This window comes from Ascaphus truei, chromosome 5 (assembly GCF_040206685.1).
Source record: "Ascaphus truei isolate aAscTru1 chromosome 5, aAscTru1.hap1, whole genome shotgun sequence".
Taxonomy (NCBI): Eukaryota; Metazoa; Chordata; class Amphibia; order Anura; family Ascaphidae; genus Ascaphus; species Ascaphus truei.
The window spans coordinates 237650917-237780684 of record NC_134487.1 but is presented as its reverse complement, the minus strand read 5'-3'; the positions used below and the strand labels follow the sequence as shown (position 1 = coordinate 237780684).

Genomic DNA, 129768 nt, shown 5'->3' with positions numbered 1-129768 from the left:
AGTTACTGCTTGTTTTGGGAGCTCGCAATCCTTGAGTTTCCCGCTATGTTATAAGACCCCGAAGAGTTTATAACATGGGCTCAATTGATCCCACCGCTGCCACCAATTAATATAAGCCTGTCACAGGAGACCAGGTTTAAAAACACCTTTTTATACCGGGATGATTGATGAGCAAAGCAAGGAGGTAAAATAAATTGTAATTTATTTCAGGAAAAGACATACACACAATGTAACACAATTTACAGGGTTAACACACTTACTGGGAACGGGGCTAAAGAATAAATCTTTCCTTTAAACGAAATTCACAAAAATTACCTCTGCAGGTGCCCTTTCCAATGACTGGTAGAGCATAGGGGAATAGGAAACAATCCCCTAACTGGCTACTAACGTCACTATGTGGTATGGGAATATGTTAAACAAATCCGGAATCCATGAAACATGAAATGACAAATCAATCCAGGTGCACAATGAGGAGTGTAAATGAAGGCAATCTCACTCCTATTAAAGCCCCATAAGGTAAGACCAGTAGGGGTGTCTGACTGTGCTGACAAGGGCAAGTGAAGAAAAAATCAACACTCATCCTGTGTGAAAGCACATGCCTTTACCTGGCGCTCTGGACGGCTGGAGGGATGTGAGAAGCACACTGGCAACCGAAGGAAGTTCCGTGTAAATAAATAAATAAACTCACGAAGTCAGCTGGATCCCGGTGAGGCGTGCTTCAGTCCAGGTAAGTGCAGCAAAAGTTCAAAGAAGGGACTGATCACAGCAAGTGATAGGGCTGGAGGCAGGTAACCAATAAAAAAGTATTTATTTAATTAAACAGCATAACAGCAGACAGATACAGGGTTCCTCTGACGCTAAAAGCGCCTGACGGGCGAGAAACGCGTCAGAGGACCCTGTATCTGTCTGCTGTTATGCTGTTTAATTAAATAAATACTTTATTATTGGTTTCCTGCCTCCAGCCCTATCACTTGCTGTGATCAGTCCCTTCTTTGAACCAATGACTGGTAGGTACTCACGAAAGTCCTGGAACTGATTTCGGCATGCAATGCCAGACGCGACCGCTACGTTCAGAAGTGAGACTTAGAAGAATTCTTCAGTTAAAATCTTTGAAGCCGGCTTGCGTCTATTCAATACAGAGCATCTTTGAATTTGCCACTGATTGTTTGGCGCTTGGACTCTCCCCTTCTCATTGGCTGCAAGGTTTCTTATGGGGTTCAGGGTCCCATTCACAAACCTCTACAGCCTATCAGAGCGTGGGAATTCTCCTGCCAGCCAATCACCGATTTACCGGTATTGTAAAGCCGGGTAGGTACCTTTTCTCAGTCTGCCAAGGGGCATGCGCTAACCTGGCACCTCTGCCTCTTTGCATACTGAGCCCACCCGCTATCCAGGCTCTGCAGAGTCTGGCTCAGGCAAATGGTGGCCGGATAGCCCTGTGTTAGTCCAGGAGGCGGGTACTCAAGCAGAACTGCAGTACCCCACCTTGGCATCCCTGAGGCTTTCAAATCCAGACTCCAAACAGACCCATAGGCACCAAGCTTGGTAGCCATCTGGTCTCTTGGAATCCATGACGTGGAAATCCCACCGTTCATTTACAGTTTATCAGTACATAATCCCTAATAAAATATACTGTTTCCTGTCTTCTGTGTGATACAAATATATAAGTCCTGTTCTGGTGTCAGGATGGAGTGAGAGTATATGTTGCCTACACTCACTAGCCTCATTCTTGACACACTTTAGAAATAACTTATAAAAACTTTTCCACACAAGATAACACTCTCAGCTTTAATCCCTTAGCTGGAGCACCCCCTGAACTCATATACCAGGTTCAGGGTACATGGGCATGTATCTGGGCATCTCTCCTTATACTAGGGACCCCTCTTTACACTTGAACCCTGTGTATGAGTGCAGGTATACATTAACCCCTTCCTGCCCGTTTACCTGGTCTGGAAGATGCTGCAGCAGGAATCCTGGCGGTGAGTCGTAATAGCTTTTTTAGAGTCAGAGTTTGCCCGAAGCAATGTGCTTGGCCGCATCCGAGAATCTCACTCGATTCCCGGATCCAACTGCTAGGGTATCCCATAACTCTAGAACCCCGATACATAGACACATTCTGTTAAGACTTTCTCCGACAAGCCCATCCTGAAACTTACAGCCTAGAAATCTCCCGGTCCCAGCATCCCAGGAAAAGCAAAACACCCATACATCTTTAATATCACTTAATTTGCACACAGTCACAGTAAGGCATTTAGGACATCTAGGTCCAAGAGCTGACACTCTAGGACCCCAACACACAGATATGGGGTAACCAAGATGGGCTGAACCTTTATTTGTGAGCCTGGTTAACCCCTTCACCATCACACTGGGACCTTTACCTAGGGACCACTTTAGTTACAGGGACACTTTTAATCCCTTTGCCCCATTTGAGTCGCGCAAGCATTTTCAAGGGGAGATATTGCCTGGACAATGTGCCTACATGTATACGAGAATCAGGCATGATTCATCGGGTACATTTTTAGGGGAACCGACAACTCTGGACCGCAACTACCTAGGCACATTCTGACAAAAATTCCTCTGCAAACCCCTTCTTGAAACTTATGCCCTAGCAATCCCAGCTCGCTGGCATGCCTGGAAAGGTAAAAACACAAACATTCTTTATTAACGCAAAGTACAGTTTATACATACAGCATTACAGGGCTCAAGAGCTAACTCTCTTGAACCCTTATACTCTGACCAGAGCAACCAATAATGGGCTTAACCTTTATTTAGAGCCTGATTACCCCCTCACCGTCACAGTTACATTGCGGACAGACTATAAACATTGATAGATCTCCAATTACAGGAAATTCTTGGGCACATAAATATTAATAGATCCCCAAAAGGAGAACATTTAGGACATATAATTGGAACTGCAGTTATAGCACAGTGGCAGCATCTAATCCCTTATAAATGAGTTCAGGTCCTCATTGAGGTTGTTTTCTGCTATCCCACCCTATTACTGTTGCTGATGACAGAGTTAGGGGACTCACAATACGATGGCAAACACAACACCCACAATTGTGTATGTATGGCTGAAAATATATACATATGGCTGTATTTGTGGTTATCTGCCCAATCTTATTTAAGTATGCATAGCCTTCCCCTCCCCTCCTTACCCCTCCCTATTTTGATGTTTTGTATTATGTATCCAATGTTGTTTCATATTTAATGTACCCTTTTCTTTTTTGTACACCATAAAACTTTGTTTTTAAAATAAAAAATGTTATGGGGAATAAAAAGGGTGAATTATAAAAAGGACAGTTAGAAACATAAGGAATATTTTTGAGACTTGCAAAGCTCATAAATTCGGCAACTATATTGTATGCCTAGATTAAACTAAAGTATTTTACAGTGTAAACCATAGTTATTTTTTTATGACAAATTCATAGGATGGTTATCCTTATTAAATAAACAACCAGTAGGATGTATGCAAATAAATATAACAGGAATAAAAGAGGTCAAAGGACCTAGCAAGGGGCCACCACCTCCTTAAGGGCTGCGTGCCAGCCTGAATAGGTAAGAGTCAGGAGGGTGGCTATCCGGTAGAGCGGTGCGGATGGCGATGGTCTGGCTATGTTCCTGCATGGAGCCTGGTGTAAAAAGTAGTCATAAAGTGGTGGAGGAAAGGTGGATAAAGACCAGGGAGCAGGGACATCAAGGCGGAAAGATTTTTGGAAAGAGCAGAAGGTATTATAGCCCTCTCTTTGGGGACTACAAGTTCTATAAGGGCTTAGCTGGGTAGACTCACATCGTTATTTTCCCTACCCTCTGTCTTTTGATCCGTGATGTTACCATAGAGTGTAGACGGTATGTAGCTCTACTCTGTGTTCTAAAAGCAGGTTCTTCAGAGTTCTGACTGGGGTCCTCACTGTTAGTCATGTAAATATGTTTGAGTGTATAGTCATATGTATTAACAGGGTACAGGGCACATATTATTATTTTGAAGTTAGGAAACGTGCCAATAGTAAGGGACCACGATTGTTCTTGTTATTGTTAAGGAGGTAGCATGCTTTTGATAGGAGTTCTTGGCATAGTAACTCCGTAGTATGTTTGGACCGACCCAACCAGAAGGTTCCCAGTGCATTCCTGACAGACTGGGTATGGAGGAAGTATGTAATACATAATAGCTAGCTGCTAATCCAGGGTCTCAAAGTGTATGCCTGAAATGCCAATTTGACAGGTGGTCGGGCATTACTAAATCTATGCAAGAGACCACCAATCTGGTTTTTACTAAGGGGGACAAGTATCTCCCAATCGTAGGAGTGTCGATATATATTGTTTGCCACAAGTTTTTTTGTCAAGTACCAATGTCACGGGAGACCCGGCAATTACACCTTTAAACCGGGATCATTCATTGAGCAAAACCAAGGAGTAAAACAAAATGTCATTTATTCCATTGAAACCGATGTACACACTGGATTACAATTATACAGAGGATAACACACTTACTGGGGGATCTGGGCTAAAAAAAACTAACCTTTCCTAACTCAGTCCTTAAAACAAAGTCTTTGGTTGACCGGGATGTACCCGCAAAAGTCCTGGAACTCAACTTGGCATGAGTTACCAGACACCACCGCTGTATCTGCTCTGGAGATGCCAAAATCCCTTGACCGGGAGATAGTACCAAACATCCTGGTACTCTTTTCGGCTTGTAGTTCCAGCTGCGACTGCTACGTTCTATTCTTGGAACTTGGGGGTAGGATGGTCCGTGGTTCACAGCAACTTCAGCAGCCAACGCATGGATGTCTAAAAAAACTTTATTGATCGCTAGCAGCAAACATCAGGCAACCACTCTAACATGTTTCGTCCAGGCTATGGACTTTTTCAAAGAGTCTTCTTGGAACTTGGCCCCGAAAAGCGGGAACATTTCTCGCCTTGAAATTTCTGAAGCCGGCTCGCGTCTATTTCTCTCTGAGCATCTTTTGGTCAATTCAAATCTGCCACTGCTGTCTTGGCGCTTAGAATCCAACGACTTGATTGGCTGCTATGTTTCTTATAGGATTTTGAGTCCCATTCACAAAACGCTATAGCCAATCAGCACGTGGAAATTTCTCTACCAGCCTATCACAAATTTGCCGGTACTCTGAAGCCGGGCGGGCACTGATTTCAATTCTGCTAAGGGGCATGCACCAACCTGGCACCTCATCCACTTAGCATATTCAACCCCCTGTTGTGCCATGCTCCTCCGAGTCTGGGGCTGGGAAAATGGTTGCCGGATAGCCCTTATTCATGTCAGGACGTGAGTACTTGTGTAACTCTGGTTACATAGTTACATAGTTACATAGTAGATGAGTGAAGGGGTTAAAATTATATGTCAGCTCTACAAGTCTCAGGGATTGAAAGGGTGAATATAATCTGCTAGCTTTATCTTTCTTATACGGGCTGTTCCAGTACTGAGAGAATTAACTCACTATGCTAGTTGTAATCTTTATTTACTTCTGTTGTTCTCAGTTTATCTTTTATACAATAGCACAAGAGCAGTAAAATGTCCCAAACAATACAGCTGCATGCTCTTGAGAAACATTCCCTGTATTTCTCTTTGTAATCTAGAAGTAGAAACTGCCGGCCAAACACAAGCAAGATGTAGTGATTTACTAATGCTTTGTCCAAAGACACAGATACATAACCTCTACAGAAACTTGTTATTTCTCATTGTTAAACATGATATGTTATGTATTAACATGCCCTTGGTTTTCTGTATAAATGTCGGGGCACAACTGAATAAACTTTGAAGTGTGGAAGCAGCAGCCCTGTTGTCTGTCTCCTATTTTCCCGAGCTTGTATTTGTCTGTGTTTCGGAGAGTGCTAAACCAGTGCTGTCCAAATCACTAGGTTGAGTGAAGTGATTCCTACCAAAGTAAAAAAGTAACGCTTTCAGTTGGTGGCAAGCGGTGGGATCTCCACTGGGTCGGTGAGTATACTCTAATTTATTGTTTCTTGCCTTCCCTCTGGGGATCCCTATTGGTAGGATATCAGGGTATAAAGTCCCTGATACCAATTACGGGTATAAAGTCCCTGATTGTTGTTGTTTATCAGACTGGTTTGCGCTCTCCCGGACACAGCAGATTTATTATATAGTATAAGTGTTGTTTTATAGAGTATAAGTGTTGTATTATAGAGTATAAGTGTTGTATTATAGAGTATAAGTGTTGTATTATAGAGTATAAGTGTTGTATTATAGAGTATAAGTGTTGTATTATAGAGTATAAGTATTGTATTGTAGAGCACAAGTGTTAAAATTACAGTGATAAGTTTTTTCTTTTAGATCTTCTGTATAAGTTTCATTTGTATTGCAATCATTTCATTTTTATATAAACTAATTATGGGTACTAAGACTAGTAAAAATCTGGGAGGTAAACCAGAGTTTATTAAGTATAGAACTAACAAAAAGACTAATAAAATAAAAATGTAGGACAGGTCACCCTTTGTAGACGGAAACCAGGTCAAAGCCCCAAAGAATTTGTTGTACAGATTGTCGGAGATTATTATGTTGATCTGTTTGTGGACAATTTGTCTGGTTGGACTGAAGCAATGGGTGCCACTAGTCCGTTTCCAAGAGACGGTGCCTTTGATGATTTTCATATGTTGATGCTCAGAGGCACTTGTCTAGGGGATCCTGACTGGTTGTGGTTTGGTCCCAACCCAAAGTGGAATATGAAATATATGCGGGAATCTGCCAATGCATGGGTTAAAATTGCCCCCTACGGGTGTGAAATGTCACCTGATAAAATTGTGTCCTCCGCACCTCCACCGCCTTATATATCTTCCCTGTACACTAGTTTATCTCAGGAACCCTTTTCGGATGAGGATGTTTAATTAGCAATAACACTCCGTGTTGACCCCAGTCCGACTGTGAGTCGCAGTGAGACCCCTCCACCCCATTCGGGTTCGGGTACGCAACAAATATTCTCCACTTCTGTTAGTGAGGGTACCCGAGCTAAAACACAAGCTGCTCAGCAACTGTCTGCTTCTAAAACTGGTCTCACTGAGTTAGTCAGCCCTCAAAAGAGCAGTGATAAGTCGTGGACCATGAGTAGTCCTGGAGGTCTCTTACAAACCATAGCCGATTATGTGGCACCTTCAGCCCAGGTTGACAGTATTGTTACAATGCCATTTATGACTGTGGGCGACCAGTTGATTACTAAACACCCTGATATTATGACTCAATGCATGGACAAAGACTCATGGTGTACCAAACACAAAGGGCGACCTGAATTGTATAATACAGGAATATGTAATACACCTTGTTGACAAGTTGAATGGCATCTATGGTGATGTATCTATGTCTCTTCCTTGTCCCACAGGTACGCCAACACACCCTTTCAAACCAGGTGACACTGTCCTGGTCAAGCAACTGTTCAAAAACAAGATGCTGGATCCTCCCTTCGGCAAACCAACCACCATCATCGCCGTCACCCGTACTGCAATCTTGACAGAAGACAGCCCAACATGGATACACGCAAGCCGTGTGAAGAACGCACCAATTGGTTCCCGTGGTCCACCCATCCTGGACCCGTCGGCAAGCTCCTAATATTTACCATGTGGTTATCTATTATAATAGCTATAATCTGGGGACTAATTGCGTGACTAACTGCCTGTTATATGCAATACACGGAAACATACACATATATAAATGTTACACCCACCAGTTGTATGTTCAATTGTACAGAATATTCTGGGTGACACAAAAGGGAGAGATGCCAACCTTTGCGGTTCTCTCAGACCACCCATATATTCATCTCTAATCGTCACACGAGGTAAGAGATAGGTTTCTGCACGCCCATGGTCTTTTGGAGGTTTCTTCCCCCGGGAGTTTTTCCTCTCCTGAGTGGTGAGCAGAAGAAAAAATGGGTTTGGTCAAATGGTTGTTCTTTTAGAACAAAAGGAGGGAATTGAAGGGGTTTAAATTATATGTCAGCTCTACAAGTCTCAAGGATTGAAAAGGTGAATATAATCTGCTAGCTTTATCTTTCTTATACGGGCTGTTCCAGTACTGAGAGAATTAACTCACTATGCTAGTTGTAATCTTTATTTACTTCTGTTGTTCTCAGTTTGTCTTGTATACAATAGCACAAGAGCAGTAAAATGTCCCAAACAATACAGCTGCATGCTCTTGAGAAACATTCCTCGTATTTCTCTTTGTAATGTAGAAGTAGAAACTGCCGGCCAAACACAAGCAAGATGTAGTGATTTACTAATGCTTTGTCCAAAGACACAGATACATAACCTCTACAGAAACTTGTTATTTCTCATTGTTAAACATGATATGTTATGTATTAACATGCCCTTGGTTTTCTGTATAAATGTCGGAGCACAACTGAATAAACTTTGAAGTGTGGAAGCAGCAGCCCTGTTGTCTGACTCCTATCTTCCCGAGCTCGTATTTGTCTGTGTTTCGGAGAGTGCTAAACCAGTGCTGTCCAAATCACTAGGTTGAGTGAAGTGATTCCTACCAAAGTAAAAAAGTAACGCTTTCAATGAGGTTGAAAAAAGACGTAGGTCCATCAAGTTCAACCTATGCTAAATTTAGACCACAGATACTTTATCCTATATCTATACTTACTTATTGATCCAGAGGAAGGCAAACAAAAACCACCAGTCATATCATCCAATGATATCTCATAAGGGGAAAAATAAATTCCTTCCTAACTCCAAGAATTGGCAATTGGATTAATCCCTGGATCTACTGTCGCGGCCGAGCTGAGTCTAACACTCACCCGGTCTCGGCCGCGGCAGATACCCGGCGCGCGCCAAATTGTCGCGCGCGCGCCAGAGCCTCGGTCCTCCGATCGGGGCATCCCCCTCCCCTCTCCAGGTCCACCGGAGCCCCCCACCGCCATCCCCCACAAAGGAGCAACCCCGGGCTCCCTTCGGGGAGCCCTGGGCACACGCGCATAGCGCGCACGCACCCGATGAAGTGTCACCACGCATCGGTGACGCGCGGCACGCCGAGGGGAAAAAAAACGGGACTCCACGCGGCTTGCGGCTCCAGCCGCTTTAGACTCAGCGGCGCCGCCACTGTACATCCTTCCCATGTATACTTATTTGGTATATCCCTGTATACCTTTCCTTTCTAAAAAGATGTCAAACCTTTTTTTGAACAAATCTATTGTATCTGCCATCACAGTCTCCATGGGTAATGAATTCCACATTTTAACTGCCCTTACTGTAAAGAACCCTTTCCTTTGTTGCTGGTGAAATTTCCTTTCCTCCAACCTTAAGGGATGGCCCCGAGTCCTTTGTACTGCCCGTGGGATGAATAGTTCTTTTGAAAGCTCCTTGTATTGTCCCTGAATATATTTGTATATAGTTATCATATCCCCTCTTAGATGCCTCTTTTTTTAATGTAAATAAATCTAATTTATCTAGCCTCTCCTCATAAGTTAGAATGTCCATCCCCTTTATTAATTTGGTGTCTCTTCTCTGGACTCTCTCTAGTTCCATAATGTCTTTTCTTAGGATTGGTGCCAAAATTGTACTCCATATTCAAGGTGTGGTCTTATTAATGCTTTGTAAAGGGGCATAATTATGTTTACTTCCCTTCCATCCATTGCCCGTTTAATGCAAGATAAGATCTTGTTTGCCTTTGCAGCTACTGCATGACATTTTGCACTATTGCTAAGTCTGCTGTCTACAAGCACTCCTAAATCCTTCTCCATCAAGGATTCCCCCAATATATCTCCATTTAATTTGTAAGTCGCCTTTTTATTCTTGCATCCCAAATGCATAACCTTACATTTATCTGTATTAAACCTCATCTGCCATTTACCTGCCCACGTTTCCAGTCTCTCCAAGTCCTTCTGAAGAGAAATTACATCCTGCTCTGATTCTATTAAGTTACACAACTTAGTATCATCAGCAAAGATGGAGACTTTGCTCTCGATTCCAACCTCAAGGTCATTAATAAACAAGTTAAAAAGCAGGGGTCCCAGTACCGATCCCTGAGGTACTCCACTCACGACTTTAGCCCAACCTGAAAAAGTTCCATTTATGACAACCCTCTGTGGTCTGTCCTTTAACCAATTTTCAATCCAAGTGCATATATTATTACTGAGTCCAATTTTCTTTATTTTGTACACCAACCTCGTGTGAAACCGTATCAAAAGCCTTTGCAAAATCTAAGTAGACCACATCAACTGCATTACCCTGGTCTAAATTCCTACTTACCTCCTCAAAAAAACAAATAAGGTTAGTTTGGCAAGATCTATCCTTCATAAATCCATGCTGACTATTACTAATAATTTTGTTTTCCATTGGGTATTCCTGAATATTATCCCGTATTAAACCTTCAAGTAGTTTCCCTACTATTGAAGTCAGGCTTACAGGTCTGTAATTTCCCGGTTGTGATCTAGCTCCCTTTTTAAATATAGGCACCACATCTGCTTTACGCCAATCTTGTGGTACTGAGCCTGTGGAAATGTTGTCTTTGAATATTAAATAAAATGGTTTTGCTATTACTGAGCTTAACTCCTTGAGAACTCTTGGATGTATGCCATCGGGGCCAGGTGCCTTATTTACTTTAATTTTTTCAAGTCGCTTATGAACTTCTTCCTCAGTTAACCAATTGTTCATTAATATGGAGGTTGTGGCTTCCTCCTATGGCACTACTATTGAACTTGATTCTTCCCTGGTAAACACAGAGGCAAAGAATTTGTTTAATACCTCAGCTTTTTCCTTATCTCCAATAATCTGCCTACCCATCTCACACTGAAAGGGTCCTATATTTTCTTTTCTCATTTTTTTGTTATTAAGGTACTTAAAGAACTTTTTAGGGTTGACCTTACTTTCTATTGCAATCGTTTTTTCATTATCCATTTTTGCTAATTTGATTGCCCTTTTGCAATTTTTGTTACATTCCTTATAATTCTGATATCTCTGTCCCTTCTGACTTAAAGAATCTAAACGCCTTCCTCTTCCTGTCCATTTCCTCCCCTACCTGTTTATTTAGCCACATTGGTTTTGACTTATTTCTTTTATACTTATTACCCAAGGGTATACACTGATAAGTGTGCTTTTCTAACAATGTTTTAAAGACTGCCCATTTATCTTCTACATTTTTCCCTGCAAAAACATCATCCCATTGTATTACTACTAGATTAGACCTCAGTTTATTAAAATCTGCCTTTCTAAAGTTTAAGGTCTTTGTTGAACCCAAGTTATCTGTTTTTTGATAATTTCAAATGAGACCATGTTATGATCACTGTTACCCAAATGTTCCAGGACTTGAATATTTGTTATTACTTCTACATGGTTTGATATGACCAAATCCAGAACTGCCCCTCTCCTACAGTAGTTGGTTTCTCAATAATTTGGGTCATATAATTGTCTTTAAGCACCCCCAAAAACCTGTTTCCTTTTGTTGTAACGCTCATCTCAATTGCACCATGCTATGTCTGGATAATTAAAATCCCCCATTATGCAAACATGACCCAGTTTTGATGCCTTCTCCATTTGTAAAAGTATTTTAGCTTCCTCAATCTCACAGATATTTGGTGGTTTATAGCATATTCCCACAAATATTTTCTTTATACTTTTATCTCCACTGCTAATTTCTATCCACAATGTCTCTACATTTTCATCATTCCCTTCATAGACATCATCCCTTACAATAGGTTTTAGATCCGGTTTAACATATAAACATACTCCACCTCCCCTTCTATTTGTTTGATCCTTCCGAAAAAGAGAATAACCCTCTAAATTAACTGTCCAGTCATGAGTTTCATCCCACCATGTTTCAGTAATGCCTATGATATCATACTGCTCCCTTGCAGCTATTAATTCAAGCTTCCCCATTTTATCTGTCAGGCTTCTTGCATTAGCAAGCATACATTTAATTTTTTTCAGCCTGTACTATTATCTTATCTGCTCCTTCCTTTCTGCTCTCACTTGGTTTGGTCTTTAGAAGTTTCCTAGTATTATCTGTATTTTCTATGGGTGTCTCACTGCTTGTCAAACTTGCACTTGCCCCATTCTATCTCAATACCACCTTGTATCCTCATCTATTCCATTTAGTTCATTATCTGTTTCATTCCCCTCCCCCCTCCATCCTAGTTTAAAATCTCCTCCAACCTTTTTAGCATTCTCCCCCCTAGCACAGAAGATCCCTCTTCATTGAGGTGCAATCCGTCCCTAGAATATAGATGGCACCTTTCAGAAAAGGAGTCCCAGTGCTCTAAAAACCCAAACCCCTCCTTCCTGCACCACTTTCTTAGCCATGCATTAACCTCCCTGATCTCTGACTGTCTCCCTGGGGTAGCGCATGGCACTGGTAGTATTTCAGAAAATACTACCTTGGAGGTCCTTGCCTTAAGCTTTTGGCCTAGATCCTGTAATCCTTTTTTAGGACCCTCCATCTTTCTCTAACTTTGTCATTGGTGCCAACGTGTACCAAGACCGCCGGGTCAATCCCAGCCCCCCCCACCCCCCCAACAATCTGTCTACCCGATCCGCAATGTGCCGAACCCGAGCACCCGGGAGACAACAAACTGTTTGGTTCATGCGGTCCCGGCAACAGATTGCCATATCTACCTTCGTAATAATGGAGTCTCCTACCACCACAATCTTTCTTTGTATCTGAGCATCCTGAGTCCCCACTGTGCTGGAGGAACTATTCCCCTGGCTGCTAGAGGAATTAGTCTCCCCCAGCCTTGCCATTTCTGCCCCAACATTCCCAATATCTTCACTCAACAGGGCAAATCTATTGGGATGTGTCAGCTCAGAAACGACCTGCCTCTCCCTACCTGCCTCTGCCTGCCCCTGCTTCCCCTTCTAACTGTCACCCAGCTACCTACCTGCTCCTCACTAACAGAGACATCATCTGCACCACTAGTCGAACAAGGGCCTGCTCAGTAAGCTCTAATTCCCTTTCAAGATTGCCAATGTCCCTCAATATTGCAAGTTGCCTCTTCAGATCAGCAATCTCTGATTCTAAAGAGACCACCCACTCAAACCTCTCACCGCGGTATGCTCCTTGGAACAGCTGCTCCAAGTGCACATACATGTGGCAATATGTGCATTGAGTGGCATTTTCAAACCTGCTCATTCTAGAAACTATGAAGTTTATAAGTACTAATAGTAAACGGTACTTCAATAAACTATACCTTGTTTAACCGCTTCCTTGTTCAAACTGCTTCTGGTTCTAACTGCACACACTTTAAACAACCAGCACTTCAAATTAACCACACAGATTAGTCAGTACACGCAAGCTGGTACTCCGCTCCCGCCCTAACAACTTGGCATCTCTGAGACTTTCAAGTCCGGGACTTGTTCAGACATAGTGGCACCAAGCCTGGTGGCCATCTGGTCTCTCGGACGACAGACTTGGAAATTCCCCAGTTCATATACAGGGCATACACATACAGTACACTGTTATACACCATGTTCATAAAAATCATACAAAATTCTTCTACGTCCCTCATCCCCTAGGATCCACTGAAAAGATGTGCGCATTCATTTCCAGAGCTCCTAGACCTTCCTATAAGAAGTTTTAATAAAAGTTGCTTCAAATAATGCTTAGGTTCATTTTCAGGGTTGCTTCATTTGTACCAAAGCTGGACTTAGAAATAATTTTACTCCCGCAACCGTATACATGGTTGGAGATATCCCAAACCCCTATACCGGGTCCGGGGGTTTGGTCATATACCGTGGGGGACTCCCCATAAACCATGGAACCCTGACTATACCCAGAATACACAAATCCCTATACCCCTTTTTACCTTTCTGGTCTGTGCTGAAGCAGGGACTCCTGGCGATGAGCTGCAAGAACGTTTTCAGGATAAGATTTTGACCGGAGCATTGTGCTTCAAGGTATGCGGGAATCTGATCTGATTCCCGGCTACCTTTTTGGGGTACCCAGTAACTCTGGAACCCCGCTACATAGTCACAATCTGAAAAGACTTTCTCCGCAAAACCCACCCTGAAACTCATAACCTGGCAATCTCTTCTTGCTGGCACTCTTGGAAAGGCAAAAACACAAAAATTCTTTGTCGCATATTTTCATACAATGCTTAGCAGTACATAACAGAAGAAAAAACAGCGCAAAAAAACAAACCTCATAGTGTAGTATATTAAAAAATTATTTTATATAACAAAGGTGAGTATTGCACGTACATCAAGATAAAAATTACACAGCATGACATGTTAGGGACATGTTACCACTCGGCGGGACAGCAGCGCACGAACACGGTGTAAGGACTTGGATATCCTTCCTCTGGTAGCAGGGGCCCAGGATCGAAGAGACCAGCTCGAAGTCGAAATGCCTTCCTTAGCACTGGGGATACCGCTGCCGTCGATTCAGAGGAGGTATTCTCCTGATCAGTTCCGGGTTAGTCCGCGTGTGCGTATGACGTCATCAAGTGGTGTCTCTCTACCGTCCACGTCGCGCCGCGCTGGATAGTTAAACAGACAGACGAAAGTCCCAAACACAGCTGTGCAATCAGGAAATGCCTCAGTGGGTAAAAGAAATACAGGAACGCGCCCTCTCCTATGCGTTTCGTACCGAAATACTTCTTCTTTAGCAGTACATACATGACGGACAGGTCCAAGAGCTTCACTGTTGGACCCCACCCCGTAACTCAGGGGCAACCAAGCGGGCTTGACCTTTATTAGTGAGCCTGGTTACCCCCTCACCGTCACAACCAAGTATACCAAAATCTGAGGAGCATTATTCACTGCTGTCAAATAAAGCACATTTTTGTTTTATAAAAGTTCATGGTGCCGATCTGCTTATTCATGCCTTAGTAGTTGCACCTACGCAGCACTCTGTAAAGGTCTGAGAGACTGACCATTGCCAATGTGTATAGTTAATCTTGTGTGACTTCCTTTAGAGATGGGTAAGGAGGGTTACAGAATTTGTTTGGGAAAGTGCTGCAAAGGTACACACTGCATCTTACCCCGCTGCTCTATAAGTAAGTATGCTCTTTTATTTTCTGTATTATCATCCCCATCGCTTCTAATTTAATATAAAATGCAAGCCCATCGTTGCCAAAAGGGCTATCTGCCTCCTTAGCAGGCTGCATATGGATTTATGTGGATTTAATTTTATACTGGTTCTGGAATTTTCATTAGCAAGATTGTAAACCCACTTTAAAGAACAGTGGTTTTGCAGCTAAGCCATGGCTTATTAGATCAGTAATACGGCTGCTGTTAAAATGCAAGCAGACTGTGCTATGTAGATATTTTGGAATCACTTACATAGTTACATACTGTAGTAGGTGAGGTTGAAAACAGACATATGTCCATCGAATTCAACCAATGTTAAATTTAGACGACACATATTTGTATTTGCAGTTTATTGATCCAAAGGAAAGCAAACAAAACACTCCAGTGAAAGATAATCCAATTTTGTCTCACAAGGGAAAAAATAAATTCCTTCCTGACTCCAATAATGGCAATAAGGTTTCATCCTGCATCAACATCCTTCCCATGTTTACTTATTTACTATATCCCCGTATATCTTTCCTTTCTAAAAAGATGTCCAATTGATTTGTTTTTTTTTTGTATCTGCAACCACAGCCTGCATGGGTAAAAAATTCCCCATTTTAACTGTCCTTTAAAGCAGGGGTGAACAAACTTTTTATGCCGAGCCCCCCTTTTTATCCATGAAATTTCTCGCCCCCCCCCAACCTGCCTGATGTAATCAAAATCACATGAAAAAAAAACCTTTATTAAACGGAATACAATGTAAATACAAATATGTCTAAGGCCGCGCGTACAGTGCCCGCAGAGATGCGTGATGTCACCCGTCGCCGCTAGCGAAAGTTGTATTTCGCTTTGTGGCGGCGCGGGCGACCAGGCCATTGATTGGTTCAGAGGCTGTCACATGAGGCGACAGCCCCTGAAAAATGAAATATTGCCGGTTTAAAAAAATCGCGTCACCCCATCGCGCTTACTATAAGCGCACGCGGCGGCGGCGACAATGCATTTGTTTTCGGGCGACGTCGTGTCTATAAGCGCAGTCTAAATACTTACATACTTCAACAGCTCGCTCTTGCAAAATTAGGCAGCGTTCACGCTGCCGCTGAGAGCGGTGACATCACCAACTCTCCAAGCATGAGCGCAGGGTGTCCTGCATAATTTTGCAAGCACGAGCGGGGAAGTGTTTACACTTTTTATTCCCATTATTTCTGTACATTCATAGTATGATTGATATAGTGGCAGCCTACCCTTTCACTTGCAGAGGATCGCAGCGAAGCAGGTTACCAGCGGAGGAGAGCAGGAACACAGCGCTATTGCAGGGCAGACACCGGGGGGGGGGCGTTTGACATCACAGCGCTCCTTCCCCTGTACCTCCGAATCACATGGCCGCCACCTGCACTATCCTGTTTGGCTGCCCGCGCACATCTTCGGCTGCCCGCCCGCGCACATCTTCTTGGCCGCCCGCGCACATCTTTTTCGCCTACGCACCCAGGTTTTGCCGCACGCGCCCCACCTAAATAATCTTGCGCCCGGGGCGCCCCCCAGTTTGTGCACCACTGCATTCAATCACAACACCTACATAATCACAGACAACACACACAGCACACATACTCAATCACCACACACACACAACCCCCCCCCACACACTCAACCCTCTCCCCCCACACAAATATACACTCAACCCCCCCCCACACATACACACAAACTCAACCCTCCCCACACACACAAACTCAACCCCCCCCCCTCACACACACACACACAGACACACACACACACACACACACACACACACACACACACACACACACACACACACACACACGGTGGGTGGGGGGAGGGAGTAACTAAGGCTGCCTGAGGTAAGTATAAAATTATATTGACAATGTTGAAAAGCATTTGAACACTTACAATGAGGTATTGTGTGGTGAGCAAGTCACTGCTCACTACAATACCTCATTGTAAGTGTTCAAATGCTTTTTATCATTGTCAATATAATTGTATACTTACCACAGGAGCGCTTTGTGTTCTAATTTCATATCTCTGGAGATTGCCTTCTGGCAACACCTTGAGGAGCTTGAAGTGCTCCTACGTCGCAGCAGCAAGGCGTTCACGTCGTACGCATTTATTCATCTACAACATCTTTGAAGCACAAGCACGGTTTCATTTTTTCTTCTATAACTTAAATTATTTATTTATTTATAAAATATTTTACCAGGAAGTAATACATTGAGAGTTACCTCTCATTTTCAAGTATGTCCTGGGCACAGAGTTAAGACAAATAATACATGGTTACAAATACAGTTACATAAATGAACAGGGTATACATTATATACAAGACATTGCATGCACAGTTAAAGAAAATATATATTATGGGCGTATGAAACAGTTACAGACCAGATTAAAATTTGAGACAGCCTTAGATTTGAAAGAACTTAAACTGGTGGTGGATGTGAGAGTCTCTGGTAGATTGTTCCAGTTTTGGGGTGCACAGTAAGAGAAGGAGGAACAGCCGGATACTTTGTTGAGCCGTGGGACCATGAACAGTCTTTTGGAGTCTGATCTCAGGTGATAAGTGCTGCATGTGGTAGGGGTGAGGAGCTTGTTCAGATAGCTGGGTAGCTTGACCATAAAGAATTTAAAGGCAAGACAGGAAAGGTGAACTTTGCGCCTTGACTCTAGTGATGACCAGTCTAGTTCTTTGAGCATTTCGCAGTGATGTGTGTTTTAGTTGCATTGGAGAACAAAATGACAAATTGAATTGTAGAGGGTGTCAAGTTTGCTAAGGTGGGTTTGAGGTGCCGAGCCATATACTATGTCTCCATAGTCAATAATTGGCATTAGCATCTGCTGTTCGATACGCTTTCTGACCAGGAGGATCAGGATTAGGGAGGATTTGTTCCTGTGAAGTACCCCTAGTATTGTATTGTATGTCTTTATTTATATAGCGCCATTAATGTACATAGTGCTTCACAGCAGTAATACACGTGGTAATCAAATAAATAACAGATAATATAAATAACAGATCATGGGAATAAGTGCTTTAGACATTAAGGAAGAGGAGTCCCTGCCCAGAGGAGCTTACAGTCTAATTGTTATGTAGGGAGAACGTACAGAGACAGTAGGAGGAAGTTCTGGTAAGGGCGTCTGCAGGGTGCCAAGCTTTATGTATCATGTGTCCAGAATATCCACAGTGCTATTCATATGCTTCTTTAAGCAAGTGTGTCTTAAGTTGGGTCTTAAAGGTGGATAGAGAGGGTGCTAGTCGGGTACTGAGGGGAAGGGCATTCCAGAGGTGTGGGGCAGTCAGTGAAAAAGGTTTAAGGCGGGAGAGAGCTTTAGATACAAAGGGGGTAGAAAGAAGACATCCTTGAGAAGAACGCAAAAGTCTGGATGGTGCATAACGAGAAATTAGGGCTGAGATGTAAGTAGGGGCAGAAGAGTGTAAAGCTTTAAAAGTGAGGAGAAGAATGGAGTGTGAGATGCGGGATTTGATCGGAAGCCAGGAGAGGGATTTCATGAGGGGAGATGCTGAGACAGATCTCGGAAAGAGTAGAGTGATTCTGGCAGCAGCGTTTAGGATAGATTGTAGGGGAGACAGGTGAGAGGCAGGAAGGCCGGACAGCAGGAGGTTACAGTAATCAAGACGGGAGAGAATGAGGGCCTGAGTCAGAGTTTTAGCAGTCGAGCAACAGAGGAAAGGGCGTATCTTTGTTATATTGCGGAGGAAAAAGCGACAGGTTTTAGAAATGTTTTGAATGTGAGGGGCGAATGTGAGAGAGGAGTCGAGTGTGACCCCTAGGCAGCGTGCTTGGGCTACTGGGTGAATTATCGTAGTTCCAACAGTAATGTGGAAGGAGGTAGTAGGGCCAGGTTTGGGAGGAAGTATGAGGAGCTCTGTTTTAGCCATGTTGAGTTTAAGGCGGCGGAGGGCCATCCAGGATGATATAGCAGAGAGACATTCAGAAACTTTGGTTTGTACAGCAGGTGTAAGGTCGGGTGTTGAAAAGTATATTTGTGTGTCGTCAGGATAGAGGTGATAATTAAACCCAAAAGATGTTATTAGGTCACCTAGAGAGAGTGTATACAGAGAAAAGAGAAGAGGTCCCAGGACAGAGCCCTGGGGTACCCCCACAGAGAGATCAATAGAGGAGGAGGAGGTGTTAGCAGAAGAGACACTGAAAGTACGATGGGAGAGGTAGGATGAGATCCAGGATAGAGCTTTGTTCCGAATACCAAGAGTATGGAGAATGTGAAGGAGAAGAGGGTGGTCCGCTGTGTCAAATGCTGCAGAGAGGTCGAGTAATATGAGCAGAGTGTAATGACCTCTGTCTTTGGCAGCGTGGAGGTCGTCAGTTATTTTAGTGAGGGCTGTTTCCGTGGAGTGAGCAGTGCGGAAGCCAGATTGTAGAGGGTCTAGGAGAGAATAGGTGTTGAGAAAATGGAGCAAGCGAGAGAATACAAGACGTTCAAGGAGTTTAGAGGCAAAAGGCAGGAGGGAGACAGGTTGATAGTTAGGAAGACAGGTAGGGTCAAGCTTGCTGGTTTTGAGTAATGGTATGACTGTTGCATGTTTGAAGGAGGATGGAAAGGTTCCAGAGCAGAGGGAGGAGTTAAAAATGTGAGCGCGTATGGATTGTAGTAGGAGCAAGAGGTTTTAGGAGATGGGAGGGAATGGGGTCAAGAGGGCAAGTGGTAGAGGGAGAAGAGGCGATCAACAGCGACACATCCTCCTCTGAGACAGGGGAAAAAGAGACAAGGAAGGCAGGAGGAGAGTTAGGAAGAGGTGTAGGATGGGAGGAAGAAACAGAGGGGATGTTCTGACGTATGGATTCCACCTTTTCCTTAAAATAGTCAGCAAAGTCCTGAGCGGAGATGGAGGAAGGAGAGGCAGCTGGGGGTGGTTTGAGTAGAGTATCAAAGACAGACAACAGTCGGCGTGGGTTAGACTTGTGCATGTTGATTAGTGAAGAAAAGTAGGCTAGTTTAGCTTGCGAGAGGGCAGAGTTGAAACAGGATAGCATAAATTTGTAGTGAAGGAAGTCTGGAGAGTGTGAGACTTCCTCCAGAGGCGTTCAGAGGAACGAGTAGAGGAACGCAGCATGCGCGTGTGGGAATTTAACCAGGGTCTAGGGTTAGAAGGGCGAGTGCGGCAGAGAGAAAGCGAGGCATGTAGATCAAGAGAGGAGGACAAGGCAGAGTTGTAGTTCCTGACCAGGTTGTCAGGGTCTGTAGCAGAGCTGAGAGAGGAGAGGGAGGAGTGTAAAGTGGACTCAAAGTCAGGTAAGTGAATAGAGCGCAGGTTTCTGCCAAACCGGGGGATAGACGGAGGTGGAGAAGGGGAGAAGCGAGATAGAGAGGATGAGGTGATGGTCAGATAGAGGAAAAGGGGAAATGGAGAAATCGGAGAGAGAGAAGTTTTGAGTGAAAACCAGGTCTAAGTAGTGGCCATCCTTGTGGGTGCTGGCTGCAGTCCACTGTTGAAGGCCAAAAGAAGAAATTAGAGAAAGAAAGCGGGAAGCCCAAGGGAGAGAGGGGTCATCAATGTGGCAATTGAAGTCCCCAAAGAGAAGAACAGGGGACTCTGAGGAGAGAAAGAAAGAGAGCCAGGATTCAAAGTGAGAGAGAAAGGCAGAAGGGGGATGAGTAGAGGTAGGTGGGCGATAGATGACCGCAACGTGGACAGGGAGAGGAGAGAAGATCTGGACTGTGTGAACCTCAAAGGAGGGAAAAGCAAGAGAGGGGGGAATAGGAAGAGTTCGGTAACAGCAGAGAGAGGAGAGCAGGAGCCCCATGCCTCCACCCCTGCCATCAGGGCGCGGAGTGTGGGAGAAGGAAAGGCCACCATATGAGAGGGCAGCTTCCAGAGCAGAGTCAGGCTGAGTGAGCCAGGTCTCAGTTATAGCAAATAGAAGCAGGGAGTGAGAGAGAAAGAAGTCATGCACAGAGAGGAACTTGTTAGAGAGGGAGCGAGCATTCCAAAGGGCACAGGAGAAAGGGAGAGAGGAGGGAGGGTGGCAGGGGATGGGTATGAGGTTGGAGGGGTTAACACCAGAAGGAGTAGAAGTTGCATGTGGGAGGCGAGGACGAGAGCAAGTAGAAATAAAGCAGGGACCAGGATTGGGAGAGTTTGGCATAGGTCTTGGTTGTCAGGGTATCAATGTGCATTCCGAATGTAAAGTGGGAGTCAAACCATAAGCCCAGGTATTTAAAACTAGTGACAGGGGTTAGGGTGGTGTTAGCATTTATTCTAATCAGGAGCTCAGTCGCTGGAAGCTTTAAAAATTTAGTCTTGGTCCCAAATACCATTGTTACAGTCTTGTCAGTGTTAAAAAACAGTTCTTTTGGGAAATCCAGTTTTCGAGTCTCAAAAAGTCAGACTGAAGTATGTGTTGAAGGTCAGAGAGGCTATAGCTGTGTGCATATAGGATTGTGTCATCTGCATACATGTGTATTGAGGCTTCCTTACAAGCTGTGGGAAGATCAGGCCTGCACAACATGCGGCCCACGGGCCGCATTCATTGTGCGGCCCGCGGCAGCTTTCCCCGTCCTCTCCGACCCTCCTCCTCCCCCACGAGCCGCTCTCCCCCCTCCTCTCTCGGCCACGAGCCGCTCTCCCCCCCTCCTCTCTCGGCCGCGAGCCACTCTCCCCCCTCCTCTCCCGGCCGCGAGCCACTCTCCCCCCTCCTCTCCCGGCCGGGAGCCGCTCTCCCCCCTCCTCTCTCGGCCACGAGCCGCTCTCCCCCCTTCCTCTCCCGACCGGGAGCCGCTCTCCCCCCCTCCTCTCCCGACCGGGAGCCGCTCTCCCCCCTCCTCTCTCGGCCGGGAGCCGCTCACCCCTCCTCTCCCGCCCAGGAGCCGCTGTCCCGCCCGCGAGCCCGCTCCCCCCGCCTCCTCCTCGAGCCTGCTCTCAGGACTGCACGAGTGTGCTAGTCCTGCCTGCTCTGCCGCCGTGAGGTGCCGTTGGGGGGGAGGTGAGGTGCAGCAGGGGGGAGGTGAGGTTCAGGGGGGGGAGGTGAGGTGCAGGGGGGGGAGGTGAGGTGCAGGGGGGGGGAGGTGAGGTGCAGGGGGGAGGTGGGGGGAGGTGAGGTGCAGGGGGGGGAGGTGCATGGGGGGGAGGTGAAGTACAGGGGGGGAAGTGAGGTGCAGGGGGGGAGGTGAGGTGCAGGGGTGATGTGAAGGGGGGGTGATGTGCAGGGGAGGGGATGTGCAGGAGGGGTGATGTGAGGTGCAGGGGGGTGATGTGAGGTGTAGGGGGTGATTGGAGGTGCAGGGGGTCATTGGAGGTTCAGGAGAGGGTCATTGGAGGTGTAGGGGGGGTGATTGGAGGTGCAGGGGGGGTGATTGGAGGTGCAGGGGGGGTGATTGGAGGTGCAGGGGGGGGTCATTGGAGGTGCAGGGGGGTCATTGGAGGTGCAGGGGGGGTGATTGGAGGTGCAGGGGGGGTGATTGGAGGTACAAGGGGGGAGAATGATGTGAGGTGCAGGGGGGAGAGTGATGTGAGTTGAAGGGGGAGAATGATCTGAGGTGCAGGGGAGAGAATGATGTGAGGTGCAGGGGGGAGAAGGATGTGAGGTGCAGGGGGGGTGGGATGTGTGTGATGTGCAGGGAGGTATTGTGTGTTTGATGTGGAGGGGAGTATTATGTGTGTGGGTGAGGGGGAGAGATGGGGGTAAGAGAGATAGATGGGGAATATCGCAAAGGTTGAAAGTGAGGGGTTCTGGGGGAGATATGAGGATGATGAGGGGTTCTGGGGGAGATATGAGGATGATGATGAGGGGTGCTGGGGGAGATATGAGGATGATGATGAGGGGTGCTGGGGGAGATATATGAGGATGATGATGAGAGGTGCTAGAGGAGAGATGATGATGATGATGATGATCATGATGATGATTTTACCCGTGCGGCCCAAATTATTTTTCCTTGGAGCAGTTCGGCCCTTCTCGCTTTACGAGTTGTGCAGGCCTGGCGAAGATCATTAATGAACACTGAGAAGAGTAGGGGCCCCAGAACAGAGCCTTGCTGGACACCACAGGTGATATCCAGGGGGTTGGAGTTAGAGCCTGAGATGGACACATATTGGGATCTTCCTGATAGGTAGGACTGAAACCAGTTTAAACCATGCTTCCCTATTCCAGAGCTCTGGAGTTTGTTAAGCAGGATAGCATGATCAACAGTATCAAAAGCCTTTGCAAAATCTAGGAATATTGCACTGGTGAGTTGTTCCTGTTCCATTCCTCACTGGGTCTCATTGCAAACTTTTAGCAGGGTAGTTACGGTGGAGTGTTTGGGACGAAAGCCAGATTGGAATTGGCTAGGGAAATTTGTCTTGGTATAGTAATCGCTTAATTGGGAGTGGACACATTTTTCCATGACTTTGGATAGAATTAGGAGAAGTGAGATTGGCCTGTAGTTTGAGACAGTGTTTTTGTCCCCACTTTTGAAGATTGGGACAACTCTGGCAGTTTTCCAGGTCTTAGGGATATGGCCTGTAGACAGGATAGAGTTGACTATGGAAGCAATTGGTTTGGCAATGGCTGGGGCACCAAGTTGTAGGAACCTAGATTGTACTAAGTCAGGTCCACATTGGCTGCTTAGTTTTAGTTTGAGGAGCGCTTGTGTAATCTCCTCTTCAGATACTGGGCCAAATTGAAAATTGTGGGCAGTGTTGGGATGTCAATATGAATACTGAAACTAAGCTGTGTGTAGCTGTACATTGGATATATCTTTGACTAATACAAAAAAGAAACATAAATACAAACAGCTCAACCCCCTTATAACGCTGTGCTTGGGGTCCAAAGAATCACATTGCGCTGTAAGCGGATCGTGTTAGAAATAATGTACAATTGTATGCATTGTACAATAAAGTATTTAAGACACCAATAATCGTGTTGTAAAGTATTCATAAATCGAAAATTGGGAGCCACGCTTGCATCGCGCTATAAGCAGATTCGCGCTGTAACGGATCGCGTTATAGCGGGGTTGAGCTGTACATATAAACAATGACAAGAACTATATACATGATAAAGTCTAAATCACAGGTAGGAAATGACACAATATAATAAAGTGGATATGACATTGAATGGAAATAATGTAACCCATAATATAGAACAGGTGATACAAACATCCTTGTTGAATGACAGGGACCATATGCATGTGTATAAATATTAAAGTAGCAGCAATATTGTTTGTTTAGTATATTAATAATGTGTCAGATACCAAAAAGCTTAAAGATGAATATTAGCCATATTTGGCTACTAGTGCTTTTGCACATTTGTAGTGTGGTGAGGGGGATTGAGGGGGATGGGGTAGTTGCCCCGGAGAGCATGACTAGGCCTCTTGGTAAAGGTTTAATCACTTAATTACTGTGACGGTGGGGGTAGCTGGCCTTCCAAATAAAGGTCCAAACCCAGCTGGCTGCCCTAGGAACTGTGGGTAATGGGCCAAGAGGGTTAGCTCTTGGCACAGTATGATAATACAGTGTTTCCATGTGACCATGTTCACATATATGGTCCCCTGCAGGGTTATGGGCTAGGGATACCATGTGTGGTTAGGATTCCCCATAGAAGATAGCTACAGGAAAGGGATTTTGGGAGCTTGAGGTGATAGGTGGATGTTGGGGAACACATATAGTTAGCCCCAAGTGTATTTGGGCAACCCTCCTCTGCCCCAGAATGTATTATCAGTATTTGTTGTGATTTTCCCTTTCCGGGCATGCATGTAACCAGGGGTTTTAAGTGCATGAGTTTTACGGGGGATTTTGCAGGGAAACTGTTGTCAGAATGTGCATACAGGGTCGGGGACCAAAGTTACAGATTCCCCGGTAAACGTATCCGACAATCATGCATGATTTGTGGATAAATGTGTGCTCATTGGCCCCATCAATATCTCACCTTAAAAATTTAACCATGACTCACCACTAGGGTACTCTGCATCAGCACAGCCCGGGAAGGAAATTGAGCCATGGTGAAATGTGTTCTAGTATACTTAGAAAAGGGGCTCCTTGATTTTAGGAGGGACCCCAGTTACCAGTATGGCGCCCCGAGAAACAGTGTAGGCATTGTGGGTACCCGTCCATACATAAGGACAGGGCGGATGGGACCATGGAAGTCCAATGTAAATGTAACACACTTCCCCCCCCACCCATCGCAGATAGGGACCACGTGGGGAAATCTACATATGTTACCAGGTGTATGGTGCGTTACCTGTCAGGCTCACAGGAGGCCTGAACCTCCGCCACTGGGAGCCTGGGGTGTATCCTGGAACGTACTGCTTACAGCGCCTCCACCGGTGCAGGGATTCTAGTGTGTAGAATAACCCCTGACAGAGGAACCACATAAAGTAAATACTTACACCAGGGTATGGATAAAACAGTTTACTATATGCAATAAATTATAACACATCACAATACATTAACAGCAACACAGCAGTGTCACCCTTTAACCTGGCCTCACTGTGCCTCAACTCCACAGCATATACCCAAGTGTCCCAAGAGTCCCACAACCCCACCCAAGTGTGAGACAGCACTGCCCACTAGATGGTGTAAAGTTGGTGCACTTGGTGTATACCTGCCCGGGGCTCCTGCACCCGGGTACAGCAGAATAACGGTAAGAGGATCCATCTGCGTCCAGCGCTGAATCCGCAGCAATGGCATCCTCTTCCAATTCGGAGGGTCTCCCTCTGAGTGATCTCACCGTCAGATAGTCTCTATCTTGAGTGAGGAAGGTCTGGTCCCAGACCACACTTGTCAGGGGCTCGCAGCACTGCAGCTGTGTCCCTGAACTTACACACTAATAAAGGGTAAAGGTCCCTAACTGAAAGAGCCTTCCCTGCAGCAGCCACAATCTACAATATGACTCAGGGCCTATCTGGGGCTTTGGGGGGGTAACCTGGCCTAGTGTCGGGCTACTGCTCCCTGCACACACCCTTCCCTAACCTGATCCCAGCTCTGACTAACTTGTCATTCCCCAGCGCACCAAAATGTATCTCTCTGCAGGTGGTTGGCATGACTCTATGCATTCTGGGGCTTGTAGTCCTTGGCAGACCTCTTTTCTATTGGGGCCGCTGCGCGATCGCAACTGCACATGCGCGACATTGTAATGGCCGCCGCGAGCTCTATCTGCGCATGCGAGAACTTGTAATGGCCACCGCTACGCGTGAACCTCTGCGCATGCGCAAACACCAGCGCCAACCCCAACATGGCCGCCTTACCTCCTGGGGCTACACCGCGCACGCGCAAGCTCCCGCGTATGCGCGGATACATACAATATGGCGGCGCCTGACTGCAGATGCCACCGGGAGCCCCCGGTGACGCGCTCGCCCCCGCAGCTCCCCTGCACAGAGCCGGGAATCCCCCTGCTAAGCGAAGGTAAGGGGAGCCCAGGGGGAACTCCGCTACACTCTCCCCCTGGTAAAAACCCCAACGACCTCGCTTGGGACAGTGTCACCCAGCATGAAGTTACACAATAAAAATGCAATGCAGAATATGTACAACTTATCACAGGCACTTTATCATCGATGTTACATGACTTGGTAACCATACTGATAGACGAGACCAGTTGAGACTCATAATGGTGTGCCCCTAGCTGATCAAGTGAGGGCGTCTCACTTTGACTTCTGTGAGTCTCTTTTACTGAACCTGGAGTCTCTGTAGACTCTTTGCGCTCATGGTCAGGTACTACAGTCTCTTGTTCTAGTCCACTGTCTCCCCTGGTGGAAGGAACAGCAAGGAACGTATGCGGTAGACAGGGAGGCCCTGACCTTTTCCTCTGTCCACCACATGGTGGGTAAAGCGCTCCATGTTGCGCATGAAGGAGGCAATAGTTACCAAAGCGGTCACAGCACAGTCTGTCCGCTCCAGCAGTCTCTTTAGCGGTGACGTCTTCTGGGGACATCACAAGATCTACGTGCAGGTCCATATCTTGAGACGAAAATGCTTGAAAGTCCTTCTTGTAGGAGAAAGCGCCGTACAGGGCCTCATTACTGGATACCTCCATTGCCGTCTGCAGGGAGTAGTGGTTTGGTGCCTCACCGCTCCGCTGGCTGCTGACGGTTATCAGGTCATCTGGACCACTGTCAGGTACCATCTCCGCTGCACTGGTCACCTTGATGGGGTAAACTCTGTTCTCTGGTCGGCAGAGATCTTCTAGGGGGGACACCTCCACCAGGATGCGATGACGGGGCGAGACAATCGCCCTGGTGACCATACTTTTGGAGCCACCGTGCTCCGCGGTCACCTGGGAGCTTACACCCGACACCCCTGGGGCAGTCAACTCACCCCTGTCGTCGTTGGCAGGTACTGATCCCAAGTCTGGGACCGATGGTACCATCGTTGTAGTAGGCCGGACTGGCTGTGGTAGGGCCCACGGGCCTACAGCACGGTCCACAGTAGATGAGGTAGTTGACTCTTGGTCCTCCGCTGCACCTGGGTGGTCCACCGGCTGGCACATCACCACGGCTGATTGGCTACAGTCGTCAGTAGAAGAGGATGGGGGTAGAGACACCTTACCACCCTTTGGTTCCAATATCTGGGGTTTCCGGCATATGTGGTTCCGGCATTGGAACAGAGTCTGGAACTGCTGTTTATAGCGCACGGGCCCTCCAAAACCTCCGCTGTTGAGGTAGGTTGGTTACCAGCATCGACCGTCCGAGTAGAGGGGTCAGTCGCATCTTTCTCTGCGGGTTCCGTAGGCCGCAGCAACATGGGCTGCAGGAACTGTGCTCCGCAGCAGGCACTCTTGGGTCCCAAAGTCAATTCTCCATCTGGAAAGTCACATTTGCTACAGAAACATTGTACGCACCCCTGCCTGTCCACCTTTGCCGCCAGAAATTCTATTGGTAGATGATAGGGGTCAAAGTCCATACCGCCATACTTATTCAATTCTTTTTGTAAGCACGGGCACAAAAGATAGGGCACTTTCACTCCTCTTACTCGCCAAACTCTATATAACTGAGGGTGCGGTTTGCTGCATCCTGTACCTCCCTGATGGGGAACAGAAGTTGTGGACTGAGGCTCACTGTGCTCCCTCCCCCTGGTAGAATCTAGAGAAGGGGCACGCTCTATCAAGGAGTGGTTCTGGCTCTGCGCTGCGCCACTCACATTGCTGGGGCGGGGCTCTGGCTTTCGCACCAGACCTGGACAGGTTTTTGCAAAACAATTTTGTGCAGACTGCCGGTAAACAGCACATGAGCTCTCCTGACTTGGCGGGAGACGCCATTTTAAGTGTGACTCACTATTAGCATTCCCAGGTGATGGAGCCTCCATTTTGATCACAGTCCCGTTAACTACACTATGGCTCTTTGTGCATGTTGACACTGCTAAATCAAGGTAGATAAATGGACACCCATTGGTCGGACCCTCGGGCAGATTTAGGAATTGGGGGCCATCTTCCTCACATGACATGGCCCACATTTATTATCATGGCACTCCATTGACAGAGGGAATCATACCTTCGCCCTATGACCCAAGCTTGCGCCAGTCCAGGGAGTTTGCGAACATGCTCCTGGATGTCTAGCACGGATGCGCAAGCAGGAACTCTGCCTACAGCGACCAGGCGGTTGGGAGTCGCGCTAATCTTCACGGCCCATGTGTGGACCGCCTGCCTTGAGGGCACCCACATAGTGGAAAATTAAATTGAACAATTTGACTGAAAAACATAATAGGGCAGGTCTGAATCTCAGCAGCGCCTCCAAATGTAACACACTTCACCCCTCCACCCCCCAAAACCCATCGCAGATAGGGACCATGTGGGGAAATCTACATATGTTACCAGGTGTATGGTGTGTTACCTGTCTGGCTCACAGGAGGCCTGAACCTCCGCCACTGGGAGCCTGGGGTGTATCCTGGAACGTACTGCTTACAGCGCCTCCACTTGTGCAGGGATTCTAGTGTGTAGAATAACCCCTGACACAGGAACCACATACAGTAAATACTTACACCAGGGTATGGATAAAACAGTTTACTATATGCACTAAATTATAACACATCACAATACATCAACAACAGCAATACAGCAGTGTCACCCTTTAACCTGCCCTCACTGCGCCTCAACCCCACAGCATATACCCAAGAGTCCCAAAAGTCCCACAACCCCACCCAAGTGTGAGACAGCACTGCCCACTAGATGGTGTATAGTTGGTGCACTTGGTGTATACCTGCCCGGGGCTCCTGCACCCGGGTACAGCAGAATAACGGTAAAAGGATCCGTCTGCGTCCAGCGCTGAATCGCAGCAATGGCGTCCTCTTCCAATTTGGAGGGTCTTACTTGGGGCGGGGTCCATCCTGGATAGGCCACTCAAGGTGTCAATTGTTTTAATCAAGTTCTATAGACATGGTCTGGGGAGAGGAGCTTTAAAGCCTCTCCACAAGGGGTGGGCTTATGCCGGTGCCATTAGGAAAGTATGTTTTTAAGTCAGGGAAATTTTTTTTTTTTAATCAGATCTCACCAGAGGCATGCTTGGAACAAAGCACATGAGACCTCCTGTTTTGTAATTGTATGTTTTATACAAATAGCACTGAGTAATAGCTTTGGAGTACCGAGCTGTGATCTCTCGCAAGACTCACACAGGTCAGTCACTTTTTTATGTTTCGTTTATCCTGCAGGCATAAACGCAAACCACTAAAAAGCTCTGATATTAACAAAAATACAAAATGTCCACTATGCCACCATTTGTCACGTACGACACCCAGCTAGCACGCGACCTGCCTATGGGACAAGAGTAAATACTGACGCTCGCAAGCGCTCCCACTTTTCACCCCCGCAAAGGTCCATCAAATGGACAATATCTCCTCTACAGGATCAAGGATTAATATACAGCTCACAAACTGCCCCACTCTTCACCTTCACAAAGGTCCCTCAAATGAGTTATATCTCTCCTCAATCCGTCCCAATATACCACTGCCACGAACAGCACACAAGTGAGCATGTGACTTATATATGAAACCAGGGTTAATACACACGGCTACTCTAGCCACCCCACCTTTCTGCTCCGCAAGGAACCAGCGAGTTAATATTAACCACTACTCAATTGCAAATCAGATCTATCCACTGCCACCACCTGAGGGTATGGAAATATGATAAAAGATATCAGACTAAAATATTTGCCAGGGCCCCAGGTCCCTGTTTATTATAGGAAAATACTATGCACTTTCACACATCAAAATCAGTTGTAGCATAAATGTGTCCAAATCGTAATTATTCTCCCCAGAGCGTGCAATCAGTTCATTCACAGCCCAAAGCATTACTTATTAAATGTTTTAATAGATATAAAAATACAGTGCTTAGATTGCAGAAAAGGTATTACAAAAAAAACATACAATTACAATATAAGGCAGAACAGCTTCTTAAAATAAAAGTAGAAAGCATAAACAGAAAAACCTATACTTTACCAAATGCTGTGGATTTTCCCCAGAGAGGCCACAGGCTCAGAACAGGAGGTTTCACATGCTTTGTTCCAAGCATGCCTCTGGTGAGATCTGATTTTTCAAATCTTTTTTCCCTGACTTAAAAACATTCTTTCCTCATGGCACCGGCATAAGCCCACCCCTTGTAGAGAGGCTTTGAAGCTCCTCTCCCCAGACCATGTCTATAGAACTTGATTAAAACAATTGACACCTTGAGTGGCCTATCCAGGATGGACCCCCGCCCCAAGTAAGTCCTTTTTGAAGTTCAGAGTAGACCCAAATAAACAGTCCTGACCTTTTTCAAGCCCAGCATTTTGTATTTTGCAAAAGCAAGGATAGCTCATTAACAAGCACCAAATGGATTACCTACATAATATCTCATGATATTATCATGACATTCCCCCTTCCTCAACCTTGGTCAGCATGGAATCAGGCACATTGGAGAGTAAAGTCTTACAGGACGCCATACTCGCACTGGGAGAAAGAGGTATCGGTCTTACCGAGGGCTCCGCAGGCGGATCTGCAATCCGCGGTACAGTGGATTTCACCTGCAGAGACCGCTCCACACAGCGGAAGACTTCCTGGAAGTAGTCCTGTTCCTGCACCCTCAAGGAAGGCGAAAAGGGTCCACTCTCCCCTGTCACCTCTGCCAGAAAGTCACACTAATAGTTGCAGCGCGGCCCAGCCTCACCCCTCAGAGACTTTACTCTAGGTGAGGGGCTTAGACCATAGTGCTCCTGGCCATAAGTGATTGCAGTCACACGGGGTAGGGGCCGGAATAGCTCGTACAGCAAGTCCATAAAGCCTGCTGCTACATCCCTTGACAACTCCCCAAGTAACCTCTTGTGAGGATTCGCCATCCTGGCGGTCGCAGACCGTCTCCTCACCGCAACAAGCCTACCGTGATGGACACTCAGGATGCGTGGTCTCGTGGTCCCACTACGTGCGCGCTGACCTTGCGCGGCCTGATCGCCCGCGGATTCGGACCCCACCTCCCGTTCTGACGCACGACGAGTGCGGTCCAAGCCCCGCTCGGGTGATAGACAGGACCGGCGTAGGAGTGACGCGCCCCCTGACCTCCGTGACAAGCGCGGGTCGGCGCGCGATTGATCTCGCCCCCTCTTGTCCCAAAGTCTCGCAGAACCGGCGTGGGAGTGACGCGCACTGCAAGCTCCGCCCCCCTGACCTCCGTGACACACGCGGGGCAGCGCGCGAGCAGTTCGCCCCCATCCCCGAATAGGCTGCATCATAGGGCACACCTGTGTGCACCAGCAGCCCATCGGTGCGTACTTCCTGGTTCCGCACAGGGTGGCTATTGGAGGCCATGTCTTTATATACCTTCAGTCTGCTTTCAGTCTTTGCTGAGCATAGTCTAGTGTGACGCCGTGCCTTGCTATATCCTAGCTCCAGAGCTTGCCTTGCCAATTAACCTCTTGTTGCCTGTCCCTGCTTGTCTCCTGGATTCCGCAGGATAACCAATTCCCTACCTCAGCACTGCGGTCGCACTTCGTTTGTGGTGAGCTACACGTTACAGTATGCTCAGCCACACAAACTTCAACCCCGCTGAGGTAGGAAGAGTCCTGCGCACACACGCAAGCCACCTGACTACCTTAGATGAAAAAATTGTGGGTAGCGAGCAAACCATGCTCTCCCTTCAGGAGGATTTTCGCACCCTTTCTCGTGCTTTACAGGAACTGCATTCTCCTCTTGTGTCTGCTGTTCCTGATATTCCCACTACTCCAGCTTTGCCTTTCTCTCAGGAACCTCGCTTACCTACCCCCAACCGTTATGGGGGCGACCCTCATGAATGTCAGGGTTTTTTGAATCAATGCTTTATACAATTTGAAATTAATCCTTCACGCTCTACTGCACCCCGTGCCAAGGTGGCGTACAGTTTTTCTCTCCTTGAAGATGATGCTCTTGCCTGGGCATCCCCCATCTGGGAGCGAAGATCCGACCTCACACAGGATATCGGAGCCTTTGCCCGGGAATTCCAGAAAGTGTTTCATACATCCAGTCGTAAGGCATGTGCTTCCTCTGCACTGTTTCATGTTTCCCAATGCAGTCGTTCAGTCACCAAATATGCTCTTGAGTTTAGAACTATAGCTGCCGAGACCGACTGGAATGGCGTAGCCCTGGCCGCAGCCTTTTGGCAAGGTTTATCGGAAACCTTGAAGGACGAGTTGGCAGTCTACAATCGTCCCACCGATTTGAGGGAGCTCATTGCTCTCTGTATCAAGGTTGATCGTCGCCTCCTGGATAGACATTCAGAGAAGGTTCACCATCGTACCATCCCAGCTCAGATCAGTCCTGGTCAGGTGAGCTCCACTGAGGTTTCAACCTCGGATACGTCCGAGCCTATGCAATTAGGGGGTACTAGCCTTTCCAAATTGGAGAAATTACGACGCAAAAACGCTGGCCTATGTCTTTACTGCGGTGTTTCTGGACATTTTGCCTATCTTTGTCCCCAAAAGTCAGGAAACGCAAAGTTCCCATGAGTCCTGGGGGAGTCTCATTGGGAAAGCTTTTTCTCTCCCCTATTTCTACTGACAACCCGTCTCGCATCCTTGTCCCCATTTCACTCTATGGGGAGGGATTTCAAGTGTCTACGCTTGCTTTCATCGATTCAGGTGCCGGAGGAAACTTCATAGATCAAGCTTTCGCAGAACGCCATCTGACTCCGACCAGGCACAGAAAGAAGCCCATCGCTCTTGAAGCCATTGACGGAAGACCTCTGCAGCCGGCGTTCATCTCCTTGGAGACAGAGGTGCTTCAACTCAAGGTGTTAGACACACACCTGGAAAAGATCCAATTCAATGTTAGCCATTCTCCTTCCATCAGCGTGATCCACGGACTACCCTGGCTACAGGTTCACAACCCTCGGGGGGATTGGCTCAACAAGGAACCCATTCACTGGAGCGCCTTTTGCCATAAAAACTGCATTCTGGAAGCAAGCAGCATCGGGTGTACCATCATTTCCGAGGAGAAGGAGAGGGTACAATTGCTAGACGAGTACACTGAGTTTCGGGACGTCTTCAATAAGGTCAGATCGGAGATCCTCCCACCTCACCGGCCGTTCGATTGTCCCATCAACCTGCTTCCAGGCACTACACCTCCCAGAGGGACTTCCTACCCATTGTCTATGCCTGAGACCAAGGCAATGAAGGAGTATATTGCGGAGAACTTACAGAAGGGGTTTATTCGCAAATCTACCTCTCCTGCGGCCACAGGGTTTTTCTTTGTGAAGAAGAAGGACGGGACCTTACGCCATTGCATAGACTACCGGTCCCTTAACAAAATTACCGTCAAAAAACGCTACCCTTTGCCCCTCATTTCTGAACTGTTTGATCGATTACTAGAATCTTTTCTAAGTTGGATTTGCAAGGTGCTTATAATCTTGTCAGGATCCGTCAGGGTGATGAATGGAAGACGGCTTTCAACACCTGAGATGGACATTATGAGTACTTGGTCATGCCCTTTGGTCTGTGCAATGCCCCTACTGTGTTTCAGGATTTCGTAAATGAAGTTTTCAGAGATCTCCTCAACTCCTTTGTAATCGTTTATCTTGATGACATTCTAATTTTCTCTAAATCCAGACAGGAACACATCTCTCATGTGAAACAGGTGCTCCTTCGCTTACGCAAGAACAAACTTTTTGCAAAAATGGAGAAATTTCATTTTCATCAAACATCCACCATTTTTCTAGGCTACATCATTTACGATACCGGCCTCACCATGAATCCCGCCAAGGTCAAAGCTGTTCTAGATTGGCCACAACCTACCACCCTGAAAGCAGTACAACCCTTCCTTGGATTCTCAGACTATTACCGTAGGTTTATCAAAAAAAATTCTCCTCTTGTGGCTCCACTTACGGAATTAACCAAGAAGGGAATGGACCCTGATTCTTGGTCCACTGCTGCCCTCCAGTCTTTTGCCCATCTCAAAAAAGCCTTTGTGTCAGCCCCTAGCTTCATTCATCCTGATCCCAAACTTCCTTTTACCCTTGAGGTCGATGCCTCAGATGTGGGCGTAGGCGCCGTTCTGTCCCAAAGGAAGAATTCCCTGCCCAGGTTGCATCCTTGTGCATTTAAAAAAAAAATATTTCTCCGGCCCAATGCAACTACGATGTCGGGAACCGGGAACTTTTGGCCATGAAACTGGTCTCGTAGAATTGACACAGAAGAAAAGTGACCCAAAATAAGCACTCAGGCTCACGCTCTGATGAAATGTTGTAATAATTAAAACTTATATTTATTAGAACCACAAACTAAAAAAATGGGTTTTAAAATGACAAATTAAACGTGTGTTGGATCCTAATGTTGAGTGCAGTGTGTACTCAAGATCCTGATAATACTAGTGGGGAACCATAAAAATATAAGGTATCCACTTAAAGCATTCCCTTATAGGGGTGTGCTTAACATGTAGATCAAGGGGGGGGGGGGAATTGTTTGCTATTGAGCAGTGTACATAAATCCTTTTGGTCACTGGGCATATGGGTACAAGTGGTTACAATTCCTTAACACAACTGGAAATAAAGCTTTATTAAGAATGTCTTGTTTCATTCAAGTTGGCATGTTTCTATAGTTAGATCATCAAGTACATCATTCAGATACCCGGTTGGTTCAACGTAAGTCAATGGTGTTTATATGTTCACAGCATGTGAGTGTGTAAGCAATAGGCAGACCGTGCTGCAGTGAGGCGAAAAGGCTACCTAGTTAACCCTTAGTACTGAGGGCTGAATAGGTAATGCAGATAGCCAAGACACATGGGCTGTAGGTCATGAGAGTTTGACCTATAGTAGCCCTAGGTGTCTAGGGACTATAGTGAAGGTAACATTACTTGACATAGACAAGCTTTAAGGGTATACTACCTGTGTTTGTCTCTACCAGAGTAGTGGATATCTATAAAGGACCTTCAGTGACCCTAGGTTGGTCTGCTAGTCTAAGCCGGTAAGTGCACGGTGCAGGTGACCTATAGTGACCCCACTGAACCAGATGTTTACTCTGCACTATGGGCTGTGTAGTCCGATAGCGCTGTGCTTAGGCAATCACAGTAATGCGATAGGACAGTGGGCCCGGTAACACACTGCTGTTTCATGTTTCTCTTCTCAAACCGGTGGTCCAGAATGCCTTTTCAGTTCCAGTGGCCCCCACCTCTCCCCTTATGGTTTAAGGACACTCAGGATGCGCGGTCTCGTGGTCCCAGTACACGCGCGCGCGGACCTTGCGTGGCCTGATCCCCCGCCCGCGGATTCGGACCCCGCCTCCCGCTTGGACGCACGACTAGTGCGTTCGGCCAGCCTACCTGCTGACGCGCGGTCCAAGCCCCGCCCCCGCTCTGGTGATAGGACCGGTGTGGGAGTGACGTGCACTCTCGATTCTTCCCCCTGACCTCCGTGACACGCGCGGGTCGGCGCGCGATTGATCCTGCCCCATCTTGTCCCAAGGTCTCGCAGAACCGGCATGGGAGTGACGCACGCTCTAAGCTCCGCCCCGAACCACCATGACGCGTGTGGGATGGCGTGCAAGCAGTTCCGCCCCCATCCCTGATTAGGCTGCATCATAGGGCACATCTGTGTGCACCAGCAGCCTATCAGTGCGTACTTCCTGGTTCTGCCCTGGCTGGCTATTGGAGGCCCTGCCTTTATATACCTTCAGTCTGCTTTCAGTCTTTGCTGAGCATAGTCTAGTGTGACGCCGTGCCTTGCTGCATCCTAGCTCCAGACCTTGCCTTGCTGATTAACCTCTTGTTGCCTGACCTTCTTGTCTCCTGGATTCCGCACTCCTCCCCTCCTGATCCGGCTTTGAACAACCATTCTCCTGTCTTCAGTCCTGACCTTGACTAAGTACTCCAATGATCCGATATTCTCCAATCCTGAACCTGGCTACGTACCCCGACAAGCCGCTACTCTCCAACCCCGAACTTGGCTACGCACTCTGACGATCCGCAACTCTCCGCTCCTGAACCTGGCAAGTACTTTGACTATTCTCCTATCTGTAATCCTGACCTGGCTTGAGCAATTACTCTACATCCTAGGCACGCCTGCGTGACTGTGGGTCGGCGTTAACCAATTCCCTACCTCAGCACCGCGGTCGCGCTTCGTTATTGGTGAGCTACGCGTTACACCTCTTGAGTTGCTAGATCGTCCGGATAATGTATGTTCCATTCCCGGTTGATGCCATGCAAAGTCAGGGCCCCTCAGCTGAAAGTAGGGAATGTCGCAGTACTGGCAGTGGGACTTCACATCCAGTTCCCCTCCAGAGCAATCGCGGATTGGGAATAAAAGTTGCAAAACATCCTTGCCCTTTATAGTGATGAGAAGGGCTCCGCCAGGCAGCTCCAGCCTCTGGGCAATTGGTTCCATTTTAGCTTTTTATAGTTGGGTGGAGAGCATGATAGACACAGCTCTTGCCTTGGTGATTACCACGTGCATCTGCTGAGTGTGTAGCTGCATACGGCCACACCCAACGTGGCAATATCGAGGCAGTTAGGTCTTCGTCTCCTCCCCCTGGTGGATCAAGGAGTCCCAGTCATTGAAAAGGGACGTGCTATGGCTTTCAAGCCAAGCCACACAGACGTTGCAATTGCAGGGCTTGCATTCTGCAAACCATGCACGCGGTTCAATAGACCATAGGACTATAGTCCTGAAAGGGTGCTACAAATATCCCCTGGAAACCACTGTAGCATAATCCATATATATATCCCTATAAGAGGGTATAGTAAACTGGAACAGTTGATAATATATAAACAGGCTGCTTGAACTAATCATATAGCCAAATTGCACAAAGTGCATTCGTCATGATTGTTAAATGGAGCCATACATAGATCAGCGTGACGGGGTATAGAACCAGTATGTCTGATAAGTGATGAATGGCTAATAATAGCCTCTTACCACATGACAGTCCTTTAGATGTTCCCCTTCCCGTCGTGTCGTGTGCTGCGCTGGCTTAAGATGCAGCACTGACCGCTGGTGTCCGTCAGGGCTCTCCGGTGACGTGGGTCAAGAGTCACGAGGGCTGCTCAGCTGTGACTCTATTCCTCTACGTCTCCGATCTGCCGCACCTCCCCTATCTCCTCTCTCCTCCACTCTGTGTCCCAGCTGGTGTAACCGCAACACTGGCTGCCGTATAATGAGAAAAAAGCAACTGGCCGTGAAGTGAGATATACTCACTGAGAGTTCCTTTGTATCTGTTCCAGATAGAGCGTGCGTCTGTCCATGTAGCTAGTTGTAGATTAAAAAAAGAAAAAAGCCGGAGTACTGCAACAAAAAAGACTGGACTGGCAGCAGGTAAAATAACAATTATTTAATAGTCATAATGCCAGAAAAACATGAACAGGTAAATCCTCTGACGCGTTTCGTACTTAGCAGTACTTTATCAAAGAGTGACCATCCTCATCAGACCAAGGGCTCAATGCAGTAAGCACCGAAAAAGCACTTTCGGCAGGGGTTCAATATCGGTATGTTTTTGGCGTGTTGCCCTCGCAGTATGCAGGAAGGGGCGAATCACTGCGAAAGCAACACACCAAGTAGCCGGTGGCAAGACAGTATGTCTGGTGATATGCCGTCCCCTGCCGAGATCAGCCTGCAGCAGAGAGAGATCCGCCACTCTCTCTGCGCAAACATCGGCAAAATAAAAAATATTTGCAATCAATTTTTATTCATAGTGTACATGTGCAGGGGGTCTCCGGAGCTGAACCGCATTGGTTTCAGGTCCGGGGACCCCCTGCTTCCCGAGATACAGGCCCTGTTATGAGGTGCCGGTATCCCTTTGCATTTAAATGTCCCGATCACGTGACCGCGGAATGTAAACAAAGCAGAGGGATACCGGCACCCCATAACGGGCCTGTATCTCGTGAAGCAGGGGGACCTAAAACCAAAGCGGTTCAGCTCCGGAGACCCTCTGCACATCTACACTATGGGCCTCATGCAGTAAGCGGCGCAAAGTCACTTTTCGCCCATTTTGCGCCAAAAATACATACCATGATTCAGTAAGCCCCAAAAACTTGGCAAAAAGCAAAAAAAACCACCAACGGTTTTTTTTTCCCCGCCATCGGTGCGGCGAAAAGGCACTTTGCGCCGCAACTAGCCATGTTTTGAAACCCGCTCAATTCTAGTAGTGGCGAGTGGAGAGATTTTCACGGCAATCTGTCTCGGCCCAAAAAGTTGGCAAGTTGCTGGGGAGAGGATGAGGATGAGCGGTGGAACGGCACTTAGAAAAAATCAGTCCTTTTTCCTGCCTGGGATTGATGCCGGGGGTCTCCCATTTATACCAGCACTGGAGCCCCCCGGCATGCATCCGAGGCAGGAAAAATGCATTTAAAGCCCACTTCATTACCTTAGCGGCTACCCGCTAAGGCAATGAAGGGGTTAACCAGCCGTTCCAGGTTTATTGTGGGTAGCGGGGGTGGTGAATGGGGTATTTTGCCCTTGGTGGCTGTTTAGGGCTTGCGGGGGGGTTGCGTGTGGACTTAACCCCTTTATTACCTTAGCGGTTAATACCGCTACGGTCATGAAGGGGTTACGCCCTCCCGCAACCCCCCCGCAATAATCAAAAAATAAATAGACGATATAAATATATATATTACACCAACAACCCCTATACCCCCCTAACATACAGTACATACAGTATATGCACAGCAATGATACTGTAGGCCGGCGGTGGCCCTCGGGTGCTACCCGCAGGTGTCCCCGCAGTCCTGCAGTACCAATTCAGTGCCCCCCAAAAATAATTAAAGAACACAAATACACCCCCCCCCCCTAACACATACAGTCTAGTATATTACACCAACAACCCCTATACCCCCCTAACATACAGTATATGCACAGCAATGATACTATAGGCCGGCGGTGGCCCTCGGGTGTTACCCGCAGGTGTCCCCGCAGTCCTGCAGTACCAATTCAGTGCCCCCCAAAAATAATTAAAGAACACAAATACACCCCCCCCCTAACACATACAGTCTAGTATATTACACCAACAACCCCTATACCCCCCTAACATACAGTATATGCACAGCAATGATACCATAGGCTGACGGTGGCCCTCGGGTGTTACCCGCAGGTGTCCCCGCAGGCCTGCAGTACCAATTCAGTGCCCACAAAAAATAATTAAAAAACACATTGTGGGGCTGTGTATTATTTTTATTGTGGGTACTGGATGTGGAGGAAGGGGGTATTGACCCCAAGGGTATGTGGGTAGGCCTCCCGCCTGGGTAGTGGCTAAGGGTGGTTAGGCGTCACTGGGTGGGTAGTGGGGGAGGGTATTTAGGCCTCCCGAGTGGTGGGTGAGGGTGGGTTAACCCCTTAATGACTGTAGCGGTTAATAACCGCTACGGTGATTAAGGGGTTAGGGGACATTACATTGGCTCTTTTTATTCTTGTTTATGTTTTGCAGCATCGAAGGGGGCATGGACGATGATGAAGATGAGGATGGCCTTCATCGTGGCAGCCGGACATGGGTGAGTGCAAAATGTATTTAATGTATTTATTGTTCTTTATGTATTTTAAATGGGCAAATGCACTATTATCCATTTGTGGATAATAGTAATTTTGCCCATTACTATACTGTATGTGTTAGGGGGGAGTGTATTTATTTATAAGTATTTGTGTGTTTTTTAATTATTTTTTGGGGGCACTGAATTGGTACTGCAGGCCCGCGGGGACACCTGCGGGTAACACCCGAGGGCCACCGCCGGCCTATAGTATCATTGCTGTGCATATACTGTATATTAGGGGAGTATAGGGGTTGTTGGTGTAATATATATATATATATATATATATATATATATATATATATATATATATATATATATGCAAATGTAAATACAACTGTATGCTCATCTGCATGTCTTAGGCAGGTCTGCAACCCCGCCTTTCCCCATTATCACACAGCACACAGCACTTCCACTGCAGCAAGGGATTCTGGGAAATGACATGCAAACAAGCACACAGTGCCACTTTTTGCGTCAAAAACCATTTTTAACATGGTTCCCTATAGGCATAAGCTTGCTGCATGGTCACAGCTTTGAGCACAGCCAGGGTTAAGGGGCATACCCAGAAAACCACCCACAGACAGCTGTGGGATCGAAACGTTGGAGTTATGTGCTGTATTTAATACATTTATTTTTATTCACCTGAGTGCTGTCTCCTTTTTGCTGCTATGCGGTAAGGTATACTTTTATTATTTATATGGGACATGCACCTATTCATTATTGAATTTTTATTGGAGTGCCAGTGATTCTTTATCATATATATATATATATATATATATATATATATATATATATATATATATATATATATATATATATACATACATACATATACATATACATATACATATACATATACATATATATATATATATATATATATATATATATATATATATATATATATGAAAAAAAGAGGAGAGAGCGCACGCCCCATAGCGTAAAATAGTAAATTTAATGAGGGGAAGGGGGAAAGGGGGGTAAAAATGCACTTACAAAAGTACAAATAAAATAGGCATTGCGTGATAATAATCACCACCATCCGGTTACTGCTTTCTATCCTTGGGGAAATACCCGATCTCAAGGCAGGATGGGCCAACGTCCCAGCAGATGTCCCAGCAGATTTCCAGGGCCAATAGATGTAGCATGTGGTTCAAGAGTCCAAGAAGGTAACTCCGTGTTACCAGGCCTCTGTAGCACCAGCGCGAGGATCGGTCCGCTCCAGCGCTCTGTAATGACGTAATGCCAATGCGTCCAACGTGATGACGCTCCCTGACGCGTTTCGTCACTCACGGGTAACTTTTTCAAAGGGAAGTGTAGAGAAGGGGTACGTCTGACATTTAAATACAAAGTCTAATGCTGTTGATTAAATCAAACGCCCCTCCTCAGCTGTAAGGTGCTTAGCGCTGATTATAATAATAACAATTGAATATACATATAATATGCCTAATTAAGAAATTAACTACTCGAATTGGAGGAGATTGAATAAAGTGTTAAACCATGAATACTAAAGGTGCTAAACCTAGGGGAGAAATGTATATCTTATGACATATACCATACAATAATTACAACTATGCATCTAAAAACTAATAATCAATACATAAATAGTAATATATCCCAAAATAAATAAATATAAATGAATATTCATTATGAATGGAGAGCCCACATAATTCACACTGATACACATACACACTCTTTCATCACTTGCTTTCAGGAACCTTTTGACACCTCCAGCCATAAAACACATCCACACCGGGGGAAGGACCAGCACAGATAACATTCCAATAGACACTGTTTATAGTATAGCTGTTGCTTGCTTCATTCATTGTAACATCGCTGGAAGAAGAGATCAGTGTATCTCGAAAGCTCACACAAATAAAAGCATTTCGTTAGCCACAGAACGGTATCATCTATTTATTTTTTGATTATTGAAGCTCGGCTAACACGGTACTGATACCTCTACACATATATATATATATATATATATATATATATATATATATATATATATATATATTTATATATACTGTATATATTTATTTATTTATGGTGGGGCTGTTGTGTTTGTATTTTTTTTATTATGGGTAGCGGGGGTGGGTGAAGAGGGTTTTGGCCCCAACGGTGGGTGGTTAGGGCTTGCGGGTGGGTAGCGGGAGGGCTTAACCCCTTCATGACCGTAGCGGTATTAACCGCTAAGGTAAAGAAGGGGTTAAGTCCACCGGCAACTCCCCCACAAGCCCTAAACAGCCACCAAGGGCCAAATACCCCATTCACCCACCCCCACTACCCACAATAAACCTGGCACGGCTGGTTAACCCCTTCATTGCCTTGGCGGTTAGCCGCTAAGATAATGAAGTGGGCTTTAAATGCATGTTTCCTGCCTCGGATGCATGCTGGGGGGCTCCGGTGCTGGTATTAATGGGTATCAGCTACGGAGATCCCCGGCATCAATCCCAGGCAGGAAAAAGGCCTAATCTTTTCTAAGTGTCGACCTTGCCGATGCTTCTCCCACACCAACTTGCCTACTTTAGTTAGCGGGACGGATTGGCCTAAAAATCTCAATTCTAGAGTGCCGATCAGCAGCGAAAAGCTGATCGGGGCTACTAGAATTGAGCGGGTTTCAAAAAGTGCCGAAAAGTGGCTTATTGGCACCCGGCTGCCAAAAAGTTTATTTCGGCAATAAAAAATGCCGATTTTTGGAGCTAATCGGCGGTTATTGAATCAGAGAGGCAATATTGGCGAGAAAATGGCGAAAAATGGCTTTTCGGTGCTTACTGCATGAGGCCCCAAGTTTCTTAAATAGGTGCCTCCCTCAAATGTAATCCACTCCCACTGTGTGTAATCTAGTTGATGTATAACACCAGATTATAGATGTCAATCTACCAATGGGGGATATCGTATTGAAATGGGAGTATACCAATCCAAGGAAACATGACAGAAAATCTATGTCTAAACATACAACCAATAAACAGAAAATGTATGTATATACATACAGTGTTGCTATTCATTCTGAATAAAATATTAAACATCCTTTAACAGTAACCCCTCAAAAGGGGTGTAACATGAATAAAAAACAACATCATATATGTAAATATATAACAACATGAACAAGACATAATATGATCTGAACACATGAACCAACACACATTTAAAAGAAATACAAATCCTGCATGTATAAAGACAAATTATGTATCTAATTCAAAAAATTCTTATTATAAATAGATTTAATTATTTCCTTCTAGATCCATTTATGTATGAATAAATATTGCCCGTATGTTGGATAATCGCATAATTCATGCAAATATATAATATAATTCTATTTTAATTTTTGTTTTTAATCCTATATGAATACAGGTGTAAACTATCTAAATAAATACAAAACTAAATTAATGTATATAGTGATGATATCGGGGAATTCCGAAGTGAGGTATAAACCACACGAAGTACTGGAAAAAAGATGTTTTATCCTATTGCAACTTCTAGTGACAATACTATCATTGTATGAATCATAAAATATGAATACAATGATAATAAATGAACCATTACCACAGTGCATTAGATGGATGAGCAATATATATATCAGAAACTATACAGTAAAGACCACTGGTCTAGTATTTAGTATATCTCAAAATACACAGCTCGAGTCCACCTGCCAGGAAAGAGTATAGCATTATCATTATATCATCCAAGATCCTCTGAAAAACCTACTTAGAGGAAATGTTCCAACTCCCAGTCCACATTTAGGCCAGTCGGACATAGAGTATCCATACTATATATCCAGAACATTTCCCGTTGGTTGAGCCTGTCCCCTAATTAATTAACATAATTAATCATTTTGATGGGTTTTGCATGTAGCCCTGTTTCCCCCTGAACACAGGAACTACTGGTGCTGCTTCTTACACCTGTTGGCTCACAGGGCCTGAGCCTCCGCCACGGGGAGCCTGGGGTAATATATATATCTAAATGCAGCGCCTCCACCTGGGAGGGATCCCAACAGTGTGGGAGCAGCCCCTCGCCGGACTCAACCAATGATCACACACATACAATAGGAAAACAGTACCTGCCTAAGCAGGTGAAAGGACCCCTATATAACTAGCACTCAAACTGAAGTAATGAAATCAGGGTAAAAAGTAACCTTTATTAACATATGCAATGGTGAGTGAATATCACTCAAAGTGAACACATAACACTAATGGTTAAAAATATATTAAATAGATATTCCACCTCCAAAATGTATCCTTACTAATTAATGGGGATGGAAGGTAGAGGAACTATAAGGCACTGACACCTTGTGTGAATTAGCTCTGATTCACAGGGTGCCTCAGGGTGGTATGTACATATAAAATACAATACAGAGAAGGTGTGGTATATTAATGTATAATGTCTATATGTACACGTCACACTTCCTTGCCACCTCTGAATAAAATGGTCACTCAAAGATATATCAGTGAGGCTAGGACACCTACAACAGCATATATGTTGTAAAAGCCCTATGGTGATAGGTGATGATGATAAAACCTTCTATAAGGAGGCGCATGCGCGATGGTGAGGGGAATAGCTGCCTAATCTAGTAGCTCCTACCCCCGCCAAAGCAAGATTCAAAAAAAGGCAATTCAAACGCACAGTGCATATTTCAAATTTTCTGCTACCGACGTCGGAACCCACAAAGATGGCCCCGCCATCCACAAAAAAGAAGAATACGGGAGATCTCCGGCGATATTTAAGCCGATCCACATCCAGAGACGGGAGAGCAGAAATGGCGCCCGGCTCAGCACCAGGATCGGGGTCGGACCGCGAAGAGGACCAGGAGGAGACGCCAGAACAGCGGCCCGTACGGCGCTGTGATTTTGACCGGCTATATAACGACATGAAGTCGTTATTTAGAGCCGAAATACAGGAACTCCGGCAGGAGGTACAGGGCCTGGGAGCAAGAACTGGGGCCCTGGAGGACAAAATGGTGGCGGTCTCCTCAGCGGTCAAAAAATCCGAAAAACGTTCCTCCCACCTGCAAAGCCAAATTTCAGAACTGGCCGAGCGCCAGGAGGACGCAGAGAACCGGGACCGACGGAGTAACTTCCGTGTCCGCGGCATACCCGAGGACATAGGGGAAATAGAAGAGTTCCTCACAAGATGGATGGCGACGCTGCTCCCTGACACCCCAGTGGCAGAATTAATGCTGGATAGATGCCATAGAGCCTTAAGGAATAAGCCGCTGGCGAATGCACAACCAAGGGATGTGATTGCTCGGTTGCATTACTTCCGCACCAGGCAGGCAATCTTCACAAAAGCCTGTGGGGAAGAAGCCTGTAAGTTTGAGGGGGTCTCTATACAACTCTTTCAAGATCTGTCCCCTCTGACCCTGGCCAGACGCCTGAAGCTACAACCTATCACCCGCCTCCTCAGAGACAGAGCGATCCGATATCGGTGGACCTTTCCGTTTGGACTGCTAGTCATCAGGAACGGAAAGGCCACCTCAATGAAAAACCCAGAGGAGGGGGATGAATTCCTGCGCAGGCTGGGGGTAACAACTGGAGAAGTCAGGAGCCCACGGAAAGAGGCAGAATCGGACAATGAGTGGCAACAGGCCGGCACATCCCGGAAGACCCGAGCTACCACTGAGCAGGAGAAGGAGTGAATAAAGTTCTTCCAAAATAAAATAAAATGTACACTATTATTCTGTTTGTTTGCCTACAAGTTATGGCACGAAGTTTGGTTTAACAAGGCCGCTAGCACCTAGGAGTACCGAGCAGCAGAAGAGGACTTCATACTGCCACAGCACCACCTACTCAATGAGGGACATTCACACGCTGCCCCAAGGTTTCAAGCCAAGCCTGGAAAAAAAAGAAACCTACCTGCAATCCTAGTGATACTGGCTGCCCCGCAACCCGGAAGAGGCGCGTGGCACGCACCCAAGGAAGATGGCGGCATCGTAACTCGTGGCGGGATGAAAGCTGCACGGCCGGAAGAAGAAGAGCCCAGCGCGGGAAGACGTCCGCTCCCATCGACATCCGGCTGCTAAAGACCAAAGACCGGAAGGACGTCACCGGATATGGCCGCGCGGCCATCTTGGTAGAGGCGACCGGTTGGGGGAAAAAGAGAGCCACGTCATTCGGAAGCGCCAGAACAGCGACAAGAACCGGAAAGACAGCTACCCCGGACAAATCGCAGGGTCATAAGACCCACACATAGCCCGGGCAGGCAGCGACAGCACACCAGGGGAAGTAGGGAGAAGGAGAGTACCCAGCGAAGGTAGGCTAGGTCCCAATAGTACCACACAGAGGGCACCAGATGCGGAAGCAGCCAAAGGGGCGCGTGAACACATAGACACACGCACCAGAAGGAAGAGTCCCAGCAACAGAACGCGTAGAGGGAGGGGAGTACAATACCCACAGGCCCATGTAGGTAACAAGAAATAGAGAGATCCTACAGAGGGCAGGAACATAGAAATAGGAAGAGTGCCCCACACAGATAAGTTACACTCACAACAAAGCTGCCTGCGGTCCTTGGGATGCTGAACGGTCGCATTGGCTACGAAGGTTTGCCATACACTATGTTTAAAAACGGTGGGGGGAGGGGGGGGTTGCCCCGTGCCGTTGGCATGAGTCTCCTCATGGATACTTGGGGGTTAGACCCAAAGGGACCCATGAAAGACCCCGGTGGGCCGGTGAAAACGGGTCAAGCTCAGCCTGACATGGTCAGAGGTGGGCCCACCCGAACCGGAACCCCACAAGGGGCAGTTCAGGCGTCCAGGGGGACTCGGTCCCCTGATGTCGCCGAAAGTTACCAAGGTTTATTTGTTGTCCCCCCCATGTCCCCAATGTGTGCACCCCAATGTTTCTCCCCTATACAGACGAGCAATATACGAAGCAGTTCACTGAACCATACGCTGAAGCACAACATGACCCGGATAGAAAGAGGTAACGCAGCATTCCATACTGAAAACATCAATGGGTAAGGATTTCACTATCTTATCGCACAACATAAAAGGTTTTAATAGCCCCCTAAAAAGGAAAATAGCATTTACTGACTACCGACGACAGGACCCCGACATAATACTACTCCAAGAGACCCACTTCTCAAAGACCAGTTCCCCTAAGTTTCTGGATACCAGGTATAGAACATGGTTCTCTGCATCAGCCAATATAAAAAAGAGAGGGGTAGCAACCTTGTTACACAACCGCCTGGCGTTTAACACAACTCTAACAAAAAAAGACAAGAACGGGCGCTTCTTAATAATAGTAGGCGAGGTGGGTGGACAACCCCTCACAATAGCCAATGTCTACGCTCCCAACGAAGGGGCCGATACTTTCTTTACAAAATTCTTTACAATTCTACATAGAGTGGCGCAGGGCGGGGTAATACTAGGTGGGGATTTCAACCTCACTTTAGATCCGAAAGCCGACAGGTGTACGCCCAGAATACCGAAACACACACAAAGCAGAGCAACCTGGACCCAAGGTCTCAGGACAAACAGACTGGTAGATATCTGGCGGGAACAACACCCGGGAGAGAAGGAGTACACATTCTATTCACATCCACATGACAGATACAGCAGGATAGACTACCTCTTTGTGTCCAATAGAATGGTTTCGCAGATCTCCCATACGGGCATCCATGATATTTCATGGTCAGATCATGCACCCATCGAGCTGCGGTGCACAGATTTCAGACTAGACAGACCAGGAGCGACATGGAAGCTTAACGAATCTCTGCTAAAAATCCCCGAAATTGAAACGGCAATAAGGGATAAAATCAGGGTCTATTTTGAGGAGAATGTCGGTAGCGTGACATCTCAATCCACCCTATGGGAGGCCCATAAGGCGACTCTCCGCGGAGAGCTCATAGGGATAGCAAGTAGGCGGAAAAAAGCAAGGGAAAATAAAATTAAGATTCTCCAATCAGAGTTAACAGCCCTCTCTGCCCTACACAAAAATAACAAACAAGCGCAGACCTTACAGGCCTGGCGCGACACTAAAACAAAACTAAATTTATTGATGTCCTCCTGAGCGGAGAAGGAGCTGACCTGGTCTAGGCGACGATACTATGAGAAAGCGAACAAGCCAGATACCCCACTTGCCAATAAACTCAAAAATTGTAACCGTAATTTCCATATTCAAGCCATTCGAACCAAGAAAGGTGACCTTACTTCTGATCCCAAACAAATTGTAGAGGCATTTAAAAATTACTATGAGACCCTGTATGATGGGGCGAAGGTCTCCCATTGTGAGATCACTCATAGGCAGTTGAAGACATTTCTAACTGAGGCAAAACTACCCAGCCTGAGCAGATTGGAAAGGGAGGCATTACAGGAAGACTTCTCAGGTGAGGAAATATCAGAGGTGATAAAAGCACTAAAGCCGTCCAAAGCCCCAGGCTTGGATGGCTTCTCTAACCTGTACTATAAAAAATTCAGAAAAACACTAGTGCCTCACCTGGTCCGATTATTTAACTCATTCTTAGGTGGTGCCCCTATCCCTGGCCGAATGCTCCAAGCGTCTATAACAGTGATCCCCAAACCAGGAAAGGACCCAGCGGATTGCAAAAGCTACCGGCCAATATCTCTCATCAATTCAGACACCAAAATCTTCTCCAAATTGCTAGCTAACCGTCTGAATTTAGTCATGCCGAAGCTGGTCCACCCCGATCAAGTAGGGTTCCTATGCGGGAGGCAAGCTACAGACAATACCAGACGGATAATAGATTTAATTGATTTGGCACATAGAAAACACATCCCGTCTATGGCATTGAGTTTGGACGCTGAAAACGCCTTCGACCGCATCGATTGGCCCTATCTCACAGAGACGCTGGGAGTGTTCGGCATAGGGGGGAGAATGTTGGGAGCTATTCTGGCTCTTTACAGGGAACCAATGGTGAAGGTCAGACACCAGGGCTTCCCGTCGGATGATTTTCCCATAAAGAGCGGCAGCAGACAGGGATGCCCCCTGTCCCCACTCATTTTTGCATTACTGTATGTATAGAACCCCTAGCGGCACACATCCGCAACTCCCCCAATATAACAGGTATACAGATTAATGATCAGTCACACAAAGTGGCCCTGTATGCAGATGACATTATACTAATGTTATCCAAACCCCTTACCTCTCTGCCAAATGTCTTCAGTTTGCTAGACAATTTTAATAAGATTTCGGGATTCAAAATCAATCAGACAAAATCAGAAGCACTAAATATCAACCTGCCAAAGGTCACAGAAAAATTGATTGAACTGAATTTTAATTTCAAATGGCAAGCCTCCATTAAATATTTAGGTATCTATATAACCAAAAACTACGACGCCCTCTACAAAGCCAACTACCCCAGGCTAATTAGGACTCTGAAGGAGGATCTACGGATCTGGTCAGGCCACACAATTTCGTGGATCGGCAGGATCCAGTGCCTTAAGATGAATCTCCTCCCCCGAATCTTGTATCTGTTTCAGACCCTTCCGATACAAGTGATCAGAGACGACATCCTCCGTTTACAGTCCTCTATGGTGAAATTCGTCTGGGGTAATAAAAAACCACGTATAAAAAATAGCATCCTCACAAGGCCAACAGTTAGAGGAGGTTTGGGGGTACCTTGCTTGATATCGTACTTCAAAGCGGCACAATTAACCCAAATTATTCAGTGGCACATGCAGCCTAGCCTGCGAAGGTGGGTTGAGTTGGAAAAGGCTTGCTGTGACCCCGTAGAGATACAGGATCTAATTTGGCTACCCAAAAAAATACATCAGACCTTAAGTGAACCGCTGGCCGCAGTGAAGTGCTCGTTGGCTACTTGGGAGAACACCAAACACAAGTGTGCCCTGACAACCCAGCACACACTTATGACCCCGATTACGGGGAACCCTGATTTCGCTCCGGGTATGTTACGCAAGAACCTAGCGGTCTGGAAAGCAAAAGGTATTACTAGGCTACTACACCTGGAGAGACACCAAGCCATCAAAACATTTGAACAAATTCGATCAGAAACAGAGATGCCCAATTCCGAATTTTTTAGATACCTCCAGGTGTGAGCATTTTATATGAAAATTCCCAAACGCCCCAAGCGCACAAATTTTGAGCAGCTGTGTTCCAGAGGCACGGACACATCGGGACTCACTTCTCGGATATACAGAGAGGTGGTCTGCCCTGGACAGGACGTTGACACTAAACTTAACTATAGAATTAAATGGGAAACAGACTTAGGGGAGACGCTAGAAGACAAAGACTGCTCCACAATAGTACTGGCAGCAGCGAAAAGCTCTATATGCACCACCTTGAAGGAGAATGCATATAAAGTCCTAATGAGGTGGTATCTCACCCCAACACGATTAGCAAAGTTCGTCAAAGGTTACCCACCATTGTGCCCAAAACAATGTGGGGAACAGGCAGACTTGCTTCACATGCTGTGGAGTTGCCCAAAAGTGGCTCCTCTATGGGAGGAAATCCAGGATTGGCTAACGAGTATTCTCGGACGACCGGTCCCCCTGGACCCCTGGCTGTTCCTGCTGGGCAGGCGCACTCGGGGAATAGGCAGACCGGCGCAAAAACTGATTGCACACTTTGCAACAGCCATGAGGTGCGAACTCGCAGCTTTGTGGAAGCTCCCAGACTTACCCACAATTACAAAAATTCGGAACAGAATCTGGTATATCTGCCGGATGGAACAGTTGACGAGTCTGGTCAAAGACACCGGCACAAATTTCTTTAAAATTTGGACCAAGTGGCTAGACCACTCGGACATCCCGGGGGTGAATACCACCACCATCATGCCATAATATAACTAGATGCATTCTCCTATGAGGAACCAGTACAGACAGCGCGTAAAACCACCATCATGCCATAATATAACTAGATGCATTCTCCTATGAGGAACCAGTACAGACAGCGCGTAAAAGGGGAACAGGTAGGGCAGACGGTAAGTAGAACATCCACGGGTACAAGCTGATCCTTTGAGAATAGACAAGAGTAGATTCGGTGAACACAGAGAAGACAATGAGCTCGCCCCCCCCCCCCCCCCCCTCCTCCCCCCCCTTTTTTTCTGTGTCCGTCTGGTTTGTTAGGTCCGTGAGTGAGTCTACCCGGTATGTCTGTGTCAAAACGGAGGACGGTGGAAAAGACAAAAATTGGGTTATGGTACAATAAAGAAAGATAGCGAGTTGGTAGACACTGTATGCAATGTACTGTAATCCAATAATAAAAACCTTTTTGTGGAAAAAAAAAAAAAAAAAACCTTCTATAAACCAGATATGTTTATACTAGCCTAATGAAGTGGATTCTAGGGGCTGATGTCAGCCGGGCTCGTAGTGTACCGAGCTTTATAGTGGTGAGTGACAAAGGCCAAATAGTCCTAATAGGCAACGCAGTTAAAATACAGGCATACCCCGCTTTAAGTACACTCACTTTAAGTACACTCGCGAGTAAGTACATATCGCCCAATAGGCAAACGGCTGCTCACGCATGCGCCTGTCAGCACGTTCTGAACAGCAATACCGGCTCCCTACCTGCACCGAAGCTGTCCGCAAGCGGGGACACTATAGAGCCTGTTACAAATGCGTTATTTATATCAGTTATGATGATTGCAGTACAGTACATCTATATATATAAAATCGAATAGTTAGTGCTATCTGCGGTGAATCTGATTGGTCGTCAGCCTCTGGCCAATCAGATTGGTGGGTCTGACGTCACCCAACTGCCACTCTCTTCCCCCTCGGCGCCACACACACACACACACACACACACACCTCCCTCTCCGGCGCTCATCTCTCCCTCCCTCCCGGCGCTCATCTCTCCCCTCCCGGCGCTCATCTCTCCCCTCCCGGCGCTCATCTCTTCCCTCCCGGCGCTCATCTCTCCCCTCCCGGCGCTCATCTCTCCCTCCCGGCGCTTATCTCTCCCTCCCGGCGCTCATCTCTCCCTCCCGGCGCTCATCTCTCCCTCCCGGCGCTCATCTCTCTCTCCCGGCGCTCCGCTCACCTCTCCCTCCCTCCGCTCACCTCTCCCTCCCTCCCTCCGCTCACCTCTCCCTCCGCTCACCTCTCCCTCCGCTCACCTCTCCCTCCGCTCACCTCTCTCTCCCGGCGCTCCACTCATCTCCATCCCCGGCGGGGGAACAGGCAGTGGCCAGGCAGGCTGCAGCTGCCTAAGATGGCGGCGCCCGGAAGGACCCCCTTCCTCCCTCGCGGCGCCGAGTGAGAAGATGGCGACGCCCGGAAGTAGAGGTAGGTGTCGCGTGTGTCGCTCTAGGTGACGTGTGTGTGAGTGTGTCACTGTGTGTGTGTGTGTGTGTGTGTGTGTGACACTGTGTGTGTGACACTGTGTGTGTGACACTGTGTGTGTGTGTGTGTGTGTGTGTGTGTGTGTGTGTGTGTGTGTGTGTGTGTGTGTGTGTGTGTGTGTGTGTGTGTGTGTGTGTGTGTGTGTGTGTGTGTCACTGTGTGTGTGTGACACTGTGTGTGTGTGTCGCCCCCCCCCCCCTGCCTTTCATGCCCACCATGCCTTTCACACCCCCCTGCCTTTCACGCCCCCCCTACCTTTCACGCCCCCCCTGCCTTTCACGCCCCCCCTGCCTTTCACGCACCACCCCCTGCCTTTCATGCCCCCCCTGCCTTTCACGCCCCCGCCCCCCTGCCTTTCACGCCCCCGCCCCCCCTGCCTTTCACGCCCCCGCCCCCCCTGCCTTTCACGCCCCCGCCCCCCCTGCCTTTCACGCCCCCGCCCCCCCTGCCTTTCACGCCCCTGCCCCCCCTGCCTTTCACACCCCCACCCCCCCTGCCTTTCACGCCCCCGCCCCCTACCTTTCACGCCCCCGCCCCCCCTGCATTTCACGCCCCCGGCCCCCCGCCTTTCACGCCCCGCCCCCCCCCTGCCTTTCACACCCCCGCCCCCCCCTGCTTTTCACGTCCCCGCCCCCCCTGCCTTTCACGCCCCCGCACCCCCCCTGCCTTTCAGGTCCCCCCCCTGCCTTTCACGCCCCCCCTGCCTTTCACGCCACCCCCTCCCTGCCTCCGGGCAACGCCGGGTATATCAGCTAGTACATCGATAAGTGGAAACAGGTAGTGCTTCACTTTAAGTACATTTTCGCTTTACATACATGCTCTGGTCCCATTGCGTACGTTAATGCGGGGTATGCCTGTACATATAATTTAACAAAAACTAGACTCCTGTATAGCTAGGATAGTGACTGTTGATTGGAAAACTCTGGACATATATAAAAAGTCTCTTAGAGCACAGAGTATACAATCAAACAGACTGGCAATGGTATATAGTAGGAATACCAGAGTCAAATGAGTGCAGTGTACTGTATAATCAAAAACACTGTTACTTAGTTACTCAGTTTAGAGCAGCGGTGATTAAATACTAATGTCTATTTCGTTGTAATCATTTAAAAATAATATACTTAGAATGTACATAGAAAACGAAAAAGTGTGTAGGTCAGATCCAAGTGTCTATGTCAGCATCATGTAGTTAGCTTGAGAGACAAAATTCCAGTGCAGCAAGTGTATCGTAGTAGTGGCAGTATGCTATGAAATTTACACAGGCTACTGCTGCATATAGATAGCAAACGATAGCTCCAAAATACACTAGCTACATATTCCATTAGGTGGAAATACTGACACACATATGCAACAAACGTATATTAGCAGTGGTAGTCTATTATAAGATATGTATCAACTGCTGTCTGTATATGGTTAGCAGAAAAGTGTATCGTAGCGGTGACAGTCTGCAATGAAATTTACACAGACTGCTGCTGCATATAGGTAACAGATGATAGCTCCCAAGTACACTAGCTACCTATTCCCTTGGACGGGAACACTGACATACATGTGCAACAGATGTATCTTAGCAGTGGTATAGTGAAGTATGTATCAACTGCTGTTAACATATAATTAGTAGAAAGTAGCTCCGGTGTGTATTTACAGACCACCATACGGCGTGGTGTATTCATGAACACCACAGAACATAAAATGCCGGATGGGGTAAGTTATACTAATGCTGGACATACACACTAAGACAAACGGCTATGCTCCCCACTGAAGGTACAGAGGGAGACCGCCACGATCGTGCCTGTACGCCGCCACGCTGACAGATGACGTCACTGAGTAGCGCCCACCACCGACGATCGTTTCGCATCACGCTGACGCTTTCTCAAGGTGGCCCTTTCTCCTTCCCCCCCCCCCTCTTTTCCATAATCACACATACAATAACAATAACCTTTACTGATATGCGAACACTCTTATACTGTAATATGGTTAACGATATGGACTACCCCTTCCCACTAGAAGTACAACTAGCCAATGCACCTTGCAGGGCGCAACCCTCCACCGTGTCCAATGTCCCACACCCAAACCCCAAGTGTGTGAGGTGACCGCGCGGCCCACTGGAATGAGAATGTTATAGTTGGTGCACTTGTAGTAAAGGTACCTGCCGGGCGCTCCTGCACCCGGTCACCCCAACAGTGATCAGAATGGATCCATGATCCAGTGACCTTTGCTCCAGCATCGTGATCTCCACGTGAAAGGCTGTCCTCTGAAGTGATCCCGCCTTGGGGCAGTCTCTTTGGATTGAGGAGGGCTGGTCCCAGGCCTTTCGTTAGGGTATACAGCATCCGCTGTGTCCCTCACTTTCTATGCAGCTCTAATGGGGCAGGTTCCCTATCCTAGGGCCTGTCCCTACAGCACCCACAAATGGAAGTGTGTCTCAGGGCCTATCTGGGGTCCAGGGGGATTTCTAGCCTAGTGCAGAGGCTACTTGCTCTCTGCACCTGCACCTCCTTCCCCTATCCTCTCCTGGCACTGACTGACCCAACGTGCTCCCCTGTCAGCCTCCTACCTCCCTTCTTGGAGAATCCTACCACCCTATTGGCTCCCTGGCGTCAGGTGGTTCGCTCCTAAGGCTCATGGGATTTATAGTCCCTGCCAAGAGTCTTTTCTCATTGGGCCTGCTTTGCGCCATTGCTACTGCGCATGCGCGACATCAATCTCAGCCCTGGAACATGTAACAATAAGAGTACCCCAAAGATAAATCCAAGTTGGGGGTGCTGTCTTTTAAGTGATCCAAACCGTAGGCATATTATCCAAGTACACTCGGCTGATACCATGGGTTTCAAGCACATATCAGCCTTTGCAAGTGAAGGGACCCGGCTCTGATATAGTGAGTTCAAGCACCTCTCAGATATGGATACAAAAAAGAAAGCGCAAGACCCTCATAGTGTAGTAATTAAAGTAAAAAATATTTATAAAAAGGTAATGTATGCACATACAGAAATAATAATAATGGGCATGAAGGTATATTAACCAGTATGAACCAGGTACTCCCACAGCTGCTGCATAGATTCTGCAAAGGCTGATCACTCTCCTTTAAATGCTCAAATTTTTCAAGGTTGTTAACCTCCACCAAACCGCTCAGATAAGTTGTAGTTCTTCACCATAGATCATCCCACATCCTCGTTTGCATATCCGTGGAAAGGAGGGGAGGGGGAGGGAAAACGGGCTCTTTGGTAATGCTGAATTAATACATTTTGCCTGTTCATTTTTCTACTTTTATTAAGGGCAATATCTAAAATAGCCAACGTATAACCCCTATCTACAAATTTTCTATACAGTACTGATGCTTGTTCTTCAAATTTAATGTTGTTGCTACAATTTCATTTTAAACGAATAAACTGGCCAAGTGGTATATTATTTATCCAGCCCTTGTAGTGATTACTAGAGGCCTGAAGGAGACTATTTGCGTCAACTTCTTTAAAGAAAGTACAGGTACTTACGGATGCATCCGGTAAGGACTCCAAACGGAGATCCAGAAACTCTATCATATTTGGATGTTGTTTAAGGGTAAAGACTAAATTGTCCTCATTTAAGTTGATGTAGGTCAAGAACCCATCGACAGATGCCTCATCGCCCTTCCAGACGATGAGCACATCATCGATGAATCTTTTCCACATCACTATATTCTCTGAAAAGGGATTGGAGCCCTGGACACGACGGCGCTCCCAGCTACCCATATATAAATTGGCGTAGCTGGGAGCAAACCGCGTGCCCATGGCCGTACCACATAATTGTAAATAGAAATGGTCTAGGAATAGAAAATAGTTATGTGTCAGAATGTAAGATATACTTTCAATAATAAACTCCATATTGGACACATGTAGCTCCAAATCCTCTTCCAAAAAAATCCTAATCGCTTCCAACCCCCTATCATGTGGAATGCTTGTGTACAGTGCCTGTACATCATAGGCAAGGTAATCCACCTGTATTCTTCCTCCCGAGCTAGATTTTCCATTAAATTGAGTGCGGCTGTAGTGTTTTTTATGTGTGATGGCAACAAAGGTACATACTTCTGCAAAAATGAATCCACATATTGTCGATTTGAAGTAAGGGAGCCGATACCGGATATGATCGGCCTCCCCAGCGGTTGTATTAAACTTTTATGTATTTTTGGAAGGTAATATAGGATTGGAATCCTTGGACATCTTTCAAATAAAAAATCTAATTCTTTTTTTGATGAGGACTACTCTCTAGTGCTGCTTCCAAGATATTTTGTAACTGACCCAAATAGTCCATGGTGGGGTTGCCAGCTAATCTAGAATAGGTCTGACCATCAGAGAGAAGCTGTAGGGCCTCGTCCTGATAATCAGTCCTATCCTGTATGACAACACCACCACCCTTATAGGCCTGACGAATTACTATATCTTTGTTTTCCCTGAGTTCACGTAGGGCCAGACTTCTTTATTTAAATTTCTCTTAGTGGTAACTCCTGTTTCACTTAAAGCGACAAGATCTTTATTTACCATATGAAATAATGTTTCAATTAAGTTTCCCTTTGAATGTGCAGGGTAAAACTTCAACTTTGGTTTAAATTTAGTGTGGATCATATCTGTATGTCCCATGGAGCTTGGAGGACTTAATGGGCGGTGGTCAAGACGCATAATGTCTCATCCACTGTCCATCCTGGAAAAGTGTCTTTTTAATGTTAGGTTTCTAGTAAATCTGTGTAGGTCGGTAAATAATTGGAAACTATTTGGTCCGCATCTAGGTGCATACAAAAGGTCTTTGCTCAAAACACAGCATTGTTTATTGGTTAGTGTCATAGAAGATAAATTGAATATGCCCTTTAGTGTTTCTATCTATCATCTGCTTACGTTCTATTTTCTTTTTAACGATGGCCCCTGCTCTCTGTCTTCTCCTTGTGAATACCTTCTTTTTCTTGCTTGTAATTTCTCCCCATCTCCTTTTAACTTCTCCCATTCTGATTTTGTCTTTGGGATCCTTCCTGGTATGTCATAGTTACATAGTAGATGAGGTTGAAAAAAGACGTACGTCCATCAAGTTCAACCTATGCTAAATTTAGACCACAGATACTTTATCCTATATCTATACTTACTTATTGATCCAGAGGAAGGCAAACAAAAAACACCAGAGTCATATCATTCAATGATATCTCATAAGTGGAAAAATAAATTCCTTCCTAACTCCAAGAATTGGCAATTGGATTAATCCCTGGATCTATATCCTTCCCATGTATACTTATTTGGTATATCCCTGTATACCTTTCCTTTCTAAAAATATGTCCAACTTTTTTTGAATAAATCTATTGTATCTGCCATCACAGTCTCCATGGATAAAGAATTCCACCTTTTAACTGCCCTTAGTGTAAAGAACCCTTTCCTTTGTTGCTGGTGAAATCTCCTTTCCTCAAACTTTGAGGGATGCCCGAGTCCTTTGTACTGCCCGTGGGATGAATAGTTCCTTTGAAAGCTCCTTGTATTGTCCTCGAATATATTTGTATATAGTTATCATATCCTCTCTTAGATGCCTCTTTTCTAATGTAAATAAATCTAATTTAGCTAGCCTCTCCTCATAAGTTAGATTGTCCATCCCCTTTATTAATTTGGTGGCTCTTATCTGCACTCTCTCAAGTTCCATAATGTATTTTCTTAGAATTGGTGCCCAAAATTGTACTCCATATTCAAGGTGTGGTCTTACTAATGGTTTTTAAAGGGGCATAATTATGTTTATTTCCCTTCCATCCATTGCCCGTTTAATGCAAGATAAGATCTTTTTTGCCTTTGCAGCTTCTGCATGACTTTGGGCACTATTGCTAAGCCTGCTATCTACAAGCACTCCTAAATCCTTCTCTATCAGGGATTCCCCAAATTTATCCCCATTTAATTTGTAAGTCGCCTTTTTATTCTTGCATCCCAAATGAATAGCCTTACATTTATCTGCATTAAACCTCATCTGCCATTTACCTGCCCACGTTTCCAGTCTCTCCAAGTCCTTCTGAAGAGAAATTACATCCTGCTCTGATTCTACTACCTTACACAATTTAGTATCATCAGCAAAGATGGAGACTTTGCTCTCAATGCCAACCTCAAGGTCATTAATAAACAAGTTTAGAATTTATTCTAAAAAAGGAGATGGTGAGTACTCAGGGGAGGAGGGAGTCATATCACATAAGGGAAAAAATGAACAGGCAAAACGTATTAATTCAGCATAAACAGAAGTTTGAACAAACACAAGAGGCAATGGAAGGAAATCCAATAGTTAAAGAATTAGAGATTAGTGTAGACAAAATTATGAATATGAACAACCAGACAGGAAACAAATAAATTTTCTATTCATTACCAACTATAACTCTCAGGGTAATCAGATAAAATCTACACTGCATAAACATTGGGGAATACTTAATAGTGATCCTGCATTAGGCCCAATCATCACTGGGAAACCTAAGGTAATTTTCCGTAAATCACGAAATGATACTGGCTCCTAGCGACATCTTTATATCTAAAGATAAAACCAGTAATCCAACATGGGTTACAAAACATACAGGACCCCTATAAGCTCATATTGAACCCCAAAATAACCACAACATATATATATATATATATATATATATATATATATATATATATATATAAGCTCATAAGTGTCAAAGAGGAGTGCTACTGAGCATGGCAATATATATTTAAAACCAGAGACAGAACATGAAACACAGACAGAGCCCAGTGCTACATCCAAAGACACAAATATACCGTACAGTGCCTAAATATATATATATATATATATATATATATATATATATATATATATATATATATATATATATTCTATATATCCATAATAATAATTGTTTGTTCTTGTATAGTGCTGCTAATTTTTTATCTAGTGCTTTACAGAGACATTTTTCAGACACAGTCAATACCCCATGGAGCTTACAATCTATGTTTTTGGTGCCTGAGGCACAGGGAGATAAAGTGATTTGCCCAAGGTCACAAGGAGCCAACAACTTGAATTGAACCAGGTCCACCTGCTTCAAACTCAGTGCTAGTCAAAATTGGTAGTAGGCTATGATACATTTTTAAGAGCAATAGTTTTCCAGCATCCTGTGGGAAAAAACCTGTGACGTTGGGATATTTCCATACTGTAGACTATTTGTAAGTCCAATAAAGAAATCGTATTATCTGTTGTTTACTTAAATATACAGTAATATATATTTTCTCATAGGAGGGAATGAAAGATAAGAAAAACTGAGTCAGAATAATAGAAAATGATAAAAAAGAAAACTAGTATGAGAATGGAAAAGAGATTTACAAAGCTCCATTACGGAGCATCGAAGGTCGATTCTGTGTGCCATTCAACGGAACCCTTTGATTGCCATACTCTCTCTGGCACATCACTCTAGATGCACACAGAAGATTCCTCCTCTTCCGTTTCTCTGCCGGCTGGATCACGTTCAGCACTCCATGTGATGATGAGTAGAAAGCCTATGAAGTAGCCACTTTGTCATGGTGCCCCTGGGGTGCCGGACCCCATGCCGTGTTGGTTACCTCGCGAGGCATCCGAAGGGTTGAGGGCGACTAACACTGTATCAATCCCAGACAAGAAAGAAAAGCAGGATGAGAGAGAGCTGCAGGGAGAAAGGAGGAGTGATGGAAGGAGGTATGGAGACCAGAGGAGACAGGAGGTTTGAGGAGCAGCAAAAAGATAAGAGCCAGGGAGACAGGAGGAGACATGGAAGCAAGAGGCAGGGAGATCTGAGGGGTGTTTGGATCCATGGCTCATTCATCTGCAGGTATAGTAGTGGGAGGTTAGGACTGGTAGCAGCCAGAGAGATGGATTTACTCATCAGTGATAAAAGATTTAATGTCAAAGGTGCCTATCAGACCAGAAAGAAAGAGATGCAGGAACAGAGGAGGATTGTGGAGCAGCAGACATTACCCTTTGCTCCCATGCTGTGTGTTTCCTGTCGTGAGTTGGCACCGGGGTTACTGCTCACCATTCCGCAGGAAAGCGATTAGTCACACTCTGTGAGACTTGCCTTTTAGTGTTTAATAGGACATTAGGGATATCTCCTTTTCACATGTTTATCCTGCGTGGGTAAAAAGATAACAGGTTAGAAAGATAATCGGAAATTACAATTGCCCTTGACGTTGGTAGGTCAGAATTTCCCGTTATTTACGTGGCCAACGAAAACACAGCACTGATTAACCACTTCCTTGCTGCAGATGCCTACAACACACAGTGACTGTGAGAGGGTAACAAGGCCATCAATAAAGGTATTATGCCCGGCTGGTTACCTCTGATCCATATTTGGGGTTTTAGAATGTCAGCTCTTGAACCTGTTTGTTGTACATACAATGTATGTAAGTGTGTGACAATAAAGAATTTTCTGTGTTTTACCTTTCCAGGTGTGCCAAGCAGAGATTGCTAGGCTAGGAGTTTCAAGGGGGGGTTTACAGAGAAAGTTTGGTCAGAATGTGTCTAGGTAGCGAGATTCCAGAGTTGCTGGATACCCCAAAATGTAGCTGGGAATCAGGTCGGATTCTCGGATACACCGAGCCACATTGCTCTGGCCAAATATCCCCTTGAAAACGCTTGAGCAACTCACCGCTAAGACTCCCTGCTTCAGCACAGACCAGATAGGTAAATGGGGCATAGGGATGTGTGGTATCCCTGAAATGGTAAAGGGGTCCTAGTATAAGGGGGATGCCCAATTAATGCCCTGCTCACCCAGAACCTTGTATAGGGGTTCTGGCTGCACTCCAACCATATATAAAGTTGCGAAGTCCTGTTTTCAAGAAGGAAATTAAATACAGCCCTGAGAATGAACCTAAGAGTTTTTTATTCTACCTCAGGACTTAGAAAAAAATATGGGGAAAAAAATTGTGTTTCATAATGTTTTAATAACACAGAAGGCTGTGCGGATTTTAAAAGTCTAAGTAAGGTTTGCAGTGTGTGAGGGATATGGCTAGTGGGAATAAAAGTAAAGAGTCTCATTCTATCTCGCATAACCAGAAGACTTAGACAGAAAAAAAAAGCGTAAAGTTTATTTTATTAAACAGGTATGTTTAAAATGTATTATGCATGTGCACTGTAAAATAAGCTGGGACTTTCAAAGTCGGTAATCTAAGTGAGCCAGGGGGCTACCAAACTGTGGTGCCACTGTGTCTACTCGAGGTCCGGACTTGAAAGCCATAGATGCTGCCAGAGGTGTGAAGAACATTTGGGCAGGATGGCTAGGTGAAGTACCCACGTCCTGGGATCAGTGCAGGCCGTTCTGGCTAGCATTCGCCTTCCCAGACCTGGAGGCACCTAGCCCCGTGGGTGGCTTCTGCATAGCAAGTGGCTAAGGTGGCAAACTCGCGCATGCCCTTGTTTCATTCAGAAGATGCGCTTGCCCGGCTTCAGAAGACTGGAAGCCATCTGATTGGCTGGTTGGAAAGTTTCCACGCTGGGACTGGCTGTAGTATTTTGTGAATGAACTCCAAAATACTATAAAAAACCCTGCAGCCAATCAGGACGAGAGATTCTAAGCGCCAAGACAGCAACGGCAGATTCGAAATCACCAAAAGATGCTCCGAGAGAAATACCAGTGAGCCGGCTTCAGAAATTTCAAGGCGAGAAATTTTAAAAGTCCCACTTTTCAGGGCCAAGTTCTGAAAAGAGAACGTAGTGGTCGCGGCTGAAATTGCAATTCAAAAAGAGTACCAGGATGTTTGGTACTATCTCCCGGTCAAGGGATTTCGGCGTCTCCAGAGCAGATACAGCGGTGGCATCAGGACCTTCATGCCGATTTGAGTTCCAGGACATTTCGGGCCAAGTCCTGGTCAACCTAAAAACTTTGTTTTATGGACTGTTTCACCTAGGAAAAGCTAGTTTTGCAGGCCAGACCCCCAGTAAGTGTGTTTTCGCTTGTATTTTGTAATCCACTGTGTGTACGTCTGTTTCTATGGAATAAATTACAATTTGTTTTACTATTTGGTTTTGCTCAGTGATATGATCCCGGTATAAAGGTGTAAACACCTGGTCTCCCGTGACACTCACACATACAGATGTAGCCAGACTTGCTTTCCTCGTCGAAGGGACAGTGTCTGCCGCAATGGAGCAGCGGAGGGATACATGCTTCTGAATGGGACCCCCCACGGCATTAATCCTTTGGTGCTGTGACTGCTGCGGTTGGGTGACCGTTCGTGGTTGCAACACAGAGGACATTAAGCTACGCTGTATGGATATTTTTGTAGGGGAACTTCCGTTCATACAGCATTTTTTAGGAGTCAGTAAAACCACTCCATACACAATTATGAGGAGTGAGGCTGGCTCCTGACTAGGAGAGATGCTTCTTATAGCACTTTTATTTACACAATGATTATTTATTGGAGTTTGGATATAAATTAAGTAAAGGCTATTTACCCGGCAAGCTGGGTAAATAAGGCAAAGAGAATTTCAAAACTTACACATTTTATGAACTGTAAAAGGGAACATGTAGTATATTTGCAGATTACGGTATGTGGACCGCACCATTCGCCCAATACGTGAGAATTTTGGAACATTTCCACATTATTATGGGTTTTGAAGCACACAATGTACCACTACACTTCTTTAAACTATGACATAACTCCAACCCTAAGAGGTTAATCTATCTAGGCATAGATCTGATTCAACCTTTTGGAGAGGTGGTAATAGATTACAGTACCTCTCACAGCAAGTCATTTTGGATCTTTAAATTGCAAACGTTGGCACCTAAATTCTTGAATGTAGATTTTGACTTCAATGCCTTAACTTAAACTTGCAATCGTAGGATATGTTTATCCTCTGATTGCACTCCTTCTCTTTCTAAGTTTTTTTCTCCATATTGTTTTAACAACAAATAAAATTGTTTCAAAGACTTGTGTTTTAATCTTTTTAAATATTTTCTTATGTATTTTTATGTAGTGGAGCAATTATATATTTAGCCCGACATTCTTTACACTTTTTCTTATTGTCTGCTTGAATCTGTGATTATTAACACCTGTTATTTTTCATCCTTTAGTATATTTAGTTTAATTATGTACTAGCAGCAATTCCCAGCTGCTGCAGTTGCCATTAGTGATTAGATCACTGGTGTTTGTTTTCCATGTATATTTTGATTGGACATGTTTGCATTGTGACATCATTGGTCTGACTATAAGAGTGACCCTAGGCATTTAGCTGTGTTGGCCGCCTCCTTGCTGCCACCCTCTACCTCCTTTAGAACCAAAGCGTCAAATGATGCTGCAGACGTCATGTTGGCACGTCCGAGGCATCATTTGACGCTGGAGTTCTAAAGGATGGAGAGGGTGGCAGCAAGGAGGCAGCCGACACATGTAAGTGCATTCCCACTAGGTCCTTATAGGCCCAAGAACGCAGCAACTGCCCTAGGCCCAGGCCTAATGGGAAATCCGCCACTGACCATATCCCGCAGAGAACACTACACCTGATGAAGCTCTTCCAAGAGTGAAACCCATAGGGTGTTTCCTTCACTAAAAAGCCTGGTTTGAGTGCAATACCTGAGCAGCTGATTTCCCGTTATCCACGCCTTTCGGCCAACAGACTTTCTCCACGCCTATCGCCGACCACGTCCGTGATGTCACCGGACAGCGTGGGCCCGCGACAAACAGCTGAGCTGACAGAGAGGACAGTAAGAGGATTCAGCGCCCTAGGGTTCCCCTGCCAGTCGAAACAGTTCTATCTTCCTTTGACCTACTGTCTTGTTGTACGTGCAATACTCTCCCCTCTGTTTTTGTAATAAATTGTATTGCCTTATATTTGCTCTTTTTCCCCCATATTTTCCTTGTGTGTACCAAGCTATTGGATCAAGGAGTGCCATCACCTGGAGTTTACGCTCTATTGATCTACTTTGCTCCCTTAACATGTGAGTGGGTGGTTCCCTTTATATATTTTTTCACTTTTTTAAGACTGGTTGTGTCTTTCTGTATTTGTATGTGTGCTCATTACACATGCTCTAGTGGTCTTGCGATTTGTTTTCTTGCTGCATTATTACCGACAGCAGGTTAAATAAAAGATTTGTTCAGCCTGACCCTAACCCGACAGGCTAACCCTAATATACCAGCTTAATCTTTACCCTATGCCAGCCTTACCCTTACATGCCAGCCTAACCCTTAGCCTAAAATGGCAGCCTAACCCTAATATGCCAGACCGAACCTTACCCTAACCCTTACAAGCAACCTCTCAATCCTAATATTCAGGGAGAAAATCAATGCCGTGCTACAGTAAATAAGGGAGATGGAGGTTAAAGAGCCGGTTGCTAGGTAAATAGACACGTCCATAAATTTATCTTTCTTTGCTTAAGGCTCTAGCACATTTTTCGTTCAAAAACACCACTCCTTGTATATAAATATATATGTTTATAAAACATACAGTATGTATCCTAAATTATTAGCAATATATTTTGGAGCTGCAATATATTAAAGCTGCAGTTGTCTTATTTTTTTTTTTTAATTAATTTTTTTACTTCAATAGCTTCATGTGGGCAATCTCTAATTACCTAAAGAACTGCATAGCTGCCGGTCAATCCGTTCTCCATGTATTGATCGGCGAAATTTGACGACATTTTTAGAGATGGCATATGTTTTTATCTGCTTCTGTCAGTCAGTGGAAGCTCATGAATATTCTCCCAGTGACGTGTGCTCGCTCCCGATCTGCCGCTGTGTGGTGCCCCCTTCTGCCCCGATCCCTGTGGCTGTCAGCCTGCAGGAGATGGAGGGGGCTTGCGCCGCCAGGGGGGGGAAGAGCGGGTGATGTGCCCCATTCTGCCCCGATCCCTGTGGCTGTCAGCCCATGCGGGAGATGAAGGGGAGTTGCGCTGCCAGGGGGGGGGGGAGAGGGAGGGAGTGATGTGCCCCCTTCTGCCCGATCCCTGAGGCTGTCAGCCTGCGGGAGATGGAGGGGGCTTGCACTACCGGGGGGGGAGCGGGTGATGTGTCCCCCTTCTGCCCCGATCCTTGTGCCTGCCTCCCTGACCGTGCGGGAGATGCAGGGAGGTTGCGCTGCCCCTGGAGGGGGGGGCGTGGGGAACGGGTGTGTATGTGTCCCGATCACTGTGGCTGCCTCCCTGCCCGTGTGGGAGATGGAGGGGGGTTGCGCGGCCACCAGGGGGGGGGAAGGGGTTGTGTCCCGGAGCAGTGGTGGCAGCAAGGTGGTGTGTTTGTGTGATTATATATATATGTGTGTGTGGGTATATGTATATATATATATATATGTTTGTTTGTGTATATATGTGTGTGTGTATGTATATATGTTCAAATAACGGGGGGAAAAAGGGGAAGGTGGGGAAAAACCTCGCATCTACTTTTGCAATATTAATGCCACCATAAGCCAATAAATAACTTTACATCAGTAAGAATTGGCGGTGCTCACGGGTTGTAAATAGTATGAGTAAAAAGAGAAAAAAGTAACCCGTATGGGAGCACTCAGGTATGCAGATTAACATATAGTATTTTATTTATGTGACACAGTGCAAAAAAAGATTAGTAAACAGTACATGATTAAAAACACTTAAAAAAGGCTAGGACCCCTGTCACGGGTACTACCCATAGACACATGTGGGCAAAACTAGGGAATGACTCAAATTGTCAACCCTTAACATGAAAATGGATAGTGACTCAAGAGACACTTGGATAGATCAGAATAAATCACAACAGGTTAATGGGTTCACAGGCACCTATACAAAGCTAAAGATAATGCGTACTAAACACCAATGAAGTGACTAGTCAAAATATAAATGACAATCTCAAACCATCATAAATCTGTTTGAGCATACAATTATGTAACCAATACCAACAGCACAAATTAATCACTTGAAGGAAAAAGGGGGCATGATGGGATAAAGTCACTAGATGTGTAGAACAATGAAGTGTGTGAATAGCATGTATGGAAAATTGCCTAATGAACACCTATTAGATAACCTTGTGTGTGTTGTCAGTATCCATGATGAAAAAATAGAGTGTCACAGTCCAGAGATTAGTTGCACCAGTCCTGGGTAGCATAGTTACGTGAACATCTGTCAGGGGTCCTGCCTAGCACCCCCACTCCGACGCGTTTCGTCCAGAGACTTAGACTTGGAGTGGTGAGGGAACTAGGGCAGACGACTGTTTATATAGGATTAAATTTCGCGCCAAAAACGGGTAGGAGCGGCAACAGCTGCAGCTGCTTATTTCGATTACTAGCTATATGCCACTTCCGCGTGTCAGTCTGGCACGCATTGTAATACGTAGTCATGACAGGGTCCGCATGTGTAGTGTGCGCATGCGCGACTCGTAAGTCCTGACTTCTGTCTCTAAATCTATACCCTACAGTGCTGTCTGCTGCGCGTGCGCAGTATGTTGCCTCTCACTCTCATTGCTTGTCAGTATAAGACGCAGCATGTCATGTCATTCTGTCAATGCGTGTCGGCTTGGACCGCATATCGCGCATGCATAATGGATATGTAAATCGGTCCACATGACCCTGTATGGAAGTGCAAACAAAAATGTTTGTAAATACAAGTGCCCTTTACAGCATTTATACGCAGAACTAGAGAGATCACTATAATTATGGTCCTAAAACGACCAATAGGCAACAGGCATAGTCTATAGAGTATGTAAAGAGTGCCATAAATGGAGCATTATGTGGGGGCACTATAACAGCATTCTTTAGGGGAAAGGAGACTGTAGTGTACTTCATGTTATCTATAAGTAAAGAATAGTAACAAGATGGTGGGTAATATATCCAGATACATTTCATCACTATATAAGTACTGTATAAGTACCTCCACCCTGCACCATCCAAAACTAAACACATTGTGGTATTATGATGAGCTATATGCCCTTAATCTCAGGGCCAACCAACAATATATGACCAAAACAGTGTGATATAAGAAAAATGAATAACACAGAAATCATATATCAATCTGGTCAAAATGTGATAGTGTCCAAAAAATAGCACACTAGTCCATTGTGTCCAAATTTCATCCCATAAGTCCAGGAATGTATAGAAAATGTGTAATCCAAATGTAGCAAAAATTGACTTGTCTTGGCGTCCATGGTAGATGTCTGCACAGGGAGGTGAATTCCTTCCACATGATTGTTATTGACTTCTAGCGTCTCTGAGTTGTATTTGCCCGTAGGTTTTGTCCAGGGTTCTACAGCATCTGAACCATGTAGAGCCTTGATCACAGATACGTAGAGTATTGGGAAGATATTTTCCAAATTCCGTGGTCGATGTGGCTCATGGTCAGGAAGATCTCAACCCTGAGCCTCTCAGATAGCATGCAGTATCTAAAAGAGTACACAAAATACATGCAATAAGTGCACTCATCAGATTAAATATAGAATGTTTTCCTATATACAAATAAAGTTGGGGCAAGGTATTTGTTACAAAAACATTGCGTAACCAATGTAGTCATTCAGACCTTTCGGGATCATTGAATTGATTTGTGTGATCCATCTGGTCTCCTTTTTGAGGAGAGCTTTTTCCAGATCACCTCCACGTATGCCGAGGGAGACTTTGTCAAGCGCAAAGGCCCTTATTAACGTGGTGTCTGCCGCATGTTTATTCAAAAAATGCCTGGCGACACTTGTTATTTTTTTTAAATTATCAAGGTCCCTTTGCGCATTCTTGACGTTCCTTACGTGTTCTAAGACCCAAAATCTAACCTCTCTTGTAGTCATACCGACATAGGGTAGATCACATGGGCATAAGATACACTAGATCACCCCTTTGGATTTACAATTAAGTGTGGAATGGATTGTATAAACATGGGTCTTTTGACTATTGGTAAAAGTGAGTCTGTTTTCCATGTATTTGCAGGCTGAGCAGTTAGAACATTTAGCAAAACCTATGCGTGGGGTAACGGACAAGAAAGTTTTGTCAACATGTGGGATGTAATGACTGATGACCAAAGTATCTTTAAGGTTTGGTGCCCGGCGGCTCGTCATAGTGACTTGTTTCCCCAGAGCCTGTACCAGGTCAGGATCAGTCATTAACACCCCCCAATGTTGCTGTAAAACCCCACGTAGTAATGGCCATTGCTGATTGTAAGACCCTACAAAGCGGATAACTTTTTTATCTTTTTTCTTACGCTTGGGTTGTAAAAGGGAGGTACGGGTTTTACTCAGGCTGTTGCGGTACCCTCTCTCTACCATGGTCTTACTGTAACCTCTTTGTTGGAATCTTGATTTCATTTCCCCTGATCTTAACTCAAAGTCATGGGCTGACGAGACATTTCTCTTAAGTCTGAGAAACTCGCTAGTGGGGATACCTTTCACTTGGTGAGGGGGATGAAAGCTTTTGGCGTGCAGAATCAAATTCGTGGCGGTTTGTTTCCGAAAAATGTCGGTACTCAGTACTCCACCCTCGCCAATACTGATTGTCAAGTCCAAAAATTCAATTTTCGTTGGACTTGACTGAAACGTCAGTCTGATGTTTAAATCGTTGTGGTTGAGGGCATCGATAAACGCAGAGAACCCACCAGCATTACCTCGCCAGAGGACAAGCACGTCATCGATGTACCTCCACCACAACAGGACATTATGTGTGTGTACACTATTGTCATCAGTAAAGACGACTTCTCTCTCCCACCAGCCCAAGAAGAGATTAGCATAGGAGGGTGCACAAGTCGCGCCCATTGCAGTACCTCTCTTCTGCAAATAGGGGAAATCTGATTGGTCCCTTGGCCCGCCCCCGCACACCTCTCATTGGCCTGTGGCGGAGTGACGGGCCAAAGGACACACAGGGACACAAACACACACACACAGGGACACACACAGGGACACACACAGGGACACACACACAGGGACACACACACAGGGACACACACACAGGGACACACACACAGGGACACACACACAGTGACACACACACAGGGACACACACACAGGGACACACACACACAGGAACACACACACACAGGGACACACACACACACAGGGACACACACACAGGAACACACACACACAGTAGGGGGGGGTGTACATTAGCAGCATGTATAACCCGGGGGGTGGGGCTCACATACCCGCCGGTCCCGGAGCCTCCGCCTCTTCTTCCCCGAACATCAGCCTCCACACCCGCGCGCACCTCCTCCTCTCCCCGTGTTTCCCGCGCTTTCAGCCCCCCCCCCCCCCCGGCGCCGCTACAGTCAGCGGGGGAGCGAGTGCCCGGGACACAGCGGGGGAGCGGCCACAACAAGCTGCCTCCCGCCTCAGATCCACGTGGGACCTTCCGGACGGGTGAGTGAGCGGCCTTCACCTCCCCTCACCCCCCTTCACCCAACCCTCACCCCCTTCACCTCCCCTCACCCCCCTTCACCTCCCCTCCCCCCGGCGCCGCTACAGTCAGCGGAGGAGCGAGCGCCCAAAACACAGCGGGGGGGTCTTTACTGATGACAATAGTGTACACACACATAATGTCCTGTTGTGGTGGAGGGCATTCCGCATTTTCCCTGGATTTAGCGGTCCGCTTGGTGGAAAACTTCCTTGGTGAGGACAGCTGGGATCGGTCCGTGCAAACACGAGCTGCTTCTTGTGATGCCAGAGGCAGGAGAGCAGACAATTGAGGGGTCTACAACCCACCAGCTCGGGAGGTCCAGTCATCCCGGTCGGAAGGCCCTTTCCCATTTCGGAGGGGTCCGGGTACAAACCCCTGCAGAGACACCCATCCCGGATCCAAGGCCATTGGATCACCGAGGGGAGGACACCACTCACAGTATTCCAAGAGAGCCTGGTCTCCCGGCACCCATCCGGCGGACAGGATTCCGCCACCAAACAGAAGGGAGGATCCTGTCCCACAGCAGAGAGGTCCAAACACAGAAACTCGTTGAGAACCCCAGCTGATGACCGAGTTTGCTGACTCAGGAGAGGATGAGATGGGTTGTTCCTGTGGCAGAACCATTGCCACTGCTTCTCTTCGAGGGGACCACGACCCATGATTGGTTCCCACATCTCTGGAGGGGAAAACAGTAAAAGCCCTGGTGGACTCGAGATCTAGAAAAACCCTGATCCTAGAGGGTCTAATTCCAAACAACCGACTATCCAATGAAGCTCCATGGAATATCGAATGTATCCATGGGGATACAAAGAAATACCCTACGGCGGCCATCCTCCTCCTCATCAATGATCGAGAGGCTAGACTGCTAGTAGGAGTTGCTCCCTGGCTACCTGCTCCTGTTCTAATTGACCGAGACTGGCCCTACTTCGGAACATTGTTGGCCCCTACTCTTACAGATCCTACTTCCCCGGTTCTGGAGAAGCCCGGGGATTTGTTCCCTTTTTCCCCAGAGATTTTTCCCCACAGACACCGCGTCCCAAAGACACATAAACAGAGATGTGCGGAAAAAGAAAGGCTGGGACTCTTGGTAATGTTAGTCAGCCCACAAGACTCCAAGTCATGGCAGGAGATGACCAGGGTGGGGAACAGATAGAAACAGGAGTTTTGCCAGACCTGGAACTTCCTGACTTCCGTCAGAGGCAGAGGGAAGACCCAGCTCTGGCTAGACAATATGAGAATGTGGTACAACAATATAATGGATGAACAAGGTGTAAGAGTCTTTCCACATTTCGAACTATGGAAAGGCATTCTATATCATGTGAATAAGGTTACACAAACAGGGGAGGTCATTCGACAAATATTAGTCCCTAAAGGTTTGATTAAAACAGTGTTTGCCCTTGCCTATACTCTCCCATGGGGTGGTCATTTGGGCAGAGATAAGACCACGGACCGCATCTCGTCCCGGTTCTACTGGCCAGGCAAACATGGTGACATCATGAAACTATGTGAGACATGTCTGGAATGCCAGTTAACTAGCCAAAAGGGACAGAAGTCGGCTCCTTTGGTTCCTCTGCTCTTGGTATCAGTCCCATTCGAGAGGATTGGTGTAGATCTGGTAGGACCTTTAGAACCCTCTGCGAAGGGACATAAATTCATACTAGTTGTCGAAGATTATGCCACCAGATATCCTGAGGCCTTCCCTCTGAGATCAGCCACTGCTAAACAGGTTGCTCACAGGCTGTTAGAGCTGTTATCTCGGGTAGGACTTCCCCAAGTAATGTTAACTGACCAGGGAACAAATTTCATGGCGAAGTTAATGCAGGATGTCCTGAAGTTATTGGAGTTTAAATCCATCTGGACCTCGGTTTACCATCCTCAGACTGATGGATTGGTAGAAAGGTTTAATTGTACTTTAAAAACCATGCTTAGGAAGTTTGTGGACACTGAAAAGCGAGCTTGGGATGAAGTTCTCCCTTTCCTATTGTTTGCGGTACAAGAAGTTCCCAATCATCCACATGCTTCTCCCCATTTGAGCTCCTATATGAACGCCAACCTCAGGCTATTCTCGACTTACTGAAGGAATCCTGGGAGGAGGAGCCCTCCCCATCCAAGAATACCCTCCAGTATGTCATAGACCTTAGAAACCGCCTAGACATGATAGGTTGGTTTGCTAAGGAAAATCTTAAATCTGCTCAAGAATGTCAAGAGAGGCAGTGTAACCAAAATGCCCGCATATGGGTCTTCCAACCTGGGGACCAAGTGATGCTGCTACTACCGACTTCAGAGAGTAAACTCCTTGCATAATGGCAGGGTCCTTTCCAAGTTATCCGCCGCACTAGGGAGGTGAACTATGAGATCTCTCACCAGGGTCCAGGAAGGGTAAACAAATCTACCACGTAAACCTCCTGAAACCCTGGAAAACGATGAGATCGCCATTCATCCGCCCTCGGAGAGATAGATTTGGGTCCACAGCCTCCAAAGGGGAGTACGTACAATGTCAATCAGGTTCCCATGGGAGAGCAGTTAACAACGGAACAAAGGTCAGACCTACTGGAATTATGTGACCAGTTTCCAGATGTTTTTTCTGAGCTGCCCGGACAGACTGATTTAGTGTCCCATAGGATTGAGACGGAATCTGGCGTAAAAATACGGTCCCGTCCCTATAGGGGCGAAAAGACCTTGTAGAGAGGGAGATAATAGACATGTTTGAATTGGGCGTGATTGAGGAGTCCCACAGCGAATGGTGTAGCCCTATAGTGTTGGTCCCTAAACCAGATGGGAAGGTGAGGTTTTGCATGGACCTCCGAAAGGTAAATGCCTTATCCAGATTCGATGCATACCCAATGCCAAGGGTGGATGAATTGCTGGACTCCCTTGGTAAAGCGGAGTATATCTCCACCCTAGACCTCATGAAAGGACATTGGCAGATACCTTTAGCAGAAGAATCCAAGTACAAAACTGCCTTCACCACCCCTCTTGGTTTATACCAATTCGTCACTATGCCATTTGGGTTACATGGGGCTCCAGCCACGTTCCAAAGATTAATGGACAAAGTGCTATGATCACATAGGGCATATGCCGCTGCCTACTTGGATGACATCGTCAGCTATAGTAGGCACTGGCAGTCCCATATGAAAAGGTTAAGAGCAGTCCTAACGTCCTTAAGAGAAGCAGGGCTCACTGCCAATCCAAAAAAATGTGCACTGAGAAAAGCCACTACAAAATACTTGGGCTATGCCGTTGGGGGAGGGATTAGTAAGGCCACTGGCCAGCAAGGTGGCCACCATCAAGGAGTCCACACCCCACAGACAAAGACACAGGTCCGCTCCCTTTTGGGGTTAGCAGGGTATTACAGGCGATGTATAACCAATTTCTTAGAAATTACTGCATACCTAACAGATCTAACAAAAAAGAGTGCCCCGACCCAAGTTAGATGGTCTTGGGAGTGCCAAAACACATTTGACGTGTTAAAGAAGTGCTTGTCAGAGGGCCCCGCTCTTCGGAGCCCAAATTTTAAAGAACCCTTCATAATTCAGATGGATGGCTCCGAGGTTGGTCTGGGAGCAGTTCTGTCCCAACAATTTGATGGTGTTGAACAACCCATATTGTTCATCAGCCGGAAGCTGTTCCCAAGAGAAGTGAGGTATTCCGTCACTGAGATGGAGTGCCTCGCTGTAAAATGGGCAATTGAGGCCTTAAGACATTATGTCGCCGGGGTACACTTCAGCCTGGTCACTGACCACGCGCCCTTGAAATGGTTAAACACAATAAAGGACACAAACTCGAGGCTGACCAGGTGGTATATGGCCCTCCAGACCTTCTCTTTTGATATACAGCATAGGCCTGGGAAGGACCATGGAAATGCCGATTTTTTGGGGAGGCATGAGGGCATGATACTGTACTTACCTCTCTGTAGAAAAGGCAGGGCGGGCCTGGCTGCACACAAACAAAAAAGGGAGGGGGGGGAAGTCCTGGCAGCGAGCGCGAGCCAATCAGGCAGGGGGATTTTTTTTCTTCTCCCCTCTTCGAGCAGGGGAATTGTAAGTCGCCAACTGGCAATATCCACTCGCCAGGTGCGACCTGGCGACTGGGTTTGTCGAACACTATATATATATATATATATATATATAGATATATATATATATATCTATAAATATATATATATATATATATATATACACACACACACACATAGCATATATATATATATATATATATATATACATACATACATATATATACATACATACAGTGTTTGACAAACCTATACATTTGCTCGCCCCGGGCGAGTGGATTTAACCCCCGGGCGAGTAAATATTGGCCCAAGCAGCACACGTTTGGTACTAGGTGGCGAGTAGATTTTTTTGTGTGGCGAGTAGATTTTTTGGTGATTTGTCAACCACTGTGTATATATATATATATATATATATATATATATATATATATATATATATATATATATATATATATATATATATATATATATATATATATATATATATATACACACATACACACATACACACATATATATATACACACATAGTATATATATTAAAATACTAAATCAGAATTGTATATATGTTTCAATTTAACCAACAAACGGTCAGATTTGACAAGGTGGAACCAATAATTTATATAAATTAAGTCAAACCACCCAATTAGGGAGCTGGTGAAGTAGGTTTGCTCCTATGAAACATGTTGGATGTCTTCTATAAGTGTATCTCCTATTGTCGCTTCTGAGCAGTTTTGCTTTATCTGTGCAGAAATTAGTGGCTTTGTTTGGACGTTATTATCCTTGCACTTTAATTAGTGCTTGAGTGTGACACCCTGCAGCATTGCCCTCTGCTTATACGATAAGCTCTGCTACTAGCCAATAGAGAAGGACTTTCCCGTGCCGTTCTAAACAGTAACTGTGCCATCGGGACTATTTTGTCATCTGACATCACAACTGCAGTAAACAGCAACTAGCTATTCACCTGTGCAGGTGTGGATCTGAGTCGCCATTCACCTCACGGCGAGAGCTGTGTACCGGTGATCATTGTGTGCTCACCTGCTGCGCTACAGGTCTCTATACTTCTGTGCGAGCCCTCACCAGTGACTTTTATTACTCCCGGGACCGTCTGGATGTTTTGATCCTTTTCTCCTACTGTTACGGAGCCTGGATTGTGTCTGGACGATATCTGGAGGAAAAGATCGATATACAGGTGTGCCGACGAGTATTCTAAAACTTGCCTTAAACGTGCTTTAAACTTGCCTTGGAAAATCTGGGGCAAATCTGTGACTATCACTCATGTATCAGCTTGTTTATGCATGACACACTTTAAAATAGTATCTGTCCTGTACATGCGTTACTTACCTCCACCTTTTTCACAAAATATTACATGATTTACTACAGTATGAGTTGTGTGCTCTTCTTGTTTTTTCTGTTTTTGTTCCTGTGATGCTGAGCCATCCCATCTGATCAACAGCTAACACCGTTTATATTTCCGTCACTAAGGTCATAGTTACATAGTAGATGAGGTTGACAAAAGACATGCGTCCATCAAGTTCAACCTATGTTTATTTAGAAAACAGATACTTTATCCTATAGCTATACTTACTTATTGATCCAGAGGAAGGCAAACAAAAAACCCCAGAGTCATATCATCCAATGATATCTCATAAGAGGAAAAATAAATTCCTTCCTGACTCCAAGAATTGGCAATCGAGTTAATCCCTGGATCAGCATCCTTCCCATGTTGTGACGACTCAGGAGATTCCTTCCTCTCCTTGTCCCTCTCTCCCAGCTCATGTTACCCTTTCTACTTCTTCCCACTCCTCTCCTTCACCTTCTACCTCTCTCCCCTTGCCGCAGCGCGTTCCCCACAGGTCCCGCATACCCACGCGCTCTCTTAGCCCCTGCTTTGATCCTCCCGCTCCCTCTCCCCCGCGGTAGCTCCTTTACCTTCCCCTGTGGTGCCATCCGTCCCGTTGCCTCCTCCTCGCGTGGTGCCCATGGCGCAGCATTCCACGTGCCTGGTGACGCGTCCGGTGCGTGCACCCCCTCAGCCCACGGAGGACGCATGTGCATGCTCCTCTCTGTCTTTGCTGGCCATCACGCGGCCACAGGTCTCGCGTGCGTTCCACTCCTCTTGGCTCCGTCCCCCTCCTGTGGTCTTCACCTGCTCCGTGCGGGCCGCGCCTGTGTTGCAACCTGTGCACGCACATCCCCAGCTTACAAGGGGCGCGCGCACAGACACTTCTTATCAGGTTCCCCCTGTCTCCGCCTCCCAAGCTGTTCAGGCCATTCCCCTGACTGCCCCTTCTGTCTCCTCCTCTTCTCCATAGCATTTCCTCCCTCGCGGCGCCGAGTCAGACGATGGCGGCGCACGGAAGTACAGGTAGGTGTCGCTCCCCCACCTCCGGCGCCAAACGGAACTGAGAAAGGGCGCATCAACTGAGACACGTGTGTGTGTGTGTGTGTGTGTGTGTGCACTGCCCCCCCTCCTGTCCACTGCCCCCCCTCCTGTCCACTGCCCCCCCCTCCTGTCCACTGCCCCCCCCCTCCTGTCCACTGCCCCCCCCCTCCTGTCCACTGCCCCACCTCCTGTCCACTGCCCTCCCCCCTCCTGTCCACCGCCCCCCCTTCTGTCCACCGCCCCCCCTCCTGTCCACCTCCCCCCCCTCCTGTCCACCTCCCCCCCCTCTCCTGTCCACCACTGCCCCCCCTCCTGTCCACTGCCCCCTCCTGTCCACCCCCCTCCCCCCCCCCTCCCCTGTCCACTGCCCCCCCTCCTGTCCACTGTCCGTCCCTCCTGTCCACTGTCCCCCCCTCCTGTCTACTGTCCCCCCCCCCTCCTGTCCACTGTCCGTCCCTCCTGTCCACTGTCCCCCCATCCTGTCCACTGTCCGTCCCCCCCCTCCTGTCCACTGTCCGTCCCCACACCCTCCTGTCCACTGTTCGTCCCCCCCCCCCCCCCTCCTGTCCACTGTTCGTCCCTCCCCTCTGGGGAACACGGAGAGAGAAGGGAGCGGGAAATTTTACTCACGGGCAACGCCAGGTCTCACCCCCACACACACACACACTGACTGCCGCACGCGCACACACACTGACTGACTGTCGCACGCACACACTGACTGACGCGCACACAAACCCTGACTGACGCACACACGCACGCACACACTGACTGAGGCACACACACACGCACACACTGACTGTGTGTGCGTCAGTCAGTCTGTGTGTGTTTGTGTTTCTGCCTCAGACTCACTGACGCGCGCGCAAACACACAGTGACTGCCGCACACACGCTACATGAAGCTGTAAAGGAGGGAGGGGGGACGACTGGATTGATGTGAATGGGGGACAAACAGAGAGAGGGGGGAGGAGGGAGAGAGGAACGGGAACATTACATCCCGGGCAACGCCGGGTCTCTCAGCTAGTATATATATATGTATGTGTGTGTATGTATATGTGTGTGTGTGTATGTATGTGTATGTATGTATATATGTGTGTGTATATATATATGTGTGTGTGTGTGTATGTATATATGTGTGTGTGTGTGTGTGTGTGTGTATGTATATATATATATATATGTGTGTGTATGTGTATACATATATATGTGTGTGTGTATATATATATATGTGTGTGTGTATATATATATATATATATATATATGTGTGTGTGTGTGTATATGTATATATATATATATATTAGTGTCACCACAAGTACCCAGTCACCCACCCACCCTCTCCCTCACAGTCACCCACCCTCACCGTCAAACACCCACCCTCACCATCACCCACCCATCCTCTCCCTCACCGACCCACCCTCTCACTCACCCACCCTCTCCCTCACTCATTTATATCTGGCTTTTTTTACTAGATTAGTGAGGTCATCCAATATTTTCCCTTACACATACGCACGTAAGGAACTATGTACAGTAACAAGGACTAATTGTAGTAAAGTATAAATGTAATACAATAAATAAACGGTTATGTCAAAAACAAATGTTATTAGTTCTTATTAGGAATTTATTCCATTTCTTTTTTTAAAAGGTGGGACTGGGGCGAGTAGATTTGTGGGTGTTTTGTCTAGGTAGAGATGTGTGTACACACACACACACACACACACACACACACACACACACACACACACACACACACACACACACACACACGGTCTGACAGAAGTATTCTCTGACTTCCGGTGTCTGCTGCTGCTACAGCGTAACTCCTCCCTACCTCCCTCCTGTCCCTCTCCTGCTCCATTCACATGGTCCTCTTCTCCCTCCGCTACCAACTGCTGTCCTCTGCCGCTGCCGAGCTTCGCTGCAGGATGCCGTCCTTCTCTCCTTCCGCCGCCGGCTGCTGTCCTCTGTCGCTGCTGGCTGCTGACCTTCGCTATATATCCATACATACATATATACATACAGTATATATAAATATATATATACATACATACATGCACACACCAGAATATATGAGTTCTTCAGTATTTGTTGATACCTTTTTTTATTTGGACCAACAATTTGTGTCATGGGACAAGCTTTCAAGAGTTTTCCTCTCTTCCTCAGGTCAAGCAATACCATAAATATATACACACATAAACATGCGCACACAGTGTGTATGTTTATGTGTGTGTGTGTGTGCGCATGTTTGGGCGCATGTATGTGTGCGTGTGCGCATGTATATGTGCGTGTGCGCGTGTGTGTATGTGTGCGCATGCGCATGTATACGTGTGTGCATGTATGTGTGCGTGTTTCCATGTATGTGTGCGCGTGTACATGTGTATGTGTGCGCGTTCGCATGTATATGCGTGAGTGTGCATATATATCTATATCATACACACACATACATACAGTACACACCTAAGCTCCGCAGGGCCCTGTGCCTGCAAAATGTCTCTGTAAAGTGCTATGTAAAACTAGCAGCGCTATACAAGAACAAGCCATTATTAATTTTAATAACAAACATTGAATTGTACACATTCACATACACACAAAATTAAATATACATATTGTTTACAAAATGGATGAATTAACCCTAACTATAGTGCTTAACCTATATAAAGTGTGAACTACACGTGAATTAAATAAACTGTGCAATAATGTGCAATATAATAACCAATTGTGATAACAAGAGGCCAAAGCTGCCAAAGGCATCCCACAATGCAAATTATCTCAAATCTGCATACAATACTATAATGATGAAATAAGGATACCTGGCGCTTAGAAAACCATTGTGTCCATAAGAAACAAAGCCAGTCTTTGAAGAATGTCCCAGAGTCCAAAACTTGAAGTGGATGGCTGTAGTTTTTCTTCACTGCTGCTACTTTCCTATTCACCTGGAAATGATAGAAGGGTACACCATTGCGCAGTACTACTGTATTCATGTGAGTACATGTGAGTAGTATTTTAACTTGTTCATGTGTTGCAGGCTTGTCTTAGCCTGTCTGTTAGGCTTGTTTAAGCCGTTTTTAATAAATTTGTGACCCCCTTTTGCAATTGTTCACTCTCCTTCTCTGGGGGCTCGTGGAGTTCGGGTGATTCTGAGAATCACGAAATTCCAAGAGATTAAGGAAGTACCCGGGGGATTCGTGGTACATACGGACGTTAAAGGGAATAAAGCACAGATTGTCTCCACTGTACCCTGAAAGAGACACTCCTGTAAGTGGACTCAGTCTACACTGGGAAAGTTGCATGTAAGGGGTTAACATCAGTAATCAGTAGTACTGCGCAATGGTGTACCCTTCTATCATTTCCAGGTGAATAGGATAGTAGCAGCAGTGAAGAAAAACTACAGCCATCCACTTCAAGTTTTGGACTCTGGGACATTCTTCAAAGACTGGTTTTGTTTCTTATGGACACAATGGTTTTCTAAGCGCCAGGTATCCTAATTTCATCATTACATATTGTTTACAGTATGATATATACAGATTTGATTTTAAATGAGTTGTTAATATTTAACATTAACTACACACGTGCAATGGAATAAGGTTTAATTAATTAATTCTGAGCTACTCTCCTTTTCTGCTGCTGCTGCTGCTCTGTCAGTTCTGTGGGGAAGATCATGTGACCAGGCAAATGACTGATACATTTGTGCTCATGCACGTCTGTGGTGGGGGCAGGACTCACAAAGGGGTGTGCCAGAGCCTGTTACAGATAAGGAAGGGGTTGTGCCTTTCTAAAGGGTTGCTATAGAAACAAAAATGCTCGTTACCTTAGAATACATTAAAAATTGTCTTTCAAAGTTGTTTTAAAAAAAGAAAAGAAAATGCTACAAGTATTTTCTCACACTACGGAAATGATTTATTAAAAAAAACACACATGCAGGATATTGACTGAACTGCAGCTTTAAGTCAGCAGACATGTAACACCTCTACCACTTAGGCCGAGGCCCCGCTGCACGCACCCGCACGGCCGCCCAGCAGCGCATGCAAGTCACTGCACCGCGATCTGCAGCTGACTTTTTTGGTGCGGGAGGGGGGCGTGGCCAAAGCAGGTCGGGGGCGTGGCCATAACGTGGAGTTGGGGGAGGAAAAGCGTGTTCCTCCGGATCCGCAAACCCTCGCACCTCTCTCCTACAACTGAGGAGGAACCGGGGGTAGGAGGGGGAGGCGGCGCCATGCGGGAGCCGCGCGCTCCCACAAGCTTGCCCATTCACAGCTCCCCCCCCCCGGAGGCACAGTGATCGGGGGCTGGGGGACACCTCCCCGCGCCACCCACTGAACCACCAAGGCAGCGTCAGCCACTTCCAACTCGGCCCTCCAGCCACCTCTCCCCATGCGCCCCAGTCTCTCCCCAGCTTTCCCCCCGCACGCTCAATCCGCCCAGAGCGGGCAAGTATGGGGCCAGCCACGCTCCCGCTGCCCGCCAACCCCGCGCCTACCTCCCGCCCGGCAGCAGCCACAAGGATCGGAGGCAGAGGGGGGGAGCCAAAACAACCAACGACTGACCCCGCTCCCACTTCCTGCCCGAGCGGGCAGCAGCCGCGGGGATCGGGGAGGACGCGGGGACCCAACAACGACCCGGGCAGCAAAAAGGGAAAATAAATGAGGGAGGTGGAGAGGGGCTATAAGAAACACACACAACATATATATATATACACATCCATACACACACACTGCCCCGCCGCCCACGAAGCTCTGACAGCTCCAGCCCCCACCGCTAATAGGCTCACCAGCGCACCACGTGACGCGTCACCGCTCGGGATCTCAATTCTCTTGCATCCCCTGGCGGCAGACGCGTCACAGCGCGTAGTGAGCCGTGCAGCGAGGGGGGACTGGGAACGGCTCGGGAGGATACCAGATGATGGTGAGTAACGCGCACACCGGATGCAGCGGGACCCAAGCCTTAGAGCAGTTGTAGCTTTATACATTGAATTATGAAAGTTGAGGAAATGGAAGTAAACTGAGTTTAATTCGGGAAAGCTCCACTCACTTAATGAACAGTGAGAGGACTCAGGCTCCTGTGGCAGGGAAAGGGTTAACAAATCATTGAACATACCCTGAACTTTGTGATTTATTGAAGCCGTTATCAGTAAAATCGAGTCTCACAATATTTCTATGACGGGGACGTCACTCTCACCAAAGGCGCCCAGCGCAATTCTAAGCACCATGAAGGTAAAATGTTTATTTCTTTATGCCGAGGGCAAAACATTCCAATAAATCATAAACCTCTAGTGCGAGAGCTTAGAATCGCATTTTTGTAACTGAGATGCAGCTTATGTCAGAGGCAGCAGATCATCACTTTATTAACTGAATGTGTACAAGTCATTTACTTATTATAACTGCTCTATATAACCTACTGTATATAGTTGCCTAGAACTCCTTCTATTACCCCATATAACCCTCCCTATACCTCCTCCTATTGCTCGGTATAAACACTCCCTATAACGCCTGTTTCGCTTCATTATTGCTCAATACCCGCTGTTTTCAGGGCTGGATATTCAGATTGTTGTTTTGAACAGGTGCCCCCTCTTGGGGTCAGATGAGACGTACAAATAGGATGTCTCACATGCTGTGCTTGTCCCGTGAACTTTTAACATGACAACCTTAGAAGAGACACCCAGGGCAGGAGGTGAGATGAGTCATCGTGCCAAACCTTCATCAAAACAATTCTGCCGACACCAAGCACAGGACTAGGGAGTACCAGTGAGCCAAACCCGTCATCGCATGTGATCTGTAATCATCTTATCTCAAAGCACAGGGGAGTGTCACCATGCATGAACTTTATCACATGGAGCCTGTTATTATCATCCTAAAAAATAGAGAGGACACGTGGGGTCTGCGATCCTATAAACCTGCTCACCCCAAATCTCAGAGGCGGTGTCACAGGGCCAAACCCCACATCATGTGCGGTACGTGGTTAACATCTCAACCCACATAGGGGGTCAAGGAGGCAAATTTCACATGTGGGGTCTGCGACCCTATAAACCTGTGCACCCCACATCTCAGAGGGGGAATTAATTCCTGTCCTTTTTTTCTCTCTATTCCATTCCCGTTTTCTCTCGCCACTCTTCAGCTCCCCCTCCATTTCATGACTTTCACTCACATTCCTTTGTTATCCCTCTCCTCCCCCTCTTTTCTGCTTTACTCCTCTTTAGCACATGATCACTCCCTTTCCTCAGCTCCTCTTTTTTTCCTCCCACAATCTTTTTTTCTTATTGATCCCGTCCTCTTCTTTTCCTCTCCATGTCCCCTTTTACATGACGTCATTTAATGACATATTCGACACACACTCCCCCGGAGCCAACCAATCCGCTCTCGAGCTGAATTGCAGCCTTCGCGTGGAATGGCCGTGGCCCGTCATGTCCCTTGGCTTTGTCCTTCATCGCCGCGCGCCGCTCCCGCCAAAAGTTGTCAAGTGTGCGCGCTCCCGGTGTGTGTGTGCGCGCGCACGCGCGGTGAGAGGCCGCGGGCACGCACTCGGTGTCGTAACAGCGAATATTATATTAAATGAAGTCATTTCCGAATCTATAACCCCGGGGAGGAGGAATGAATGGGAGGGAGGAGTAGGCACACGTGATCCTCTCTTGATATAGCTGCATGCTAGATGCGCTCCCTCATTGTGGCGGATGTGCTGCGTGGGACCTGGATTATCTAACTGCAGTGACACAGGGGCCTTCCTCACTTTCCACACCAGTGTCTGTCACAGCCTCGCCGGAGCCCCAGCATACAGTGGTGAGTGCGGATTGGAGTACTCACACGTTTAGGAGCGGCCTCTGAGAGGCACCGGGGAGCTGAGTGTCAATCACTGGGGAAGTCTCACTCGTCCACAGTCTGAATGAGGCCTTTACATTGAGTGAGTCCAGAACTATTTGCACTGGCTGGCTCCTGTGTGTAGTATATACTGTCCATCAGTATATATTGCCCCCTCAATTACGTACGTAGTAGTGTGTGTGTGCGTGTGTATATACATATACTGTGTATGTACTCGCAGCTTTTTGTAATAATGTATAAGGATTGTACTGTATAGATATACCTCTCCTGTATATACCGATAGCTTTGCTGTGATATATGTGGGTCTCTTGTCAGTCCAGGTATATCTCTCGTATATACAGATAGCTCTGTGCTGTAATTTAATGTATGGGGCTTGTACAGTACAGCTATACCGCTCATGTATATAATGATATCTGTGCTGTAATGTATGGGGATTGTACAGTACATGTATACTGCTCACCGATAGCTGTGTGCTGTAATATAATGTAGGGCCCTTCAGCTGGTGGCCGTGGGTCACGTGGTTTCCATATGGCCCTTACACTCTGATCCTACTAATCTCACAGTTGATATGAAAGCCAAGTGAAGGATTTCACACTGAAATGTATCCCAAATTATATTGCAATAGGATAAATGATTTATGATCTCGCACCTTTTGAGAACCAATTCAAGAGCCCTAATTATAATGAGTCTTCTGCGTAGATATCCAGCTCATGTAGATACTGACTGCTGTCAGTAATATAATGTATGAGGCTTGTACAGTACTGGTATATAGACAGTACTTCAGGGGTGGCCAACTCCAGTCCTCAAGAGCTACAAACAGGTCAGGTTTTCAGGATATCCTTGCTTCAGCACAGGTAGCTGTGTTTGTCAGTCTTTGGCTGAATTTAGACCGAAAACCACGCGTCCCCGCCTCTGTCTGCTGGGTGATGTGCTCATGCCCAGCAGACAGAATGAACCGATTTGGAGGCGGGACTACTCAGCCATTTAATAATAATAATAATAATAAAAAAACAAAGTGTGTTTGATTGGCTGGCGAAGTACACGTGACGCGGCTGCCGCTTGAAATTACAACTTCAGTTGTCTTCGGCTGAGCTCAGACAGGCTGCTATGCTTCCCCGCCTCTCTGCTGGGCGATGTGTGCTCATCCCAAACAGACAGAATAATGTGATTGGAGGCGGGACTTTAAAAAAAACCTGTGTGTTTGTGATTGGCTGGCGAAGTACACGTGACGCGGCCGCCGCTTGAAATCACAACTTCAGTTGTCTTTTTCAAGTACAGCGGCGACAATGCAATCGCCGCCGGGGTTCATGTTCAGTTTGAAAACTCCCACACACCAAGGCGAAACGTGCGCACGTCGCATCGCAGCCTGTCTGAACGCAGCCTTAGGCTTTGTCCCTGCTCACGCGATGCGCCCGCGGGTATGCGCGTGCACACACACGCTCACCGGCGCTCAGGTAAATATTTTTTTTTAACTTTCCCGCTCGCTCAACTATTTGTCAATGCCGCCCCCTTCTCCCCCCCACCCCCCCCCCCCCCGCTACCCCCCCCCGCGGGCGCGAGCAGACGCGGGACACCCGGCTCACATGCTTTGAGCGCAAGCACGCTCAGCGCCAGCGGGGACTCGGCCTTGGGGCTCGCTCAGACAGGCTGCTACGGCAGCTTGCTAGCTTTCGCAGCACAGCGATATGTGCTCAAACTGCAGGAGACAGATCGTGGCATTTGGGGGCGTGGCGGGGGCATGTTATGAGCGCATCACGGAGCTGGTTTGCCTTTATTGGCAGAGCCAGCTCGGGTCACGCGACTGTAGCCCCAAATTTCAATTTGGGTTGTGCTGGCAAAATGTCGCAGCGACAACACTGCACTTTGCCGCCGGTGGAGTTTTCAGCTTGAAAACTCCCACCGCTCCACCCAAATTTGCGACGGACATGCCACGTCGCATCGCCTTCTGTCTGAGCTAAGCGTTAGACTGAGCCACCTGTGCTGAAGCAGGAATATCCTGAAAACCTGACCTGTTGGTAGCTCTTGAGGACTGGAGTTGGCTACCCCTGGTGTATATAGTGGCAGCTCTGTGTAAATATAATGTATGGATCTTGTTCATTACATATATACGTCTCATGTATATAGTGACAGCTCTGTGCTGTAATATAATGTATGGGGCCTGTACAGTAGAAAAAATGCTAATGTGTACAGTATAATGACAGCTCTGTGCTATAATCTGCATGGCCTGTGCTCTGAACACGTGCTCTACCCTCCTGAGCTCAGATTAATTCAGAGCCTACTCACAAGAGCTCCAGCCATCAGGCTTGAGTGTATAATGTGAGTGTCACTCATTAGGAAGAGGTCACACACACAAAAAACACCCATCTCTCAACCCCTCACACCCTCCCTCCCCTTTCATGCTTGGGGATTCTAGTTTTTGGATGTTTACAGTTTAGTTTTTTCCAGTTGTGCTGATTTTGTTTTTTATAAAAACACTAAAAAAAGATTTCAGTGTGTGTTGACTTTATATCCTACCTGTGGCTAGGTTTCTACAAAAGGTGAAACTCTGTAGGAAATTATGCTTCATTTCTGGGGGGGGGGTTTAATTTGTTTTTTTACTAAATTGGTCAGGGTTTCTCTCTCTTTTCCTCTCCCCCCCACCCCCCCAGTGATTTTTGGTTAAAAAAATTGAATCCTAACATATATGCTGTGACATTAATGGGACCAGCGATGTTTCTCTTTTCTGCTTCCCCGCTAGCGCTGAGCGGACGGCGCTTGTGGCGGTTACTTACATATATAGATATATGCAAGTCCCTGCGCATGGGCGCGCGCGGGCACACACGCTGACCCGCACTCGGCGCTTAGGTTAACAAAAAAATCTAACTTTCTTGTTCGCTCAACTACCCGCAATGCCCCCCTCCCCGCGCATGTACATGCAGTACACCCGGCGCTCATGCTTGCTCTTCGCCAGCGAGGACTCAGCCTGGGGTCCGCTTTGTTATCTTAAAGCTGCAGACGTGTGTGTGTGTGTGTGTGTGTGTGTGTGTGTGTGTGTGTGTGTGTGTGTGTGTGTGTGTGTGTGTGTGTGTGTGTGTACTCCTGAAGGACATTTTTAATGTTATGAGCTTTTTTTTATTTATTTATTTTTCTCTTTCTATAGCAACCATTTACAAAGTCTCACCCCCTTCCTCTTCTGAAACAGGCTCTAACACACCCCTTTGTGAGTCCTGCCCTCTCTAGCAGTGCACCGGTTGTATCTAATGGCTTCCTGGTGACATGAACTTCCCCACAGAACTTTGCATCTTGGGTCCTCTTCTGCTGCACTGACAACCATTTAGTGAACCCCAGAGCCGAATCTTCGCTGATCGATCAGCATCTTGGCTAATTACTTATCATTGTGTGGATTGTATTGATGCACATATTAAATCGGAAAAAAATACAATTAAAACGGCATCTTGGATTGCTTCTGTAACGGAGTAGACCTGATATTAAATCAGGCACAACCTGACCTATACAGTATGACAAATGACAACCTACATATCGATCCCAATACAGAGATCTGGTCCATGATAAATTAGGAAATGACGACTCGTGCTGCAGTCTCTAACAAAACAGGTGTGTACATGAATAGATAAGAGGCAGGGGAATAATCTACACCCACTGCCAGATCTACGTGACCTTCGATATATCGCTCTATCTGCTTGAGCCCTGGGTAGTTAATTTAGATTGCAAGCTCTTCCGAGCAGGGTTGTCAGACAGAATGTTATCTGCCATTTGTTCTCTTACAAAGGGCAGGCCAGGTGTACTGAACTTCTTGTCACAAGTCCTGAAAATCACACTATATACATTTACAATGCAGATTCCCAGCGAATAGAGGCCAGTATCTTATCACCAATAACCTGGAAGGGTGATCTGCCTGCCCCCTTACATTGTTATACAGCATTATAGTTCTTTCTTTTCTGTCAGATGAGTTGGTGTAACCATGAGCCTCTGTCAAGTTGTGATAAAATTGTGAAATTGCTGCTGTGCACTTAAACTTAACCCCTTCTCTGCTCTGGCAGCAAAGAGTTTAAAATGGGCGACCAACTCCAGTCCACAAGGGCCACCAACAGGTCAGGTTTTCAGGATATCTCTGCTTCAGCACAGGTGGCTGTGGCAGACAGAGTAAGTTCTAGTAGCCTGGGCATTTACATGGGTTCTGTATCATTCTGCAATGCACCACATCGGTTTTCATAGTACACAGAGAATTTTGCTGGGATGAAGTAAAATCTAATGCACCCTGATCCGGCATTAACTGCCACTGACTTGAATGACAATCAAGCCAGATCGCACTGCAATAACCTGCATAAGACCTTGGTGAATCTGCCCCATTGTGTCATTGGCACGCACAACATGTTCATTAATACTGTACTGGCAGTGTCTGGATACATATCTACTACTGTGGCTGGTCTATACACTGCAGAAGCATACTCCTCCATTTTTTTTTGTTTTGTTTTGTTTTTTATGCATTTTTCTCTACTGGGGGGTAAGTGATGTTTTGCATAAAGGATCTGTGATTAATTTGGTATGTGACGTTCTTCCCCCTCTCCCCTTTGTTAAATTGTCATGTGACCTTGTCCTTGGGAATGGAGAGTCACCTACTTATCACGCTGTGAGGAGAAGAGGTCTGTGTGAGTAATGGGGGATCCAGACACAGCAGGCTTCTGCCTCTTTGTGTAATGAACCTGGAGGAGGGGATAAGGCAAGAGCGGAAATGTTGTCCCCTTCACAGTGATAGTACCATCCTCTATGTAAAACCACAGTGAGTCATAGGGAGAAAGTCTCAGCCTGCCCACCCAGTACAGCTACACGCTGTGGCACTTGAACCCCTTTCATGCTGAAGTGGCAGCCATGCTATACAGTATTTTCTGTTAATGTGGACGCATAGACAAATGTGTGTTTAAGCGGACTTCTGGCAATTTTTATTTTTTTTATTTTGTTTTAAATATTTATTTGGGGAGAGGAAGGATGAACCGTAAACGCTATAAAGTGATGATGAAGTTATTAGAAATTGGGCTGGGTACCTTGTGTGGGTTTTTTTTTGTTTTGTTTTTTTTAATCATGGTGTGTGCATGTGTTTTCCCCCTACACTGCAGATAACTATATGGGAAAGAAAAAAAGTTAAATAAATATAATCCGGGCAGATAAGTGGAGACAAGCATGTTTTGTCCTAGGCTGCATTGTCTAGTAATCCTGTACCAAGGATACATGTAGACTACAAAATTGGCAGTTGTAGACGCCAGTAAGTGTCTGGTATATTCTAATTGGCAAAGGTTGTTGTGGGGTGTTTTTTTTTTTTTTTTTTTTTTTTTTTATAATAGGTTTTTGTTTGCTTGAAATGTGTTGTTTTTTTTTTTTTTTTTTTTTTTAAATGGTTGCTGTTTCCTATGAGGAATAAGGCTACGTGGGGGCAAAAAACAATTTTGTCTTCAAGCAACATTGTGGTATAAACAATAATGTTGTACAATGGTGATAATCGGGGATTGGTTTTGGAAAAGTAGATGGAAAGACAAGGTTAGTCAGATGGGCCTTGATTTCTTTGTAAACCTCCTCAAGGAATCCAGTAACTATCGTTTTCATGACGATTTTCACTGCGATGAATTCTGTGATTAAACTGTATGCACAGACACGTAGTCCCTGTCCCAGTAAGCTCAGTCTAACCAAGGATGTGCAAACTGGGGGGCGCGGCAGTTATAGGCCCCGCACTGAGAGCGGGAGGCGTCTGTCAATTTACTTACCGGCTTCAGTACAAATGTCTCCATGGCAACGCGGTGTCAAATGACTCCCGTTACCATGGAGACGTGACGTCAAATGACGCTGCTGGTAACGTCACATGACCCCGCAGCGTCATTTGACGCTTCTTTGCAGGTATGGGGGGGGCGCGACCGAGGAGAGCAGACGGTGGGACGCAGCAAGGTTGTGCACCCCTGGTCTAAAGCCGTGTTCAGGGAGGCTGCACATCCGTCGCAATTTCAGGTTCGGTGGGAATGTTCAAACTGAAAACTCCACCGCCGGCAAAGTACAGCATTGACGCTGCTACATTTTGCCGCTACAATCAGAAATGATATTTTGAGGCGGCAGTCGCGTCACGTGAGCTGGTTCAGCGAACCAGCTCCGTGACACGTTCGCCCCGCCCCCAAACGCCGCGACACGACTCCTGCAGCCTGAACACAGATTGCTGGGCTGCAGGAGCATGCGCGCATGGATGCTTGCGTCCGTAGCAGCCACTCTGAACTTGGCCTAACCTGTATACGCTGCAGAAAGGAGCCAGGCATGTCCATAGTTATCCTGATGTAGATTTATAAGGGAACGCTCATATTCTGGAGCTGGGTGGGGAAGGAGATAATTCTTGTGTGAGGAGCTACAGGATCTCCAGGGGATTAAAACAGATGGCTGAGGAAGTGGCAATCATACAGCATTGTGGGTGGGGGAAATCATTTTTGCACATGGCCCTATAAAGTACAGTACAAATACCTAACTAACATTTATGCGACCCCCATTGCTTTAACCCCAATGGTGCTGGAGATTTGCAGACCCTCTGGGAATGGGGTCAATGTAGTGAAATGAGAAACCTCCTCCTTGCCCATGGCCATACTAGCAACTATCAATGCAATTATTTGCAGGGTCTGTCTACCACTGGACATGGGGTAATGGGTTACGCTGTTTGGGTTTAACCCATTCATTGCCACACGGCCCTGCGGTGCATTGTAGGTCGTGCTGTCCCTCCCCTTGTGATGTGCACAGCGCCTGATCAGCAGGGCGGTGTCTCTGCAAGGAAGGCGCAGTATGATCTCACTGGCTTGTTTGAACAGGAGGGTTTTGGCGCTTTATTTTAGTCCTCCCCACCTCCCTCCTGCTCATGTTTCTGTTTAGCGCCTTTATGCAGAAAGGAGCGGGAAGGGGCGGCTGCAGGACACGGGACTCCAACCGACCCTTAACTTAGAGACAAACCTACAGCTTCGCAGTTTGCGCGGTAAGGACCGTCTGACGTTGTGCTGGTAGAGACTGCGTTTTTGCACATCTGTCCAGCGCTGCTGGTTGGGCATTATTTATTACTCGCACACTGCCAAAGCAAAGAGTAAATAGCGGATACGTTCAAATGATCCCTTCATAATAGAGCGGCGTTCAGCACCAATCGGAGATTATTTTTTCAGGCATAGTATTAGATACAAATAATGGCACTGCGTTTACCATGCAGGCATCAGTCAAGGTCGGATTGACCTAACCACCAAAATGTACTTTCAGTAATCGTGACTCAAACGGGTATCCCCGGTATTAATGGGGCGACCTTTTTATGCGAGTAAGAACTGGGTGATGTCAAGCAAGAGAGGGGGTATAGTTGGATCTGTTGATCTAGCATAAGTAAATTGCGCTGTTGTGATAATTTTGGGGAAACATTTCTACCACATTCACCGCATAAGAACGATCGCCATAGCTGGAAATACTAGTGATACCCTCATTAATCGCACCATTTTGTTATGCATTTGGAGTTTGTCATCATGAGCACTCTAATAAAGGTCGAATACTCTAATTCCCCTTATATTGTGGCATTGCTTTATTTACACCTGGGTATTTTATTTATGTAATACTTTTTGACCAGGAAAGATCGTTGATTGTCATTTTAGCGATGTAATCACAGGTCCGAGGTTTTACAGCCTTTACCACAAGTCTTCTGCTAATGTTGCTTTGTAACAGTATTTCTATAGAACTAGTTTCCTGTTTATGCTATAGCATTTAACTTTTTTTGTTTGTTTACAAAGGGTCTGCAATGCATTGCAGGCCTCTGACAGCAAAAGGTTAAAGGGAGATTGGACTTCAGTTTTAGAAGTAAGTGCTGCCATTTTGTCAGGCTGCAATACTTATTTAAAATGTCAGTTTTTATGAAGACTAGCATTTGTAAGGAGGGAGTTTGACATTTGAAAATTAAGCGCTGAATAGGAAAAGGCTTGGGTGGTTATATAGGTACAAGTATCTATATTATAAAGGTACAGCAGGTTATATTCAAGATCCACACTTTACTGTCAATCAATTGCTAAAATTGTAACACATGCCCATATCCTTTCCAAAGAGGCCTCACAACTTTCTCCTTTGCCATCTGTCCAAAATTGTTGCTAGATAAATGTCACTTCCTCCCAAAACGGTGTGTGTGTGATTTTAGAGAGATCTCTCTCCTCTCTCTCTCTTTCTCTCTTTCTCTCTCTCTTTCTCTCTTTCTCTCTTTCTCTCTTTCTATCTCTCTCATGTCTATCCGCCCGCCACTGGCAAGAGCATTTTGGCTGCTGTCAAGTGCTTGCCGGTGGCAATCTCCGTCGTTTCCCCTGCAGATCCAGCAAAAATGGCAGCGCGGCGTCCAATGACGTCCCATTGCCATGGCAACATTATGTCATTTGATGTCGTGCAGCCATTTTTTCAGGACCTGCAGGGGAAACATTACAATTTGCAGGGGGAAGATGGAAATCGCCAGACCCCGTCGCCGGTAAGAGGGGGGGGGGAGGGGTTGGTGGCGTGTGAGGAAGTTACTTTGGGTGAAGGGGGGGGGCGAGTGGGTTTTGCCCTAGTTTGTGGAGGTGTGTGTGGGGGTGGGTGTTATATATATATTTACGCAGGAGTGCTGCTTTAAATCCCTCTCCTTGTTTCCAATCACCTGCAAAGTTCTTCTTACCTTCAAGACTCTTCCCTCATCTGCTCCTCCCTACAGATCAGCTTTGATCTCTCGTTATGCCCTTTCGCTTGGCCATAACGGTCTCCATCCCTTTCATCTCTACTGCACTCTCGACTTAAACTTTACTCCAAGCATCCTCTTTCCCAACCTTTAAGTCGAATCTTAAAACTCGTCTCTAAAATTAAGCATTTCAATAGCTTCGACTCATTGCTACTGTCCCATACCCAACCATTGTGGCCAAGCACAGCCATCTACTGCACTTATTCCCTCTCCTGCTGTCTTTGTTACATCTCCCAACATTCCTCTTAGATTGTAAACTCTCTGGGGCAGGGATTGCCTTTCCTATGGTATTTATATTTATTTTGCATTTATTGTATTCTAATTCCCTCTACTGTCTCTTGTAAAGTTTGGATTACACTGTGAGTGCTATATAAATAAAGATATACTGTACCTGATACATTTAATTTCTCTGCATTGTAATGTCTTGCAGTTTTGTGACTTGCCTGCAATACGTTTCAGAAGTTCCATAAAAGTCAAGTTTTTTTTGTTTTTTTTAAAAATTAAATATAATTCAGATTATGTAGAAACCATCTCATTTTACCGCTGGGCATGTACCCACCAGTACAGATTAAAGTTATTTTCATAGGTGATATGTAATTGGAAAAAAATGCTGGTCTCTGCGGGACAGCTTGTGAATTTTTTCAGATGTGTACAGTGTTTTTAATTGAAACCGCTCTTAATCGCTTGGCAACTGGAGGAATTTGTTAGTCTTGATAGGATTAAGAGATTAAATTGCAAATCCTGATTACTTGGTCAATTTTTAAAATTTCCTTCCAAACATTGCCCGCTCCCCTCTTCTGGTTGTGCGTTTCATTGTAAATTTATCTTGGTATGTATTATTCAGTACTATGAAAGGTGAAGCAGTCCCTATAAAACGTCTTATTGAAGAAATAAGTCTCAAGTTTGGCATTTTCAAGAAAATCTTTCTGCTTGCCTATTCCTGCAAACAAATTTACACACAACTATAACAAAAAAAATGGTTGAGAGGTTTTTATTAGTCGGTACCAGATCTCTAAGAATATGTAAACATGCATTAGTTAAAGCAAATTCACATAATACATTTATATTAATTAGAACATTTTGAGTCATATTGCATTGACCCATCTGCGCAGGGATGCAGCAAAAATTTAAATGTTTTATTTTTGGCAATGGTTTTGGCATGCAGTACACATCTACATATGTTTCTCACCTGTCCCTGTGAACATCCATGCTTATCCCAGTTTTTCTTTCTTCCTTCACAGAATGAAGTCTGCCTGATCATCTGTTTTGTGCACCATGGAATTCTGCTCGCGCCTAACCCTTCAAAGCCAAAGGAACTGTAGAAAACGGATTCTTATACGTAGCTTATAGCCAAGACTGTCGTCCGAGACTCTCGGCCCAGTTCAGTTTACTGCCTATTTAATTTTATAGTAATTTATTGAATTATTTTCATACCTCACTTTTCTGTTTACATATTAAGTATTTTGTTTGTTTTTGTCTCCGATTTTCATTGTGAGCCAGTAGTCCAAGTAAAAATGGAATCGACAACAGTTTTTAGTGTAGTAACCAGCGCCCTCGGCATCCGAGATGGGGGCCCCATGACAGATTACCTTTGGATGCTTGTGCTGGGTTTTGTCATAGCATTCGTGCTGGCGTTCTCTGTCGGAGCCAATGATGTAGCTAACTCCTTTGGCACGGCGGTGGGCTCTGGCGTGGTTACCCTGCGGCAGGCCTGCATCCTTGCATCCATCTTTGAGACCGTGGGCTCTGTCCTGCTTGGAGCCAAAGTGAGTGAGACCATTCGCAAGGGGCTCATCGACGTCAACATGTACAACTCTACTCCACAACTTCTAATGGCCGGATCCATCAGTGCCATGTTTGGTGAGTCCTTAGTTTAGTGATACCTGTGCTTTTTTAACCCATTTTCTGCTATGTATTGCTGGCAGCAAAGGTGCGTGCCACTCTCCCTGCACTTTTTGTTATTAAAAAAAAAAAAGAATGTAAAGGTTTTGTTTTGCCCATACTGCACAACAGGCGTGTCAGATTAAAATTCTTTGTTTTCCCCTGCTTATATGATTTATCTTAACCCTATATTATCTTACACAATTCTTTGGTCTGCCCCTCTGAGATATAGCTCATCTGTTATATCATAATGCAAATAGCCTGCTGGCAGATAGGGAGAGTCGGATAGCTATACATTTTAGACAGAACGCAGACGGTGTCCATTGACCTGTGAGGAGAAAGCAATAATGCTGGAAGAAGTGGAAAGAATTGATGACTACATAAAGTATTAATAGCGAGAGATTAAATAAAATACCAAACTGCTAGGAAGAAAAGCTAAATATGTTTACTGATCTGCTTTACAGGGGCAGTACATTGTGCTTACTGAACAGGTTAAGGAGGCTTAGACAAGGATGTGCAATAGCGCCTGTGCTAATCTAAACACACAGGATTCCAGGAAGCTATTTTGTTTTGTCTTAAAAATCCTTTTTGCTTTTTTTTTAAAAAAAAATTAATTATTATTTTTTTGTATTGAAAGACCATCGACAACGTTTTTGCTCTTGGTAATCTGAGTTAAAAGGTAGCAAACGCTCTCGGACTCTCTGCATCTCACTTTTGCGTGTGGTCTTCCAGGTTCTGCTGTGTGGCAGCTCGCGGCTTCCTTCCTAAAACTCCCCATCTCCGGTACTCACTGCATCGTAGGAGCGACCATCGGCTTCTCGCTTGTGGCTAAAGGTCAACAAGGAGTTAAATGGACGGAGCTACTCCGCATTGGTAAGTCTCAGCTGGGGGCCTGCAACTCTGTTTTCTGTTGCTTGTGAACTGGGACACATTGCTAAGAACATTTGTGGCGTGTTGTTGGCAACAGGAATCCTAGAAGAGGCACTCTCTAAACAGACGCACAGGTCGTCTTTGTCCCTATAGGGAAGGGGTGGGCAACCTATTTTCAATATAGCCACAGGTGTGGCGAATTAGAAGTGAAAATAGCCACACCATGTAAAAATTGAGGTATTATGTTGCGCATGCAAAAATTTTAAACACACAGTTTCTCAGGGCCGTTCTATAGTGTGTGTGCGCCGGAGCCTGTGCGAACTCGCATGCACGTGACGCATGCTTTTTTTGTGTATGCTGTGAGGTACTGTGTGTGTGTGACTGTGTGTGTGTTATAAATACATTTGAAATAAATAAAGAAATACTTTAATAAATTATTTATTAACATTGTACGTACACACACATTTCAGCGGCGGTAGCGAAATCTTTCTTTTCCTCATTCTCCCCCTTGTCAGCCGGTCCCACGCTCACTGCCGTGCGCGCGCGGCACCATTGGCCTTGGCCAACTATAACTGCCACGCGCGCACATGGTGCAGCAAGCACACACACACTATAGAACGGCCCTCAGACCGCAACCCCCCCTGGCCCGTAGATTGTTTCTCTTGTTGGTGGTTCATGCATAATGACGGCAAGGACTCTGCAGTGATTATTAAGCTGCTATAATGGGAGTTAGAGTTTATAAAGCAGAAATCTTGGCTGTTTTGTATTAACGTGAAATAGAGGAAACGGGCTGATTTTTGCATAGGATGGAAAATGGAAGGCACATTTTCTGCACACTTAGGCCCGTAATATAGTGGACACGCATGCCTGTGCGACCGCTCGTGCACGTGGTGCACACTTTTTATGTGTACGGTCCGTGCTGATGTGAGCGACAGGCTTGGAAGGTTGTGTGTGTGTGTGTGTGTGTGTGTGTGTGTCAGTGTCACATGGGAGGATGTTGGATTTATCCTCAATGTTACTGTGAAGCAGTGTGTCCAATAACTCCTGCAATGCAGAGGTTAAAGTTATTTATAAGCTTTCTTTTCTTCTAGTCCTGTCCTGGTTTATTTCACCTCTCCTCTCTGGAATCATGTCTGCTCTCCTGTTCTTCCTAGTCAGAACGTTCATCCTTCGCAAGGTAAGAATGATTAAACAAGAATGCGAAGACGGTTCTTCCTCACACAGGTTACGCTGCTCCAGCCTTTGAAACATCCCACTTTGATCAAACTTGAGTTATTCTGGAGGAGCACATGACACTTCTAGCTTCCAAATTACTCTTAAACCCCTGTAACATCATCCTGACCTCCGCTTGCCTGTGGCACCTCCATATTTTGTATTGTGTAATGGGCTTCAACCTCATAGCCAGTGCTTCCCATCTCGTCTGCGGTGCCTTTTTGTAATAACTCTTATCTGCATCGCAGCTAACCAGCCACTTGGATTGTAGAAATTGTTGTGTGTGTTTTCGTTTTGTTGATGTTTGCAAACTCACAAACATGGTTTCGTTGATAATGAGTAGTTTAATACTGGCTTGTACAGCACAGAGTATGATCGTACACGAAAGTTGTCCATTAAATGCTTTGCCAGGGGAGGGCCCAAGCAGGCTTTAAATACATTTTAGATTAGATTTAGATTCAGAATATAATGACATCACAGCATTCCCTGTACAAGAGGGGATAATCCTCTTCTAAACCAATCAAATTACAGGTCTTCTTATATATCCCAGACTAACTCCAAAGATCTAACCAAAACTGGTTCCTTTTTTAGCTGACTAAAACACTTGAGTATTTGCGCAACAAGGCACAGTACACATCTTTCTCCCCCCACCCCCCTTAAATGTAACCTACATAGCCCCAAGGTTAATTAGTTGTAGAATTGGTGGCTGTGTGCTTTTGTTTGTGTTAGGCCTGTAATATTGTGTGCGGGCGCACACGGTGTTGCGCATGCACGTGGCACGCACATTTTGTTTATATGTTGTATTAACAATTGAATGATCGCGTGATATAGTCACAAGAACATTCACAGAAGTACATTTAGGGTGCACATCACAATAAACATTTTTAATTTTCTAACATGGCTATAGTGAAAAACCAAGGTGAAAAATAAAAATAATAATAAAATATTATTAAAACACGTTGAGCTGATGTTATTATTCCCAAACAACAGCGCTATTTAATTGTACAGAAATCGCTAGGTGCCGAACTATATTGCGTTAATCGCGATTAACGCAATATAGTTCGGCACCTAGCGATTTCTGTACAATTAAATAGCGCTGTTTGGGAATAATAACATCAGCTCAACGTGTTTTAATAATATTTTATTTTTCACTTATTCACCTTGGTTTTTCACTATAGCTATGTTAGAAAATTAAAAATGTTTATTGTGATGTGCACCCTAAATGTACTTCTGTGAATGTTCTTGTGACTATATCACTATCAACTATTTATTATGTTTATTTAAAAGTGAGCGGTGTGAAACAATCTGTGTTGTGTTTGTTTATATGTTGTAAGCGGTGGTGTGACGGCTAGGGGGCGTGGCTATAGACGTCACCGCGATAGCCGCACTGGGATTGGCTTGGCAGTGTGATGTGGTGCGGCAGCAGCGCGAAAATATAAATTTTCATGTATTTGCTGTGATCGGCCGTGCCACCGCTCACGGCCGTGTGCAGGCGTCTTGACTGTATCAACGTTGGCCTCCCACAGCCAATTGTAATTGACTCGTGCGCACTATATTAGGCGCAGATCAAGATCATAAAAGCAACCAACTTCATTTTAGTCCAATTTATTTAAATGGACAGATTTTCTGTGACACACTGAAGACTCCCTCACAGCTTTGAATGTGCACCAGTTTCTCTACTTCCCATACCCATTAAAGTTGGAGAAGAACCCCTCTTTATTTTGCTTCTATTCAGAGTAAGGCTAAAATGTGAAGACAAAACAAAGAGAAGTGCGCTACTAGAAAAAATTCAGTGAATATATGAAATGGATATCCAATAACCCACACCAGTCCAGTGAAATGGATTGATGTTACCATACAGGATTTCTATGAAAGGTTTCAAAACGTGATTGTATGGCGTCTGCAGCTGTTGATATTGGGGTGGCTCAGCACCCCTACACTACATGAAATAAAAACAAGAAAAACAGCACACAACGCACATGAGTGAAATATGTAAAAAAAATCAATATATTATAAAAAGGGTTATAAATCTGCGTACATCAGATGTAGCATAACAAGCATTCCATGTACTAAGACATGGGTTACCAAGTTTGATCCTGGAGCTTGGTAACTCATGTCTTAGTACATGGAATGCTTGTTATGGAATGCTTGTTATGCTATATCTGATGTATGCAGATTTATAACCCTTTTTATAATATATTAATTTTTTTACATCACTATTTGCGTTGTACGCTGTTTTTCTTGTTTTTATTTTAAGGCTAAAATGTGCTTGGTCTATTCAAATGTTCTCTGTCATTGTGCAGTTGCTAGCTTGTTGAGCCTGCCTGGCTGCTCTGCGGTTTACAAAACGGCACTCCTCTTCACATGATTGAAGGAACACGTGATCAGGTGGACAGACTGTATTAAAGTACTGTTTTATTAATAAAACATTGGCTCGTTGGTTATCCAGACACGCCTGTAAGCTTCAATAGAAGTTGAATGTTCTCTTTGTATCCTACAAGTATATAGTATGCAGGCTGCTACTCTTTAACCTCTTCTCTGCTGGAACAGTGTGAGCCCCTCCAGTATTAAATACGGACGCTGGGTGTGTCAAAATGACATCACTATACAGTTTTTGCTGTCCATTATCCGTCAAACAGATTCTGACGCTCACCACCGCGGATTAAAATTGGATTCGCAGTTCAATGTTTTTGCTATCTGACGGTGGTTTGCGGGATGTATTTGGCGGATAACCGAGCACCGCCTGTATATGATTCTCATCTGCAGCATATCTGATTGTTTTGGCATTTAAGATGAAGAATTGATGTAACTGGGTGTAGGGAAGGGAATTGAATGACTGGTGTATAGTCATAGGCCTGGACGCACTGGTTAACAAACACTGAGATATTTGGAATTCACATATTTCTTGAGCTAGTAGTAATGAGGCCGGTGCAGATTTCTGCTGAATCGCAACCGTTTGGAACTGCAGCAAAGCAGGGGTTAAATATTGTGCTGTAGCATCCTAATCAATATGGTTTTGTCCCATTTGCAGGCAGACCCCGTTCCCAATGGCTTGCGAGCTCTGCCAGTGTTCTACGCTGTCACCATTGGCGTCAACCTGTTCTCCATCATGTACAGCGGAGCTCCCCGTGAGTATTTTTCACCACGCTTTTGGTCTTTTACCTCCGGCCTGTTCCTGTGAGCCTGCCATTAAACCCATGATTTACCCCTTTTTACTTTACAGGACTGAACTCTTCTAGACCTCTGCTGGCCTGTGCCCGTTACAGAAGGCTGCAGGCTAGTGTATGCTGACAGTTCTAAACTAACTAGTTAACCAACCAAGCTAAATCACTACAGGCCTTTCCTCCAAGCTCCTATAGGAAGCTGCCCCCCTCCCATACCCTACTTCAGCAATATCGTTGGCTATGAAGATCCTGGAGAAGACTTTTTTTATTTTTATTTTTTCCTCCCCCTTGTGCATTTTGGCTTTTATCCCTTTAGTCCTTATGCCACTGTTCAACCCCAGTCACTGCTTCTAAAATGGGGGGCGGAATAGACTTTTTTTTTTTTTTAGTGGGGGGCTAGCCGAGAGACGGTGAGAGTAACTTTCTTGTAAGTTGTGTGAGAGTAATATGTGGATAGGTGCAGTACACCAAAACAGTTGTCAGTTGTATGTCAAATAATGTGTATTCCCTAGGGGACATGCTAAGGGTTAAAGATTAGTAGGAACCCATATCAGAGCTTGAAACAGAAAAATGGTTATTTAAATATCAAAGCGACATTTTGCGTTAAGTTAACGAACACATAAATATTTACAGTACCACGGTGTTCAGGAAGAAAATGGTGTTTAACCTTCCCCTTAAAGGGAATAGTCTGCACTGTGCATGGATAAGGAGTATTCCTGTTCAAAAACTCCTGATCTCTCGAATATCTTGGCACACCAATTAGATACGCAGGCTGCCCCTCATTCTCCTTAGGGAGTGTCCACGGGCGTCCTTGCACATATAGCCTCTTCTAAACCGATTCACTTCTCTGAGCTATTGTCACATCACTGCATTCAAACTCTCCCTTGGAATAGCACCTTGTCAGGAATATAGTGTGAATTATTCTGAGCTGCTGACATCCAGAACATGCTCCTTACCAGTCACTGCTAGAAATGCAGAGAGGTCACCAGGGAGAAGGGGACTGGTACTCCTCAATATGGAGAGCAGAGCATTTTCATATACTTATAAAAAAAAACGCATTCATAAAGAAATAATTCTTAATTTAGAACAGTGTATTTTATTTTCTAGTCTAGACAACTGCTTCCATTGTAGGGCATTTTAACAAAAAAGCCCTCTTGCTGTCACGTTATGTGCAGAAATTAGCATGAACAGGGAAGTGGTGGAGCAGGAAACCCTTGGCCTAAGTTTTCAACTCCTGTACTCAAGGGCCACAAACATGTCCGGTTTTAAGGATATCCCTGCTTCAGCACAGGTGGCTGTCATTGACTGAGCCAGCTGTTCTGAAGCAGGGATGTCCTTAAAACGTGACCTGTTGGTGGCCCTTGAGGACTGGAGTTGGCCACTCTTGCCTTAGGCTGCGGCCACGCTGCCACTGAGCGTGCTCATGCTTGAGAGCGGCGACGTCACCAACTCTCCAAGCATGAATGCAGGCTGTCCTGCATAATTTTGCAGGGGGGAGGGGGGCTTGTCATTGGGTGAATCGGGGCAATTGCTGTGTGTGGGGCTATGTGCAGTGTGCATTGACTGCTGCTGTCAACGCCTCAAATCAATTTTGTCTGTCTCCCCAAGCGCCGAGCTTGGGAGAGTGTACGTGCGCGCGCCGCATGGCCGTGCAGATTTTAATTCACTGAAGAAAACGCGCCAAGCTCGCTCAGCGGCAGCGTGGACGCAGCCTTAGCCGCTCTGATTACTACCTCACTTGTCCAAGGGCAGTAGATGCCTTCCTGATATGCCGTGCAAATTTTGTTTATGCCAGACGGATGTTTTAAACACACCTACTATCTGTACCCAGCCATCTGGTTCTCTTGATCTGTTGTAAGTTTTACAGCTGTGCTAGGAATTGCTTTCCCATATAACATTAAGCTAAATGTCAGTTTCTCTGCCAGAAGTCCCTGCAGTGCATTGCTTTGTGCCGTATTCCTGTGCAATGCCTTGCAGGGCTCATTGGCACTGAATGGGTCAAGTTGTTCAATCTGCTGCTTGCCCTGAAAAGGTTTGACTATTGTATAGTAAAACACATGTAGGTGTGTAATGATCTGTGTATGCACTCTGCATACTCCTGATCTGCAGTTGATTGGGGGATGTGCCACTAAGCAAACAGGTTGACGTTCAAGTGCGGGCTCTTAGATCTGTCACGCCCCGGCCTTTCACATGACTTGGGGAGTGGTGACTGTCAGCTGTGTGAAGGAGATAAACGTGTTGCCAAAAAGTTAATCCATTAACCCCTTGAGTGTCTGATGGGCCTGCAACACATGACTCTACGTTGAAGGGGTTAACATAAGCACTAAGGCAAGCTCATGCTGCGCTTACCGGTTTCCTGCAGCTTAATATTTCTGACATTCGCACATTTCCAGGGCCCCTATTATATTCCCTATAGGACTTGAGGTAACCAAAATCTGCAGGTCTTCAACATGTGCAACATGCTTTCTTTCTGTTGAACCGGCTCAATATATAAATGGTATGTCCTACCATTGTAACACTTTGTTATTACCTGTCTAGATGCTCCTCGCAGAGATTTTAAGACCTCCATATCAACAGAGGAGGTGGGAAAAGATTTAAAGTGGAATTCATGGACTTTGGTTTTAAATGAATAAAGATATAGATATAGATTATATATTTTTTTATTTATAATAGACAGAACAGGTTGAAGCTCACCCCTTCCCACTTTAAAATGGTTAAAAGCTCACTCCACTTCACCTTCCACACTCGTGGGTACCTGCATACAGCTTGATTGTGACAAATCTAATACAGAGTGCTTTTCCTGGTAAAACAGGTTAATAAGTGCTTCAATCAGACTTAGAACTATGCAACTAATTGTGACAGATTTATTATAAATCATTCTTCCTGGTAATGTACAGGTTATTAAGAATTTACAACACTTTGGCCAAAGAGTTAAACTAAAATACCATTTTATTCCAAAGAGATATATAAATATATATATTTATATACGTGGTTATTTTGGGGATTCAATATGAGCTTATAGGGGTTCTGTATGTTTTATATCTTTATTCAGCTTTTAAAATACAAGAAAAAATGTGAACCGGGGATCAGTAATTGAACAAATGTATACATTTAATAAATATATATATATATATATATATATACACACACACATATATACACACACATATATACACACACATATATACACACATATACAGTGGTTGACAAATCACCAAAAAATCTACTCGCCACACAAAAAAATCTACTCGCCACCTAGTACCAAACGTGTGCTGCTTGGGCCAATATTTACTCGCCCGGGGGTTAAATCCACTCGCCCGGGGCGAGCAAATGTATAGGTTTGTCGAACACTGTGTATGTATATATATATATATATATATATATATATATATATATATATAGAGATAGAGATAGAGATAGAGATAGAGATAGAGATAGAGATAGAGATAGAGATAGAGATAGAGATAGAGATAGAGATAGAGATAGAGATAGAGATAGAGATAGAGATAGAGATAGAGATAGAGATAGAGATAGAGATAGAGATAGAGATAGATAGCTTTGAGCACAGCCAGGGTTAAGGTGCATACCCAGAGATCGATCGATCGATCTCTGGGTATGCACCTTAACCCTGGCTGTGCTCAAAGCTGTGACCATGCAGCAAGCTTATGCCTATAGGGAACCATGTTAAAAATGGTTTTTGAGGCAAAAAGTGACACACTGCTCATTTGCATGTCATTTCCCAGAATCCCTTGCTGCAGTGGAAGTGCTGTATGCTGGGTGATAATGGGGAAAGGTGGGGTTGCAGACCTGCCTAAGACATGCAGACGAGCATACAGTTGTATTTGTGTGTGTATGTACTGCACCGACACACTTTATTCGAGCAAATACCCAGTATGTACCTGGCAGATACCTGGAATGCACCGCTCCTCACCTCTGACAAGCCCCGTTGCGTTTGCCTTCCCAGCCTGGGTTCATGCCTGGCTGACGGGCGGCTAATCTGTTAAATGATAATGATTAGGATTTAATAGGCTGCAATGCTTCGCGTGTCTACCAGATGGCATAAATTCATGAATTGTAATGCAGTATATATATATATACTGTGCAGTATTGCAGCCAGCGGGAATAAAATGCTTCAATCCCTGCTTGGAAAATACCTCAATGCACTCGGGCAGAAAACAGTCACAAACCTCAATACACCCGGGTATACCCGAATTCGTGGGACTAGCCGAGCTCGAATAAAGTGTGTCGCCAGTGTATGTATGTATGTATATATATATATATATATTATACAAAAGTACACTGTCCAACATAGGACCTAAACTATAAGTATTAATTAACATAAACACAAAATCCTTGACAGCCTACAGCTGATCGGGCGGTCGGAACATTAGCTGTTGGTGAGTGTAGTCCGGATGCACCATCGACACATCCCAACAGCAGCGTTGCTCCAAAACTCCTGGTTAGCACACACCCCTCTGTGGTTGTTCTTGCATTATGCACGTTAGTTCTTTAATGGTTGTATACACTTAAATACACATGAGCAATACAGTGCGTGGTGTGTTTTTTTTTTTTTAATATAGGAAGTATTTAGTCCATTAACTATTTTGATTGTTTAAGGAATGTGTTAATGGTAATTGAGATTTATATTTTAGTGTGTATGTATGACCGGCTTAAATGGACTCCATATGAATGGATATTCCAGGCAAAAGGTGACACATTGTGTGCTCATTTGCATGTCATTTCCAATAATCACTGCAGTGGGAGCACTGTATGCTAGGTGATAATGGTTGAAAGGCAGGGTTGCAGACCTGTCTAAGACATGTGAATGTGCTCACAAGTGATATTCTTTATTGGCTATATACATGCATAAAAAAATAGCATGTTCTCATACATGCATACATACATTTTTATTTCTTTTTTAATGACTGATCCCCGGTGCACTGTTTGCATTTTTGTTGGCAAGACCTCCTCCTTTGGGAGATCTCATATATGAGTGCTTGGGTGTACCTCCAGGCTGATAGCTGCAAGGGGCTCAGACTCGCCAAAGACAGTACATACGCGGATTTCTTGTTTTTGCCGCTCAGCTTTAAAATACTTGAGGGTTTTTAACTTTGTTTTCATTCTCCTGTGATTCTGTTCTGTAGTATTTAGGAGTTTTCTTGTAAACGGACAGACCACTTGTATTATGGCTTTAAAGCAGCAATTCAAGTTTCATTTATTGTTTTTATTTTATTACAGAATTGAATCTGGGTATCTAGAGCTGAACCGTGTTAATTTCGGCTCTGGCACCCCCTGCTTCAAGAGATACTTACCTCCGTAGGGGGTGCTGGTATCTTTGTGAAATTTAAATGTCCCAGTTATGCGGGCCAATGGTAAGTTGCACCGGATAACGTCACAGCTTCCTATTGGCCCGTATTGTGCGGGACACTTAAACGCTGCCATTCTGTTAGGCACACCGTTCCCTGGCTGCAGAGATGCAGGCACCCGCTACGGAGGAAAGTGTCTCTGGAAGCAGGGGTTCCCCGGAGTTGGAATGAACAGTTTAGCTCTGGCGACCCCAATTCTGTAATAAACAAATGAAACCTGTATTGGTGTTGTAAAACCCCTCCCCATAAGTAGTATGGATGAGACCTAAGTAAATACATACTTATGGTTATTAATGCAAACTGAAAATAATATTGTAGATTTTACGATTGCGGTCAATTTTCTGCCTTGAAGGGACTGCAGTTTTATTTAATATCGCAGCCTAATTTAAAACTGTCGTCTCCGACTTGTTTTTTTCTATTGCTCACTGCAGAACAGGAGCTCTTGACATTCTTGTTCCAAAGAGCTAACAATCTAAGTAGGCACACAGCCAAGAGATTGGGTCTGAGGGCCATGTCTCTGCAGCTGTTTCCTGCTTGAACCAGTGAGCTCTCGCACGTTCCTGTTACGGAGATGAGAAGGGGGCGATGGATCTAGCGCAGGCTCCGTTGGAAGGTGTGGTTTCCCAAGGGGGGTTTCATTTGTGGCTGTTCTTCTTTCTAGTGCTGGGATTTGACAAGATTCCCCTGTGGGGCATTATTGTGATCTCTTTGGGGAGCGCTGTGATCTGCGCCCTGTTCGTCTGGTTCTTCATCTGTCCCAGGATGAGGAAGAAGATAGAACGTAAGTAGCTGTATCAGCCCCAGCTGATGATCTCTTCCATAAACCCTTTCTGTGCCACAGCGGTCCCCCAATGGTGTCCCTTCTCTTATTGTGTTTGTGTGTCTGTCTGTAAAAAAAAAAAAATAAAAGCGCACAAAGAAATTAAGTTTAATGTCCATTCTAAAATTCAGCTTTGAATATATAAAGATGGTAGGAATGGGACAAGAGAAATGATTTTCCTAACTATTTCAGATTTTCTGTTAAGTTTCACGTTTGTGTGTATGTATATGTGTTATTCAAGTTTATTAAAGAATGCTGTGTAAACAACAACCCTTTCTCCACCACCCCCACAGGAGAGATCAAATCCAGTCCCTCGGAGTCACCCCTCATGGACAAAAAGAGCAGAGAGCTGCGCTGCCCCATCCTGAAATCAGATCCTGAAGATGTCAAGCTGCCCATGGACAGGGGCATCATCCCCGAGACCAAGATGCCCATCCTGGACATGTCGGTGTCCATACCATCCCGAGCAGCAGAGGAGAGGACGGTGACTTTTAAGATGGGAGTCTGTGATGAGATCCCAGAGAGAGAGAAGCGTCAAAGTATGGAGACCAGTATCGACCAGTCTATGAATGGTGCGTACTCCCCAGCTGGAGAGACCTTGCGAGCAAAAAAATTCTCTGTTAAATGCATCCATTTTTAAGCTCAAGTGACAGAGAAACAAATACTTCTTTGCTTGTTTGTTCCCAGTCTTAACCTTTCCGTGAGACCGGAACCGTAATGTGTTATTAGTAAAACTTGTAATTATGCTTGTTTTGAGATCGGCAAGTCAATTTAAGGATATATTTTACTTTGTAGTTTAAATGATTTTCTGAATTGTGCAGGAAAGGAATCTTTTTAGTATTATCAAGTTTAATTAGCAAAAATTAAGCCTGGCTAATGCGCGATATCTATATATCTCATAATAAGCAAGATATAATGGTGCGGAAGTTCCCACCACAGTCTGACCATACAGAGCACCAACAAGTGCTTATTACAACATAGGAGCAGCGAGATTACCAAAAATATCCACGTTTCAGACCAGCAGCCCCTTTATTAGAAATGGGACAAAATAATGGGGGAGAAGAGAGAGTTCAATGACACATATGTATTTCACCCCCCACCCCCCCCCTCCCCCCCACCACCTAGAGTAAAAGTAAGGAAACTCCTATCAGGATGATTGTCTACTTTAAACAGCATTTTATTTTTGCCTGCAATGTGGGATTGCCCCTGTAGTGCAGAAGGTGCCAAGTGTTTTTCAATCTCCTGTTTCAGGGAGAGTGCAGTTGCCGAGTGGTAACCACGTGCAGTTCAGCCAGACGGTCAGCAACCAGATGAACTCGAGTGGGCAGTACCAGTACCACACCGTGCACAAGGACTCTGGCCTGTACAAGGAGCTGCTGCATAAGCTGCACCTGGCCAAGGTGGGAGACTGCATGGGAGACTCTGGAGATAAGCCGCTGAGACGAAACAACAGCTACACCTCCTACACCATGGCAATCTGCGGCATGCCCCTGGACTCCTTCCGTCCTCGGGAGGCAGAAGCACGGGCCGAAGAAACAGAAAAGTTCACCTGGCATGGAGCGGACGGAAAGAAGAGGACCCGAACGGACAGCTACACCAGCTACTGCAATGCCGTGGCGGAAACACACAGGGAGACGGGCGAGGAGGAGAAGCAGGAAGAAGGGAGTGTGGAGGAGGGGCCAGTGGACAGGAAGAGCAGCAGCTCCTCGCTGGAAGAGTGGCACGACGAGGACAAGCCTGAGGTGTCCCTGCTCTTCCAATTTCTGCAGATCCTCACCGCATGCTTTGGATCGTTCGCACACGGAGGGAACGACGTCAGGTCAGTGGAGAGAAGGGGCAACGCCACTCATTGAGATTGCTGTTGTAGTGTACTTTGGGCTGCAAAATGGGCCCAAGTAGCTCATGTTATGGCAACTCATCCTGCAATCGATGCCTGTCTATCTAGAGAGGGATAGAATAGGGCTGTATTATATAACAGTCACTGCTAGAGGGGCCCAACAACTCATTCAGGTGTAAGGCCTCATCCAGGGTGGGAGTGCGCTCGGACGCCGTGACGTTGGGTGCTCATATTCCCCGGGCGATTCCTGGCCAGCTAACTGTTCGCCTTGGGGGGCGTGCCCGTGACGACACGTGAGCGGTTTGCCCTCATTGACTGAACTGTGCACGTGACCAGGGACAAGCGGTCAAATTTTTAAAAAATTGTCTCGGCAAGCAGCAGAGCGCTCATGGGCTTGTGCGTGCGCACTCGAAAAACACATTGTCACAATGTGTTTGATTGCACGAGCGCTCAGCTTCACCCTGGACACGGCCCAAGGTGTCTTCCAGAGCCAAAAGACTGCTTAGCCCTAAAATACAATGTTTTACTTTCAAGCCCAGTTGGTGGGAATCCAAAATTTATTTTGTAATATGTCATAAAAGAGGCATTGTTGGTCTCTTTATTTATTTTTTATTTTTTTGTGGGTGGAGGGGGGTCTTTATAGCAGGAGTAGTTTGATCATCCCTGTATCTGCCTTGTCTCTCCTGCAGCAATGCCATAGGTCCGCTTGTGGCCCTTTACCTGGTGTATCAAACTGCAAATGTCAATACAAAAGCTGCTACTCCAATCTGGCTGCTTCTTTATGGAGGGGTCGGTATCTGCATTGGTCTGTGGGTCTGGGGACGTAGGGTCATTCAGACCATGGGCAAGGATCTGACCCCCATTACACCGTCCAGGTAAGATCTACAGCTCTACTTGTCTCCTCGTGGGTGGGAACAGGGTAGGGGTTCATGGCTGAACCATTTTATCCCACAATTTATTGCAGGGCAGTAAAAGTTGCATGTTCTTAACCTGGCCAAGAGATCAAAGGCAGGAAACACTGTACTTTCTAAGCAGGGGTTTATTTACAGGGTACAAAGCAGGTACAGGGTTAACTCATAACACAAAACAGAAACAAAAGACCTAACTCCTTCCAGGAGTACTGACTAATACTGCTTAGTTGCTAACTAATCGTGGGAGAACTAAACTCTTTCCCCACTTTACCCAGTGTACCTGCAACAGGTCCCCTTTCAGTCTCTCACAGGGCTGTCTGTGTGTGCCTTCAGATTAGTATAGCAGCAGCGTCTCTCACCCTCTCTGTATAACTCTAAACAGTGTGTGTCTGGCAGCATAGGGGGGGGGGGGGAAATCTCTATCACTTCCTGACTATACAGGCTAGGCTTATTAGCTCATTAACTCACAGCTGAACAGACCTTTCCAGAATGATTAACTCTATGAGAGCTGTAAAGTCCCACAACTGCCCCATTCTAGCCCTTAGAGGGCAGTGACGGCATCACAATATAAGCTATATCATATATCTATCTCTCGCCATTTGTTTTGTGGTAAATCCAGTAGCGCATACACTCCTCCCCCGCTCCCAGAACACGTTGTACATTGATTAGGGGTTGGTGCCAAATGCATATTAGGTCATGTAACTTCAGCAATCTCATTCACATCCAACAAATATTGGAGGGGGGGGTGCAGTAGTGTGTATTATAGCCATCTATATTTTGTTTGAATTGGCCTGATTAAACCCCATATAACTTTTTGTCAATCAACAGCTGGCCCCAAGTTGTTGCTTAAAGTTAGTTTGCAAACATGGAGAGCCAAGACTGTTCCTTTTCTTCTAATGTCACAGTTCAACAAGTTTACACAAGAAAAGCTCCCCTGATCCTTATTGGCTCTCTGAGGACAGGGTGGGATAAGGGTAGAGGAAACACTTTACCATTCCCCCGTGCAGAGGCCCCATAAAATGCAATTTAAAATTTACAGATAAACGAAAGGCATTTTTGCTTCAACCAGTTGCATTTGGTTAAGGAAGCTGGAAATTGGTCTTGGGCACCTATAGAAGCCCGACTGTAAAACCTTGTGTTTAAAGCACCTGTCCAATATACAGATCTCACTGTTGCACTTTGTCTCCACTCACAGTGGCTTCAGCATTGAGCTTGCGTCTGCCCTGACCGTGGTGATCGCTTCCAACGTCGGCCTCCCCATAAGCACGACGCATTGCAAGGTGAGGGGACGCCTAGGTGCCTATTTGGTCTTTGCAAAGCAGAATGTGTTGCTTGATTTTGAGTGCTTTTCCTTCCCTGCAGTACATCAAACATCCCACATGTTGAACCAGTAGCCTAATTTCTCAACCTGTGGGGTCAGAGATGGAGAAATATACAGAAAGTAGCAAAGCGGGAGGGGACGGTGACAAAAAGAGGGACACTGAAGGCAGTTTCTCTGCATCAATAATCAAATTTAGTGAAATGTTAATCACATTATCCTTTTTGGGGACGGCCTTTCTGTACACCAAATACAGAATGACAATGGGGGTCCAATAGCTTTTAAGAGGACTGACTTTAGAAATGCCGGGATCAACTGCAATTAGCCCTTTTTTGCTGCAACAGCGTCCAGCAATATGCTGCAATCCCCCCTGGTATACAAGAGGTTAAAGCAGGGGTGCGCACATTTTTTCAGTCTGCGCACCCCTTCTTACCTTGTCTTCTGCGTAAAATGAATGACAGTGCGGGATCACATGATGGCACGTTGGCATGGCAACACGCCGCCTAAGGCAAGGCAAGTTGCAGGGGCCTTGCTCGATCCCTCGGCATTTAATCCCCCTGCTCACTTAATGTAATTATGTATTTGTCATCATAACTCAATGCCAAGGACATACTTGAAAACGAAAGGTAACTCTCAATATATTACTTAAGTAATAATCCCCTCAGAACAGGGCATTACTGCCCAATAATGCCCTGGCTTGAAGAGTTGAAGGCCTGTGGCGAAGCCGAGGGACTTGAACCCAGCCAGATCATTATTGGCCAGTAATGCCTCGGCTTCGCCTCAGGCCTTCAACTCTTCCAGCCAGGGCATTATTGGGCAGTAATGCCCTGTTCTGAGGGGATTATTACTTAAGTAATATATTGAGAGTTACCTTTCGTTTTCAAGTATGTCCTTGGCATTGAGTTATGATGACAAATACATAGTTACATTAAGTGAGCAGGGGGATTAAATGCAGAGGGATCGAGCAAGGCCCCTTTACACCCACAAAGCACACAACCGATACACAAACCTTTCCCCTCACTCTCCTGTGCGGAGCTCACTGCAGGGTGGGGGAGGAGTCGGTGCCTCCTGTCCAGTCACCTCCCCTGTCTGAGAACTGATCTCACGCTTTGTGAATGAGAACTGAAAGCTGATTGACTGAAAAACTTGGCAGGGGGCCAAATTCCGGGCCTTTACTGATTGGTTAAAATTCTGGGCATTATCCAATCGGAGAGCAGGGATTTCAATAATGCCCGGAATTTAACAACTTTAGCCTATAATTCCTGGTAAAACGTTTAATAAATAAGAGGGCGGGGCCTCTAACCGCCACGCACCCCTGGGTTAAAGCATGGGAAATATTCCATGGGCGAGTGCTTTCACTAGACTGGAGAAGTAGCGTCGTTTTTTTTAGTGGGAAAATCCTTGTTTGACACTCAGCCACTCCTTGTGAACTTGAGCAAGTTTCCCTGTGCTTCAGAGCTTCTAAATTATACCTTCAGGACAGACTCCTAATGTCTGCAAAATACCATGTGCGATATCTATAGTTCACTGTCTCTCACTTTTTTTTATGTGATAGCGATGTCGCTCACTCTCTTATAAGAGATGTCTCTCACTCACGCTTCATAAACATGAAGTGTTGCAGCTTTAACCCACAGCAAACTGCCAGTGATATGTAGTGACCTTTTACAAGGCAGAGGCCCCCCTACTGCTTTTTGTGACTGTTCCTCGTCTCTTGCAGGTGGGCTCTGTGGTGTCAGTTGGGTGGCTGCGGTCCAAGAAAGCTGTTGATTGGCGCCTCTTCAGGAACATCTTCCTGGCCTGGTTTGTCACTGTGCCAATTGCCGGTCTCATCAGCGCTGGCATCATGGCGCTCTTCAAATACGCTATCCCTGGGGTGTGAGACCACCTCCCACTGCGCAGAGTCACCGTCTCAGAACCACAAACCCAACACACTTGGCCCATCCAACCACCATCGCGAGCAGCAGGTGTGAATCACAGCATTAACCCTTTCACTGCCAGAGATCTGCTGAACCGCAATCTAGAACATGCAGAGCAGCCACTCTGGCAAAGAAGGGAGTTAGATCAGAAATGAGCTAAAACTCCAACCCGCGTGTGCTGTAACACTGCTTGATGCTTTTGAACATGACAAAGCAACCCAATCTACACATGGCGATCATTCTTCAGCATTAATGTCCCTACTAAGAATCGGTCTGTGTATATATTACTACTCGTCAGTCTTGTTTTCTTTGTTTCACTGTAATTGTTCTGTCTGTGCATCTTGTTTTATATCGTGGGATATGCTCCCCACTCCTGGCTTATTGTTTTCAGGATAAGGGTTGTTCCACAAATCTTACTTTTTCGGTACCATAGGGGGTTGCAAACCATTGTTGTGAAAGGGTTATAGCAGCAGCCCCCAATAACACACAAAACAGTCGCAGGAAAAATCGGGCACTGAAAATATTAATATCTTGGATTTTGGGGGAGGGGAGGAGAGGATCATTTCTTCAGATCTAGCTAAAGCATAGAAGCACCCCTGGCACTAAAATCATAGGGGCCAAACAAGGCAGTAATGTTAAAGCTGCTAGATTCCACATGACCGGAACAAATCACTGTAGAAGTCAAGAGTCTTAATTAAAGGTTGAGCTAAGTGTCAAATGTTAAGTATTGGATGGGGTTTGCTGCTTAGAAATGCATTTTTAGTAGAGAAATCCCAGGGATACGTTTTTGTTCTTGGTGAAGATGTTTGTCTTTGGGTATGAGGGGGCACATGGTATGGTCAGTGATGTTATAGTTAGCTGGGAGGTCACAGTCCGAGGTGAGGTTCTGGTGTCGCACTGCAGTTGGAAGGCCGATCATGCATCATGTCCATTTCAGTTTTTTTTTTTTTAAATGTTACTGGTGAGACCAAAATAAACTAGCACTAATCCAACCCACTTACTTCTGACTCCTTGTCTGTCTAAGATGTTGCAGATAATGTGCAAACCACAAAAAAATCTCCCCTATGTTGCAGGGCTCAACTGACTAGATCAGCAAACCTATGAGTTGAAGGGCCACAGGCTAGGGTGACCAGATTTTGAAAATGAAAAACCGACACACAATTTTTTTTTTAATACAACAAATTACTTCACTAATGGAACACAAAAAAAAGCCAGATGTGAATGATTCTGAACCCATTAACCTGTGTTAGGATGCCCCCTCTTCACAATTTCTAAAGCAGCAATCCCGCCTGGGATCTTACCTGATCCGCAGTCCCTCAAGGTACTATACTGGAGGGGAGGTGTTCCCTACCTGTTTTCCGATGTCTCCCGTGTGAAACTTGAGTGTCAGATCTGGAAGAAAACAGTATAGGTTATTTTGGTGTAGGTCAGTTAAGATGTTTGTGAGTGAGAGAGTGACAGAGGAGGGGTGACACGGAGAGAGGGGGTGACTGACTGGCACGTGGGTGAGTGACCATTGGGTGGGTGTGACTCGCTGGGATGCCAACCCCCGTTGGAGGCCCTGTCCCCCCCATTCTCGCTCTACTTCCCCCGCCCCCAATTCTCTGACCTACAGCCCCTCACAAAGACAAACCAACACACACTGACCACGTACAGACACCGCTGGCCTGCAGACACACACACTCTTCCCCATTCTCACACACACACACTCTCTCTCCCATACATACACACACACACTCCCATACACACACACACTCCCATACCCACTCCCACTGAAGTACAGAGGCAGCGACGGATTTGAGTGACTGGACGGGGGGGAGAGAGGAAAGGCCAGCGATCAGAGCAGGCGGCTCCCACTGCCCGCCCATCTCCTGCACCAAGGGTAGTGGGGGGAAGGGAGCGCCAGGAGGCAGAGGTGCAAAGAAAGGTACCCTTCCCTGGCGGGCGCACCCCCACTACCACCTATCACCCATGGCTGGGACCTGGGGCAGAAGGGGGACACATCGCGCAGCCGACAGGAGCGGGAAGACACCCACCGTGTGCTCTGCACAAAGCGGAAGCCCCACCCCCGGCATCCTCTGACCTGCAGCCAATCCCCTGCGGCCCGGCCAGCATTCTAAGCCCGGCATCCTTCATCCAATCCCCCCGGCAGCATTCATTCATATTCTACATAGAAAATACATACCGGCTGCCGCATCCTCAACGTCGCCGCATACCGGGACCAGGGCCAAAACCCGGGACGGACCGGCAACCGGGACAGGAGAGGGAAAAAAAGCTGTGTGTGCTGTGCACGTGCATAGTAAGTGAAACTTTGACTTTTGTCACAGAAATTGACTTATAATGCGCGTTCTCGGCACACGTGTCAGTCAGTGTGTGCATGTGTGTCAGTCAGTGTGTCAGTCAGCGTATGTGCGTGCGTGTCAGACAGCGTGTGTGCGTGTCAGACAGCGTGTGAGTGAGTCTGTGTGTGTGTGTGTGTGTGTGTCAGTCAGTGTGTGTGTGAGTGAGTCTGTGTGTGTGTCAGTGAGTGAGTCAGTCAGTGTGTGAGTCAGTCAGTCAGTGTGAGTGAGTCAGCCAGTGTATGTCTCTCTGTGTTGTGTGAATGTCTCTGTGCTGTGCGCCCCCCCTCCTCCCACTACCCCCGGCGGAGCTGCGGACACAGCTGTGTCCTGCTGCAGCCAGCCCCCCTCCCCCCCCCGGCGACACGGTGGTCCCGTTACCCCCCTCCCGACTCCCACTACCCCCGGCGGAGCTGCGGACACAGCTGTGTGTCCTGCTGCAGCCAGCCCCCCCCCCCCCAGCGACACGGTGGTCCCGTTACCCCCCTCCTCCCACTACCCCCGGCGGAGCAGTAAAGGGGGGGGGTGTCCCGGTCGGAGGTCTCTGCTGTCCCGGTCGGGCGGTCTCTGCTGTCCCGGTCGGGCGGTCTCTGCTGTCCCGGTCGGGCGGTCTCTGCTGTCCCGGTCGGGCGGTCTCTGCTGTCCCGGTCGGGCGGTCTCTGCTGTCCCAGCCGCAACGGCAGCTGCAGATCGCTGTTTGTGGGTGACGGGGCAGAGTGCGTGTGGGGGGGGAACTGCGCCGCTGCTTCTTCGCATGTGTGGCGTCTGTCAGCGGCGCGGCATGGCAATGGACGGGGAACGGCAGCCGTTAGGAGCGGCGTCGGCGGCTATCGCCGCCGCCGCATATGTCAGCAGCCGTGTGGGGGGAGCAGCGGCCGTTAGGAGCGGCGCCGGCAGCTATCGCTGCCGCCGCATGTGACAGAGGGAGTGTGGGGGGAGCGGCGGCCATTACATGACGTCACTTCCGTTTCATAGTTCATCTCCATCCATCCAGTTTTGCTCCATCACAACTAGGTGCCACTAAAGAAGTTTCACTTCAAAAAACCGTGACTGTCCCGGCAAAACCGAGATGTATTTCAATGTTCATATAGTAATTTAAGTCTTTTAAATGCATCTCTTTCAAAACATTTTAGAACATGTAGATTACTTTGTTACGAGTTTGTGTGAAACTGCACTTTGCTCCTGCTAATTTCATTATAGCTTCCACCGGCCACATCCAGCTTATAGCATGCAAGTTAAGGAACCCTGCTATTTTGCATTATCACAATGTATTATGCTGAATTTACATACATTTGGTTTTATAAATTTAGCTACACTGGTCTTGTGTTGGAGACAAAGGTACTTCAAGTCAAAAGCTGAAGGAGTGCGTGTAGCAGTCAGAGCAGCGCAATCAACTATGTGGGTCTCTATCTTATATGCTTTGCTACCTGAGCTTTTTTGCAAATACAACGGTTTAAGAAAATATGGCAGGAAAAAGGGGTTACATGAGCTTGAGGGTCAGAAAAATTTGCATTTGTAGCAGCAGTGATCTGAATCTTGGAAAAGCAATATTGCATGTGAATCACTCACGTGCATGAATGCCCGCGCTGCAAAGAATTTGCACGCGTTATTCTTTCATTCAAACAAAGCGCTCTACCAAGACAAATGCACGCACATGCTTTATATTCTTATATTACAAGTTATCTTCCAATGTCTCGATGACAATTTGACTCACACCCCCTTAAAAAAGGAGTACGGAGTACTACTTACTCATCCCAAATGGGTTCTGTGTGGAAAAAGTTGGTATGAGATATAAAGGCCCTACCATTTTTTACTGATGTAATTGTTATGAAATGTAAAATTAAAGCTTTCTTTAAAGTGGTTCCTGAAAGCCGCTAATCTTAAAAGGTTGAAAACTACTGGGTTAAATGTTCCAGTAAGAACTAGTATCTTACAAAGTCATTGTGGTTCGAGTAATGTGTACAATAAGAGATGTTTACATGTCCCAACATATAGCACAGAATTCTTATTCGTGGATTCTCCTTATATATAAAGTATTTATTTAACCCTTTCTGCTGCCTTCGGCTTGTAACATACAATACAGATTGGTGGTGTAGATGCACTGCTGCCCCCCGCTGTAGCATTACAGGTACTTGTAAATTACTTTCTCCTCCACGGTTTGCACCTCCAACTTGATTGGGCACTTGTATAGGAAGGAGAGCAGTGTTTCCGTGTACCCGATCAGGAAGTAGAACTTCTGCGGCGACAGCTTGCGGATGAAGATGGCACAGATGACTATGAGGTTGGAGCGGCGCTTTATCACGATCTCATTGGCCAGGCAGCCGTGGAAGGTTCCGAAAATAAACCTGCGGATGAAGACGTCCTCTATGGTACGCTCCGCGGCACCCGTCTCTCCGTCCAGGTTAGCTAGAAGAGGATATGCAAGGGTATTAATGGTGGAAACTACAATCCTGCACTCTACTCCCCAACAAACAACGTATTTTAGTTTGGTATTCTGTTACGTAATCCCTCCTTTCCTGAGCATTAACCCAAGCGCAAATGTAAAACATGGCCACATTACTGTGCCAGTATGGTATCAGTGTGTAAGTCACTCACCTGTGTGCTGAGACAGCCATCCCTTCCTGTGTGCAATGTAGTGGGGGGGATGAGCCTCCTCATAGGTCACAGGTTTGTCGCCTTTCCCCACACGCACACGGGCTGCTCTGTTCTAGGAAGTGGAAAAAAAATAATAATGTGGCCCAAGAGTATGCAAGCCACACCAACCCCTCCAACGACTGGCACTGTGCTTTCTCCCCCCCAACCGACATCTGCCAGCCTATGTATGTACCAGTCAGGCCTACCTGCATGCGACAAGATCTGTATATGCCAACACCTACTTACAAGTAACAAAGACCTACAACATCCTGTGACGATGCCAGTTTTACTGTGAAAGGACAGGGTACATCAAAAGGCTCAACAGTCTTATCTACAGATGCCACTTGCTACTATACACAGGCACCACACACGAGCCAAAAGGACACCCACAAGTACCACACAGCATGTGCATAAAACAATGAATAGTAAGACTTTGGGGTGAAGTTTACATTGTACAGGCATATGCTGGTGAATACTCTTGTTCTTACACTGGGGACTAGTGATTTGCACAGGAGAGGTCCAGGACAGTATTGTATTGTATGTCTTTATTTATATAGCGCCAAAAGTGTACTCAGCGCTTCACAAAGAATACAGTAAAGGGAATTATAATTATACAATAAGTACCGCAAAATCAGACAATAGGAAAGGAAATCCCTGCCCCGAAGAGCTTACAATCTAAGAAGCAGTACAATCATTAATCAGCCTAGTGAGTGGGGAGAAGCTATGACCCATGCCAGAAATATCTCCCATGCACTGGGCAGAGGAGAGCAAACTGCTGCGGTGGCTAGAGGTTTGGGGGCGCATGCTGCCCACCAATGGTTTCGTGTGCAAGTTCTTTGTAACACATGGTGCAGATAACAGGTCAGGCCAAGGCATCCCTGAATGTAATCTGAGAGTGGCAGTACTGGATGATTCAAGGTAGAATATAGGACAGATTGCATCCACAGGACATGATAACCCGTCAACAACTGCCTGCCTCCAGCATTATTTCAATGCCTGGGAAAGTGTGCTTCCTGCTCATTTACCTTCAATGAATAAATCTTATCCTCTGCTAAATGCGTTAATACACTTTAAAGTTGTGTGAAAAAGAAAGTACACCCTCTTTGAATTCTATGGTTTTACATATCAGGACATAATAACAATCATCTGTTCCTTAGCAGGTCTTAAAATTAGGTAAATACAACCTCAGATGAACAACAACACATGACATTTTACATCGTGTCAATTTATTTAACAAAAATAAAGCCAAAATGGAGAAGCTATGTATGAAAAACTAAGTACATCCTTACTGCTTCCATAGGAATTAAGATGCTAAATAGCAGACAGGCGCTGCTAATCAAATGCCCTTGATTAATTGATCATCAGCAAGTGTGATCACCTCTATAAAAGCCAAAGTTTTAGCAGTTTGCTGGTCTGGAGCATTCAGGTGTGTGTTAACACAATGCCAAGGAGGAAAGACATCAGAAATGATCTTAGAGAAGCAATTGTTGCTGCCCATCAATCTGGGAAGGGTTATAAGGCCATTTCCAAACAATTTAAAGTCCACTATTCTACAGTGAGAAAGATTATTCAAAAGTGGAAAACATTCAAGACAGTTGCCAATCTTCCCAGGAGTTGACGTCCCAGCAAATTCACCCCAAGTTCAAACTGTGCAATGCTCAGAGAAATTGCAAAAAAAACAAGAGTTACATCTCAGACTCTACAGGCCTCAGTTAGCATGTTAAATGTTAAAGTTCATGACAGTACAATTAAAAAAAGACTGAACAAGTATGGTTTGTTTGGAAGGGCTGCCAGGAGAAAGCCTCTTCTCTCTAAAAAGAACATGGCAGCACGGCTTAGATTTGCAAAGTTGCATCTGAACAAACCACAAGACTTCTGGAACAATGTCCTTTGGACAGACGAAACCAAAGTGGAGATGTTTGGCCATAATGCACAGCACAACGTTTGGCGAAAACCAAACACAGCATATCAGCACAAACACCTCATACCAACTGTCAAGCACGGTGGTGGAGGGGTGATGATTTGGGCTTGTTTTGCAGCCACAGGACCTTGGAACGTTGCAGTCATTGAGTCAACCTCCTCTGTATACCAAAGTATTCTAGAGTCAAATGTGAGGCCATCTGTCCGGCAGCTAAAGCTTGGCCGAAATTGGGTCATGCAACAGGACAATGATCCCAAGCACACCAGCAAATCTACAAACAGAATGGCTGAAAAATAAAAGAATCAAGGTGTTGCAAAGGCCCAGTCAAAGTCCAGACCTCAACCCGATTGAAATGCTGTGGCTGGACCTTAAGAGAGCTGTGCATAAACAAATGCCCACAAACCTCAATGAACTGAAGCAACGTTGTAAAGAAGAATGGGCCAAAATTCCTTCACAACAATGTGAGAGACTAATAAAGTCATACAGAAAACGATTACTTCAAGTTATTGCTGCTAAAGGTGGTTCTACAAGCAATTGAATCATAAGGTATAGTTTTTCACACATGGCTTCTCCATTTTGGCTTTATTTTTGTTAAATAAATCATGACACGGTGTAATATGTCATGTGTTGTTCATCTGAGGTTGTATTTACCTAATTTTAAGACCTGCTAAGGAACAGATGATTGTTATGTCCTGATATGTAAAACCATAGAATTCAGAGGAGGGTGTACTTTCTTTTTCACACCACTGTACGTGTGTGTAATCCAATGCTGTGACATAATGAGTAATACGGGCACTCAATCAAATAGTTGAATCCAATGCTGACAAACACAAACAACACAAAACACACACACTACCTTCAAACAGACGGACGAGGTCTGAATACAGCAGCTCGGAAGATGACCCAAGGACAGAGAATTGATCCTCTGAACCAAAACCTAAAAGAGAACAGTAAAAAAAAGTCAGAGAGAAACCAGACTCCTCCTCCTGGGAGCACCAGTTCAGCACGACTTATGTAACCACAAGGGGACTGTCCTCCCCATGTGTCTCTAAGTTGAGTGACACTGCACCCTCCCCCAAGGAATGTCACTATGCCCCAACGAGCGATGCTTCCACACCCCACCCTCCATTGAGCGACACTACCACCCCTCCACTGAGCGACGCTTCCCCTCCATTGAGCTACGCTTACCCCTCCCCTCCATTGAGCGACACCCCTCCCCCGAGCGACGCTCCCCCCGCCATTGAGCGACGCTTACCCCCTCTCCCCTCCATTGAGCGACGCTTACCCCCTCTCCCCTCCATTGAGCTACGCTTACCCCCTCTCCCCTCCATTGAGCTACGCTTACCCCCTCTCCCCTCCATTGAGCTACGCTTACCCCCTCTCCCCTCCTTTGAGCTACGCTTACCCCCTCTCCCCTCCATTGAGCTACGCTTACCCCCTCTCCCCTCCATTGAGCTACGCTTACCCCCTCTCCCCTCCATTGAGCTACGCTTACCCCCTCTCCCCTCCATTGAGCTACGCTTACCCCCTCTCCCCTCCATTGAGCTACGCTTACCCCCTCTCCCCTCCATTGAGCTACGCTTACCCCCTCTCCCCTCCATTGAGCTACGCTTACCCCCTCTCCCCTCCATTGAGCTACGCTTACCCCCTCTCCTTTCCATTGAGCTACGCTTACCCCCTCTCCTTTCCATTGAGCTACGCTTACCCCCTCTCCCCTCCATTGAGCTACGCTTACCACCTCTCCCCTCCATTGAGCTACGCTTACCCCCTCTCCCCTCCATTGAGCTACGCTTACCCCCCCTCCCCTCCATTGAGCTACGCTTACCCCCTCTCCCCTCCATTGAGCTACGCTTACCCCCTCTCCCCTCCATTGAGCTACGCTTACCCCCTCTCCCCTCCATTGAGCTACGCTTACCCTTCCCCTCCATTGAGCTACGCTTATCCCTCCCCTCCACTGAGCGACGCTTCCCCCCCGCCCCCATTGACCGACACTTCTTCCCCCCGGTCCTCCTCCATTGAACGACACTTCTTCCCCACTCCTTCAGTGAAGGACACTCCTGTTATGTCTACACATTTATGCTTCACAATAACACTAGTTCAGTGTTTATCCATCCTTCTTTATTGCTGCTGGCATGTAGTCTCAGAGTGGTGACATCACAGCATCACATGACAGTGACCAGGAATTACCCAATACACCACATCTCCTGCCCTTCTCATAAAAACTTCATATAGATAAGTACTGTTATTTTTGTTTATGTTCCATCTATATAAATCAACTATGTAACGTTCCAAGTTAGTCTTCTGACAAGTAGGTCTCTGAAAACTCTTCTCATGGTTTCACAGTATCGGACTTTGTCTTCCGATGTGATTTGCTGAAACAACGAATCCACTCCTCCATTTGCAGTCTCTCAGGTGGTCACGGCTCCCGGGTCGGTCATGCTCCAACTTCCTCTCTGGGGTCATCCTCCCGGTGCTCATCCCGTACTCCTGGATCCATCACTGTGTCTGCAGCCTGTATTTGCTCCTCTTGCAAGACCGGTTGCTCTACTGACGAGTTCTCTGGTACGTGGTATTCTGAGTCATATCACTCCAAATATCTGTCTGGCTGGGTTTGTTGGCCTGTTCTGAGTAACTGTTCGTTGTAGGTCCGGATCTGATTTGATCCGTGTGGCATCTGGTGGAAAGGCCATCTTCCATGGTCACTACATACATTTTTGGTCAAACATTCTTGTGACTGTAGCGGCCTTCCATCTGTGGGTGGTGCCATACATCTGTACCAATACCGCCTTCCCTGGGAGAAAGGATTTGGAGTTAGAGCCCCGTTGCATGTGACTTTGTGCACGGAACACTGTCTTCTACCGTGCGCAGTTTGAGAAGATCAAGCTTGGTTCGTGGCTGACGCCCGAGAATGAGTTGAGCAGGTGAGACCCTTGTAGTTGAGTGGGGTGTTGTTCTGTATGCCAGTAAAAAGTCTCTAAATTGTCTGTCAATCGTGAATTTGTGGTCTATATGGCTTTTAACAAGTTTTTGAAAGTTTGCACAAACCTGTCGGCCTCGCCATTCGTGGCCGGGTGGTATGGTGCAGATATTCAGTGCCAATACAGAACTCTTTTAGAACGTTTTTAAACTCTTGCACCGGGAACTGTGGTCCATTGTCTGACACTAACTCTAGGGGTTAACTGAATATCACAAGCAAACAGTCTCTGTAATGCTTTGATCATGGCAGCTGTTGTAACGGACTTCCTTTTCACCACCTTGGGCCATTTGGAGTGTGTGTCGACCACGATCAAGTACGATGCACCGTCTATTGGCACAGCAAAATCAATGTGGATGCGGTGCCATGGGGTGCTGGAACACACCCATGGTTGGACTGTCCCTCTCGGTAATTGCCTCGCTGATTGGGCACTCGGTGACAAAGCTTTCGATGTCTTGATCAATACCTGGCCATCATATGTGTCTCTGGGCTTGCTGCTTCATATGGACCATGCCGGGGTGTCCATTATATAGTAGTTGCAATGCTTGCGACTGCATGCTGTGTGGAACCACCACCCTCTCTTCCCACATGAGGCAATAATCCCTGGTGGTCAGTTCCAGGTGGCGAAGTTTATATAGCATCAAATTGGACGCTACGGTTTGAGGCCAATGTATTCGTAGCCGCATAGTGGCAACGTTGTAGTTGAATTTTGTTTTTTTCTTGAAGTGGTAGTCAGAACATAGCATCCGCATTGGCGTGCTCATCGCGTGAGCGGTATTTTATACTGTATGTGTATGCTCCCAAAGAGGGCGTACGTAACTTTGTAGACAAGTGGCTGTCGTTGTGGATATACCTTTTTGGGGTTAAAGATGAAAAGCAACGGCTTGTGGTTCGTGCAAGCGTAAGGAGAAGGAGTGGCCCAGTGGCTAAAGACAGAGTTTGAATCAGGGGAACCTGATTCAATTCCCAGTGTCAGTTCCTCGTGACCTTGGGAAAGTCACTTTATCTCCGTGCCTCAGGGAGACAAAACAAAAACATAGATTGTAAGCTCTACGGGGCAGGGACGGTATCTGCAAAATGTCTCGGTAAAGCGCTATGTAAAACTAGCAGCGCTATACAAGAACAATTATTATTATTAAGTCGCGACAATACACATACAAGTGGAATTTCTTTATAGTCCACACTACAGCTAGGGCCTCTTTATCAATCTGAGAATATTTGCGTTCGGCCAAGGATAGGGAACGAGATGCAAAAACGATTGGTTTCTCTGTGCCATTGTCCATCAAATGTGAAAGTACTGCCCCGAGACCATATGGTAAAGCGTCACATGCCAACAGTAACGGTGTGCGGAGGTCATAATGGACCAATATACGGGACGTCAGAATCATGCGTTTTTAGGTTTCGAAAGCCTCCTGACACGTCGGTTTCCAGTTCCATTTTGTTGTTGTTTCCAATAATCTGCGCAGGGGGTACAGAATGTGCGCTAGATTACGCAAGAATCTATTATAATAGTTCAGTAGTTCCAAGAAGGAATGAAGTTGAGACATCATTGGGTGTAGGAGCCTTCACTAATGCGTCCACCTTGTCTTCCGTTGTGTGAAGCCCTTCTTCGTCCACCACATGTGCGCAAAACTCTAATTTGGGCACAAAAAAACTTGCATTTTTGCAGATTTGCCTTTTGTCCATAGTCCATTAAGCGTTGTAGGACCAGCTCGACATTGTGGCGATGCTCCTCGTCACTGCGCCCGGTGATCAACATATCATCAATCATACACTGAGTATAAAAGTATGCCAGCCAATAGTTCCTCCATATTTTCCTTAGAGCGACAACATAGGATTTCACATCCTCACCTTGTTTTTGGCGTCTATAAAACCAAAATCTCTCCTATCTCCAGCGGTTTAGGTTGGTAGTAATCGTTCAGTACTTCAATCAGTACGTTTAGGGTCTTGGATGCTGGTTTATCTGGAAACAACAAGTCTCTTAAAGTATTGTAGGTTTTAGCACCAACAGCTGTGAGAAATACAGCAACCTTTTTTATCATCACTTATAGCATTTGCAACTAAATATTGGCCTAGCAGTTTGCTCCAAGATCAATTGTCTCTTCCAACATGAAATTCCTGCATGCTGCCGATGAGAGCAATAGTGACATAATGATCCTTGGCGAGAGAGAGAGAGAGCAAGAGAGCGAGAAAGCAACACTGTTGCTTTAAGCTAATTTCCCAGGGTTATCATTAGCTGCAGGATTGCACAATTCCATCCTTATGTATGGAAAAATACTCCCTGATGCCCAATGACATTGTTGTGGGTTCAGTGACATCCTCGTCACCACTATTAGGTCTACGTTTTTATGCTTCGCATAAACAGACTACCTTGTTGGGTGTTTAATCATCCTTTATTGCTTCTGACATGTAGTCTCAGTATGGGTATTCCCGTTGTTATCTCAGACTGCTTCGTGTCCGTCTAAACCCTGATGTTAATCTGCATGGCTTCCACTCTGCTTCCTGAGTCAGAAGTCAGAGTGGTGACAACACATGACAGTGACCAGGAAGTACCCAATACTCCACACCTCTCCCCCCTCCTCCATTGAACGACACTTCTTGCCCCCTCCTCCTCCATTGAACGACACTTCTTGCCCCCTCCTCCTCCATTGAACGACACTTCTTGCCCCCTCCTCCTCCATTGAACGACACTTCTTGCCCCCATCTCCTCCATTGAACGACACTTCTTGCCCCCATCTCCTCCATTGAACGACACTTCTTGCCCCCATCTCCTCCATTGAACGACACTTCTTCCCCCCATCTCCTCCATTGAACGACACTTCTTCCCCCCATCTCCTCCATTGAACGACACTTCTTCCCCCCATCTCCTCCATTGAACGACACTTCTTCCCCCCTCCTCCATTGAACGACACTTCTTCCCCCCTCCTCCTCCAATGAACGACACTTCTTGCCCCCTCATCCTCCAATGAACGACACTTCTTGCCCCCTCATCCTCCAATGAACGACACTTCTTGCCCCCTCATCCTCCAATGAACGACACTTCTTGCCCCCTCATCCTCCAATGAACGACACTTCTTGCCCCCTCATCCTCCAATGAACGACACTTCTTGCCCCCTCATCCTCCTCCAATGAACGACACTTCTTGCCCCCTCATCCTCCTCCAATGAACGACACTTCTTGCCCCCTCATCCTCCAATGAACGACACTTCTTGCCCCCTCATCCTCCAATGAACGACACTTCTTGCCCCCTCATCCTCCAATGAACGACACTTCTTGCCCCCTCATCCTCCAATGAACGACACTTCTTGCCCCCTCATCCTCCAATGAACGACACTTCTTGCCCCCTCATCCTCCAATGAACGACACTTCTTGCCCCCTCATCCATTGAAAGGACACTTCTTGCCCCCTCATCCATTGAAAGACACTTCTTGCCCCCTCATCCATTGAAAGACACTTCTTGCCCCCTCATCCATTGAAAGACACCTCTGGCCCCCTCATCCATTGAAAGACACCTCTGGCCCCCTCATCCATTGAAAGACACTTCTGGCCCCCTCATCCATTGAAAGACACTTCTGGCCCCCTCATCCATTGAAAGACACTTCTGGCCCCCTCATCCATTGAAAGACACTTCTGGCCCCCTCATCCATTGAAAGACACTTCTGGCCCCCTCATCCATTGAAAGACACTTCTTGCCCCCTCTTCCATTGATCTTCCCCCCTCCTCCATTGAATGACACTTCTTCCTCCATTGAACGACTCTTCTTCCCCATCCTCCTCCACTAAGCGACACTTCTTCCCCCCCTCCACTAAGCAACACTTCTTCCCACCCCCTCCTCCAGTGAGTGTCACCTCTACTCCCCGCCCCTCCTCCCTCAAGCGACACTTCTTCCCCCCCTCTCCTCCTCCGTCTCCATTGAGGGACACTTCTCCCCCACCGCCTCTCCCTCCCCCACTGAGCGACACTTCTTCCCCCCCCCCCCACTCCACTGAGCGACACCTCTTCCCCACCATCCTCGACACTTCTCCCCGGACACTTCTCCCCCACTGAGGGACACTTCTTCCCCCTCCCCCACTCCACTGAGCGACACCTCTTCCCCACCATCCTCGACACTTCTTCCCGGACACTTCTCCCCCACTGAGGGACACTTCTCCCCCACTGAGGGACACTTCTCCCCCACTGAGGGACACTTCTACCCCCCCTTCTCCTCTGAGCGACACTTCTTCCTCACTCTACTCCACTGAGCCCCCTCATCTCCACTTGGCGACACTTCTCCCCCCCCCCTCATCTCCACTGAGTGACACTTCTTGCCCCCCTCCTCTTCCCCCACTGAGCGACCACTTCTTCCCCCCCCTCAGTGACCACTTCTTCCCCTCCCTCCCCCACTGAGCGACCACTTCTTTCCCCCCCTCCTCCTCCCCCACTGAGCGACCACTTCTTTCCCCCCCACTGAGCGACCACTTCTTCCCCCCCCTCCTCCTCCCCCACTGAGCGACCACTTCTTCCCCCCCCTCCTCCTCCCCCACTGAGCGACCACTTCTTTCCCCCCTCCTCCTCCCCCACTGAGCGACCACTTCTTTACCCCCCTCCTCCTCCCCCACTGAGCGACCACTTCTTTCTCCCCCTCCTCCCCCCCACTGAGCGACCACTTCTTCCCCCCCCTCCTCCCCCACTGAGCGACCACTTCTTTCCCCCCCTCCTCCCCCACTGAGCGACCACTTTTTCCCCCCCTCCTCCCCCACTGAGCGACCACTTCTTCCCCCCCCTCCTCCCCCACTGAGCGACCACTTCTTCCCCCCCCACTGAGCGACCACTTCTTTCCCCACTTCTTCCCCCCCCACTGAGCGACCACTTCTTTCCCCCCCTCCTCCCCCACTGAGCGACCACTTCTTTCCCCCCTCCTCCCCCACTGAGCGACCACTTCTTTCCCCCCTCCTCCCCCACTGAGCGACCACTTCTTTCCCCCCCTCCTCCCCCACTGAGCGACCACTTCTTTCCCCCCCTCCTCCCCCACTGAGCGACCACTTCTTTCCCCCCCTCCTCCCCCACTGAGCGACCACTTCTTTCCCCCCCTCCTCCCCCACTGAGCGACCACTTCTTTCCCCCCCTCCTCCCCCACTGAGCGACCACTTCTTTCCCCCCCCTCCCCCACTGAGCGACCACTTCTTTCCCTCCCTCCTCCTCCCCCACTGAGTGACCACTTCTTTCCCCCCCTCCTCCTCCCCCACTGAGCGACCACTTCTTTCCCCCCTCCTCCTCCCCCACTGAGCGACCACTTCTTTCCCCCCCCCCTCCTCCCCCACTGAGCGACCACTTCTTTCCCCCCCCCCTCCTCCCCCACTGAGCGACCACTTCTTTCCCCCCCTCCTCCCCCACTGAGCGACCACTTTTTCCCCCCCTCCTCCCCCACTGAGCGACCACTTCTTCCCCCCCACTGAGCGACCACTTCTTTCCCCCCCTCCTCCCCCACTGAGCGACCACTTCTTTCCCCCCCTCCTCCCCCACTGAGCGACCACTTCTTTCCCCCCCTCCTCCCCCACTGAGCGACCACTTCTTTCCCCCCCTCCTCCCCCACTGAGCGACCACTTCTTTCCCCCCCTCCTCCCCCACTGAGCGACCACTTCTTTCCCCCCCTCCTCCCCCACTGAGCGACCACTTCTTTACCCCCCTCCTCCCCCACTGAGCGACCACTTCTTTCCCCCCTCCTCCTCCCCCACTGAGCGACCACTTCTTTCCCCCCTCCTCCTCCCCACTGAGCGACCACTTCTTTCCCCCCCTCCTCCTCCCCCACTGAGTGACCACTTCTTTCCCCCCCTCCTCCTCCCCCACTGAGCGACCAATTCTTTCCCCCCCTCCTCCCCCACTGAGCGACCACTTCTTTCCCCCCCTCCTCCCCCACTGAGCGACCACTTTTCCCCCCCTCCTCCCCCACTGAGCGACCACTTCTTCCCCCCCTCCTCCCCCACTGAGCGACCACTTCTTCCCCCCCCACTGAGCGACCACTTCTTTCCCCCCCTCCTCCCCCACTGAGCGACCACTTCTTTCCCCCCCTCCTCCCCCACTGAGCGACCACTTCTTTCCCCCCCTCCTCCCCCTCTGAGCGACCACTTCTTTCCCCCCCCCTCCTCCCCCACTGAGCGACCACTTCTTCCCCCCCCACTGAGCGACCACTTCTTTCCCCCCCTCCTCCCCCACTGAGCGACCACTTCTTTCCCCCCCTCCTCCTCCCCCACTGAGCGACCACTTCTTTCCCCCCTCCTCCTCCCCCACTGAGCGACCACTTCTTTCCCCCCTCCTCCTCCCCCACTGAGCGACCACTTCTTTCCCCCCTCCTCCTCCCCCACTGAGCGACCACTTCTTTCCTCCCTCCTCCTCCCCCACTGAGCGACCACTTCTTTCCCCCCTCCTCCCCCACTGAGCGACCACTTCTTTCCCCCCCTCCTCCTCCCCCACTGAGCGACCACTTCTTTCCCCCCCTCCTCCTCCCCCACTGAGCGACCACTTCTTTCCCCCCCTCCTCCTCCCCCACTGAGCGACCACTTCTTTCCCCCCCTCCTCCTCCCCCACTGAGCGACCACTTCTTTCCCCCCCTCCTCCTCCCCCACTGAGCGACCACTTCTTTCCCCCCTCTTCCTCCCCCACTGAGCGACCACTTCTTCCCCCCCCCACTGAGCGACCACTTCTTTCCCCCCCTCCTCCGCCACTGAGCGACCACTTCTTTCCCCCCCTCCTCCCCCACTGAGCGACCACTTCTTTCCCCCCCTCCTCCCCCACTGAGCGACCACTTCTTTCCCCCCCCTCCTCCCCCACTGAGCGACCACTTCTTTCCCCCCCCTCCTCCCCCACTGAGCGACCACTTCTTTCCCCCCCTCCTCCCCCACTGAGCGACCACTTCTTTCCCCCCCTCCTCCCCCACTGAGCGACCACTTCTTCCCCCCCCACTGAGCGACCACTTCTTTCCCCCCCTCCTCCCCCACTGAGCGACCACTTCTTTCCCCCACTGAGCGACCACTTCTTTCCCCCCCTCCTCCCCCACTGAGCGACCACTTCTTTCCCCCCCTCCTCCCCCACTGAGCGACCACTTCTTTCCCCCCTCCCCCCCACTGAGCGACCACTTCTTTCCCCCCCTCCCCCCCCCACTGAGCGACCACTTCTTTCCCCCCCCTCCCCCCCCCACTGAGCGACCACTTCTTTCCCCCCCTCCCCCCCCACTGAGCGACCACTTCTTTCCCCCCCCACTGAGCGACCACTTCTTTCCCCCCCCCACTGAGCGACCACTTCTTTCCCCCCCTCCTCCCCCACTGAGCGACCACTTCTTTCCCCCCCTCCCCCCCCACTGAGCGACCACTTCTTTCCCCCCCTCCCCCCCCACTGAGCGACCACTTCTTTCCCCCCCTCCCCCCCCACTGAGCGACCACTTCTTTCCCCCCCTCCCCCCCCACTGAGCGACCACTTCTTTCCCCCCCTCCCCCCCCACTGAGCGACCACTTCTTTCCCCCCCTCCCCCCCCACTGAGCGACCAATTCTTTCCCCCCCTCCCCCCCCCCACTGAGCGACCACTTCTTTCCCCCCCTCCCCCCCCCCACTGAGCGACCACTTCTTTCCCCCCCTCCCCCCCCCACTGAGCGACCACTTCTTTCCCCCCCTCCCCCCCACTGAGCGACCACTTCTTCCCCCCCCCCCACTGAGCGACCACTTCTTTCCCCCCCTCCTCCCCCACTGAGCGACCACTTCTTTCCCCCCCTCCTCCTCCACTGCGCGACACTTCTCCACTGAAAGACACTTCTTCCCCACCCTCTCCTCCTCCATTCAGCGACACTGCTGTATCCCCGTTACCTGCAACCGTCCTGACCCGTTGCACACGAGTGCCGCCATCTTGAAATGTAGCACTCTGCTCTTGTCAGCTGGGGGATAACTACAGAACCGCTTCAGGTAGAAAGAAGACAGCGACCCCTAGCGGGCAGCAGCTTGAACATGCTTGCACATCTAGGCGGTGTTTATATCCTCTTCAACAAGGTGAATTGATGTGTGCCGGGCCGAATCAACACGGTAGACTGGGGGCCATGAGTAAATAGGAAAAGAGCAGCTGTTGTCTTGGAATCTATGTGAGTTTGCAAGCTCCTCAGACCAGACGCTTCCTGATGTCTGTGTACCTGCTGCTGTGACTATCATAGACTAATACTGCCATGGGTCTCACACGATCTGTTCCTTGAACCATATCCAATGAGAACTACAATAATATTAAAAACATGATATAAAATGCAAAAATATAATAATTACTCATGTAACCCCTTCGCTACTAGAGCGCTCTGCAGCGCTTTGCAAAGCATTAAAGGCTCGCTCAGACAGGCTGCTACGGCAGCTTGCTAGCGTTCAGTGACCAGGGGCATGCTTGAATAGCATGGCAGACCTCATCTTCTGAACCAGTGCCTCTCTGGGAAAACCCATAGCATGTGGTAATGTACTGTATATAGGGTGACCCACCCGTCCCCCTTTTGCCGGTACAGTCCCGGTTTTTCGGGAGCTGTACCGGTTTTCTGTGTGTACCGGAAATGTCCCGGATTTTCCTCAATGTGTACCCATTTTAATTTTTTTGTGTCGCCGGCGGTGCGCGAATAAGCTGCGGTGCGCTGTGCGCTGTGCGCGAGTCTGCGGCGGCGCGGAGGAGGAGACTGCAGCAGCCCGGCTGGTAAGTATTTTTTTTTTTTAATGCCTCCTCCCCCCCCCCCCCGGGAGTTTCCTACCTTGTTGGCCAATCCCCAGCGTCCCGGCATTAAGCCCCGCCCCCCGGCATCATCCTTCACCAAGGACCGGCATGTGGAATGGATGGAAGGAAGGGTGCCTGGGGGAGGGGGGGCGGCAGTTTGTACCTTTGTGTCCCGGCGCTCCTATCCCCCCCCCCCCCTAGGTGCGGGAGATGGGCGCGGGGGTGGGTGCAGGGGGAGGCGGAGAGCCACCTGCTCGTGGCTGCCTCTGTCTGTACTCCAGTCTGTGTGTGTGTGTGTGTGTGTGTACCAGTGTCTGTGTGTGTGTGTGTGTGTGTGTGTGTACCAGTGTCTGTGTGTGTGTACCAGTGTGTGTGTGTGTGTGTGTGTGTGTGTGTACCAGTGTGTGTGTGTGTGTGTGTGTACCTGTGTGTGTGTGTACCAGTGTGTGTGTACCAGTGTGTGTGTGTGTACCAGTGTCTGTGTGTGTGTATGTACCAGTGTCTGTGTGTGTGTACCAGTGTGTGTGTGTGTGTGTGTGTGTGTACCAGTGTGTGTGTACCAGTGTGTGTGTGTA

The 129768-nt window shown here is 46.8% G+C and overlaps 2 protein-coding genes and 1 long non-coding RNA gene across 8 annotated transcripts; 1 reads left to right on the top strand and 2 right to left on the bottom strand.

The window, feature by feature from the left end:
* Nucleotides 1–65557: 65557 nt before the first annotated feature.
* On the bottom strand, nt 65558–83556 carry LOC142495804 (uncharacterized). Of its 3 annotated transcripts, none has more exons than XR_012801819.1 (3): nt 82572–83556; nt 74440–74569; nt 65558–67399 (listed from the first exon to the last, which is right to left on the bottom strand). It is a non-coding gene; the product is annotated as an uncharacterized LOC142495804 (long non-coding RNA). The 3 variants fall into 3 exon arrangements; XR_012801821.1 differs by lacking the exon at nt 82572–83556 and adding an exon at nt 81919–82343; XR_012801820.1 differs by lacking the exon at nt 82572–83556 and adding an exon at nt 75334–75840.
* Nucleotides 82222–111621, top strand: SLC20A1 (solute carrier family 20 member 1). Of its 4 annotated transcripts, none has more exons than XM_075601781.1 (11): nt 82222–82547; nt 92568–93186; nt 93940–94080; nt 95169–95254; nt 98321–98417; nt 104481–104600; nt 104933–105211; nt 105891–106458; nt 107166–107351; nt 108583–108667; nt 110423–111621. In XM_075601781.1, the coding sequence occupies exons 2-11, from the start codon at nt 92841–92843 to the stop codon at nt 110582–110584; spliced, it is 2070 nt and encodes a 689-aa protein (XP_075457896.1). In that variant the 5' UTR covers nt 82222–82547; nt 92568–92840; the 3' UTR covers nt 110585–111621. The 4 variants fall into 4 exon arrangements, with proteins under 4 accessions (XP_075457896.1, XP_075457898.1, XP_075457899.1 ...); XM_075601783.1 differs by having other exon boundaries at nt 82222–82668; XM_075601784.1 differs by lacking the exon at nt 82222–82547 and adding an exon at nt 82726–82749.
* Nucleotides 111622–114976: 3355 nt separating this feature from the next.
* MRPS24 (mitochondrial ribosomal protein S24) lies at nt 114977–128463 on the bottom strand. The gene is made up of 4 exons (XM_075601785.1): nt 128323–128463; nt 118372–118452; nt 115556–115667; nt 114977–115366 (listed from the first exon to the last, which is right to left on the bottom strand). The coding sequence occupies exons 1-4, from the start codon at nt 128359–128361 to the stop codon at nt 115083–115085; spliced, it is 516 nt and encodes a 171-aa protein (XP_075457900.1). The 5' UTR covers nt 128362–128463; the 3' UTR covers nt 114977–115082.
* Between the last annotated feature and the right edge of the window lie 1305 nt (nt 128464–129768).

Bases quoted from the DNA above. Each gene is read 5' to 3' on its own strand.
- SLC20A1 (XM_075601781.1), top strand. From the start codon at position 92,841: ATGGAATCGACAACAGTTTTTAGTGTAGTAACCAGCGCCCTCGGCATC. The intron at 95,255-98,320 runs GTAAGAATGATT...TCCCATTTGCAG, and splicing joins GAACGTTCATCCTTCGCAAG to GCAGACCCCGTTCCCAATGG. The intron at 108,668-110,422 runs GTGAGGGGACGC...CGTCTCTTGCAG, and splicing joins TAAGCACGACGCATTGCAAG to GTGGGCTCTGTGGTGTCAGT.
- MRPS24 (XM_075601785.1), bottom strand. From the start codon at position 128,361: ATGGCGGCACTCGTGTGCAACGGGTCAGGACGGTTGCAG. The intron at 118,453-128,322 runs GTAACGGGGATA...GTTCTCTTTTAG, and splicing joins ACGGGTCAGGACGGTTGCAG to GTTTTGGTTCAGAGGATCAA. The intron at 115,668-118,371 runs GTAGTGTGTGTG...TCCACTTCCTAG, and splicing joins CCTCGTCCGTCTGTTTGAAG to AACAGAGCAGCCCGTGTGCG.